General features: G+C 38.0%; 1 protein-coding gene across 1 annotated transcript; it reads right to left on the bottom strand.

The window, feature by feature from the left end:
* Positions 1 to 653: 653 nt before the first annotated feature.
* On the bottom strand, positions 654 to 118,352 carry CTDP1 (CTD phosphatase subunit 1). The gene is made up of 13 exons (XM_054814847.1): positions 117,830 to 118,352; positions 102,341 to 102,424; positions 99,116 to 99,209; positions 97,564 to 97,692; positions 96,192 to 96,342; positions 91,030 to 91,120; positions 89,749 to 89,915; positions 87,416 to 88,501; positions 76,777 to 76,918; positions 74,205 to 74,435; positions 67,539 to 67,704; positions 38,667 to 38,857; positions 654 to 1,677 (listed from the first exon to the last, which is right to left on the bottom strand). The coding sequence occupies exons 1-13, from the start codon at positions 118,162 to 118,164 to the stop codon at positions 1,536 to 1,538; spliced, it is 3,009 nt and encodes a 1,002-aa protein (XP_054670822.1). The 5' UTR covers positions 118,165 to 118,352; the 3' UTR covers positions 654 to 1,535.
* Positions 118,353 to 118,554: the final 202 nt, after the last annotated feature.

Here is a 118,554-nt window from a genome sequence, read left to right as displayed (position 1 = left end):
AGTTATGTGGTTACTGTGTAAATGTCTTGGAAGTTTAACATTTTCCCACAGAAAACACTATTTTTGTCTTGTCAATGCTGACCTTGCATTCTGAAGTGGAAAAGCAGTATTAATCTGAAAAGATTCTCCTATTTTCTCAGTCTTCCTTTTATTGCCATTATGAAGCTTTGAAAACTAGGCTGTTATTTGTAAACCAGCTGAGATTCTATTGAAATATTCTCTCTGCTTTACTGCTAAGTGGCAAAATTAAGTATTTCTGCACTAGAAAGTACTTCCTTTTAGCCATGACATCTGAATTAATGAGCCTTCTTTTGTGAACATGTTTTAAAAGGATCTGTCTCTCCAGTTGCTAACAAACCATGGTTGTAGCCTCAGAAATTCAGTACCAGAACAGTAACTCTTATGGTGTCTTCAGAGGCCAAAGAGACCTGAGAAAATGTCAGAATGTAAGAGTTCACATACCAAAGAAAAGGGAATCTTCTGAGCCAGTGTTTCTCTTCTCTGCCTCAGTTACCTGCCTGAATCTACAAATTTGCACTTGCTTTCAATGTTTTTCATTATTTTCATGCAGAGTAAAGGAAAGATAACACGGAAAGGTGCCTCGTATTTGATGGAAGCCAATGAACAGGAAAGGGAAACAAAGCATACAAAATGAATTTTTATTAAATGAAAGAAAATCTGTTTTTGTGGGTCAAATACGAAATAGAATATACAAAAACTTTACATCAGATCTCTTCTCAAAGAAATTAAATCCTATCTAGACTCGAAGTAGCACTCGTTCTTTCCAAGACAACACGAATGGGTGAATATGCTTCTTATGGCAGTACAGGATCACACAGTATGCTGTGCTAAATTTCTGGTTACAGAGAAGAAAAGTTAAAAATCTAAACAATGTCCCTAAAGAACCCAACTATTCCACAAAGTAACTTAAAAAGATGAGTTTTGATCATTATGTATTCTCTTAGAAACAAATGACAGGTGGGTCAAGTGCAGAGTTCACAAAGCTTGCATATCACATTCTCTGTTTCTATACAAATATAAACTGTTCTTTTTTATTTTAAAAATCCTTTTATATTTGATAGCATTTATTTGTGGAAAAGGATGACCAATTCATCAGGTTCCTGCTGTACTACTCAGACAATTCCATCTCCTTTATCTCCTCCTTTTTTTTGAGGACCTTTACCCATAAACCATAGACTGCAATAGTTTTAAAAAGTTGCTGTATGTTTAATCACAAATCTTTGTATCACTCTCCTGTATATGAAAGTTCTGCAGAGTTCCTAACATGTCTTTGGCATAGCACACCAAGTCCCATTTAATACTTTTTTTGTTTAAAAAAGTATATTTTCCTTTAGTAAAACACCTTAAAAACATCTATTTCCGATTTTGTAAAATAATGTGTCACCTCTTGTGTTGCTTTGCAAAATATACACACACATTTTGGAAAAACATTGAGTACTGACATAAGGGACTCATCTGAAGTCCGATCTGCTTATGAGAAGTAAAATATAATTACAAATTCCGTCTTCTGCATGTCACATGAAGTCGTTCAATTCAGCTTCAAGTGCTGCTGCCATTTCATCCGCTTCAGAACTGCTTCCTTCCTCATCTTCATTGCTGGATTCTTTACTGGATTCACTGGCAGCATCATCTTCATCCAGTTTGCGCTTGTGACCCCTGGAAGGGCAGACAGAGATAATGTCCATGAATTGAGGTATCTCATTGCTTATCAACACAGACCACTATTTTACAGGAGAAAAAATTGGGGCTAAAGGACTCAACTTTTATTCAGGTCTGGACAAAAAGTACAGCACTTGCTTTTAAATGAACAAACAGTAGTTAGTTGACACAATCGAATTTTTAATTGCTGTTATTTACTGTCAGCTGTAGGTACAAACAACAAAGTACTGTTAATTTCATTTCACCCATTCTTCTGAACAAGGAATGAAAACAAAGTATAAGACTGTTTGAAAATAACGAGTTGATTTATTTTCCTCTACATCCCCAAAAGAAGAAATCTATCATATGAACGTGAGATTACCAAAATGCATTGTATGCTGTTATATGATTTTGAAATAGTCAAGTTTCTGCTATTTTATAAAAATAAAACCTTAACTGATTAACCAAATCTCACTGCACCAGCCTCTACACTTTCATGCTTCCAAACATAGGGGTCTTGTTCTTCCCTTTTACGTCTCTTTGGATTAGTACTGCCAGGCTGAACAACACATTTCTTAGCATCTCTGGGGAGTTAACCAGTTTCAACAGGAAGCTGATGCACATCATACCCTGCTGAAAGAATCATGTTCCTGGTTGTGAAAGATCTCCAAGGAAAATCTAACGCTTCAACTGAGACACAGCCATAAGCAAAAGAATCTGGATTTGTGGAATCCTAAAATCTTTTCTCCTTGCCAAAAGGGAATTTTATATCAGACATGTACTTCTGAGACAAAAATAAAGTTGAGACTTCGCATTGCGTAGAATTCATAACGAGCTGTAGAAACACCTTCAAAATCCTTCCTTGATCATTTGATCAAATTTCAAGCAGAAAAACATATGTCCTTTACATTTCTAGGTGGGGTTTCATTAAGAAAAGAATGCATCCACTTGCAATCATGAAAAATTAATAAAATGGTCTTTTATGTTTTAGCAAAAAGCAGTAATTTAACAATGGCCCCTTCGGAGAGTATAGAGAAGTAGCACATAGCAAGACAGACCTCCAATAAATACTGACTTGAACTATGTATTTCCAAAAGAAATAAATGCAAAGATTAACAGTCAAACTTGGGAGCTTGTAAGCAACACTGAAATACAAAGCAGTTTTTATTTATACATACATTCTTCTCGCCATTTACCCCGAAACATTAATTATCAGGAGCCCAGCCTGCTTGATTTGTAGGCTGGTCGAGTGACAACTGACCTCCCCTTTCTCAGCTTCTCAGGGAGATGGACAAGATAGGCTCTGAAGTCAGGAGGGGAGTCCGAATCAAAATGGGAAGCGAGCAGTACCATCTTACCCTGTTTTTCCTCTCTGCTGCACCAGTGGGACCAAAAGATGCACTGCGGCTGCTTTGCTGAGCGCTTCCTCACAGGGATGCTAGGTGGGTTTCTCTGTGCAGTATAGGCTAGTAGGAGTAATACTCCAGGGAGGTAAGGCTGAAGCCCTGGGATTCAGTCTGGGGTCTAAATCCCTAACAAGGAAAAATGGGACGAGGTGGAAGCATTTCCTGAGTATTTTGCTATTGAAACTCAAATGTGGCCTGCTAAGGGAGTTAAAGGGCACGAAATGCAGCCAAATACATGATAAAAATCCATTTCTCAGGCATAACACTGGTTTCCACGCAGCCTGCGTTAGCGTGCAGTTTGGACAAGGAAGCACTCAGACTAAAAATGCCCAGTTGGAAGAAATCTTAGCACATTTCCATTAAAAGCTATACAAATGAATGGAGCTTGAGTTTCACTTGCTCACTTCATGATGATTTCAGCCTTCAGAGATACAGCACTACTTTAGGCATTAATGATCCTTAGCTAGATAAATGCTAATTGGGAATTAAAGAAAGCTGAAAGAGTCTTACTCAGCAAAATAAGAAAAAAGTTGTGCGTATTTAACAAGTAGTGGATAAGAAGTACACACGTAGCGCTAACCGAGAAATAAAGATTAATAAGGACATGGAGGGAATCTATAGCACAATGTTCACAGATGAAAACATTCGTATTCATCTGTTTGTAACACTGCATCTATGGAAACTGATGGCATGTACTAACTGAAAAAAATAAATTGAAAAATAATCAGTCCAACAGCTATATTTTACACATATGAAACACATACACACAGCCGCAGATGATGTATTAAAGAATGTGGCAGGACAAACAGGTTTTTAGAGCCAGCCCAGATACTGTGTGTTTGCTGGGACCTAAATCAACAGCAAAGATCCTATAGAAAAAAGGTCTATGAAGAAACAATATCTCACTGCCAGCTGATTATTTCTTAAAAGTGAGGAACAGTTCATTACTAAAAAATTGAGGCAATGACTAGAAAAATTACTAATTTATGCAACAAAGCCACCTTTTATTTAAATCTACTCCAGTTAGATTTCAGTGTGGACAATCACCAAAATACAGGGCTCTGAAATACTCAGTGTAACTAGTTAATTAAGGAATGGAGTTCCAGTCCACAAAAAGACTTCCCAGAAAACTTTAAGGGACAGTCCTGACATATTTTCATCCCTTGTTCAGTTGTATTAAACAGTACCTTTGGAAATGCAAAAGACTGAATGTGATCTATTTTGTCAGTTCTTGTTCTTTCAGCAAGGCCAGAATGACAGCTCTGTTCAATCTAGATATGAAAACTTCCTCACTCATAGGGAGAAAAAAAAACATCAAAAAGAAAAAAACCCCACAGCTAAATGTTAGTCCTCTGCCAGAAACAAAAAATCTCTCAAAAATGTGAGTATTGTTCTTATTAAGATATAAACACCTTTCACTATTTGTGTACTGTAAACTGCAGCTTTATAGCTATTCCAAAAACATTTAAATGAGTGTTATGAAACCAAATGCGAAATTAACTCTTGACAGAAGTATGGAAGAAGAACATCAGTAACTTAGTGCTGCATTTTTTAATTTGCAAATTCAGAAAAGAGAGATAACATCCCATTCATCATTTCTATCTTCAGAGAAAAGCAGTATATCCCCATGGCAGCACACGTATTAACATAAAAAACAATTTAAAATGTATATTTTCTCTATTATTTTATGCCCACTCCTTGTCATTTCCAGTTTCAGAGCCATAGTGCATAAGACTATGTGGAAAAGTTAAGCATGTACAGGGTTCCTTCTTAATATTTAGAGAAAATGGTTCAGCAGTATGTTGCAGGCTTCCATTAGCCTGATTTGCATTTTTAAAAGGAATTTTGCTTGACTGCTATTAAAACCCAAACATATGCATAATAACTGAATAGCTTTAACTTCATAAACGAACAATTAAACTTTCCAAAAGACTGAATGTAGAACTTCAATTATCTGACAAGTCTGTGAAAAAATTTGTACAATTCTTATTTCTTTTTGCCTTTGCATTAAATATTTTTCCTTTGCAATACCTAGTACTAGGAGGCCGACCAGTTCATGTGATGGAGAAATCTTTTTAAGAGAGAACTACATTTTTAAAAAACACATATTTAAATGAATTATCAAAATGTTTAAATAAACTACAACATTAAAATTAAAAAACCCACTTGTAAATACATGTATAAAAGTTATTTTTTAAGAAAATTTAATCTACAGATGCTAATGAGAAATATACTTAGTGGTATTCCAAATGCAGAGACAGGAAGAGAAGACATTACAAAGTTGCCATAGAGCACGGTGTATGCATGTGACAAATAGCACAGGAAAAATTACTGAAAATAAAAATTTATTCAGCTCTTGATCAGTTAAAATGATCACTAAAATACGATTGCAAAGTACAACTATAGGTCAAATGAAAACATCATTCTTTTAACTTGAAGTTAACTATATTTCAATGAAAGAGCCATAGGGAACAAAGCAGTGAAAAAAAGTCCAGTATTTGTTGCTTCTATTACCTTAAGGCCTTAATTTATAGTTAGCTGAAAATAATTAATGTTGGAAAAAACATTTTTTTTTCTATTAATTGAAAAGCAGATTGTATCTGGTCTGTTTTGCATCTCATGGCACTCTTTTAAGAAATACAGTGCTACATTAAAATAGAAACATCTAATAAGCAAAGGAACTCAAAGGGCAACATAACCCTTGTTTTAAACAAAGCAAACCTAAACCTTTTCCAAACCTTGTTTTGAACTTGCAAAAGAAAACTACAGCAAGTATTTAAATAAATGTTCACGTATACTTTCAACTCCAAATACCCACAATCCCCATCCCCACTCTGATAAGAAGTAAACTTCTAAATTATTGCAAATTGACCTAAAACTGGTACAGTAACAAAGTAGAGTCTGCAGACTAAGTGTGTTTACTCCTTTACAAGCAATCAGCTTATAGCATTGACATCATAAATCAGGACTTAAATTTGGTACTAAATACAGTCAAGTTACTCTCTAATGAGAACAGTCACATAGCAGCCGTAAGCAGTTTGGAAGACAATGGTTTGAAAAGGGCATTTTGAAACAGCTTGCTGCCTTCCAATAGCATAATTACAACCGTGCAAGACTACCTACACTGCCCCAGGCACACCTCTGAAATACAACGTGGAAGGTCTGTCCCAGTTTCCACACACACCTAGCCCACAGCTTTCTGTAAAATCCGTCCGTAATGGAGAGAAGGGCGATGCTGAGTTTGGCAACGCAACAGGAATCTGATTCCCTTCCATAGGAATTTGACTATGAGAAGAATTTATTTAGAGAAACTAATTGTGTGGCAATGTCCTTCAGTTATAATGAATTAGAGCTGGTAAACCAGGAAAACTGTTCTTTGACCAATTTTGAAGATGCCAGCCCAGTACTTGGCTAACAAGGTTACAGGGCATGAGATCTGAGAACACGCAGATTGAAAATCAATGTCACGGGCATTAATACCTTACATAGGACAGACAAGATGATTAAATTTTCAGGGAGATGTTCCAAGTTTTGCAGTTATATTTTCTTAACACGGGACGCATGGCAACATCTTTTATGTATGCTTGATACAATAGTGAGCAATTGTCCGCAGCAGGCCTGTAAAACTCAGGTGTCTGCCCTCTGGCCATTTGTCTCATACATCTGTGCAGGAACATTGAATTTTCTGTCCTGGTGCTCCTCTCTGGCCCTGGCGTAGCACGCTGCCAAGCACACAGCCTTAAGAGCAACGAACGGCACTAGCCCCATATTGGCAAGCTGGAGCGTGTGTTTTTACTTTACGCTCATGCTATGACAAACAGGACAATATTTAGTGTTCCAGAAACAAATGCCAGACACCTCACATATTTCCTCACGAACTCATCCAACGCTGTCTGTGAGATTACAGGATGATCCAGAAATCTAGTATGCAGAAAAATGCACAGAGAATGTTTATTGCACAGTCCTGGCCTGCAGAAAGAGATCCTGCAGTTGGATGAACAGCATGCTTTTTACGCTCCTCATGAAAACATCTTCACAGAAATCCACCAATTCCAGCTGACAGCTCCAAAATGTATTTTAACTAACACCACGATAAAGTGAGATCTAATTAATTTCTGTACAGCTTCAGTGCCTTTCTGCTTTCAAATGTAGCACACCCGCACACTATTCTAACGGTTAGAAACTGTTCTGGAAACTTTAAAAACTATTTTAACAACAGCTTTATAGGTCTCTGAAGTAAACACTCAATCTATATCTAAATAGAAATAAAGTTTTTAAAGTCAGGAAGTCATAGAAAATTTAAAATAAACTCAGAAATTACTAGAACGTATCAACAAGGATTATTTTGTAAATTTTGCTAAAATCATCCATTTGGCAAGCCTGTATTTTCCTGATATTTAGATCAATGGGAAAGTTTATTAACAAAAAAACCACCCCAACCCATGGAAAATGGTTATTTCTTAACAATTAAACACTTGCTTGGGATATTTTAAAAAAATGTAGCAATTAAGCTTTAAAATGAAAGACTGTGCACTGAACTAATTTTCTCTGCACTGAACTAATTAGATACAGATAATAATTAAATTGGATAATGTGAAACTGAAAAGTTGAATCTACAATTTTGGTTATATAATTAAATCACAGATAAGTAAACTATGCCTCTAAAATATTACTTGTTATTTTATTAACTTAAAGTTGTTTAAAAATAATCCATGTAGTTGTTATAAGAAGACATTTACAACACGCAACATTGACTATTTCTTCAAAAGGCACATGTGGCAGTGGCAGTTTTATATCACATAACAAATACTCTTGCCATTGATTTGGAGAAAACAACAGAAAATGAAATATCCTTTTCAATATGTGGAATGCCGGACTGTTACCTGACAGTTTCATAATGGAAAATGCACAGATGCACTCCAGCGTATCATCTCTTAATCCTATTGTAAACAAACAGAAACACGACAATCTATTCACCTTTCCTAAACAACCTCACTCCCTTTCTACACAACTGCATTTGAAAAACCTCCCAACAGGGGAACAAGCCAATATTCAGACAAAAAGTACATGGCCATCAACATATAAATATTTTTAAAGGTAAACCAGGCCTTTGTTGTTTGAATCAAGTTCTCTCTCCAGCTTCTTCTAGTTTACAAATATTACCCATTCTGACAACAAATGTCAGATGGTAGATTTATAGCTCTGTAGAGATTCTGGGAAGCTCTAGGAGGCTGTAATAGGAGATGCCAAGAATCAGCAGTGAGCAAAGGAAGCTTTAAGCCTTCCTTCACCAGTGCCTAATGAGTACAGTACAGCAACTCTACCTGGATTTGGTTTGAAAAAAGTCCTTTGCAGTGTCACTCAAATTAATTTCTGTTACAGGAAGCACTGCAGGAGATAGTGATGAAGAATAACATTCTCACTAAAGATCTAAGTATGAGCTATTGTTTTAAAAAATGGTAGCATGCAATAAAAAGATTAAGATGAAAAATGGGCAAAAAATGTGAGATGTATGGGCAATTTCGAAAATTCAAAACTGTATATCAAAATAAGGAGTTGGAAAAGAAACAGCATCTGATTTCTCTGAGAAAAGTCAAACTACCTTAATTTTTCTCACAGGAACATACTGTGTGTGTGGAGGTACCCCTGTGCCAGTATAGTAGAGTTCAACTACAGTTTAAAGACCCAGTGCTGCAAAGTAATGCTTGGAATTCACCTGCCCTGTCATCCTGGTTGGATTTGATGCCGTCACCCAAACACTGAGAACATTCTTCAAGATATATAAATGTGCATCTTAACAACTAACGATAAAATATAGCTCATAACACACTGACTATGCTAACCAAGGAAGCTAGAAGTAGGATTTGGTATTCTCTTATGTGGTGGCTTTTAAAATTAGATATTCACAGATTATCTTAATATGTATATGAATACATATGTTATGGTCTACACTGTTATATTGAAAGCTAAGATGATTTTGTCAAACCTTTTAACTCTTGATTTTTACTAATTCTTCTATTACTTTATCATTGTTTTCAATAAACTATTGAGATTAAATTGCAAACGGCTAAAACCAACTTCCTTCTAAGATGTTTGTTCACTGAATAATGGCTTTGCTCACAAGAATATTAACTAACAACGTCTCTGTTTCATCATAAAAGATCAAAAATAATACAAAACGTACCACTGACTCTGAACAGATACTGGTAACACTGGCATCTTCACTGGAACACAAAAAAAGACTTAACATTCCTTTAAAATGTTGCACTCCAAGGGGGCAAAATACACACACTCCTTCCATGCAAGTATATTCTTTCATGAAATGTACTTCTCACTCTGCCAAAAAAGGGAAGTCCTGCATCCTCCTCACATTCCCAGATGATTTAACTGGATAGTTCCTCAGTTTATTGGCTCTGCTGCCTGCCTAACAGTGTGGTAAGCCAGTAAAACCGTCTAGCATCGCAAGTTGTCCACTGTCTTTCTAGTTAGCTTTCCATGAGTATTACCTTATTGTGCAGGTGTTGGGGCATCAGAGCTGTTGTGAGGGCGCGGGTGACACTGTGGTACTGCTAAAAACATAGGAGTGAGGTCGCCCCGTCTGGCAATCAGCTGTGAGATTTGCTCCTCTGTATCATTCAACGTCATCCCAGAATATTATGTTCTTCTGCTACTTCTATTTCTTTATCAGAAAACTTCAGCACTCCCAATGGCAAGACATGCGATCTTGGCACTCCCCATCCCCCCACCTCCTCCTTCCCCAAATTCCCAGCCCTGCCAGCTTAGATTTTTCTTCATTTATTGGTAGAAACTTTATACAATAAATCTTTTTTCCATGCCATAAAACAGATTTGGGAAGACTTTGTTTTGGGGATACAACAGCAGTGAAATACAAGGCTACAAGGAACCTAGAAAATAATTTATCACCATAAAAAAGTTGTATTTTAAGCCAACATTTTGCTTCAGACATTCCAGTATGCTTCAAGATGTTTTAGAAAAGCCAGTAAATTACAAGATGAAATGACACCAAGGCAGGAAGTCACCTCTTGGTAGAAGAAATGTTGAACTTAAATTTGGTAGAAATTTGGACTAGAAATTGCTAGGTTTCCATGAGAAACAGAGGAAAGTGGTGTCAAGGCTTGATTTACAAATAAGAAAAAACTGAATTAAAGTTGTAAGAGTATCTGACAGAACTACATTACATCAGTTTTATAAGGTTTGCATAAATGATATATACATGGAATATGTTCAAAACAGAATGCTATCCATCTTTCTTTAACTGTGCAATACTAACAAGCTTCCTAAAAAGTGAGCCTACATTCATTACATTTGGATCTCCACAATACTGGGTCACTGAGCACCACAAATTCAATCTGGATCAAATTGGCAGATGCCAGCCTATCTGCCAAACCAAAGCACACCACAGAGAATTCACTGTACCTGTTGTTTTCACACTAGCTAAGATATGACAAACCACCCAGTGCAGCAGATCGCAGCTCTGCTGTCTAACAGTACTTGATCCCATCTACAGTCTGCTGTACATTTTTTTCTGTCAATATTTCTGGAACAAATTTGAACTAGCAAAGGCAGTTTATACTTGATCTGTACTTTCTGTTGTGTAGTTGCAAATTTTTTTGATGGTGCTGTCCAACACCACTGTATTATTCAGCTGCAGCCTTTCCTGTACCTCTAATGAAGAAGACATCTAAGGAGAAGATGCTTCATATCTATTATCAATCCAGAGTAGCAGGTTGCTACAGAGCAACCACATCTTACTGATGTGGTGGTACCAGCCATAGGCTCATATAAAGTACGATTATCAAGTTACCTGGATATATGGATGCACGCAAGAGGAACGTGTGAAAAGGTGCTTCTCTGGGCCCCAAATGACTACCATGAGTGTTGCGGTACTTCAAACATTTAACAAAAACTAAGACTGCAACAAGTTGTTCTCTTTCTGGTTGCTATCTGAGAATGAGACAGCCACACTGGTGCAGGGACAGGAGCAAGGTCTGACATGCCAGGCCTGACTGAAAGAAAGACCAGACACTTCCCTCTGTGTGACTTCGGAATCACTTTGCAGGTCCTCTCCAAACTGACTGAGCACACTCCACAGCTGAACTGTCTGGAGCAAGGACTCACTCAGATATACCCTGGCTCCTTTCTAGCGTGCACAGCCAGGTTACCCTCGTGGGGGCAGTGCCTGTGTGCAGCCGTGGCAGAGAGGAGAAGCCTGGAAACATACCAAGATCTTGCAGGCAGTTCTGGCCCCCCATCTCAGGTGCAGTTTGCCCACCCTTGTTAACACCCAGAACACTAAAAACCTTCTTGTCAGACTTTCAGGTATTACCATTCCAGACACAGTGGTCTGAAGTGAACAGCAACATTGGCTGAGAGACATGTCTTTTATATTTCTGTTGCTTGTGTCTGCAAGCTCTACAGGTCCTCTGCCTAGCAGGAATATATTTTGTATGAGCATTTAACATGATCTTGTTTGCCTGATAGGTTATTTCACTGTAACTGGCAAAACAAATACTGTCATGTATTCAGCTTAGTCTTCCAGTAAGCATTTCCTGGGATAGCTAAAGGCACACTCAAGCCACACTGGCAGTTTGAGAAACAGCAAAAGGAGATGTTCCCTTCAGCGAACAGGGGCCCCTTCTGCGCAGTGCGGTGCCAATATGCTTGAGCCACATGGCAAAGGACACTTCTGCTGCGACATCTACTGTGGGGTGGGGAATTAAAACATCCATATTCTGCTTTTCACATACTTGGCTGATAACAACACTCCACAATCAGCTTGATAAAACAGACTTCTGAAATAATTTCAAGTTTTCTACAATGTTTTTCCCAATGGAAGAACCTACCAGGAGTTCAAAAGATTAATAAGCTACTCACAAATGGGAAGATCTACCCATTATAAAACCTGTTTCACACACCCCCCTCGCATTAAGAAGCAGCACTGCTCCTCTCGTACCAACATTTTTAGCAATTGCTTCAAGCAGGCATTTTAATTGTTGATATACACTGCTGTTCAGCAGCCATTACAGACTTGCAGGGGTCAAGATTAATGCACATTAGTTATTATGTGAAATTTAAAGTACTTTTAGAATTCTTTAGGGAAACTAGAGGCTTGTAATATATCAGCTATTTTTCCTGATCGGAACAATGTTGCCTTACAGCATTCCTGCTAATGTCCTAGGTCTCAATAGTGGCACAGAATGAAGGATTAAAAACCTTCACTAACAGTTGTTAATGTACTTCTCAGTTTCCTTATTCTCAAGAGATATTTAGATATCCATACATCTTACTGAGGAAAAACCTAAATTGTTTAATAGCTTATAAATTGCACTGAAGCATTCAGCCTGACTAAAGGAAAAAATGCTGCCCTAATTACCCGAGGGCCAGCCCTAGGCTGTTCTTCAGTCTTCCTGCCAGCTTTCTCACTGATACATAAACTGAAGCAGTATGTTACTAGTTTTCCTCACCCTGAACTTCTGCTTTATGTCTTCTTTACCCCCTCCATTCCTTCAAACCCACAGATGCAAAACAACATTAGTATCTATGGCCTGCTGAAATGGGGTAGTGGTGGTGGTAATAACAAGTGCTTAAGTATTCACTCAGTGCTGGGGGAACTGCATCTCTAACGTGAGTGGGAGCAGGATACTAGTGCCTGCTATTGTTAATTACTCTGGTGGAGAAACAGAAATAACTCCAAAACAAACTGATGCTTTGAGTTTCTTACCTGAATTCAGATCCCATCAGAGGAAGGAACTGGCCCAGGTGTGTGACACAAGTGCTCCAAAGTCTCAGACAGAGTGAAATGTTTTTCCTACTCCTCCCCTTGTGAGTGAACACTAAGAGCTCAGGTTTTTCAAATGCACTCAAGTTTCTAGTTCTCCCAGCTCTCACTCGGGCAATTGCAGGAGTCAAGCTGGAGCTGCTGATTCTACAAGGTGGCAGAACAGGTATCAGACCCTTAAACAGATCAAGTCAAGAACTTCCAGCTTGTTTCTGATTATCCTAGTTTCTTGCAACCTTCATTTAAATTGTACTCTTGGCATTCTTTTGATCTAGGTAGTACCCAAATGAAATGTTTCATACAATAGCACCTCTCCCAGCTTGGGTACAGAGCCAACATCAGGTAACTGTCCTTTGTGCATTGTTCTGAAAAGTCTCCACTCCTATCTGTGAGATTGTTTTGAGCAGTTCCACAGCCACAATCTCAAGAGGTTGCCTTGACATTACCTATCAAGACCTCTCCCTATCTGGGAACTCCTCAGATGGGGTCAACAGTCAGCTCCCATTTCCCTGGGTTGGGGTTAGGCTGGGATCTTGTCAGCGCAGGCTCTCCTCCTCTTTCATGTCATGCATCTCCGCTGCAGGCTCCTAGGGCTTGCCCAGGACTCTTCTGACTCCCAGGTAGCTTATGCATACTCTTTCCTCCAACTCTGACCTCAGCAATGCTGATTTTACAGTTCACTTAATGGTGATATGCTACTTAAAGCAAACAAAGCACTCATTCATGATTCTGAGACAAACTCATCTTTACTGCAGAAGCACAAGAAAAACAGAGCTACATAAAAAGACAAACATGTTCACCTAAGTTCTTCCTCTCACTAGTCTAGATCACTCCTTAGGCTTAAGGTTGGGGTCCTCAAAGGGTGCCAGGATCCTCCCTGCTGCACATGGACTCTTCTCCAAACAGAACTGTTGTTTTCCAATGATTTGAACTTTCTTTTTCAGCTGGTCTCACAGTTAAACAAGAATCCTCTGTGAGAAAGCACAGCTCTCTTCTCTGTTCTTTCTCTGATTATGTGAATGCCTCAACACTTTTCGGCCCTCACTCTTTCTAAAATGATAGCAATAAATACTTGATTTCTATAGTCTGCTTCAACAAAATCCAGCTGTTGTAGACTGGTGCTTCTTGCAGATCTATTATAGAAAATTATTTTCCCTCAGGCTCTAGTCGCTCTGTTGTCCTGGGATGGAAGCTATTAGTTAATGGCGCTGCAGTGATAAAAGGCAATGACTGCAGAAAGACTTCTACTGCAAATACTTTGATGCATTAATGAGAAATCAATTCCATTACTTCACCCAGAAGTCTAAGTTATACATGGATTCACTAAATCATTACAGACGGTAAGAGTTAGAAAAGAGAAATGTAAGAATAACAGCAATTCCCATATGTACTTTAGCATTTATTAGCACATTTAAGGAGACAAGGAGAACAAGGTAAATATTCTTATGCCTGATGACCTGCATTACAGTTCCAAACTTTTGCTCCTGTATAAACTAGAAAAAAGTAGCATCTTAGATTCTCAGTTCATTTTGCAGATACCAGCACACTTCTTATGGAAAGTACAAGTAAAGCCTATTTAGTGTTAACGTAAATTGAGAAAATATATCTTTATTTTAACAGCACTTTCCTAATTCTAGTAACATACAGAGGTTTACTTGCCTGTCTATCCTTCCCCCGAAGTATTAGAACTGTTAGAACTTAAGCACCATGTAGACTTACAGTTAAGCCACGTAGCATTGAAGTAGGAAAACCCATTAAGAAAAAACAGTATTGACAACTTCATTTATTTTTAATGAATTCTCTATATACTAAGACACACTAGCTTTCAAATCTGTTACTGAAAACACTTAGTATAAGAGAAGTTTATGCTATTTTCCACTTTTCCCAAGACACTTCTTTTCTTGATCTCAATTGTGTAATCACTATGCCAATTAAAAGGTATAACCTCAATATCACTTGCAATTCAAATTATATTAACTGCAAACACAGACACGCCTGGACTGGATAATATTGTATTATTGCATCTAAGCAACTTTTAGGTATTTTCAAAGCAGACAGTAGAAGAAGCTGAAGGCAGATAGTCACTCTAGCCAGACTGTATTTCAAAGCATTTTCAAACTTCTCATCTGACGTGGTCTAACATAAACGCAGTTATTATAAACCACCACTTTGTGAGAAAAGGAGTCTTATGCAAGTTTACATGCCTTTTAGCAATTTGCAATGACTTGAATCTTCCATATTGTGGAGGGAAATGTGAAGATATCACAGAATCATATTAAAGTATCTCACACAAGTTCGAAGTACCACTGTTCAGCTATTTAGTGAACAATGAAAAAAAATATTTATAGAACTCTATCAACTTACATTATTCTTAATGTAAAATTTATTAGATTTAGGTGATAGTTAAAAATGGAGAATACCTCACTTATACCACCAAATGCTAAAAAAAGCAACATCACATTCGGGTCCTGCACTTTGGTCACAACAACCCCATGCAATGGTACAGGCTTGGAGAAGAGAGGCTGGAAAGCTGCCTGGTGGAAAAGTACCTGGGTGTGCTGGTTGACAACCGGCTGAACATGAGCCAGCAGTGTGCTCAGGTGGCCAAGGTGGCCAACAGCATCCTGGCTTGTACCAGGAATAGTGTGGCCAGCAGGAGTAGGGATGTGATTGTGCCCCTGTACTCAGCACTGGTGAGGCTCCACCTCAAATACTGTGTTTGGTTTTGGGCCCCTCAGTACAAGAAGGACATTGAGGTGCTGGAGCATGTCCAGAGAAGGCCAACAAAGCTGGTCAAAGGACTGGGGCACAAGTCTTATGAGAAAGGGCTGAGGGAACTGGGGTTGTTTAGTCTGGAGAAGAGGAGGCTGAGGGGAGAGCTTATCGCTCTCTACAACTGCCTCAAAGGAGGTTGTAGCCAGGTGGGCATTGGTCTCTTCTCCCAAGTAACTAGCAAAAGGACAAGAGGAAATGGTCTCAAGTTGCGTCAGGGGAGGTTTAGATTAGATATTAGGAAAAATTTCTTCACCGAAAGAGTGGTCAGGCATCGGAACAGGCTGCCCAGAGAGGTGGTACAGTCAACATCCCTGGAGGTATTCAAAAAACGGGTAGATGTGGCACTTCAGGACATGGTTCGGTAGACAGGGTGGTGTTGGGTTTACAGTTAGACTTGATCTTAGAGGTCTTTCCCAAACTTAAGGTTCTATGATACTATATCCATATAGAGATAGACTTTGGAAAAAATCTCTTAGAAAAAGGAAGGTTAAGAAAAGTCAGCTGCAGTTTATATTTGACAGGTTTGATTTGGGAAAAAAAAAATCATGTTTTGTGAATATGAATGTTACTGAGAAACAATTTATTCAAGTTGTTTAGGAACACTGGACAAGAAAAGTAGTTCAGATAATCTCTCCAGAAAGTACCATCCCAGTAGAAACCAGCAAAAACAGTCCCCTTGAACTTCAACTATGGCACCTGCCATGTAAGATTTATGAAAAAACCCCATGTATTAGTGATAATACTGAATTTTACAGGGACAAGATGACCATCACTGATCATACAACAATAGTCAGCAGCAAACTGGGATGCACTCTATTCTGCCGCTGCAGTTATGAGCAGGCCACAAGCAGCCCTCGGAGAGCAACCAAGCTACACCTTAAAGAGCTGCCTTGAGGTTAACCCAGGCCCTAGGGCTGTCCACAGTATAACGAAGCTAGTTGCTTTTCACGTTAAATCTGTGCCAAGGTTTGCTTGGTTGAGCCAAAGAACTTTTAGGTTGTACAGTTCGCTTTCTAAAAGCCTCTAGGAGGATGCGCATCTCCATTTTAGGAGAGGAGAAAAAAAGCTGCAACAGAAACGTAGCAGCTTGACACTTTCAGCAAACGTGCACAAGCTGCGCACTTGCTCCTTGTAGGAAACACAGAGAAATACAAGACCATTTCAGTCTCATGATCTAAATGTGAACCAGCATGTTGGGTAATTTTAGCTCTAGTTAATAGTACAAATGTATGAAAATTTACACTCTCACTGCTCTCTCCTGTGACTTTTTTTTTCTTATCCAGTTCATGATCTGAGGGTTTCCAAAATGCACATTTCTCTTTAATTAACAGATATTGTATTAGGCCTTTGTAATAACTCATCAGTTAGCAGCTCAAAGTATTTCAGAATCTATAAGCAGCAGCTATGAAGTGAACGATGTCCTTCTGTGATTTCTCCTGAAGCAGATGTTGCATCTATCGCTTGTGCTACATTTATCAATGACGTACACGTGCCTGGATTCTTAGAACAAGGATCTTCCTCTTCACCAGCTAAATAAGCATACCCGTGTTTCTCTATTGATTCATGCATCTCTGAACATACAACAAACCTAGTTAATCTGTTTTTTCTCAGTAATCTTTCAGTAATTTTGAGAGTTTTGATTTTGCTGTAAATTGGGATGGAACCAGGCTGAGTATCTCAACATCCCCCTGCACAGTGAAATCGCATTCTCCTTTCTTTGCACATTAGTAATTTCTACACAGGAGAACTATTTTACCAAGGGGAAAGAAAAAAAATCAGGATCTCTCTCTGACAAACAGAAAGAAGAAAAAAGAGACCTGTGGCTTTTCATGCAAGAATACAGCAAGAAAATATGTGTGTGTATATATATATATATATATATAAAAAGTAAAAATTGTTTTTCCATTTTGACATGAATTGTAAGCCCAGCACAATAACTGGAAAAATGGAATTTGAGAAAATTGTTTCATGTTTGAAAAGAATTTTCCATGTTTTTCTGATACGGAACTCCCATTCAAACACATCTTTGGTGAACTTGAAGTTTCAAAAACAAAAGTTTGAGGGCCAGGTGTCAAAGATCAGCTCTGGATTAATCTGTATTTCATACAACCACTTTCATTATGGAGCAGCAACTTATGCCAGAAGAACAGGAGGAAGATGTTACTTCCCTTAAATTTCTACCTACGACAACCCATTTGTCAGAATCCTCAGTCTCTTGCAAAGCTGACTTTGTTACTGCAAACTCTGGATGGCAAAAGCAGCTGCTTTTCATCTGTTCATCATACTAAAGTACCTTCAAAGCTAGGCTAGAACTTTAAATACTGCATGTTTTCCACACCTTTATTCTGGAATTACTATTATGCATGCTATGTAACAGCAAGGATAAAAAGTTGTTGTGGTTTTTTGGTTTTGGTTTTTTTTTTCCCAAACAAAAGGGCACTTGAGAAAAAAATTACTATGCCATTCTAAGGTTTGTATCACTTTCTGAAAACTAGTTTACTCTGTGCTTACATCCTTTCCATTGCAACATGGACAGTGACAAGTTAGAGGCTAGTCATGCACACATAATTTCCATTATTACTCCACTGGTACCGTACCTTCTGGGTAATAACAAATCCACACTTAAAGAGTTTCCTGCTTTCCATAGGATTAAGAGTGTGGTTTATATGAAAGAGAAAAGAAACATACAAATATGAGTAGCTTCTAGCTCTGCATGAGGTGTAGCTTTGCATCTGCAATGTTGTCTTCCTATTTTAATTTGAAAACATTGTATTTCTTTCTTGAAAAGTGGTTGAAAAACCTGAGATAGCTTAAAGGGAAAAAACTGAGCAGGAAGACCCTCCTCTAGACCAGGTTGCCCAAAGTCCCATCCAACTTGGCCTTAAACACAAGGGATGGGGCATCCACAACTTCTCTGGGCAACCTGTTCCACTGTCTCACCACCCTCACAGTAAAGAATTTCTTCCTAACATCTAATCTAAATCTACCCTCCATTAGTTTAAAGCCATTACCCCTTGTCCTATCACTTCATGCTCTTGTAGTCCCTCTCCAGCTTTCCTGTAGGCCCCCTTTAGGTACTGGCAGGCTGCTAAAAGGCTGCTTCCTTTCTGAAGCCTAAGGAAATATGGAAGATGACAGATGATATTGAAGGGAGAAAATAAGCAATCAGGAAGTCAGGGAGTATGAAAGCCTTAGCCAGCCCATGGGAATTAGTCATTCACATTTTTATTTTTAGAAAGATGCTATTGCATTTTCATCTAGAAGAGTGACTTCAGATAATAGGAAGTCTGATCAATTACAGGGCTTTAAAATACTACCAGCAGGACTAAGTGACAGATAATATCTAAGACAGGAATTACTGTACTTAAACTCTTAAGACATTAAGAATATGATTCAGAAACTACTCTTCCTCCAGCTTGGGAGCCACTGAAAGATATATCTCATAGAAAATGCAAGCATCCCATTATCCTTGAAAGGGTGCACCACAGCAGGAAGAAACTCCAGCGATGACTCTGCCGTGCAAGTAATGTGGTGCTTTACACTCAAAGTACATGATTTCGATTTACAAGAGCATATTTTCTTCTCTGCTGTCTTCAGGATTTCATTTTGCTGTGTTCTCTTCCCTCCACCCCCTCCAGAACTATACAGTTCCTCACATCAAGCTACCAACCCCGGCACTTCACATCTTTTCTATTAATTTCCCTAAAACTTGCACCTTCCTTTCTTCTCTAATTTAAATTCTCCCTTATCCTCACAAGAGAAACCTGCCTTTCTGCCAAGACATCCAGCCATGTAAAAATTGGAAAGTGATGAAATGGAGAAGGGATCCCAAGCTCAGAAAAACACGTTTATTTTTCAGTTGCTGGAAAGAAAAAGACATTCCTTGATAAGCAATACAGATGTCATAGGCATTACACCTTAATATTCACCTTATAAATTATACTTGTGCCCTCAGCTTCTGGAAATAAAGCATCAGCTTAAAGCTCTTATATCTTCCTTTATGAACAGTGAAGAAGGTTAAATCCATATGAGGAGCTGGAAGGAGAACTTAATGAACACAGGAGATGGGAAGGGTTTGAGGGGTTGTTTTTAGTATTAAAAATTTAGCAATGCTAAAACTGCAGAAGGTGACAGCAAATATCAAATTTTAATTGGTCGAGTGAAGGAAAACTTTCAAGGCTTGCAAGTTTGTGTCACTGTTGTCAACCTCTTTTGGAAGATGAGCTGTTCTGCTGAGGAGAACATGCCATTTCCCCTCCTTTCTTCCATACTTTGATGCAATATGTCAATAGCATCTAGAGAAAGCTATTTTTATTGGGAACAGCTTTTAATAACTGGGTGCTATTGATCAAACTTTTACAGAAAACTATACTTCCAAAGAATATATTTGACTGCAATGCTCCTTAGTTTTACAGCTGTACAAAACAGGGGCAGCCAGACTCCATGTGCTGAGGGTCACTTCCTTCCCTTTCCCTCCAGCAAGATATATAAAGATCAGCTCAGTACCACAGGATAAGCTGGGTTATCTTTGACAATAGAAAACTCAGGTAATACAAGTGTTACCAGGTGCAGTGGGAGCACAGTGCAAGAAACACCAAGCAAAATTTAGATCCACTGAGAGAAGCCAGGGCACTGCAAGATCCCAGATTTCTGTACTGCAACTCCAGAGAATGTTCTCGGGTGAGAGAACAGTGGAATAAAGGGAAAAAAAATTCCATACAAACCCTTCACAGAGAGAACACACTGGAAACATCCTCCTGGAAACATCTAACTTGTACTGCATGGAGCCACCTCAGTTCTGAGGGGCTATCCAAAAGTGGCTGCTATGCTGGAAGTTGTGCTGCTTGGAGGTGTTGGACACGAATTTGTACTGTACTAGCTCAGTTTCAGCATTTCAGTGTTGATGATTATGTATCTCTCAGTTATGTTGCTCAAACTATGTTGTTGTTCCCTACTCCATCATTGCACAGTATGACCCCAGTCTTCCTTCTAACGCCTACAACAGTACTGCACAGCACTGAACCCAAGCAACAGAGGAGCCAATGAGGAGAGGTGCTCTGCTGGATCTCATATTCACAGATGAGGAGAGGCTTGTTGAGGGTGTGAAGGTCAAAGGCAGCCTTGGCTGCAGTGACCATGAGACGCTGATATTGTCAAAGATGACAAGAAGGTCTTGTACCATTCAGCCTGCTGCTGAATGGGACGGGGGATCCAGTGATGACAGTCACGGAAAAGGCTGAAGTACTGAACGCCACCTTTGACTCAATCTTTCTTTACTAGCACAACTGGCCTTCAGAAATCCCAGGTCCCAGAGAGCATGGGGAAAGGCTAGAGCGAGGAGGATGTACCCTTGGTGGAAGAGGTTCAGGTCAGGGAACACTTAAGCAAACCAGACACACATACATCCATGGGCCCTGATGGGATGCACCCATGAGTGCCGAGGGAGCTGGCAGATGCCGCTGTGAGGCCACTCTCAATCTTTAAGCCATCATGGTGATTGAGAGATATGCCTGATGACTGGAAGAATTCAAATGTCACTCCTACCTTTAAAAAGGGCAGGAAGGAGAACCCAGGGAACTACAGGCCAGTCAGTCTCACATCAGTCCCTGGGAAGGTGATGGAGCCGCTAATCCTGGAAGCCACTTCCAGGCACATGAAGGACAAGGTGATCAGAAGTGGTGAGCATGGCTTTACCAAGGGGAAATTGTGCTTGACCAACCTGATAACCTTCTACAATGAAATTACTGGCTGGGTAGATGAGGGGAAAGCAGAGGATACTTCACTAAGGCCTTTTACACTGTCTTTCATAAGATCCTCATAGGGAAGCTGTTGAAGTATGGGCTGGATGAGCAGAGAGTGAGGTGGATTGAAAACTGGCTGAATGGCCAGGCCCCAAGGGTAGGGATCAGTGGTACAACATCTAGCTGGAGACCGGTAACTAGTGGTGTACCCCAGGATCCATAGTGGGTCCAGTCCCGCTTAACATCTTTGTTAGTGATCTGGATGATGGGACAGAATGTACCCTCAGCAAGGTTGCAGATGATACAAAACTGGAATGGCTGTGTGCTGCCATCCAGAGGGACCTCAACAGGCTGGAGAAAATGGACTGACAGGAACCTCATGAAGTTGAGCAAGGGGAAGTGCAAAGTCCTGCATCTGGGGAAGAATAACCCCATGACCTGTACAAGGTGGGTGCTGACCAACTAAAAAGTGGAGGGTTCCTGGTGGACATCAAGTTGAATCCCTGGTTCATGAACCAGCAATTTGCTCTTGTGACGAAGCAAGCTAGTGGCATCCTAGGCTGCTGTAGCAGTGTTACCAGCAGGTCAACTGAGAGAGGTGATCATTCCCCTCTACACTCAGCACCAGTAAGGCCACACCTGGAGCACTGTGTCTGGTTCTGGGCTCCCCAGTACGAGACACACATGGACATACTGGAGAGTGTCCAGTGAAGGGCCACAAAGATGATGAAGGGACTGGAGCATCTCTCCTATGAGGAAAGGCTGAGACAGCTGGAACTGTTTAGACTGGAGAAGGCCTGGGGCAGGGTGTGGATCTCATCAACACGTACAAATTCCTGAAGGGACAGTGTAAAGAAGATGGAGCCAGGCTCTTTTCCGTGGTGCCCAGTGACTGACCAAGAGGCAACAGGCACAAACTGAAACACAGGAGTTTCCCTCTGAACAGCAGGAAACACTTTCTCACTGTGATGGTGACTGAGTACTGGCACAGGTTACCCAGGCTTCATCCTTGGAGATACTAAAATACTTACACGTAATTATTTCATGCTTCTCAGTCATGAAACACCAGAAACTTTATGATCACATGAATGGCCTGATGCTGAACAAATGCTAGATTACACCTGCAGAGATATGAAATCATTCATCTCCCCTGTTATGGGAGATGTTCCCAGTGCCGAGCACCTTGGCACCCATCTGAGGGCCTGCAGACTGAGGAGACAGTATTCACCTCTGGTGCTCCCTTGCCTGTTCTCCCTGTCCTCCACCCAAACACATTCCAAATCTTTTTGAAAAAAACAGCAGCATGCTGATCCCGCCTCCACCATAACAGCACTAGAGCACAGAGATGGGCAGACAGCTAGATGACTTGCTATAATGATACCTACTTTTCCCATCATTTTCATCCTCAATTGCCTCAAATACCACTCAAAACCATTCATTACATACTTCCCAGATGTGGATGTGCCAGTCATAATCAATCATTGCATAGTGTCTAGTGTTTTACAGACTGATGCATCAGCTGTCAGAGGAAAAAAAAAGGACTACAGCTAAACAAACTCAGGCTATATATTATAAATACAATATACTAACAGATCTATCTTTACAAATCTACTGAAAATTTGAATCCCTTCTCCCCCAACAACTCACAATACCAGAAGACCATGGAAAAGACAGAAGACAGAAAGGCTTCCTGTGGCTGGAAACATTTCCAGTCTTATCTGTCCTCATTCTGAATTTGGGAGGGGGGTTCCTTGCAAAGTTCTGGAAAGGAGAAAGTTTTCTCAGAGGCTACTTAAGGTTTCTGGAACAAAATCCTACAGAATCCAAGGAGCTTGCTTTCCAAGTGAAACATTCCCTTTGTTCACCTGGACTTCTCTAGCAAATATCTAGTTTTGTTCCTACATTTTTGTATGTGGATAAAACACAATTTCAAACAAGAACACACAACACTATACCACTGAAAACACTGAGATTATGGTAATTCATGACTAAGACTCTACAGAGAACAAAGTGAATAAATGAATCAGTACATATCCAGCTTTCCGATTTTTTCAATGCAGCAGCAGCTCACATGTCTAGAACTGAAGATAGTACAAACTGCCTGTTAGGTTCTTCCCAGAGTTTATAAGAAAATGTGTTTGTACACATTACAGATAATTAAGCTTTGTCCAAAAGTAAACTTCAAAATAAAAGCATAGCTATAGAAGCATGCCATGTTATAGTAGTCTCTTCTCATCTCAAGACACAGCCCATCTGGTTTCTGATATAGAAAGTCTCTGGTAATAGGAAGAGTGCAAGACATTTATTTGAATAAATGAGCAAAGTACTGATTCTCAACTTCTTTGCCATCTCAGACTTAGGTCCAGTTTCATGCCTTACCCACATTCTAGGATCTTCTATGAGTTCAAAGTACAAAAGTCACTTATATGGCTACTTTTTGTGTCAGATATTCCTCCTCTTAAGTCATCTGCTTAGAAGCCCATCTTTGTACAGACAATGTAAATTTGATTTCTAGTTTCTGTTGGGGACATCAAAATTCTGGTGGGCTGCTTGCTTTCCTAGGTACCGTCCTAAACAGGAATTTAGTTTATGGAGAACTGACTTAATTATTGCAGCTTTTCACCTTTAAGTCTTCCTGCAGGCTGTAAATACAATTCATACACATAGCCAAGAGAAGACTTTCTAATATATATTATAATATTTTGGTGTAATTGGACAGTAGATTCTTACAGACAACATATTATAGGAGTAAAGCCAACTGTAAAATTGCAGAGAAAACTTCTCTGAAACAAAACAGAGGTGAACTGCAACCACTTCTGTCCCCAACTTACTGAATATTCAGATTCAATTTCTCAAGTATTTTTCTTAGTTTTCTTGACATCCACATGCACACTGTGTACCAACAAGACTAATCAGCAGCTGGAAACACAACTGTAATTTAATCTGCAACTTAACTGAAGTTGTAGTAGGTATATTTTTAGCTTGAAAATTTAGGCCATTAAATTCATTAAAGAGCTTGAAGATATGAATGTCTCATCTACTTAATTGAGTGCTTTTATAAAAAAAACTAAGCCATGCATTCATTTGGTTATATAGCTGATTTTGCCATTCATCAGTGCCACTCTTATAATTTAAGTAATTTACCACTCAAAATTTTAAAATAAAGCAGTGTACTGCAATGTCCCAAAATTTAAATAATCATGAAGAAATAATACAAAATTGTGAACACTGTCTAGATGTGAGAGACTATCAAAAGTGATAAAAAAGGAATCCAACCCTGAAAGCATGCAAAAGTTTAAACAGAGTAATATTCCAGATGACTTATTTTCTATTGCCCTGTTGACACTGTATGTACCGAGAAAATAAATTTGCCATTCATGCACGTGAGCCATACGGCTGATTAAAGAGAGTTTTACTTTGGACGAGCTCTAAGCTCATCCTGTGGACTGAAGGTGCATTAGTGGCTGGAGCACAGCAGGCAAGCTCTTGGCGTTAAACCCCAGCTTAGACTCACTTAAAGGAAAGGGTGAACTCTAAGACCCCTCTGGGAAGCACACCAAAGCATTGCTTCAAAGGCACACTCCGGACCTGGGCTAGAACACTAATGTGGACACAACCTCTAAGCACCAGAGCACACCCTCACTACCACCATTTGCTTCTCTGCCGAGAGCTGGGTACCTACCACCTACCACATACAGAGACTGCTGCTTCATTTCTCACAACTTTTCAAACATTTACTACCACGTGTGCTATAGTTTCTTCTCTGATTTATTTCTGAAGAAGTTTGAAAGAAATCATACATCCATTTATTTTATGCTTTTGCTACTTTTGTTTCCTGAACAGCTAGAGTAGTTCAAACTATGCTTTATGATTTACGAGGTTATAGACTTGCCCACATGAATTTTTTATGAGATCATAAAGCTTAATTCCTGTAAATTAGGAATAGAATAAAAAACTTCTTTAACACAGCAGCAGAAGAAAACTAAACACAAAAGCTAAAAGTGAAGGACACACAAACCAGCTCTGAAAGTTTAAGATATTAATAGATAACTTCTCTTTAAAAAACAAGCAAATTGGTATAGCTTGTATCTCAAAAATCCCACTGGGGTACAGTTTCCTCAATCAGATAGCATATAATAGCAAATGAAGAGGAAAAGTAGTTTTCATTAAGATGGTAATTTTGATGGTTTTTTACTTGTATTAGAGCACTCCATTCAGTCTTCCTAAAAAGGAACATTCAGTGCCAACCTCCTTTCTAACACTGCTATCCTCTTTTGTGGCACATCTCCCAGATAACCTTTGATTTGTGCAAATCAATTTTAGTTTTTCTTTCCTAGAAACATGATATTCCTTCAAAATCAATTTAGTCAGGCATGCTTGACTTTTATTTCATAGTATTAAAAAAAAAATAGCATATTGAAAATAGCACCACACATTGATGTTCCTTAGACCACATCTACCTATGAATAACTTTCAACATCTTTCCATTCACTTGTGGGTTTACAAGGGTGTAGAAACCCCACTCCCCTGCACCTTCACCTGCTACTGGAACACCAATGCCAGAAAACCCCAATAAACTAACACATACTCATTTTTCAACCCAACATTTCCATACGGCTTAAAGTTAGTCCCCCAGGCATAACATACCATAACTACACCTCATAGCCTTGGAGAAGGAGAAAAAAAACACAACCCAAACTTCTAGTTTTACAGGGCACTCATTATAGCCAATTGGAGACCTAATTTAATACTGAAAAAAACTTGAGAAAATAAATTTTTTGGCACAGAAAGACTACAGAGACCTTTCTGTTAGTAAAAACTTTCTAGGAAGATTATACAGAACAAAGCAGAGCAAATTGGGTATAATCCTTTCTCAGCAATGGACTTTTGAATCCTCTGTGAAAAGCAATCTATGACGCATTACAACTCCTCCTATGCATCCAATAAAAGACAAGTGAATAAATTAGCTAAAAGACTTAATTCAGACACAACAAACAAGTATTGTTGCTATTCTGCAAATACCATTATTTCAAATATTGTATATAAAAGAGATACATGATTCAATCTTACAATCAAAAAGATTTCTCTAAATCTTAAGAAAAGACAACTCAATCGGTAAAGTAGCTTTGAAACAGCATGTAGCATTAACACATTAAATCTTTAACAAAAAACCTATTTCAAACTAATTTCTCTATGCATCTATTTTGGCTAAATTCAGAAAACTTCTGAATTTCTCAGTGTATCTATTTTTCAAATAGAAAGAGCTGTAAAATCCTTCAATGTTTTCATGGAGGGGTGTGTATACATATTTAACTCCCTAAGTCACCTGAAATGCAGACCTAAAGAGAGAATCCCTCACTTTTTACCAAATCTGTGTGTTCCTTGTACTCCTTTAAAAGAAAGTGGTATTTCTGCCCAGATAAGAAAAAACCTCCAGAACAAAAGCAGACTTTAAACAGAAGTGAACAATACTCTAAAAATAGCCAAAGGCTGAATAGTGTCTGACAAAGTGGGAGTGATGGCACAGGGCTCTAAGGAGTTAGTGGGATCCTTCATACCATTAACCCTCTTCACTGAGCCCAACAAACCTTGTTGGAGAGCAAAAAATTAAGTTCCAGATTAACTCTGGTAGCTTTTTTAGAAGGTAGATGTCTTCCCAGTGGAAAAATGTTGGAATATTATGCTGAAAAAGAAAATCCACTTCTGCAGTCCCTCCCCGCAGGAAGCACTCCTTTCCCCTCGCTTGACTAGGTGACAATACTTCTCTTTGAACACAAGATAATTGTTAATTTTCTGATATGAGGAGATGCTGAGGAGCAGCAAGCAGTCAGTGTAGTAACTTGTTTTCCATGCCATGAGTAACAAACAAGCTTCACATTTCTTGGTTGCTGCAAATGTGAAAAGTAGTTTTGTTCTAACAAAGTGATCTCACATGGTGAGGGGAAAAAAAAGCCCCTCTGCCCTGCCCTTCCCTCTGAGAAACCACACAGACTGCCTATGACTGACCGCTCCCTCGGGGCAGAAGTCACACTGGATCTTCCATTTTGCTCTAATAATCAGAAGGAAAAAAGCAAGTAGTTTCTCTGATAAGACAGCTTAAAAACCTATATTCTGTAATAGCTTTAAATTAATTACAGAATAACTCAGCATTTTATGAGAAAAAAAGAATGATACTTAACCTCACTAATGAGGAGACAGAACTCCCCGTCCTTCTGGTCATGCTGTTACAGTACTTGCACCATCAGGCTCCAAGACTAGCAGTTACTTAAAACACAGATGACAACTAAAACCAAGGAAAACCTTTAAACAATATAAATACAGTGGAAATTCTTCCTGATTTGTTAAAAAGCCTACAGGTTTGCTTCTACAATGATTCAAGTCTACTGAGCAATATATGGCAAAATTTAAACATGAAATTCTTTCAGGCAGTTGTATAAGATAACTACGTTTCTCTGTTTTACACAGGTACAATGTAACCTTCCATATCATCGAAATGGAATTTTAGAGGTAATATTTTGGTGAAAATATGCATGCAAACTTACAGACTTATATGACATTCAAATAGTTATTTTCTCTATTGTAGAAGCCTTCAAACAGTCCTTCAGAAGAAAGACTGGCTTAGCAAACTGCAATGTTACTTACACTTGTAAATAAAGCAAAACCCGTTATATATATAATTTGTGAGGCCATAGCATAAGAATGATTTTCAGAAGTATGTTTACAGTCAAATGATATGATTGGCATCTTCAAAAAGAAAAAAAGTAATCTGATTTAAATATAGTAAGTGGGGTGATAAACAGAAGCATGCTGGCAAGTAGTTGCAATTTTAAGGGTAATGTTTCCCAGCTCTCTTGATTCCTCCTCCTGCATTTTTTAATTCTCCACTAGTAATTATAAGAATGCTTCCAATATGGTGTTATAACAGTTGAGTTTGTCAGTGACTTCTCCAGACATTTGCAATTACATTCTAATACTGTTGAACTTTTCTGCTTAAAAATCCACTTATTTTTCTTATTTTAGTTAAAGCTCCATAGATCAATGAGTAAAGACACACTTAGAATAACTCACCAGTATATACTGAAGCTTCATCATAAAGATTGCTATAGGGAAGGAACCACTTAAGAGCTTGGACAGTATTTCACTTCAATCAAATCTGCTTTTCATGACATAAAGCTACTCAAATGAAACAAACCATGGGCTATAACTACATTTTTCAAGTATAGCTATGCTTTGCACAGTTTGCTTTCAAAAACTAATTTTCATGCCATAAAAGAGAAACAAGAAGTATCAAAGGCTGAAATTTACCTTAGTAGGTGTGGACATTCAAAGTTGGTGAAATAAACTATCTCCCCAAACTATTTTTGTTGTTCTTTCTTTTGCTCCGGGGTTTTTTTTTTTTCTTTTTTAACTTTCTCCCCCCACATTAAATGTCTGGATCATTTTTACTTAATTTTTCCAAAAGCAACAAAATGTGAAGCACAGAGCAAGTCTGACAGCATTTTAGCTCTAGCAGTTTGTCTGGCAAAGTTACAAGCCAGTAAAATGGAGCGATATAAGAAGGAAGCGTCAGGCAACTGAATGCTACTGAACCCACCTGTTAAAATGTTTACCTGAAGACCATTTCTGCAAAGATAAATGCCTCCATCATAACAACGTATCACCTGCCAAAGTCTCCATTCTGCCCAGATTGATTTTTAGCCCTTTTAAGCTAATTAAGTCCAGAAGGAGTTTGAATATAACAGGCTCGTAGGCACTACAGCAGTGATTTTTAGTTGGTACAACAGCAAAAAGTTTGGGTTGGATAAGTATTTTAGATATTTGCCCCACATGAAAAAAGCCTTTACCAAGCTGCAGTTCAATAATTATGCAGTAACTCTTTCCCGCCTACCGTCCTCACACCACTAGAATACATTTTTACCAGACAACTGCATGGACATCAGCAGTTAGCTTTATATCATAAGTATTTCATTACAACCCTAAATACAGGTAATTAGGAATATTCTGAGAATATATTCTAACACATTAGTGAAACAGTGTGAATAAGTGGGGTGAAGATGGGGATACAGTATAGATACTTCAATATAAAGGTTTCTTTATGAGAAAATATATATAAATTCAAAAAATATTTCTGTGCCAAGAAAAAACCCATAGTATCAACAATCAAACACTCATCTCCTGTGTGTTTTTTAGTTTATTGTTTAATTTAAGGATCTATCAATACCTTCTGCTTTTTTTTTTGTTTTGTTTCCATTTATTCAACCCTCTGGAACCAGGATCTACAATTTTCTAGATCGCAAACAGTGAAAATGAGTTGTTGCTTCAACAAAGCACAGAGGGTAGAGCATTTGGGACTAGAAACATTAAAAAAAAAGGGAAAAAAAGAAAAATCACCTTCGGAGAAAACAAATTTATTTAATTAAAATGGCTTCAAAAAAGCTGTTATTGTCCCAGTATCAATTTTGTTGTGTAGAAATTTTGGATAACATGACAGCTTTCAAGTATGAACTTTCCTAAATGAAAACTTATCTTTAATGTTTACAGTGGACACTCATTCAATAATGATATTTAAGTACAGAAGCAAATTACGCAGAGCCCTCTTCCTTTTTAGAGTCTTCATCAAAATCACTTCCAAACAGAAGTGACATTAAAATTCTGCAGAACAGCCAGCTCATGTGAAAACAGCAAGATGTGCTGCCAACAGGAACGCTTGTCTTTAGAAGCTGATCCTGGATTTCAGTCTGGAGTGTTACACCATTGCTTCTGGAAAAAAAAATCTAACTGAAGCTGCAGTAATTTTTTAATTGCTTATGTGTACTACATACAGAGTCTGTTTACTTCCAAACCATTAGTAATGCAAGGGAATTCAATAATTTAAATGTATTCTTAGCTTGTTGTAACTACAAGAACTATCATTATATCAGGAAAAATTTGTACCACCAGGAAAGAACAACAAAAATTTCCACTTTGGAAGCTGAGATCAGTCAACACTTTTGGGGAAAAAGGAAGTTCGTGTATGTTTCCATTCTTAATGCCTCAAAATACACCCCCCTGAATTGCCACGTAAACCCTTCACAAAAAGTACTGTACAGACTTGAAACACGCTAGCTAGTTCAGGTCTTGTATTACCCTTATCAGTTAAGTTTTAAACCCAAGAAAAGAAGTACTTGCGGTAACCTTGCAAAATTTTTAATCTGAATTTTCTGTTATATAATACAAACATTAATCACATTCTCTTATTACCTGAAGCATGTTTTCTTCTCCTAGATATTGAATTTAAAATGTTGAATTAGACTGAATTTATAAGAAATTAGACTAATCACAGTATAATTACAGAGATAAATTTTGGCTGTCCTCTGTGAAACAAACTCAAACTTTTCCCAACATCTTGAAACTTCAGAAGTGTAACAGTCTATAAAATTGGAGCCATCACATCGTCTACGTTGAGCTTCCTTTGCTTGCTTCACCTTAAGAACAGGCATTTCCAGGGAAGTACTTTCAAGCTGACAAATGCCACCTATCACAGCAAATTCTTAAATCAAGTCAGCTTTTCCCACAACAGGGAGAGGAGGTGGTTGCCTGTCAAGGATCTTTAATTTTGTAGAGTTTAGGTCTGTTTTTTCCCCCTACTCAATGATTATTCATTGTCTTCAAAGTCTGAGTGGGTTTCCTCCTTTGGTGAGGAGACATACTGGATCTCACCAAAATGGAGTGAGACATTCATTAAAATGTAGTATTCAAGTAGGAAACCTACCTTTATTTACCAAACTACATTAAGGAACAATAATGAGCTGCCGCTCCTATCAAACATATTTCGTTTGATCGGGGATTTGTTATCTCATTGCCAATATCAATAAACGGGAAGTATTTGCTTTCTGAAGTTTTCCAGCAATCTTAATTCCATGCAGAGATCTTAAACCACCCAAACAAGCTGCAAGATTCAACCTAACTCACCAATGCTTAACTGAAATGCTGCTTCTGCAATACAGAGATAGACATAATAAGTTTTGAGCGAACACGGTCTTTAAGATGAGACGTTTTCCTCTGTAATCCCACAGCCATTGACATGGCAGGCTCACAGCCAAAATCCCAGTGCAGTTGTAGAAATGTGCTGATACTCCAGTGCGGGCCAATTCCAATAATTAACTCCAGTTCTTACGGACAGAGATCTGAATGGGAGACTTACAAAAGGACCTTAGTATTATGCATGGCTAAACTCTACTGCTCCAGAAACTTCAGTAGTTCAGAATAACCACACATCACAGACATTCAGATTAAACGTCTGAAGCAATTAGTTGGGAAAAGATATATCAATGAGAGCAAAATAAAGTTAAAATTTTTCTTCAGATAAACAAAATTTTCCAGTTACAATGGTAATTGTTTACTTTAGGATTTGTTTGCTCCAGAATTAAGCATAATGTTTTCTTGAATATCCAGCTCTTGACCACATACAGAAATATCGATCCCCATTTCATTTTGCAGTTAGCCATCACTGAGTGTCCCTTTAAATAAAAACTACTTCAAGAGAAAGGAGCTAATGTGTTCTGTCTAGGGTGACCTTACAGAGAGGCTCTTCACCAGACAGATGGGCTTGACAAGTGAGCGAGCTATGCTGATGCAGCAAGTGATCCAGGAGGCAGGAACTTTAAACCACCAATATTTCTAAATTTAGATCTTCAACTTTTCTATATTGTAAAGATCCAATCAACAGTATACTTACATCATTTAGAGAGGAATTCTGGAAGACTATACAGTGTAATAACACTAAGACTTTACTCATGAAACAATGCAATGAGTTGTTTGGATAAGAAAACTGAGGACCACCATTCTTTGGCAAAACGCTTGCATTGCTACAATTATTTTGTCAGCCATATTTGAGATGTGCTGTTGGCTATTAAGGTTGCTTGCAACAAGACTTTGACCATACCAGTTAGTTCCTTAATATGTTTTGAATAGTTTGTCATTGAAATTGCTTTTGGAAAAAAAAAAAAATCAGATGACTATGAATAACAAATGCAAGGCTGACAGCCTGGGAAGCATTGAGCTGTAAAAACTTAGGTCCCAAGATTGTCAAAGCCGACTGTCTCAAGACTGGGAACTGGAAGAAAGTTATGTTGACAGTGAATATACTGGTTCAGTTAGGATAAAAGGTGTCATCAACAAAATTTTACACAGAAGTTTGCAGCAGTATTTTCTGGCAGCAAGAAAGAAAGCAAAACTATAATTTCTGTCTTCTAGCAGAGTGACTATTGAAAGGAAGTGCTATTATATTTGAAAGAAAACACTTAAAAGGATCAAAATTATCACTGTTCTTTAAAAAAGTCTAGTAAACGGGTACAGAAAAGACAATTGAGGGATTTCTGAGATTCTGGGCTCAGTTCTCCTTGATGATGAACTAGCAAGCCCTTTCTATAGATAGCTGATGGTTTACCTTACATTGTGAATCACGTAACACAGCTGTACTTTAAACTAAACCACTATTCTCATTTGTTAAGACAACAAAGAATAGACAGATTGACAAAACCTGTTTTGGAAGAACACAAAGGACAGCTTTAATATGCAGACTCTTTCTGATCAGACAGCCAAAAACGAGTAAAAGAATTTGCTTTTGCTGAACCAGAGTTCAAAGATTTATTTTATGTGGAGTTTCAAAGACTGAAGACTGCCTGAAAGACTTCAGATCAACATCACTCTGTAGCAAAGTAACTTGAAATGCTTCTTTCTTGAATTTAGTATGAAATACTTATCAGAAACTCACAATATGAATGTACAAAAGCAGAAGGCACTTCAGATGTTTTGAAAATAAGCTGAAGTCCAAGCACAGAGTACCATTTAATATATTTTATAATTTATTCATTTGTTATTAAAATTATGATTTCTCCATCGAAAATATAATCTACTTGGGATTGATGCAGAAATTATCAATAAGAAATTCCGCTAAAGAAAACATTTCTCTGAGCTATACTTTTGTAAAGGAAGTTTAAATCTTGCAAGCAAAATTTTGTTGCTAATAGGTATCACTTCTAGTTATTAGATTTCTTCTCACTAGTTATTCAGAGGAGCTTCCAAAACACAAGTACTGAAATTTCCATTCCAAAGTAAAGAAATTCTCAGCAGAGCAACCATTAGCCCTTACATCAAATTTACACAAGCTGAAATTACCAAGCCTGAACTAAACACTGTAAAAGCACTGCCTTGACACTGTGAATTGAGAGCATTCATAAAGAAGGTTATTGAAAAAAACCAAAGTGCACCGGGAACCTGAACAAAACCTATGAAAAACAAATGAAAAGTCCATATAGGTCTTCAGTGACTAAATGATCAAACCTGTCTGATGTACATGAAGCCTAAATAAACTTAGCTGCTTAACTGTAGATACAGGTTAGTGTGGTTTATGAGCATACTTCAAATAACCACCATACATTTTAGCTGTAACCTTTCATGACTAAAATAATCCAAAGACTTCATTGCATCATTCCGTTTCATGTTTGCAACCTTCCTCCTTCATTCCCACTCACCCTCAGGGGAAGGTGTCTCCTGTTGGTGGTCAACCTGTGCAGAAACCAGAACAAAAAGCAACCAACCTCCCCACAGCAGAAAACTGCCCTTTACCAAACACGAAGCTGCAAAAGCCCATGGATGTGCTGTGAACTGTGCTTTGGCAGCAGAGGAATGCAAAACCAGCAAGCTGCCTCCAACCCCCTACGCTTCAGGGCGGCCTCACACACGAGACCCGGAAGCTTTCAGTAGTCCCAACACCCAAATATAGTCTTTCCCAGGAAGGAGCAGCTGCCGCTCCTTTATTTCTCCACAATTTCCCACAGTATAATAAAGCCCTTAAGCTTATTAGAAACCGGAGACCTCTGAGGAAGACTCTCCATGTCATAGTGACTATTAACAGCAAATAGAATACTGCTACAACAGTTCAGTTTCCTACTTAAAAGTTATTAAAAATATAACACATTGATTCTATGAAATCTAGTATTAGGCATAGGTAAATGAACTGCATTATTTTTTACTGCAGTGTCACTGCTGGGCTAATTTCCCATTGTTTAAAGTACTCTCTGCCTGGACAGTAATTCCTCAGGCACAAACGACACATGTAAAGAGGTACTGGATACCGGGGTGTTTGCAGCACGAGCTAACCTTCAGAAATATGAAGGTTCCCATCTTGTACACTCCCTTAAGAGTTAGAACCTGACTGCAAAGCCTACACTCAAACATATGAACACAGAAATGGAAGGGTTCATCTGGACTAACAGTTCAGCATCTCACATGAACATAAGTACTCAGAAACTAAATTAGTATTATCTGATTTTTTTTCCTGCTAACTCCCACTCACCACTAAACACTTTCAATATCTTAAGAGAAATTTTAGGTGTATTATAGAAGACTACATGCCACAGCTCTATACCATGCCACTGGAACACGGCAATAGAGATGGCACATCTCAAGTTCCTGTTTTGTTGCCCCAATTCCTTTAATGTTTCAATTTATTAAGTGAAGTGCACTCAATTTCCTAGCTTCAGTAATACAACTTAAGCATTTAATTAACTATTTTCAAAATCTGCTTTGCATCAGAAAATAGGCATGTCAACAAACACATAGCACACTTACACAGGGCTTCACATATCCGCTAGAAATTTCCAGGATCTACAAACTGAAAGAGGCTGAACTCCAACCTTTGACATATTGCTCAGCTAATTTTCTCAACAGCATTATCTGTTTCATGTGCCTGTCCATCCTTTTACCAAATATATTCTTTTGCGACTGCCACAGCCTTTCACCTTATTTTTCCTCTTCCTACAAAGACCAGTATTAAAGCATGCTAACATGGAAAACATTTGTTAAATACATATTATTATGGCAACTACTTCACAATATGCAATTTTAAGATGACATGGGGAAATACGAGAACTGCAAGTGCAGACAGGATAGTGAAATCAAAATGCACTTGAAAAATAAAGCAACTGTTCACTGACAACTTAAAGGTTGAAATATCTCAACTAATTACATACCTCTTGTTACTAGGTATATACTGCACTGTGGAAGCTAAACATTCCGTTTTCTCTTATAAACAAATTCTATTTGTACTAGTCTCAAAAGCTTTTCCATATTATGTACCATTAATTGCTACTAACATTTATTAAAAACCATCCGTGCACTTTCATGATTTATAACTCCTTATTCATAACTTACAGCAATAAATTTCATGTGTGACGTTTCAACTACGTTAAGTGGAATTTCAATCTAAGTAGAAAATTTTAGTAGAACTATGAGGGGGCTCAAGTCCAGCTCCTGCTGAAGTCAAGTTCCTCTTTGCTTGAACAAAAGCTGGATCAGAGCCCTAAACAACAATTGTTTTATTTTAAAAAATTAGATAAGCAGCATCTCAGAAAAATACTATCTACACAAAGACCAAGACTATTTAAGAATAAAAACTTGGTTTCCTCCTTTAGATTTTCTAAATAAAAGTAAGCTGCAAATGTATCTTATTATTATGTAGGTCATAATTACAAGAGGTTGATTAAATGTAAATACTATAAACAACTTTTTTTTTAATTTACTAATTTCTATTTCATCTTGTTACATGGTATGAAACACATTCATTGTTTGGTCTATGCAGTACCCTTTTAACATGACATTTGTGAGATAAAGGCAAACATTTCATTAAGTTGCATAGGAAGCTAGGGTTTTAAAACAACTCTAGGATATCAAATTGCAATCTAACTGCATGGTACCTACCTAAAGTCATAAAAGTAAATGGATGTAGGAAAGATGCTGCATTTCCCCTCCCCTAGTAGCTATCGGATTTCTCCAAGATTATTTTTTTTCTCCATCCGTGAGAATTTTAGAAGTGGCACCAATCAAAGAAGTGATCAGGGTATTCTGTAAATTTCAAGACTGAAGACTAACGTTCAAAAGAAGTGCTAGATTTCTATCCTGTAAGTGCTATGGTTCCAGTGTCAATAACTACTGGGAAGGTGTAACGAAGCAAGGGAGCATTGCTGATCAGAAACCTGTAGAGTCTCTGCAGGCCTCATCTCTGCTAGGAATGAGGTAAGCCAGAACAGGAGAGTACTGGATTGTATTTGGACTGCCTTTCTCCATCTTTTGTTTTCCAGGAACACTAATAACTGGCTATCAGGGTGATCATGAGTTACAAAATAATAATTTAAACAGCTGGTCCAGTATGGATTTACATAATGAATAGTTGGGACTGGCCTTTAGAATACAAAGCCTCTGTTTTCTTAACGTGGCAAGAGGTGACGGTGTTTGTGGTAACAAATAACTTGTAACTACAGGCTATATGACAGAGGAGAAATAATTGGAAGTTATTAAATACAATTTCAGCCTCATTATTAACTCCTCATTAACACACCAATTTTAAGAACAGAAACTTCAGATCTTGTTGGGAAGTATAGCACTTAGCTTTTAGAAATGTGGCCCCAAGAAACTGTAGCTAGTATTTGTGTTGGAGTGGACTAAGCTCCTAGACATTTAACGACTGTTCCTATACTACCCCTCTGGTAGGGCATCTCTTTAGCATATACAACACTGACTGACCACGAAAACACCAATTTAAAATGGAATTAGGATGATGGGCAGAGGCTCCTTTCTATCAAGCAGAATTTCCTGCCTAGCAGACACTGGGTCAGTATCTGAACCAGCACTTCGGGGTATGTTTTCCAGCACTCCATTCACGTTCAATCCTGGATACAATTTAACAAACTGACAGGAAAACTCTTAGGAGTAGAAAGGTCAAAAATAGAAAAGTTACTTAAGAAGCTGCTCAAAGACTTTATTCTAGCAACAACACTACTACCTCTACAGGGCTTTTGAGTGCAGAAGTACTGCCAAGCTTACTTACGAACTTTCCTATATAGAGCAAAAGTTAATTACAAATGTACTTGCTCTTTGTACACCATATATGGGGAACAGTATTCAGCAATAAACCTAAGCAATGTTCCTTAATACAATTCTTTTTGCCTTTTGTTTTTCAGAATTTGGTGCATTTTCTACACAACAAAACATGACAGTATTAGGATGAATTAACAGTGACATGCCACCACCATGTCTTGCTGCTTCCAATGGTATTCTAAAAATATGCATCACTGGCTTGCCTTTCTTCTTCCAACCTTCATTTAAGAGAGAATTTTCTTCTAGCTATTTGAGACAGATTAAACTCTTATGCCTTTCAGACTGACATTTTTCTGAAGATGCTCAATGATTAGAAATACCCGCAATAAACTAAAAGGTCTATGCAAGCTTCCCATGTAACTCTTTCTCCAATAAACCCCTGGCACACAGCAACCTTGATACCCCAATCAAAATCTCCTCATGAATATTTATATATCACATTCTGTGGTGGTTTTTGCAATTTCTTTCATACATTCTTTGTGCACTAGAACAAAGCTCACAAAAGTTAAAATAATGTAAATAAGTTGCTTAAGTCCTACTACTTGTATTATCCTCCATTAAGGAAAAACTATTAGAGCTTAAATTCTTATGACTGAGAACAGAGTCCTGTTATGAGAGCAGAAAGAAACTACAATGCACATCTGAATCATGTTTGCACTTTTAGCATTTTGTGGTACAGGATGATGATCCCAGCAATTCTAAATTAAAACTGCTATAATCTTCATCTTATATTGTTCTCTGTATATTGATAGGCTTAAAAACTATTAAGGAGCTTCAGATTTAGAACCATTACTTAAACATATTTAAAATAAGCACTTATTTTATCAAGTTCTACTTTACTAGCAAATTTGGTTGACAGTCATCATTCAACAGCCAATGCTGTCACACTAAAATAATTTTTGCAGAAGAGACTAGCAAGTTTAAATTTCTTTCTAAGCAGAAAACCATCTCAACAACCTCATTTTTATGAACGTCCCATATAAAAGTATCTCAAAAATTCATGATGAAAACCCCATAGTTTTCCAAGACCATGCTTTATTTTACTAAGAGTAACATTGCAGAGGACATTATCCTATACCTGACTCAGGCTCTTTAAAATAAGTGCAGTTCAGTGGTCTTCAGTTCTTTCAAAATGGGCAATATCCTGGTTCTCAACAGACATTTACTATGACTATTTCCTTAAATCAATCCCAAAACATTGTAAAGGTAAGCATGACAATTTCAGAGAATTACAGAAAAAAAAATTTACCTACAGAGGTTAACAATAACAACAACATAAAGATTGCATTGTCAAAAAAGCATGATGAATAGTGCACAATCACAATGAAACATCTTTAATGCTTTTTTTTACATCTGAACAACTCATACCTGGGTACACTGTCTGTTAAGCCTCTTTCACTTGACGATGATGATGACGACGATGATGATGATCCAGGTCTCTGATCCATTTTCATTCCTAGAGTCTCTGTTGCACTAGTCTGAGGTTTTTCACCTTCTTCTTCTGTTTTTTTTTTTTCACTATCACTTTCATCACTGCCTTCTCCTAGGATGTCATCCACCTGCCAAAGAGTGAAGAGTCAGTGTATCCTCTAACAGACTATTCTATATCAATCTTTCATAATTATTGGATTGCTTTTAAATACTCATTAAGAGTATACTTCAACTTTCCTTGACCTTCTCCTTGAAAATTCAAATTAAACCCAAGTGGTCTTCAACGCAGTTTCTATAACAGCTTAGCAACATTCTATTCAAATTAAATATACTTAGTCTATATTTAACTTAAGAGTATGCTAGTTTTGTCTGGGACAGTTAATTTTCTTCATAGTAGCTAGTATGGGGCTACGGTTTGGATTTGATCTGAAAACAGTGTTGGTAACACAGGGATGTTTTTGTTACTGCTGAGCAGTGCTTACACAGAGCCAAGGCCTTTGCTGCTTCTCACACCACCTCACCAGCGAGGAGGCTGGGGGTGCATAAGAAGTTGGGAAGGGACACAGCCGGGACAGCTGACCCCAAGTGACATTCCATACCATATGGCGTCACGCTCAGCATATAAGGAGCTGGAGGAAGAGGAAGGAAGGGGGTGGAGATGACACACGTTCAGAGCGATGGCGTTTGTCTTCTCAAGTCACTGTTATGAGTGATGAAGCCCTGCTTTCCTGGAGATGGCTGAACACCTGCCTGCCCATGGAAAGTGGTGAATGCTTTACTTACATGTGTGTCTTTTGCTTTCTCTGTTAAACTGTCTTTATCTCAGCTCATGAGTTTTCTCACTTTTACTCTTCCAATTCTCTCCTCCATCCTGCCACGGGGTAAGCGAGTAAGCAGCTGTGTAGCACTTAGGTGCTGGCTGGGGTTAAACCATGATAGATGGATATACATATACTCACATATGTGATATAGTCACATTTGAAGGTGTTTGCACTTTATTATAGCAACATGAACAGCTGTAAACAAGAATCTGTATTATGAAAAAAGTGCTGTCTTATGAAATTGAAGTGATAGGGGTTTTATACTTTTGTAACATATAACAAAATATACTTTATATGATACGTATTTTATACTATTATAACATATAGAATCACTTGGGCAAGGCATATTAAAATCTCTAGCTAATAAGTATTGTTATATTTACAGGTATTCCTTGACAGAAACATAACTTTAAAGAAGCATATTCCTAAATAATACAGTTTGAATGGAATGGAACATACAGAACCCCATTTTAACTAGATCATCTGCTTATGCTAATTAATAAAGGCAAATTTATCAAAACATTCACATATTTCATTAAATAATTGTTTGGCCTTTGCTTCTGAAAAGTTAGCATGGGATTTGATACTCCTCTAAGAACATGCTAATTTGCTCTGACAGGTCTGGAACTGCTGAAGCCATCATTAAAAGCAAATCATACTCATAAGCTACCCTACTGAGCTTCAAAAGGTTATATTCTCTTTGAGTCAGCATTCAACCTTCAGAAAGAGATGAAAGCAGAGGTGAAGATCTCTCAGTCTCTTTATTTTTGTGAATGGCAGAGGACATTGAAAGAAGCTATATGCAACTACTTCTCTACTGATATTTAAGAATTTTTCCTAAAAGCAGCTAATCTCAGTATAAGTTAAAATATGCTTCACAACTACTGTGTTACCACTAATGCCGCACCTGCTTTATCAAGAAGAAAATCTCTGTATATGAACATGAAGCAAAAGGTTTTACACTGCTTATCCACTGCTTTTACACTGATAATCCCAAAAGCTAGACAAAAGCTGTAAGAAAGTCACTTATATCTGGTCCTTCATAAATGCACCTCTAATTTCTTTGTTTACCTTGATATGCATGGAAGGAAAGTCAAAGCTGCCCTCTGTTTATCAGCCTAAATGCAAAAGGTCTACACCTTGTCAGTACTCTACTGGAAATATGATAGAGGTAAATGAAATACCTTTTTCAGAGAAGGGAAACTCAAGGCAGAGCTTGCAAGCAAGGAAGGAGAGGAAATAGAAAATACAGAAGTTTAGTAACAGTCAAAGACCTATTCCATTTCTTTTTCTGATGTCCTAACAGAGAAAGAAAAGGTGTATGACCCAAGATGATGAAGGTGCTCCACAGGGCACACAGGTGACTCATCACATTCCTGTTGATTTCAGAAAGGTGGAGTATGTGGCATTTGTCTTCAGTCCTCTGCTAAACAGATGGATTTGGGGGATTTGTTATATTTCTACAAGTCTCACTCAGCTATTCCTGTTTGAGGGCAACAGCAAATCATTTTTCTTCCTTATCTTGTGCCACTTTACACTTTATGAGATTTATGCAGTCTATATTGCTGCAAAAGGGAAATTATGTAGAAGGAATAACAATGATGAAAAAGGTAATAAGTAGTTCAAAACATGCAAAAATCATAATTTTTATGAGACTTGCCAGCGCAAGGGAAAGTAAGAACATTTTGTTACAAAGTATACTTGTGAAAAACAATTTCTATAAATATGTAATTGTTTCAGAGTTCTACAACTCAAGCTTTAAAACTAGATTCAAAAATCCAGGCTATACTATCCTTGGATGGAATGACTTCTATACAAAATGAGAAGTAACTTGCAAGCTTCTTAGATCTACAATTTAAGCTGTTTTTCCACTGGCCCTTGTCTTGGTACATTTTCACTACCTGAAACATTCCTGTCTAATGCCCAGCTGTTTCACTGTGAAAGCTGTAGAGAACTATAATAAAAAAAGGAACCACATACCAGCTTAGTGTATCTAAACACGGATGACAGTTTTAGATAGAATTACTGTAGAATTACTGTGTCAAATCAAATTACATTAGTCCAAAAAATGCTTTTCCTGTGACCAGAAGTTGTCATATGTGTGAAAAACGAGAATCATGGAATGCAATCCAGGGTCAGGGAGAACTGAAAATATGGCTAGAGACAAGGCAACAATGAACTTGGTAAAAGTGCGGAAAATACACAGGGTAGGGATTTTTTTGGTGTGTACAGAATGCACAGAAAATCTCAAGCGTTCAAGTATTAGAGTTTGGGATAGGATGGCAGGAACACCATGCCTCTTATCACTTTGTTAGAAGATACTCACTGTAGCCAACATGGCCAGCAATTGACAGTCAAATGGCAGCACAGATCTACCGCTCCAAGAACGCCTTTCCAGAAAGTTTTACATTTAAAATTACATTCCTTCATTCAAAAGCAATGCTTTTCTAGAAAGTTATATGATTAAAACTACGTTGTCACTACAAAATATGTTGAGGTTTTCAAAGGACAAAGTTAGGTTGATAGACATTCAGTGTTACAGATGTGTCTTCACTAAATGAACTTTTATAGTCTTAAAATCTACTTTGTGTGAACAGTTTTGACAGACTAGCAGTCTAGTTATTGCCATGTCTTTTTTCTTTCATTCCGCACAAAGATGACATTATTCTTTTGAAGGCTGGAATGCCATTTAATATCAGTATTACTAAGTTAGTTGTATGCATACATGCCCCATTTCTGTGGAAGGGCACTTAAAACGCACATATAAATCCTAGAAATATAGCAAATTTTGAAAACCATTGCATATCAAAACAATTAATGTGGGCTGGTCCTTACAAACCACTTTAACTGAAAAGGCTTCCAAAATATGAATTCCTGCCTAACTATTGACTAAATTGCAAATTGTGCTGAAAAGTAAAGAGATTACCATCTTCATCTTCCAGAGTTCTCAAAAGAAATGGAAAACAAACTATGTTTTCATTGAGGCAGTGAGATTTAAGCCCTTCACTTGAACAAATCAATGGGTAACCCCCCCATATTGATATTTAAGCAGCAACTATCTATCTAGACACATCACTAACTTTAAATAAATAAAGAATAAAGAACAGAGGAAACTTTCAATCTGGTTCAGATCAAGACAGATACTAATGTACCAACTACAACTTCTGCTTATAACATTAGATTTTATATGGTTAATACAAACAGAACACATAATTCAGAAGAAAGTTCCATCTAATACCAAATCTTACTGATAAGATACAGTGAGGGGATGTTATCTTACCAATAAGATACAGTGAGGGGATGTTTACTGCTTAAACACTACCATAGCAGCTATCTTTAAAATAGTTGGAGACACATAATGCAGCAAGAATGATTAACATTGAAAAAGAAAAATGACTCATCCCTTGAAGATAACAAATTGTTACATTTAGCAAGAGAATGAAAAGTCTGACAATTCTTTTAAATACTTGATTATAAAAGCCAGAAGTCCTCAGCTGACAAAGCTGTTTCATTTCTCATTTAGGAGAAATACACTCATGCAGACAAGATATAGAGACTAAAGAGCAATGAGATTTTCAGTCTCATATTCTCTGATTACGAGCTGTAAAGTACCTAAAGCTTAGTTAAAAAAGAAAGCTAAAACCTTCTGTAGTATTAACAAATCAGGTCAGCTGGAAAATGTTCTTACTCCAGAAGTTGAGTTTACACATTCAAAATGAATCAAGACTCTGAAAAAACACCAAAAAAGAAACTGTCATGAGCAACCTCAATTTGTTCGAAAGATAATTTACAGGAAATGTTTTGGGACACCATTATGGATATGACAGAGACCTATCATGTCGCTTTACATTTTTTGGAAGAAGCAATTACGTATGCAGTAATGTAAACTACGTACTAAAAAAAGGAGCTGTGAATAAAATTTAATTCTTGTTTTTAAACTAGCAAGTACTTAAAAATTCAAGTTTTAATAGAACTGAGAAACTACCTTAGACAGCAACAGGACAACACGTGAAACTACCTAAATTCTCTCTCCTAAAAGCTGTAGAATGCTCTGAATCAATACTTTACTGGACTTACAGAAAAATCTACAAAAAAGAGTAGGTTTGATGGACAGCTGTTCATTTTGTGCTCCAGTTTTATATACACACATTTCCTGCCCGCCCCCCCCCCCCGCTCCAGTCTTTCCCAAAAGAGTAGTTATACTTTTGCTCCAACTGATTGCGAACGTTAAGGGAAAAACAGAAAACCCCAAGTATTTACAAAGAGTTCTTCAGGTTTGTTTCTACTGCCACAAAAATGACTGTTCATTGTTAGTAACGGAAACAATTGAACTGGTACTGTAAGCACAGATAAAAGCCAACTGCATTTCAGCAGAAAGTCTGTGTCTCCTAAGCACGTATTTGAGATTGTGTTGAATACATTGCATCTTAGGAAGAACTTACAGATACTAATATAATCTGCCATCTGAACGTGCCAAAAGGTTTCAGTATGTACCTTATATTCCCTCCATGGCATATAAATTCATAAAAATAACTCTAAAATGAAAATAAGATGTCCAAGTACACCAGTAACTGCAGTTATCCCCATGTAAAACATGGCATTACCTCAACATAGTCTTTACAAAGACTTTACAAAAATGCTGCCATGATGCCTTCTTAGTAGTTATTAAACCTAAAAGCTAGCAGACCGCCAACTCTATCCAATTAGAGGGAAAATGATGCTCTGCAAACAAATACCAGAGTAAAAAAAAAGGCAAACAGCTGTTTCACGTGCCAATCCAAATTTCACTAGCTGTATCTGCACTCCATTTCATTAGTGTTCTTTCAATTAGCTGAATAAGTCTGACTCTCAGTGTTTCTGGTCAGGACCTACATCGTAAACATGATCAGTACCAATTCCTTTTAATACATATCTCAAACCATATGTGCAAGATTACCTGAAAAGTAATTGGCTGGTAGTCTTGAACTTTTTTGAATGTACTTAAATACATCGCTGACATCGTGAAATCCCATTCCTAAGAACCAGAACAGTTCAGTGTTTGGGGCTGGTTTTGCTTCACATTTTCTCTTTTTACCAAAACATATTTTGGGACTGACCTCCCACACATTTGCATGACTTATATATGAAGATTTATTATTTGTTATTAAAAAAGTAAAAAGCTAGTGTTTTCGTCTTACAGGTTACTTCTAAACTACAGGACAAACTGCTCAAGGCTGTAAATATACTGCACGTATTTTAAAAATTATGAAGTAAATGTGTATAAACAGGCAGAGAACATGAAAGTGTTTTTTAATTCTATCCTCAATTACGTCTAAAGTATCTTAAGCCACATCTGCATTAGAAAGCTGTCCCTGAAACACAGGCACCTTCCAAGCGCTGCTAACATCCTAATTGCTTTGCAGTGCATAAGCAATACTGCCAAAAGATGCTCTTCCATGTAATTCATTCTTTCTCCAGCAGAGCTGGTGGGCATGCTGTTTGTGGAATACGAAAAGTTTCCCTAGTGGACAGAGAGCTTGCTTTTATGAGCTCCCATAATTCTCCATTTGATCCAATGATCTTTACCCCCTGCCTTCACCTCCAACATTCCCTTCTGCTTTGTCCCAAACTACTGCTTTTTAGTAGATCAGCAGAGTTTTTACATATATTTTACATGAGGTATTAGAGGAATCAGCAGACTATTTCAGGAACGTTAACACAGCAGTAAAATGAGAAGCCAAACAAAGAGTAGATTGGAAAGTGACATTAAAAATTACAAATTAAAAAAGCACTTCTGAGCCTGTGACATTAACAATAAATGATGGTATTAGATGGCAAATCAAATCAGAGAGAGTGGTGGCTCCATCTTCCTGGAGTTGCACACTGAACTTTCTTAACCTTCCAGTACAGAGGTATGAAAACAAAACTGCCTTGTCAGTGGTAAAATAAATGGAAATAATATTGTAAAAAGTTTACTAACTCCACATTATTAAGTGGTTAGCAGGAATTAATACAGTACCAATAACTCTAAAGAAGGTGTAGTTATTTTCACATAGGCCAACTTACAAGAGTCCACCCAACAGCGCTCTACCACAGTGCTGCAGCCCTGGAAGATTTGATGCCAGCCAAAAGGTATACGCAATTTGGAAGCAATGCTTCTGAACACACAAAGCCACCATATGCTGTCCCACAGCAATATGGGTCACAGAGAATATTTCACTGGCAAAGTACCACAGTCTAAGTAGGTAAGAATGAGAACTCTCTTTAAAACAAGTTATGTTCTTCAAAAGGTTCAAGCAAGGCTGCCTAGTTGCTGACACTGACATGGCATACAACTGCCTGACGAATTATTATTATAGCACATTCACAAACACTTGTCCTCTCTTTCCTCAAGCTCCCCAAGTCATACACTAGGCATTTGGTAAAGCGAGGAAAGGTTTATCAAGAGCAGCAAAGGACAAATGAGATTTGTTCAACGGACTTGGAAAGTTTAACCCCTTGACACACACGAAAAAGCACTTTTGCAAAGAAGAGTGAGAGGCTGTGATGGGACTGATAAAGCACTTTCGTGAGCACAAGGCAGAAAGTCAAGTATGGGGTCATTGCACTTTTGCAGGCAGCCATCTAACTTCAAATCCTGCTTGGTTCTATGCTAAACAGCGTAATACAGATTTTACCCATATGTAAAACTTAAGCAAAATCAGGTGTTGGTTAAGCAACTTTAAGGTTTCTATGATGACTGCCTATTTGAATGTTGTCTTCTACCCAATACAGCATTAATCTAGTTTTTACATACACTTTAAAGGGCCACTGACTGTTACATTGTATCCTTGATAAAAGGGGCTGAGTTCAGCAATATAACTATAAAATCTTTTTAATTTCTAGTGAAGCCAAATAGCAAAAAAGCAGTATCAACACTGAAGTGTAAAGAAAACGTAGTTGTACTTAAGAGTTCCACTGAAATTCCAAAAGCAAACAAACCTTTTACAGGAAGAGAAAAAAATACTTGCAGTCAAGTGAATTTATCAAAACGATTAGAACCACTGTTATTCACACTGCGAAAAATTCAAAGTAGAATCTGTTTTTAATGGTTTAAAAATGGTTTTATGACAAACTTTCAGAACATCCAAATTGCTTCAAAATAAGGGAACTTACTTTTCTTCACAATTTTTTTCCTACTGTATTCAATTATTCTGGTTCTTTGTTCTTATATTCATAAACACACTCTTCTGTTTCTCTCTACCTTTCAGCAAAAAGGACACCCCCCAGCCACCCCCCCCCCAAAAAAAAGCAGTAGTTTCTTCATTAGCAATTAAGGAATCATTAAAACATTTAACTGTGTTTTTTTCATACAACACTATTAATGAAATAAAGACATTACTGGTTTGTTCCTCAGCAGCAGAAGTCCCAGAATAAGAAATCTTCATTCTCAAAAATTATTATTTAAAATATACTTTGCTTTTCTAAATATCTTATGGTCTATTTTTGAGTGGGAGGTGATTATTTTTTGCTCTGTGAAGGGGCATTATCCAAGGATAGCTTTTTTTTTGGTTTAGGCAGTGAAGAGATTTCTGTGTTATATTAGAAGTCAGGCCTTTGCAATGAGAGCAAAACCAAACCTGTAACGTGCTTCCTGGCTCTTGTGTCTTGGATTCTGCTCATCTACTCATCTATTGAATTGGGCATAGAAGTATTAGCAGCCTCTGGTAAAGACCTACCAGTTTTAGGATGAAAAGCCATTATGTGAGAAGAAAAAAAAAAAAGCGTTAACCCTTGGCTCTACACTGTGCACAGCTACTATGCTCAAACTTGAAACCCAGCAATTTAAAAATACCATCTAGAAGTTACTTCAGGAGCTCCTACTGGCAATCCCTGGAGGCTGCAGTGGGAGGCTGCTGGGGAGCAAACAGTGGCAACGGCAACCCCAGCAGTAGTTCACAACGCTGCTGCACAGCACTGGCTATAAAGCCTGCACACATTTTAATTGTGGCCCCGGGCAATATAGCATGCTCCTAAAAGGCAAATAGTGCAGGGAAGAAAACCAAACGAACCAAACAGGTCACCTGTATTAATTTGACCACTTAACTTTCACAAAGGCAAAGGTAAGCGAACTGTGACTACAACTGTACAATTCACTACATTTGGGTTTTACTACTGCAGTTAATACTTAGACTAGAAATTAAATAAAATGTCACTTGAAGATTACATACTGATATTGTTATTAAAATACAACACTCCTGTATCCTTGCTTATGATCGAGTGAGGCTGTTAATCCTTCAAAGAATGCCATTTAGAAGTTCTGAATATCTTTGAATTTCCCATCTGGAAAGCAATGCCTAGATTCGAATAGAAACTTCACAATCATTCTTGAGATCTTTAGGACAAATACTTGAAACTGCTAAAAGAAACACGAGGTCAAGTCTTTCCTTGGTAATTAGGGTGCCTCAAACACTGACTTAAGGATTCTAGGCCATCCCTCTAAACATTATTATCAGCATAATGAAAATTGCTTTCATCAATTAAATCAGTAACACTTCATGATGTTGGCAAGAGAAAAAAGCTCATTCCTAACTACCAATTTCCAAAATATAAAATAAACTTGCATGGACTAAAAGTTACTAATTGTAAAATTCACAATTTTTTTAATTCAAAGTCTCTAAAGAGAAAATATCTCAAGGGAGATAACACAATAACTCCTCCAAAGTCTGCCTGAGTCAGTGACATAGCTGCAGCCTGGAAGCTACAGCTCTATCCAATTAAAAAGTCATCCATACCTCTAATCTTCCTTTCCTTTATTCTGTTTTCAAAAGAAATCCTCTGCCAAAATTCTGTTAAATAGTAATAGGCCTACAGATCTGTAAAAAAAATAATTGTATTTTTTTTAAATGGTGAAATCTGAGAATATAATCAAGATTACGACAATACCTATGGCCAGAATATAGCTGTTTACCTATCCAGCAGGACAGACTTGATGAGAATCACTGAAAAAACAAGAACAGCATTTCAAGTCTGCCTTGACTGTGCATTAGCTTATGATTGGGAGAGAGAGGAAGGATAGCCTGAGCCTACCAGAGGCCCTTCGTTGCTTTGGTTGCTGCATTTCTAAAGCAGTGATCCCCTAACAGAAATAAGAGCTCCCTGGCTGCTAAATGCAATGATTCTTCAATTTAGACTGCTGAAAATATCCATGCCAAAATTCCAGAAAAGGCTCCAACAACATGAGTTAAAGACCAGTGAGTAAGAGGAGGATCTACAGCTACCCTTCAAAGAAAGAATGTGTTTTTAATCTGTTACTGACCATTACTTACAAAAAGTTCTGGCTTTAGGTAAGACAAAAAGCCAGTAGTAGGAAAAGGTCTGTACTGAGGTTCTTTGCAGCGAAGCAATCCTCTGCTCACACCAGGGGAACGCTGCCGCCTCCTCCTCCTTCACTTAAGTAATGTTGTCCTGCTCTGCTACACTGTATAGCTTAGTTTTGCAATACCATTTTCATGATTTGCCTAGTATTACTTTAGCCAGTCATTAACAGCTAAAGAGCGTTAAACAAATGCAGATGTGTTAAGATAGAGTCAAGTAAGACCCTTTCCTTCCTGCCAAGCTTAGCTGGGTGATCACAGGACACACGCTGGGAGCCATCAGTTGAAACCTCACTGATGATTACTTTGATTGCTCTGCAGCACTTGCATAGCTCAGCTGCAAGACCTTAAATAGAACAAAACCACCATTTGGGGCCTGGAGTTCTGCACTTCTTGGTACCTCTTCCCAATGCTTCTGAGTCCATTATTAAAGTTGGCTGAAATGAGCTAAAAATATGAATTTCTTCTAACTTCCATAGCTATAAGCAGCCATGGGCTGCAGCATGAGGCCATTTCTTACTGGACAGAAAAGAATCCATTTAGTTTGACATCAGTAATTTTTTTTCCAAATATGGTAGCTAATCTAATAATTTTTAGCTTATCTTTGATTTTTTTTTTTACTCTCTGTATATGAAAACTTTTTGATTTTTTTTTTGTCTCAATGAATTGAATAACTTATGTACATTCTTCTTATCATCTGAAAGTTTAGGAACAGTTACCTGAGAAGCAAGCCATTACCACTCATGTCTTCAAAAAAGCTAGCAAGTTTTTTTAACATGCTTTAAGAGGTGATATTATGACATAATTTCCTAAGACACAAAGTCTGTATTAAGAAGTTTGGGCTTAATTTAAGTCACTTTGAAACAAAATATTTTCTTCTACAAAGATGTCACTGGAAGGATAAACTGTCCGAAATAGGTTAAGTTGTCCCCCAGTACATGAAATTTAAAGGAGAACGTGTGATATAACTCAGTCCCATTTCTTCCAAGTAACCTCAGAAGAACTTGCCTTTCACATTCTATCTATTTTCTTTCTTTGGCATTAGAACATTTTTTCCTTTCAAATTTCTGACTTGATTTTTAAAGTCACATAATGCATTTATGCATGTGCTTCAACACCTTTTTGTCTCAAGCACTTCAAATGCAGATTTTACTGTTCTCTATCACAATTACCACCGGCTCATCTGAGCAGGTGGTGAATCAGTAAAATCAGAAATGTAACAAAACCTAGTCTTGTTCATCATTTTTAAAAAAAAAAGTATTTTTTCTCTGTTTAAATCTCCATACATTGAAAACTGTCTTTGTACTATCCTGTTTAATGAAGGCATGTTTCAGGTTAAAATATCAAGTCTGGCAGTGCTATTATATCTACTTTGACAGATTAGAAAAAAATTGCTGTAAACAGTTTAAGGAATATTACCAAACCTTAAAAAAAAGCTTTTATGAGATTTATTTAACATATAATTCATTTAGAGATTGATTTTCATGACTTGGATCACTAAATTTAAATTAAAAATGTGTTCTGCTGAAACAGCTGGTGAAACCAAAGCTGGTCGGAAAAAAGGCTATACATTTATATACTCAGTCACGAACTGCATATTCTTCTGTATTGGTTTCCCTACTAAAATCATACACTTTTGACTAGTAAACATGCTCAATACTTGCAAGCTTGAAGGAAACTGAAACCATTTGAGTGTTCAGCATTTCCATTAAGGAGACTATTAATATTGCTTTTTCTATTTTACCTACCCCACCTGTTTCAAAGAAACACCTTATGGGACATCTGAAAGTTTGTTAGTCTGTAAATACTTAGAATCACAGAATAATTTACAAGGGATCTCTGAAGGTCACTGGTCCCGCTCCCTGCTTGTAGCCGGTCCAGTTGTATCAGGTTACTTAGGGCTTTGTCCAGGGAGTTTTGACAGAGACCCACGATCACTCTGGGAAATCTGTTCCAAAGTTCGATCACCCTCCAGATGAAAAGATTTTTCCTTCTATACAAAGTAACCCATGTTGCAATTTGTGCCTGTTCCCTCCTGTCCCTTCAGTCGCTGCGCACCTTTGGGAAGGGTCTGCATTGGTCTTCTCTAAACTTACGCAGTTGTTGGCAGCTACTGAACTCTCATCACCATCATTAAATGAGTTGCCATGTGTTTGTAATGTATATCTTTTAACGAACAGCACTACTTTGGATCTTGGGGGGCTCTAAGCAGGAGTTTAATACTGCAGAGCTTCTTCTATTAGGACAATCAACCATTAAACTTAAAAACCATTCATTTCTGATCTCTGAAGAGCTAATACTTTAATGACAACTGAAAAAAATATCAAGACTATGAATTTAAAAAAGATTTAGAGGAGAGTAGCATGCTGGAGTTTGGCTTTATTTTCACAAATTCAAAACTTCTAATTTGCTTTTACTGAGCACCAGAATAAGAACATTGAAATTACAGGACAAAAACTGAGCATCAAAAGGGAAGAGGAATTTAGACTTATCGAAAATTTTTTTTCCTCCCCTGCATAACACTACCAAGCATCACACAGAAACATAAGTGAGTACACCGTCAACAAATAGGTGGTAGGTTTAAATTTAAATACAGGGCTTCCTTGTCTAGCAAGATGAGCAGCAGCAAGAAGGAAGGAGGACTGCTACTTTCAGCATCCTGCTGCTAGATTGGACTACATGTAACAAAACTATCTCAAAGCTAGATAAACAACATCTCAGGGATAGTAACAGCTTAATTACCTTTGACTACCTTTTTAAGCTGGTTTATTGCTTAGCTACACCAGTTCCCCGGCCCACTTCATTTTATGTCTACACAAACGTGACCAGCAGGTCGAGAGAGGTGATCCTGCCCCTCTACTCTGCTCTTGTGAGACCCCACCTGGAGTACTGTGTCCAGCTCTGGGGGCCCCAGTACAGGAGAGACATGGAGCTGTTGGAGCGAGTCCAAAGGAGGGCCATGAAGCTGATGGGAGGGATGGAGCACCTCTCCTATGAGGACAGGCTGAGAGAGTTGGGGTTGTTCAACCTGGAGAAAAGAAGGCTCCGGGGAGATCTAATTGTGGCTTTCCAGTACCTGAAGGGGGCCTACAGGAAAGATGGTGAGGGACTGTTTATCAGGGAGTGTAGTGACAGGACAAGGGGTAATGGGTTTAAGCTGAAGGAGGGTCGATTTAGATTAGATGTTAGAAAGAAATTCTTTCCTGTTAGAGTGGTGAGGCACTGGAACAGGTTGCCCAGAGAGGTTGTGGAGGCCCCCTCCCTGGAAGTGTTCAAGGCCAGGTTGGATGGGGCTTTGGGCAACGTGGTCTAGTGGAGGGTGTCCCTGTCCACAGCAGGGGGGGTCGGAACTAGATGATCTTTGAGGTCCCTTCCAACCCAAACCATTCTATGATTCTATGAAACACCCATGCCATATCAGTACTGACAGCAGGAACACTGACACTGGGAATAGACTTTGGATAAGCATCTCTAATGGGTAGCCACAACCTAAATGGTGGAAGTCTGCAATGGGAAGTAGACCCATGACTTGGAAAAGTTATGTTAAAAAGTATAGTTATATGGTCTTTCATGGCCAATATAGAATTTCAGAAGCTGATAAACTGAACCATCTGCTACTATTACAGCTACTATCAGTGTATTATCTTATGGATAGTAAAATTTGTGTCACTGAGCAATCTTTCAAGTTTTTCCATACCTGCAAATCTTAAAAAACAAACCCCAAAAGCCTGCAACGGAACAGAAATGCAAGCTGCATGCTCAAGTTTCAGTGCTACACTTTACTAAGCATCCTGATTTCACCTTAGGCAAACCTTCAACTTAAAGGAAGGAGGTAGTGAGTGAATCCACAGATAATCATCTGTTGTACTCAAATTCTGTAACACTCTTTTTGTAGACATAAGCACTAAATATTCAGAGACTGGAAAACCTAGAAAGTCTGTTGATGCTATACAAATAGAATACATACATAACTCATAGAGCAAAGGAAAAAGAGCGAAGAGAAAATTCTCATACAAATAGACCTTCAATGATCTTTAATCAATAGAAATTAACTTTCAGATATGCAAAATGAACAAAGGCTAACATCAATGTACTCTTTTCCTAGCCAACAAAAAGGCCTCGTAAACACTAGAAGTATCCATATCTGTTAAACAAAAAAAGGTAACACAGGTGGACACTTCAAGGATTTCAGCTTGCTGCAAACATGTATCAATGTAGCTCCCACCTTGTAAACCTTTATAGCAATACATTAAAAAGTCATAATGGTTTATGGTGGTACTGCTCACCTTTGTTTTAAAACAGGACAGCATAATGATACTTTTTGTTCTCAAAGCCATCCTTTCTCCTTTAAAGGAAGTATATTTTGCTGATATACAGCAAGAAGCAGCTTTGTTTTACAATTTTGCAAGTTTGTCCTAAGAACTGTCAGTCTATTAACTGAGGCACAGCTTTGCCAGAAGTCATAACTTTCTTCTTATTCCTAGATATTTAACAAGAGACATGCACAAACAGCCTAGTAATCAAGATTTTTTTTAGTAACATAAATTAATTTTCTAATGAAAGAATGCTTGCAAAAGGTGTTTATAAGTTAGAAATCTTATTAAAAGTGACACGTGGCAATTTGAGAGGACACAGTGCCTAGGCTCTGAGTGAGCTTTCCTGACACATTTCACTGCCAAAAGGAGTCATCTGTAGCAAGATGCTAACGAAGTACTGAGGGCAGCATGGTATCAGTATGTTAGTATCAAGGGACTGTACAATTTCTGAGCTTCTAATCTGGTTTTATATTATTTATGTTATAAAAATAGAATAGAAATTTAGGTACAAATCACTTGGCATAAAAAAAATAGTTTACTTGCATTGCTTCCAGTCAATCCCTCAGAGCAAGTTTTCTTTGGACATAAGCTTCATTTTACAACAACTTTTTGATTATCAAAATATATTCAAGTGCCCTCTCAACAGCATCTGCTCTCATAAAATGCCACTTAAAAACACAAAACAAAAATGAAGAACTCCATAGACGCTGAACACGTCTATTACAGTGTTTACCTTCATGAGCATTTTGTAGAGGATACCATATCAATTGCCCAAACCTAACAAGCAATGGATTCCTAGATAACAAAGACTAGGATGAAATGTAATCAGCTGCTAAAACTCACTCCCACTGTGGCTCAGCTGATATCATGTTTTTGACACACAGAGGCAGCTTTGAACAGGTTTGGGCAGGTTTCCTCCATCAATCCAGCTTGTTGTCTGTCCAACTGGTTTTAAAAAGAGAATGGGACAGTTCTCTATTTTATCTAGCAACATCTGCTGAACTGGTGGAAGAGGTTTAAAATAATACTTCTCCGTCCACCCCCCCCCCCCTAAAAAGTTGTACAGTTTTTTGCAGCCTGCACTTCTAAACAGAAAATCTCAGCTTTTCTGAAAAAAAGTACCAGGATCTTATCTACACAGTCTCTTTGAAGTCATTCCCAAAGGCATTAGTTAATGCTGTAGCCAACCTGCAAGTACACAGCACATGATCCTTGAAAACTTCTGAGAACCATTTAGGGCTTACCCAATTTGGTTTTTCCATTAAAATAAGAAATCCAGGAGTGGAAGGGAGTTTGATTTAAACTAATTTCCAATCACTTCAATCTGATTTACAGATTATTTAGATTACATTTAAGGCTCTAATGTCCTTCAGCTGAGAGACAAACACCAAACTTCTAAAACACTGCAACCAAAAATGCAGTCTGTTACTGAACAGTGTCATGATCAGAAAACATTGTCTGTGTAGAATAACAGTCACAACTATGGACTTTACTCCAATAGATATGAGAACCCAAATGATCCTCACCCTGAAAAGAAGATATATACAAGCATAAACAGTTTCAGTTTGTGGTGGGTTGACCCTGGCTGGAGGCCAGGTGCCCACCAGAGCCGCTCTCTCACTCCGCTCATTCACTAGACAGGGGAGAAAAAAGGTATAATGAAAAGCTTATGGGTCAAGATAAGGACAGGGAGAAATCACTCACCAATTATCGTCACAGGCTGAACTTGAGAGAGGAAATTCATCTAATTTATTACTAAGCAAAACAGAGTAGAGGAATGAGAAATAAAATCAAATCTTCAAACACCTCCCCCCACCCCTCCCATCTTCCCAGGCTCAACTTCACTCCCAGCTTCAACCTCTGCCCCCCTCAGCGGCACAGGGGGACAGGGAATGGGGGTTACGGTCAGTTCATCACATGTTGTTTCTGCTGCTTCTTCATCCTCAGGGGGAGGACTCCTCTCATCGTTCCCCTGCTCCAGCATGGAGTCCCTCTCACGGGAGACAGTCCTTCACGAACTTCTCCAACGTGGTCTCTTCCACGGGGTGCAGACCTTCAGGAGCAAACTGCTCCAGCGTGGGGTCCCCCACGGGGTCACAAGTCCTGCCAGCAAACCTGCCCTGGCATGGGCTCCTCTCTCCACAGGTCCACCGGTCCTGCCAGGAACTTGGTCCAGCGTGGGCTTCCCATGGGCCACAGCCTCCTTCAGGTGCCTCCACCTGCTCTGGGTGTGGAGTCCTGCACAGGCTGCAGGTGGAATCTCTGCACCCCCTCATCCTTCCTCCATGGGCTGCAGGGGGACAGCCTGCTTCAACATGGTCTTCACCACAGGCTGCAGGGGGATCTCTGCTCCGGCGCCTGGAGCACCTCCTCCCCCTCCATCTGCACTGACCTTGGTGTCTGCAGAGTTTCTTACATCTTCTCACTCCTCTCTCCGGCTGCAAAAGCTCTCTCTAACTGTTTTTTTCCCTTCTTAAATATATTATCACAGAGGCGCTGATTGGCTTGGCCTTGGCCAGCGGCGGGCCCATCTTGGAGCCGGCTGGCATTGGCTCTATCAGACACAGGGGGAGCTTCTAGCAGCTTCTCACAGAAGCCACCCCTGTAGCCCCCCCACTACCAAAACCTTGCCACGCAAACCCAACACACAGGTATACACAATATGCAGACAAACCCCATATTTTTTTGCATCTCAAGTGTTTCAAAGCTTTCTCACAATGAATCCTTGTTACTAGATGTTTTAACAACTCTGTTAGCACAGTGCTAGGTCCTACCATTCCAAGGTTAACTGAAAGCATATCTTTCACTTACAGAAACTGAATAAATATTCATTGTTACATACATATTTCAGAGAAAAATAAGGGGTTTTCCATTTCAAAGGTTGAACTCCTGAACTTCTTGTTCAGCATCATATAAAGCTGTACAGAAGTCAGAGTCTACTAAGTGAAACTGAAAATAATAAGGTGAGAACAAAAGACAGGCAAAAATCTGCCTTTTTTTTACCTGGACAAAACCTGCACTGGTGGATATCATAGCTGCAAAGGAACTTAAACTACTGCTGTGTAGAGCAACTGGGACACAGTAGGGCTTACTAGCTCAAAACCACTGCTATATAAACACAGATATGCTGTGTTCAGTGTAGATTTATTCACACATACTATGAACAAACTAGTAAATCCACCCTGATCCAAGCTAGCTATAGAGAGAGACAGCTTGGATCTGGCACAACTTACTAATTTTAACGAAAATTTAGCATTAGCATTGCCAGACGTCAGCTGGCTTCATGGAGCATTGTTTGGTTGTCGATAAACTTCCCTCTTCAGCAAGCCTGATTAGCTTGGTCTCATTATCACAAAAGCCAGGAGACATTTATCAATGTGCTCAAGCTAACAAAACCATCTCAAATAATGAGCATTGGGGAAAACTATTTCTGAATTGGCTTTATTAGAAACTTAAAGACAACAGTGAAGACAGGTCAGTTTTGAAATGGTTTCTGCTGAATGGGACTACAAACAGACTGTACAATCAAACATGCAGCTTTTAAGTGAAATAGTGAAGAAATATGAGCACTCTGTATGTACAAGTGTCCTGCATAGCTAGCCCACTCAGTAGCCAGAATTAGGCAAGGAATAAGTTAAGCAAAAAAAAAAAAAAACCCAAACAAACAAACAAAACCAATCCAAAATACAGTGAAAGATAAGCCCAGCAGCTCAAGAGTGGTCAGTTTCTACTACAAGCTCAATATTAAGGTAGTGAATACTATGCAGGTTCTGATATGATCTCTGTGTCATGATATGCCAGCTATATCCAGTCCTCAATACCTCTGTGATGAAGCAAGTTTGATGTTGGAGCACTAAAATATCTGAGAGAGGCAGCTGTCTGTGCTCATCCCAGAGAAAGCGGTATCATGATATTTGCTATGAGGAGCGAAAGGGAATATTGTCTACAGCTGACTATGACCCCTCGCAAAGAGAAAATGCAAGCTCATATATAAAACTCATAAAAATATAGAATAACAAAGACATTCGCTCAAAACCTAAAATTAATACCACTACAGTAGACATGAAAAAGTTATGGCCATTCAGGTAATTATTCATTTTGTGACTGCATTGCAGCAGGGCATTTTTTACATCAGTAGGGGGCTCTAGTTCTGCAGTTTTCCACATTGCCTGTTAAAGCTGTACATGGAATGGAAATATTCTTGGTGATGCTGACACAGGAGCTAAAACACTTGCAGCTGCAGGACTATCACACAGAGGCAGAGCTGAGTGGTTATATTCGGTGCTCTATGAAGCTGGTGTCTGACAAGAATGAAGACTACCAAAGCAAAGATATTTTATCTCGAATATTTCTTAGAAGTCAGCAATTGCAATTATGCATAATTTCAATTTAAAAATGTCACCTTATGATAACTGTTCAAGAACAGCTGATTAAAGGGCAATGGTACAAACTGTCAAAATGCAGCATTTATAAATAACCTGGCTTTTATGTCACCAAAATGGACTTGCACTTTTTTAACCCCAGAAATCTAAACACAAATTAAACCTGTAAATAATTATAGCAGACAAGCATTATGCAAGTGTCTGTAAAGATTCTCTGTAGCACTTAACATATATTATGCTATATTGCATAGCCATATCTATTGTTACATTGAAATACAAGTACCAGGGCATCTTGATGAAACAAATAAAGTTATGAAGAAACAGTTCAGACTTAGACCAGAACTTGAGCAGACACTTTTAAATATCACTCACAGAGAATAACAGCTCAAATTTAAATGGAAAAACATGTTAGACTTGTGATGAGGCTCAATCAGGTCCTATATGCAGCTGCTCAGAATTATGTTAGGGATCAGCTTGCAAATTGTTTAACATGGCTCAGACAACTCATTCTTCACTGTGGCCAATTAGTGTTGACAGCCTAGCTGCATCTGATTTAGAATATGGAGGTAGACACATATGTTAAAATGAGGTTATTGAACTCTATTTAAAGAAGTTTTGCACCTTTTCCAGAGAGCAAGCAAACAGTTGAAAGGCTCACAGCTTCTCTTTACTCAGGCCCAGCAGATAAGACTGCAGATACATAATGTACTATCAGCGTTGGCAGAAAAAACAAACAGAATGTATGGAAAAGCCTTCTTCCCTATAGAATAGCCAGCCTTCACTTTTTAACATCTTGTACATACAGTCTAGAGGTGGAAGCTTCATAAATCTATTTTCCATTTCATATGGAGTAACATTAGAATAATGCATTTGCTGTATAGCCAGGCATATTTTAAAAGCCAAAGAAGTTGTTCATATCTGCAGAAACAAACACACAGACCTTAGATTTAATCTTATTTGCATAATAATTTTTACTCTGTGCTTAGCAGAATGATAGTAACATGTAAGAAGAAGCTACTTTTCTCAATAAATTATGAGAAAAATCCTCTAAAAACCCCAAGATTACTTACAACAAAACATTTTTGAAAACACCTTTGGAAGAATGGCAGAGGATCTGAATCAACTGTTGATTGCATCAGAAAGGTATGAAGAATATGTGAGATGGCAGAAGCATCTTTGTTGACAAGTAAATGAAATCAATCTTTGACTGTCAATAGAATAAAGAGGGAAATCCAGGCAAATTTCAGCAGTCAATCTTATTACTATTATCAGGTCCTTCAAAAAGAGGTCAGCTCTGAAGTAAGTAGGACTGCTTCTTTAGTTTATGTCCATTTGGTGCAATACATTAATAATATCTATTGTAGCACAAACAATTGTACTTATCTTGTGATTAAACTACCCATTAAAATGTCTGGGTATAAGAAAAGTGAATTAGTCTCAATCACACATTTTCTTTTATTTTCTTCTAACAATAGCCTGATCACCCAAGAATTTAACTGATCATGTTCATTTTGCACAAGTTACTATACAATAATATCACCTTTTAATTAACAATTCATTGTGAGTGCCATCAAACTAAACCTTACATATATAGGTAGTTTCCATTTTTATCTATGAAATGCAGATATTTATAGTGTGCCATCTGAATGCCAAAAGGTTCCAATATGTTTCCCATATTCCCTCATTGCATATAAATTCATAAAAATAACTCTAAAATGAAAATAAGATGTCCAAGTATACCAGAAACCGTGTTTAAATCATGTTTTCTAAGCAATCTGCGTAGAAAAACAGAAGCCATCCAAAATTGATTGCCTACTTCAGATAAAAATCCTTCTCCTATTTTGGTAATCAGTTGTCTCCTTGTAAAATGTGATATTACATTAAATCCCCCCCCCTACAAACACCTAAAAAAGCTGGTAGGGCAAGCTTGGACCAAGATGCCCTCTTAATAAATAAAAACTAGCAGATAACCAGGTCTATGAAATTAGTGCATAAACTAATGTTCTGCAGACTAAAAAAGGGAAAATGTTTCACATGTTGATAATGCATTCCAACTTCACTAGCCTTATCTACGCTGCATTTCTTTTAGTGTTCTTTCAATTAGCTGAATACCAGAGTGTCAATGTTTCTGGTCAGGATGATTTACCTATAACTTAAACATGACCAAGACCAATTTATTTTTTTTAAAATATGTTTCTCTCTTCTGTAATTAAAAACAAATAGAAATGCATTGCTACTTTTTAGAATTGTTTCCATTTTTCAGTTGGAAATGATTTCTTCAAAGCAAAACAAAGAAAAGCAGAAACAAAGGATTGATATCCAGCTTCCTTTGTCTTTCCTCTCTCCATCTCACTAAACTGATCTCTTAATTCTACACTGCTGATTCTCATTGCCAAACTATTAAAAATAGCACTGGAGAACTTTACTCATTTTTCTCTACTAATCAGATGAGATATAGGTGAAGTAATTGCTTTAACATTACAATATTTTAATGTTCAATTACTTCTGTGTTATTTAACAACATTAGAGACAGATGAATGTCAAAATCAAAGAGGGGAAAGCAGTAAAAATACTTTCCTTGTTTTACAACAACTTTAGGCTACGTTCATTACAAAAAGTAACATTTCTTGGTGCCTCGGCCAGCCACCACACCACAGCAAGTGCTCCATGAAGATAAGCCAGCACCCTGATTCCCAGCACCACAGCCTCACTGTTTCTCTCAGGAAAACTAATCTCAGAGTGAAAGCACATGGCACGTTTAGTCTTGCTGGGTTAAGCCATTTGGAAATAAGCACACCACACTGAAAACAAATGGCTGACGGGGTTGGATAATTGGAGTTTCTCCAGCTTCCAGACTATCCACTCTTCTGTGCGGGAGAAGCCAGCCAGAGCGCAGGGCCGGAGGGACATGGGAGCCAGCATGCGAAGGAAGGTGACGGGGGCTGTAGGTGAGGAAACAGCAACGCAAAGCACTGAGGCCCACAGCAGACCTTGGCTACCCAGTGTGAGCGTCCTCAGGTCTGCTTATGCCACAAGATGTTCTGGTAAATTATTTTCGTACAGGCTCTTACTGTCTCGTAAGTTTTTGATGAAGAGTAGCGCATTTGCCTTTGATACCTCTCCATATGTATACTTTCACCAACAGTTACCTCAAAAAAGTTTTTTAAAAGTTCAGTTTGAGTGGAAGCGGTCTAATAACTGTAAAGCAGACCTCATAACTTCCAAGGACTGAGGTGCCTGGATAAGAGTCACTGACAACAGCAAATGTACACACAGGCTCATTCTTTTCATTTCAAAAAAGGCTACAATTTATACGAATAGAGTGCTAACTAAATTTAGCATCTGTACAATTTATGATATGCAACATGTTAAGGTGCCACACAAGAAATTTTGTATGAGAAATGTAGTTGCGGAAATTCAAAGAACTCTTAATGTGCAATGCAGCATCCAAGCGAGCCCCAGGCAGCTATTATTTTGTACTAGAGACCACATCCTCCACGTTAAATTAGTATTTTTAAACTAACCAAGAGCCTAACCGCTTACTGAGATAATAGCTTTCTGTAAACTGAAGGAGAAAAACACTGCCTCTTAACTCACTGCATGGTATGGCTGCTAACTTAAAATACAAAACAGAAATTAAGGGATAAATCTGCTTAGATGAAAGCAAAATGCAGAGTGACAAAACAGCATTATGTAAAAGCAGAATGTTGTAATTTCAGTCTTTATATGGCACATAAATTCCAACTTGGTTAGAAAGACAAGAATGTGCAGAATATGTACCCAATCAATGGAACCATTTTGATGCAAAAAGTAGTTCATGATGCAATTTCCACTCAAGAAAAATCTGTATACTTATATGCACAAAACATACCTTTGCAATGTGGTCACTTTGCAGCTGTTAAGTACATATCCAGCCGGATGGTAGGAATTGTTGTAGATCCACTAACTGAAGTGAGAGATGGGAAAGCTGGAGGTCTGACTGGTATCAGATTTACTCCCTCTCTTTCCCTTTCCCAAGTCCCAAACTAAGAGGAATTTAAACCAGAAAAATATTTACCCTAGATGGCAGAGGTGATGATGCTTGACAAGATACAGATACTGCTCTCAAACACCCTGACTAAAACACAGTAATAAACACAAAAGCATAAGGATCATACGACTAGTAGACTACATGTTCACAGCTGTTCCAGGACATTAGTAATCTCAGGCCATTTTGGATGAGAAGGTACCGCAAAACACAATTAGAAGTTTTTCTGCCTTACTGAACTTACTGGAATCTTGCTGCCTTACTGGAAGTTCCTTTTTGAACTTCCCCTCAGTGAAGCTGGTACTGGGTATCTGCCTAAGACTGGTCCTGCCAGTGTTGACAGTGACAGATATAAGTACCTATGGCTGTCTGTCTTCTACTGTTACTTCCAGTCTACCATGGATGTGGCAGCAGCCTGTATATAAGCAAGACAGAACAGGATCTTGAGCTCAGCACAGGCTCATAATTCACAGGAAAGGAGAAGAAAAGGGAAAAAAAAGACAAGAGGATCATTTATTTTTCCTTTGTCACTGGCATTTTATAAGGTAGCATCCTGGAATCTTTCTATGTGTTTCTACAATTTACACGGACTGGTGAATTAGAAAGCACCTGAAAAATAAAATAAACGAGCCGTACTGCAGCCACAGCTCTTAAAGAAAGAGACAAGAGAATAATTTGTAGGCAAAAGGAAGAGAGGAATGAGAAGTCTTGCCCTTGCTTGCTTATCTCATGGACAAGTGATGTACATACACAAGAATACCAACCTAATTATGAAAGGGATGCTGATTACGAAAGGTAAAAATCTTAAAGATTATATAAAGCTGGTTCAATTAAACATTTTAAAAAGAAGTTAGCACAATGCACGAGGCTAAAAATCACCTTTTGGATCTCCATGAAGAAAGAATAAATTTTACAGAAAATAAAAGTCAAGGTCCATCATGAAGAAATTAGTATATAAAAACAAACACAGCTTATTTATAGCACATAGGACACGACAGTGTTAAGATTAGATCAACTTGAGTAGGTAACTGTACATGATACTAGCCCAGTTGCATAAGGTTCTCTCCAAGTATCATTTAGGAATACAAATTCAGAAGAAAACCATCCTTTATAAAAAGAAATTAAAAATAGCTTAATGAAATAAAACCAATTTCTAAATCAGCAAGACTAACAGAATTTATTAAATAGTGATAACAGGTCATTTTTGCTGGCCTTCTTTAAATATATAAGTAATTGTATCTGTGCAGAAAGGAATTGCTACACTAGGTCACAGGAGTGGGTCTCAATGAATTCTGAAGGAATATCCTCATAAGATGATCCATGAGTGAACTCTGGGAAGCAGAACTGCATGTCACCCTGTACTGAGATAATCAATTATGAATGGACAGACACGTGTATATCTTCACACAATTTGTATGCCATTACCTTCTTTTGCGCAACTTGCTTTAGCTAATGAATCTTATTTCTGGAAACAAATAGAGTAATTTTAAGCCTGGATTCCACTTTCTGTTTTTTGTCAGTAAACTACAGCAGATCTGCACAACATTGTAGTGACTGGTAGGTCAGCAGCTTCCATCTGGCCCAGGGGAAGGACAATGACTCCGTACAGTCACACCAAAAGCACACAATGAACGGTCCTGGTCCTGTACTTCTGTGGGAAGCAGGTGGGAAAGTGGATCCCTGCTGTAACGGGGGACAGGAAAAGCTGCACACCACCCAGCAGACAGCCCACTTCATTCTCCCTACAGAACAGCCTTCTGCAACAGTTACTTTCCAACACAGCCAATGACAGGAAAAATAGACACCTTCCCTCTAAGTGAGATTATTGGTTTTGAGAAAACAAAAGTGATCCTGGAACAGGTATTACGGGCAAGAGATATTTCTAGTTAGTTATTATTGACTGCATTTCATTGTTTGGAAACCTCCTTTTTAAAAATGGTTTTCAATCCTTGCCCTTTGGTTAAACCATCAACATACCATGAAGATTACAGCACCCTTGATACTATCTGATATAAGCAGCATTTTTATGGAGCAATCTTTCACAGGTTATATATATCAAATACATAGTTATTTAGAAATAAAAATTTACCCAGACCTTGAAAATTACTATAAGCAAGCTAATTTAACTGGCAGCATTTAATTCTGCTTCCCTTTACCATTCCATAGCAGAGAAACAGCAGCAACCAGTCGCAAAGCATCTGTGTCTGGCTAGCACAGAAAAGGAAGGGGGAGAATATTCTCTCAACTGTGAAGCAGTAGCATTAGCAGGCTGTATATTTCCCAAGTAGAGATCCATTCCTCATGCACTTACTCTGATTTGGCAATTGCCCTTTCAATGGCAATCCTATTACATTGAATACTCTTGTTCTTGCATTTTCCAGTCCCTTGTGTTAGAGGGAAAAGCAGCTACCTTTGGATCTGGTCTCCCAGATCTTTGCCACTGAAAAAGATACAAAAGGCTAAGTGACTTTAAACTGCAATGTAATAGCTGGGATGCTGTTCATTTCCTTTGACTTATTGGTATCCATAGCACAACTACAACTAAAATAATAAGAGAAGATAAAAATCCATTTAAGATCAAATTTTAGTAGAGATGCCTATCCATGGCAGTTCTTCCTCATGGAATATTGGAAGAGATACTGCTTTTTTACTAGGAAAAGCGACAAACAGATGTTTAAATAGGTTCAAGACTGAAAGGGATTTAATTTGGGAATCATAATTAAATTCTCTTTATTGGTTTCCATCTTGATTCTTTTAACAAAACTCTCCCATGTATAAACTACACACAAATTCTGTATTGCTTGAGGCTGTGTGACCTTTTCAGACATTTTTACAAAGAAAAGGCAAGATTTCCTTTCAACGTTAAGCACAAAGGAGTTATTTATTGCTCATTATGTCCACGGAAACAGTATATATAAACACTTGCATTTCCTATTACATTTCATTGGAAAAAAAATCCCAGTGCCTGAAGCTAAAAGGCTCCTTTTGATCTAGTAAAAATCCTTATCTGAATTTGCCAGGGAATTCAGCAGAAATATGGAGGATGCAGTTTTAAAGCTAGAGGGCTGCAGTTCTGCCTTCAGTGCTCATTCCCAGCTCTTCCCACCTTCTGCCTGTTCCTGGCACTAGCGCTCACGCAGTGGCAATTGTGAGTTATTTCAGGAAGCCAGTAATGATGAAGATCAACCTGGTACGTGATCTTTCTGACCAAACCAGCTCCCTGAACTGGTTTGCCCTATGGTCCCATGATTATCAACAGTGGCTCAGGGGCAGGAACACAGCAGTTGAGACTTGGGTTGGCTTACACTGCAGCAAAGTCACACTGTCACTTGCTTTCACTCTTCTTAGACCACATACTCCAAATCCCAGCTTGTAGCTGTGGAGCAAGACACCACCATTGTGACTGAAATAAACTCCATTGCTCCACCAAGCTAGTCTGCAATCAGCTGTAGATCTTGTGGCTGGCATAGCCAGCAGAACAGATACAAATGAAGCAAAAGCATTTTTGTGGCAGAAAGCAGAAATTTCACATCTCTTAGTGACATAACTGCAGAAAGGTTCTTGGCCTTTAACATGTTTTGATAAAGAATGAGATGCGGACAGCACCTTTCTGTGGAAGTTAAACTAGTCATAGCATCACCAGGGTGAACTGAGCGCTAACCTGCAATGCTTATCAAGCTTATTTTCACTTTATTTAATAATGTGCCTGACAGCAGAATCTCCTGTGTACGCTCCACTACACTTTTATATTTTATGGACTGCGTTACAACGCGTCCTCCCTCTGCTTCATAAGTGTATTCCCACAGAAACCTATAAAATCATGTTATATTACTTACATTTCTTGTACATGAATACATTATCTTTACCAAGGTGATGCTCGTAGTCCCAAGGCTAGTCCACAAAGGTTAGTCTCTACAGTCATCTCCCAGGAGATGATGACCTGCTGGCACTACCATGTCCAGTTCAACCTCCCCAGCACTATGTCCTCTGTGCCCCCTTCTCCATGTCAGTGCTAATGTTTGATCCTCGATCTAACCATGTCAGGGAGCTAAAATACCAGAAACTCCCACTCCCCTTCCCCAACAAACAAATCCAAAACATGTCCCCCCACAAAAAACAAGTGAAGAATTTCTACTGGTTCAGCTGCCCAAGGGTCAGAGAAATGTGAATTTTATAAATACAGGAGTGGGAACAGAGACTGGTGGAAGGGAAACCTTTTGGCAGCAACTATAACCTCAAATCATACTCCAGGAACCAAAGCTAAGTCAACTATGGAAAACAATCCATTGGAATTTGGGCTTCATTTGCACTGAAGTTCATGTAGTCTAGTTTCCCAACATAATACACAGTAAGTAAAAGCATAATTTAAAAACAGATCATCACAATTTAAGAAGTTTATATTTGTAGGATAGGTGGAAAAAATTTGATTTCTTTAGTCTAACTGTAGCAGCATAGAGAGCAATCAATCACAAAACAGTGCCAGAAGATTCAAATTTTTAACAAGGTCCCTAAACAGTATCTTTAAAAACAGAACAATAAATACTTTATGCAGTAATCCTGGAAAACACACACACTTTCTTTTGGCTCAGTGCACACATTGCAACAGCAATTCATTAATGTTTTCCAAAAGCCATGCCATTAGAAAAATGTTAAAAAAAAAACCAATGCATAATAACAATTTAAGTACCACTGACAACACAGAAGGAAGAGACAGATGGATTCAGGGACTGGCATCATGACAAGAAGAAATACTAATTTTTGTGAAAGTCTGAGATCAAATAGGCAAAACACTTTGGAACAAAATGCAAAAGAAATCAAAAGTCAACAACTCCAAGAGTTACTGGGTAAAGTTAAAAGCTTGCACTCATCTGAAATTCACAGTAGATCATCACAGTGGTTCAAAGTTATTGGACCTTCCCCTAGAATACCAGCTCAAAGTTCCTCAAGAATCTCTCTAGCAACAGCCAATCTCAAAATTATGCTCTGCCGTATACATAAACTCTTTCTTTCCTTGGTGAAATATGCAGTTTTCTTCTCACACTTTTTTATATTTTCTGAAGATAACTCATGAGACCTGTTATGGCTAGAACTTTGTAATCAACTTACTGCCAGAAGCTGGCAAGTTATACACTCCTGTCCCCACGCCAGTGAATGATCTAAGCTCAAAGATGAATTCAAGCTCCAGGGTCACTAGGTTTTATAGTAAAGTCACACACAGCGTAACGAATTCATGAAAACATGGTATGCAATAGCATTTCCTCTATCATTTAATATTATGTAAGATGGGGGCTCATTTGAAAGAAGCACACACAAGGATAAGTGAAAAATAAACAGCTGCTAGAGGTTCACAGCGAATTTCAAATAACGTGTTTTTGTATGAAAAAAGTACAGTTCACTCTAACAGAAAGCTCCCTTCACCTACAGAACCATGATAGCTATGATTTAACAGCACTGCAATTCATGTCTATGGATAATGAGGACCCATGCTGCTCTTTGGCACTCTGATCTTCTCTACAGCCTGTGCCATGCTCAGCCCTCTCTTCTCCCATCTCACCACTCATTTTGTCCGGATTATTTGAAGATTAACCTTTTTTTATTTTTAAAGTAAAAGTGACACTTAGCAAAGCTAAACACACAGCAAATGTGCTAATATGTTTCATGTGACAAAGCTATACTTAAATGAAGTTCTGCTTTAAAGGCCTACTTGCACACAAGAGTACTCCCATTCCTTAATTCAATTCTGCTTTGCAGAACATAACTGCATTTTAGACTGAATCATAGTTCTTAGTCCACTGTGGCTTTTACTTCAAGTTACTGCAGTCGCATGCAAGGTCAGTTCACATACTTGCATAATTTAACAGAAGTTAAACTGTTACGCATAATGAACAATCATTACGTTAGAAACCTGTCAGAATTAGTTAAGCTCACCTCTTTATCCATACTCTCTAAATCCTCTTTACATAGAGTGTACAGGGGCATTGTCTCAGACATACTTGGCTGGCGTTTCCGCTTCGATGGACCAGGCTGCTCTTCATTTTCACTGGCTGGTAGGTCGTCGTCTTCAAACATCTGCTGCTGATGTGGTTGAACAACTCTGAAAAATTTCAGGGGTCCCACATAAGAAAGATTTATTTGATTTACAGCTTGTCTAGAAATAAAACCCTACAAACAATTTATGACTGCTGAGTAGCTATGACTTTGCTTAATAGGGTTCTGTGTTCATCAACAGAAGAAAGATCAAGTCTGAAAATAAAAGCAATCATGGGGAGTCTGATGGCTTATGTTCTTATTCTACCTTTGACAAGATACTCTCCTGCCTTCCCACTGTTCTTGTAAAGTAACCATAAAATCTTTCTTGAAGCCAAGAGTTTCAGTAGCTGCAGATGCATTGCCCTTAAAATATTTCACAGTTTGTGCTCAAGTGGAGTTTGTCCATCACTTGGCACATTTATCATTCAGGACAATTCTCACATTCTAATATATTTTTCCTGATCTACATTATGCTTGTATTCTTGAGTCTCAAAATATACCTTTCTATTTCTCAACCTTACAGACAAGAGGTTTGCAAGTAGAAAGCTCATTGCTGCAGCCTCAATCTTCAGACGTTTCCCAGATGCTAAGCCTGGCTGAGCTGCAAAACAGACCGTATTTCTTTCTGGCTAACGAATTTAAATATGGTAGCATTTTCTCTTAGTTTGTATTTTATTACCTCATTAGTTACTGTATTTAACTGGAACACACAGATACAAAAAGGAATGTCAAAATGTTCATAAAAATGGATAAAATAATCCTAACTTCACAGGAATTACTTTATAATAGTAATAAAAAGATAAAGTACATCTAGAACAACAGCAGGAGACTTCTACTTTTCCAGGGTAACTTTTTTTCTGTGACTATTACTTAACTATTAAAGACTTGGAGAAGCTAAAACTGCTACACAATACAGTTTAACTATGAGCACTGGGCTGTCACAGTAACCTCCTGGAACACATTACAGCAGCTCAGCACCAACCAGAATCCTATTTAAAGATCTTGGGTCATAAAGCTCATGGATAACAAGTTATTTATTTTAGCCACAAGACTGCGGGGATGTGTGGGGAATTATTACCACAAGCACGTATAAAAAGTGACTGTATTTGAAATCACAAGCTGTTTCAAGTTGTAACTACCAGGTGAGACACGATCAAGCTGTTTCTAAGGGTGGTGGCAATTAAGAAAGGGTACAACGTGGTCTCTGCTGACAAGAGTTTCAGCGCAGGATGGCTGCTTCTCATCAAGCCTGAATTTTCAAGAAACAGCTTTTAGATCAGCAGCCTCACCCAAAAAATCCATTATTAAATTATATAAATCCAGTCACAAGTAAGGTTCTACAAAATCATTTCTCTTTCCATGAACTTAAGAGCTGCTTAAGAAGGCCATCTAAATATCCAGATTTTTTCCTATACCAGTACTTCAATCCCAGAATGTATGAAATCTGAAAGCCACACAAAGCTGTCAATTGAGCTCATTTTGAGGCCTCATATTTCCTAAATACACATCTCCCTCCTCTCAGATCCCATGGATAGGTGTAGGAGATGTGAACTTATTTTTTGAATTGGGGTGGTTGGGGAAGAGAGCCAAGCGATTGCTGTGCAACCCAGAGCTGTGCTATCTGCTGCAGAAGACTCCATGAGCTCAGCACTACTCAGCGATGCAGGAGAAATGTTCCCCTTTGCACTGTGTCATTTCTGTACACTGGAATTTCCTATGAAGCCAAAATGACAATTTAGATGTTGTGGAAATGAACCAACCAAACTGTTTTTAAGCTGTGACAAAAATCTCTAACAGAACAGTTTTTGGTGTCCCCCCCCCCCAAGTGTTTTCTATTTTACAAGATCATACAGTTTTCTTTTGCTATTAAACTCTCTCAGACAGTAATTTTCATATGTAAAAGAAGAGAAAGAAGAGAAAAATACAGCATTCCACTATATTTTCCAAAAGGATCTTTTAAAATATGATTTCCATGCCTTTTTAATAGGTACCCTAGCCAAGAGAAAGGTGGTGATGCTGTTATAGTCTTAGTAAAACAGAGAATGACAAAGCCAAAGGTATAAACATCTTACATAACTGCATTAAAAACACTACACGCTTGACCATGCCAAGAATTATACCTCAGTTATATGTAGCAGGCAGCTGAGCAGATTTTCTTAGACTAGAAATAGATCTAGTATATTTTTTAAGAACATATTATCATACCAATGACAGTGAGAACTCCTTTTTCAGTTTCTGTATCATTGCATTCTTACTTATATTTTTTATATGAACACTTTAGAGAACATCACACTCACCCCAATGGGTGGCAAAGGCAGGAATTATTTTGCATCACTATTAAATAAAAACTGTATTGACAGTTTAATTCTGAAGATACTGCATCCAAGACTAGGCATAGCTATGAACTTCTTATTTCTGCATATTAATGCTTTGGAGTAATTACAAGTCTCAGGTTAGTCTTGCAAGTCTCCACCATAGTTAAAAAAATAAAATACCCCCTCCTCAAGAATGACATGTTAGATCATCCTTGATCACATTATTATACACAAATATTAACTGTAAAATAACTGTTTTAATGGCTTTTAAAGGCTTTTGTCAGATTTTTTCCCCCAATATTTTCCAACTGCTACTAGATAAGAAACACTGGGACTTCTCAAAGCATTCCAAAAAGCAATATAAACCAAAGACTTCTTTAAGGTTTGTAAGAAACATTTTTATTTTATCAAAGACATTTTTCAGGCTTTACATTTTCAGCTGCTGTTACGTTGGTTAAAATTTAATGACATACAAATGCAGGAATTTCCACTTATTTCTAATCAGATGAGATTCATGAGTACTTTCTAAAAAATAACACCATATTCAACCCTGCACAGGTTGGTTGGCACTTGCCAGTCTCACACGCACAAGGACATGTACGTGGGCTAGAACTCACTGCATGCAGGGTGGGTTCAACATTTGTTGAAGTAACAAGCATCTTAACACTTTCATTGATACAGCATCAGGGCAAAGGCTAAAATAGCACTATTATCAATAGAATTTAAATATTTTTAACATTTTCATGATGATTTCAATTTAGTACTTCGTATTTTTGCTGTCGCAACAAGACTGATAACATTAGATAGGAAAAATTCTAACAATGAGCATATACATTAACACACAAAAATTTTAAGTGAAATTAATTTATAGGAATCTTAAAGAATTGCTTCAGCCACCAACATCTGCTTGACACACCTTTTCAAACCAAGTATTTGGTATATCTTAGCATTATTTAAAACCAGAGTGCCATTTTTAACTTCTCGCATGTAAATTATATCTATATTTCAAGCCTTGCTTCATCTGTTAGTGTATTATTACCGTTCACTAGAATTTAACTTGTAATATTATTTTTTCTTTATTCTAGACCAAAATGCCATTAGCATTAGTTTTTTTTTTTTTTTGGACAACACTGCATTACACATCTCATGATCTGTTACAACTTTAGCATTTACTGTAATGTTTGTAGAATACTGTTTCCGTATGAAAATGCAAATTGTTGAGATACATACAGAGTGTCAAAGCTCTGACACACAGGTTATTTTTAAACAGGAATCATTCCTGTTCTCAGACAGAGAAGAGCTCCTGCCAGCTGCCAGCAGCCACTGAGCAGCACTGCAGTCCCTTCTCTTCCCTTCTAGTACAGCCGCAAACTTTGCCACTCTTCTGCTCAGGCTGCAATCGCCATGACGGAAGGCAGGCGTTCAAGTTTCACAGAGCCAAGCACAATGGTAGAATCTATGCCTCTCACACAAAACACTGACCAAACTAACTGAACCATCTCTAATTCACTGGTGACAATTTCACTGCAAAATGCAGGCAGATATTTAAACTAAACATTTTATATTACATTTCAAGTTGAATCCCAGAAAGAAACTAAAAATGTTCAACCCAAAATAAAAAAAGTGAGAACTGAAGCGGTTCTTATGAAATGTTACTCAGATAACTGGAAGCCTTGTTCAGTATGCAGCCTTGCAAGAGGTTATCTTTAAGGTCTATTCTTAGAATAGTGAGAGACCAAGTACCATTGCTATGCGACACACTGCTACCATCTCCCCAAGGGCTTCCTCTCCCAGCAGTACAGTTTTGTTGCCCACTGTCTGAAATTCAGAATCAGATGAAGTTTTTAGAAACTATTAAGGAAGATTATTGGAGGCTTTGACTATATTCATCCACAACAGGAGCAGCTGTGAGTGTTAACAGCTTTAATTCTGCTTAAATTCAATGGCTTAGTCACAAATGCTCTCACCTTTCTGTAGGAGGTGAACATACAAGCACAAAGTCTGTCAGGACACAACATACACTGCCCTCTACCAAGAAATTGCTGCACTAAGGTAATTATCTCTAAAGTCAAATACCACATCAATTTTTAAATTGGATGTGAAGGTCTTTTTTAAAATGCTATCATTGATGTATGCATTAAGACAAAGCAAGGTGATGATACAGTACTTCTACCTCAGCTCTTGCTCACTCCAAACAAAGCAAAGGTGTTTCTATTCAGCTTTTTGTTACTTCTTTACAGCCTTCGTGCTCTGCCTGCACTGTACTTCCTAGCCATTAAAAGTACTTAATGCAGTGATCAAATACTGCTTTGCTTTCCTCCTGATTTTACCAAGACACTCCTCACCACCTTAACTGAAGATAGAGGAACTGCTCTGAGGAATACAGACATGCCCCAATTAAGAGATCAGTGTTTACAGGTCACTAATTTTACCACTAGAACCAAATCAACAGGAAACGATGATGAAAATACTATTTCACAGCATATATCTTATGCTAATCTCTTTTCTTACAGCTGCTTAGTTATGGGGTGAAGTTGCATCACTAAGTAATTGGATTCACTTTTCTAGATTAAAGCATCTCAACCCTGAGCACTGATAGTCAAAAAAATGCTTAAGTGAAATAAAACAAGGAAGTACAATCTTGCTCCACCCCCAAAAGCTGTCTAGGTCTCTGAGAAACTCAACTAAGATGACAGCTGAAGTATATTTCTCTCCTTTTCTGTAAGATGTTCAAGTGAAGAAGCACCTCTACATTAAAGAAAAGTAGGCTTAGGTGTGGACATAACTCTACCTTAGGTTGTTGACAAAGGTAGAACAAATATCAAAACCTACTCTTTTTAAAGCACTGAATGATGCATTAATATCAACATAAACCATCACATTGGAGCATCTTAGAAATGTCATGACAATTACATACATGTACAACCCTCCCAGCTCTATTTCTAGACAAATTTCTTTCCACTATACCTTACAAACAAAACAAAAAGCTTTTCAGCTCTTCTCTGGATACATGTTGTGTTCTGATTATTTAAAGTTTGTCCTGTTCATTTAACATGTCATAGTAAAGCAAAATACAGGCTTTGAAAGACACAGTTAAAAAGGAACTGAAAACAAGATGTATTCACAAACAAGAGAGACTCAAAAAATCTGTGTTGACAGAAACAAGGAAGCTGAAATAAGAAAAAGCTTATAAAAAGATGACAACTGACAAAAACCATAGGTTAAAATAATTTAGGAACAGGAAGATAGAGTGGAAACATAACAAGCTACACTAATACACAAAACCTTTACAAGTGATATGCTGCAAAAGTGGTAGGGGAGGGAGAAGAAAGGCAGAAAACTGTGCATTTGTAATTGTGCTTTGTATTTTTGTAGTTGCTTGGAAAAGTGAATTGCTTTGCAACAACTGCTATACTCTGTACACATTGTACAAAGGAATTTTGATCACATTTTACAAAGAGAAAAGCTTCGCCTTCAACTGGATACTTCTTTACCACTGGGGTCAACAAGCCTTGCTAAATTTGTTAGCATTCCGGAAAGTTAGATCTTTTACACAGGTACTTAGGGATGAATTTTAGATATTTTATGCATCTTGAGATAAGTGTCATCTTTGAAGCTTAACCAAATCCACAAATTTTGACAAAGTCTAGATGCTAGCCTTTGTACTTCAAAAAGCAGGCCGCCTCCTTTTCCTGCTACTTTAGTGTCTTGATTTAGTGACCTAAGGATTATTAGCTATGCTCAGTCATATGGCCTTATTTAAAAATACTTAGTTAGCTACACTCTTCTTCCACCACTTCTGATATTCCTCAAAACAAAACACAAAGCTGATGTCCCATCTGAAGGAATCAGGTGAAGAGGAAAATTTTATAAACAAAAGCCAAATGCTATTAGATGTATTTTATATACAGAAAACCAATCCAGTGTTCTAAGACTCATTAAAAAAACATTAGACTGCCTTGCTTCAGAGTTATTCTAACAGCCTTTAGAGTACATAAACTACATGCTGCATTTATTTGTTTTGAGGTTTTTAGTTGCACTTAGGTGAGGCACAAAAAGCATCTGGAATTCTAGCATCCTGATTTCACTTCAGCTGATTATGCATTTTCACACATTTCCTTGGCTTTTTAGAAAGCAAAGTAACTAAAGCAAAGATGACAATTTGATCAAATGCAAAGATAACAATAGTTAAATTTACTACAGCATCTGAAAATATAGTTGAAGTCACTCTTAGCTATGCTTTAGGTACCTGAAGGATGAGTGTTCACCGTGGACTGGTAAGGTGATGGGAGGAGCTGGAGACTGGATGTACATTGACTGGCCAGAGGTCTGAGCACCTTTCCTGATTAGCTTTCCGGTATTAGGATCATAAAGTCGAACTTCAGGACCAGGTTGAGACTTTGGATGGATGGGTGTTGGGTGAAACAGAGCTGTCTGAAATGTGCTGTGTGTATCAGGAAATGTGGCAGGGCTGTTCTCTCTGTTGGATGAAGTTGACAAAAAATTGCTTTAGAAATTTAAATGAGCTATTTAACTAGAATGTAAAAAAACAAGCATTCATTTTTTCTAAAAGAGAAAGAGGGGGAAAAGAATGGTTTGGAAGATTTATGAAGAAATACTTCTTCCCCCCCTGCCCCCATTAAAGTCTCACTGAATTTAAAACAGAAAAATGCAAAGATACAGATAATGTCATATTTACATTATTAAAAATTATTAAATGTGCCTTAAAAGTGTCTTAACATATAAAGTTACTGAAATCACTTCCAGGTAGTAACAACAGCACAACTAGAGTAGCATGATAACCTGTATTATACAACAAAGAGAAAAGCATGCCATTGTATCAGATCTTAGTATTTGCTCTCCAACTTGGCTCTGAGATAAAATAAACACAGTATTAATTTGCAAGTCATACAAACTCATTTGTTAAAATACTAAGCTGCCTATGATCACGCAGCTGCATTTTAAAACATAATTTTAGAAGTGTCAGCAGAAACATCCAGAGATCACTCTGCAGGAATCACCATTACGGCATACTATCCAATTATGATGCAGTGCCACAAAAAAGGAAGCAAATTGAGTCCTTAAAAAAAAAAATCAAATAAACCAGCATGTTATGCACCATGAAACCAATGCTATAGAAAAAACAATTAAACTATAACAAATATTAGAAGTGCCACAAAAGTGGAGTTTTTACCATATGCTTTCATGGGCGTTTCTGAAGTAGCCTTGTAGCATCAATACTTCAGGTCAACCAATTCCAAGTTTACTTACTCTTTTTTGCTATAATTCAGCTCATTTTATATGCAAATATTTTCTCAGAGTTCATCCCTGACCCTACTTCATAAGTGCGTTGGACCAGTAATCGCTATTTGAAGTGGCTTCATTAAGGAGAAAATCTTTTCCAAAGAAGATGTACATGTTGGGTTAATAAAGTAAAAGCATTTGCATTGACAGATGTCTTACTGACTGAAATTGGGGGAGGGTGGGGGGGAAGTATGAAGTTAAGGTATATTGTATTTGAAACACAGAAGTAGGAAAAATTATCATTGTGTTTCAATAAAATGGAAGAGTGAATTAAGACACGTAGAAAGACCAATATTCATCTAGACATCAAAAAATGATGCTTACAAGTCACTGTCCAGATTTCTACTGAGAACTTGGCAGTGTCAGGCCTCTGTGACAAGTTAAACATCCCATACAAGCATTCCAAAGTTTGATTAAAAAAATAAATCTAATAGCTAGCACATTTGAAAAATAAAGTATTCTAGTCAAGCCATAAGTAGGCCACATGTCCTTCCTAAGTTTTAGACATCCTGGGTCTCTATGTAGTCTCCCAGCCTCATTTCCAGATGTTATACTTTCGGTGTCTTCAGAACATTTGACGACTTTACACACATATGTTCTGCCCTCAAAGGGCTAGCATCTTCTAAGCAAAAAGCAAATCTCTAGTTTACACAATCACATCACTATCAGTTTAATACAGAAAACCCAATATGCTATGCCCCTTCCTCTCTAAACAGAGGGGAAGGTCCTCCATTAGGCTTGCAAGATGCTATTAATGTGAGTTTATCTAAACAGATAACAAGTTGTGAAGCAGAAGCTGGCTTGTTACGAGTTATTTTAGCCATGGCACTTTCCTAAAGGGGACTGTTTTTAATAGCCCTCTGACTTCCTCTGTGTTAATAGACTTTTTGGCTGTCCCTTCTATCTGCTGTCCTAGTGCACCGATTATATTTAACCCTTTCTCCTTCAACACTTTTTCTTATAATGCCCAAACCTCCTGTTCTCTCACTACCTTTCTTCCAGCTTTTGCTTCTACTTTCATGCCTTCCAACCCCCCTCTTAGATTTTTCTGCTGTATTTTTCTGTTTGTCTCTTCCTCCTCACTACCAAGTCTCAGAAAAAAATACCATACTTTATCAACTTTTCATATTGTGGGAGTGTGTACATTTTTTAATTCATTTGGCAGCACGAATGATCCTGTGCCTTGGTGGCATTCCCTGTGTTAGTTTGTGGATGAACTGACAGGGTCACCTGCTCCAGCTGAAGATGGCTAACAATAACAATTGTTAAAGAAACTACTGGTACCCCAGGTTTCTCTTGATTCTGCTACCTGCTGAACTGCCTCCTGATCCCTTAACAGTCTTCACTTTATGCAGTGCAGAAATGGCCAAAAATGGAGGGTTCCTTCATAAAATCTATAAGCATTGCACATTATTCTGAATTTGTCAGAAACTGATTTTATAGCTGCATTAACAAGTTAGTGTAATTGTATGAATAACCTATTTTCATGACCCCTACTCCCCCAAGTTCCCACTTACCTGTGTGTTTTGACGTAGTCATCCTTCAAGGGAAAGAGCTGTTCTTCAACCTTGTCCCAGCGCTCAAGGCAGCTCCACAGCCAATCGGGGTTTACAACGTGGAGGTCCTTGCAGTCCTGAGCCTGCCGTACTTTTTCTGTGCCTGTTACGAAGTCAAACGTAATGTTACAGTGTTCCCAGAAACACAGAGGATAGTTTTAAGCACACACTGGTTTAAGAACATTTTGTGATCAATCTTACAGAAAAAACAAACACCTCTCCCCAGTCCAACAAAACAGTCACAACTGATAAAAGTGAGACCTCTAAGATGCAATAACCTTGGTCTCAAGCTGGATGAAAGTATTTGTAACTTCCCGAAGCACTGGCACCGTGGAAGTAGTCCACTAAAATTAATCCATACGGAAACCCTCTACATCTCCACGTTAACTAAACAAACAATACAAATGCACTTTTGTATTTCTTCTCCTTCATTTCTATTTGTCAGTCTAAGCAGCAGTGACTCTTAAATGCCGTAAAGCCTAACACTAACTTACCATACTAACTTTCTTATGCACAGTCCCCTGTACACAGGGTATGTATGCCCCCTTTTAACAGTCAGCCACCCACTCAACCTCCATTTGCCAGAAGCAGGGGCAAAGCAGACAAATGGATTATTTTGTGCCAAAGGGGAACAACAAATGTGAAGTGTGGCAGGCCTGCACACATGAAACCATCAATAATGCAGCATGCAGATAACAGGTGATCTCAAATTCCACCTTCTGGAGAAGCCAAAACTAGAGAGAAACTCAGTAAAGTTGCTATAAATCTTTGTCAAGAAGCATCAAAACCAGTAAGCAAAAAGAAGCTAGTAAAATAAAGGTTGAAATTAACCTTGAAGTAGTCTGTTCCTAGAAACAGCTGATTGTCCTAATGTTTCAAGAATGTATTTCTTCTGTTTGATTGGAAAAAATAATTTTACCAATCGTGGTACTTGTTTCAGCATTTATCAAAGAGGTCTATGGAGGGACTAAACACTTGGATACAACACAAAATTGTATAATCTGCCAATAAATCATTAAATATATATGCAAAAGAGAAACCCCCCAAGGATTCTGACCTGATATAACTGTGCTTGACACTTAAGCATGGTATTTTTACACTGAACAAATACCGGTGTAGCTGGGATGTAACAAAGGAACTCTCATCAATCTGACAGTGTCTCATACTGGAAAGCCATCACTCTCTTGTTATATCCCTATAATTTATAGCATTTCATCTTATTTAGACATTATTTAAAATGCTTATCAAACCCAATCAGTTGTCCATATTCTGTCTTGGTGCAAAGACATTTAAATACACTTAACATTGCACTACATTTTTTTGTTTAGAAATGTGAAATAAAAGGAGACCATCAAGAAATAAAGGCAGGAGTCCAAAGGCCCTGGGGTTTCTTCCTGCAGATGCTTATATAAAAATACAACATTCCAGTCTAGTTAACTTTATTAACAAAAAAAAATTCCAAGTTTTTCATTTTTAAAAAGTTTATTTAAAGTTAGAATTTATGAGCCCTTGTCTATTTACACACATGTGCCTTCAGGAATGAAGCCTCCAGAAAAAAAAAAAAAAAATAATCACATTTCAGAACAACTCTGACAAGAATGCAAGAACAGTAAATTAATTTGATGATTTCAACATAGTTCCCTGGAGTTTTATCTGCACAATTGTCATTTAACAACATGACTTTACTTATTTCAATTAAGATGAAAGCCTTGAAGTACCCATACTTCTCCACATCATTTGAAGATGAGAGGCAACAGTTAATAGCAAATACCTAAAGGCCTGCGTACAACCTGAACTAGAATCTACTGAGGCAGACAGATCAACTGAAATGCACTTGAGGATTGACCTAACTATTTAGCCAGTTCACTTTCTAGGCTTCTGTAAACTTGAAAGACTAAATAAACAGAAAGGGCAGATGATTGTCCTTTCAGCACTTTGGTAAAGCATCCATTTCCTTACTTTTCTTCCCCCAAACCCAACAGAATACAGGAGTAGGGCTACCTTTTCCTCTCTCTTTACATAGAAATATGGTTTTTTCTTGGATTTAGATTAAGAAAAAAAATGTCCTGTGCACAAATAGATTTCTTCTATTTTCAGCAGCAAATGCAAGCAATTCTACAGTTCAGGATTTAAGAGCTGTAGTGTAAATGTAAAACTTCTCCACACTAGTATCTTTGCAATAAATCAGCATTAATTAAGAATCCAAGACAAACACAAACACAAAAATGAGTATTTAAAGATAAAGCCCTTTCCCAAACACAAATTATTTAGAAATGCCGTATTTTAAATTTTGCCATGCAATAAAAACCACTGTCCAACAAAGACTCAATGAAAACAATTTTAGAACCAACCCAGTACACCCCTTTGCTGTTCAAGAGGTTTTAACTGGCTAAAAAGCAAAACTCTTTAAGGGAGGTCAGTGCACTCAGATCATTCAGGTAAGATCATTTCATATGAGCAATCTGTTTTCCAATTCATCATAAGTTACAAAAGTAATCAGCAACCCAGAGCACCTTCATGCAACAGTTGCTGGAAATGAGCCAGCATTTTACAGTGCCAGAGGGAGCTTCCACAGGAGTTTTTATTGTTATTTATATAACCTCAGGTAGGAATAGTAGAAATACCTGCAGTTAGAAACAGGTAAGTATAAAGCTGTATTTAATTTATACACTGGGTATGTTTCAGAGGAAAGAAAGCAGAGGTTCTGAGGGAAGAACTGGGGGAAAAACGATTAAAAAAAAGTGAAAGACTTGGCAAATGCTTTCTTTTGAGAATAAAGGAGAAAATCAATGACAACATAATAAGAACAAAGGAGTGTCACGTTAAAGGGTAAAGAAATTTAGCAGGAAATAAACCCCCTTGCGTTCCAGCTTGTCCTCACATACCAGAGGGGCTGGGGGCAGCAGGGCTTAGATTCTGAGTGATACTCAATTCGGCACTCTAAGTCTGGTCATGTTCAATATATTGAACTATCACGATTACAGATGCATTAATAGTGCAAGGCACCTTCAGTCTAGTCACGTTCAATAGACTAGCATGGCCATACTTAAGGAGTTTGGTTGCGTCCAATGAGAACTCTCACGGCTAGATTATTCAATGGTACAGTTTATTGAAGCAAAAGAAGTACAGGTTCTTTTGGATTGCTGGTGATAAATACACTGTCTGCAAAGCACATGCAAGTACCAAGAATATGAATAATACAGTCAACTGCAAATACATTAAATTATGAAACAACTCTATAGAGATTTTCTAAGTTTCCCAGGGAAGCACTCGGTATAGCTGAGTGTTCAAATCCCACCCAATAGGTGTCCCTAGGGGGAGGAAAAGAGAGGTTCAGCCTGTCAACTGATCCCAGAAGTCAGCGATGTCCTCCTGACTTGTCTGCAATGGTATCTTCCTTAGCATCCCTCTCTCAAGCCATTTTTATACTATTTTCTTACTTTCAGGTGGAGCTTGAGTGACTCTAGTCATACATACCTTTGTTATGATTGGTGTAAAACCTTCTCACTTTGCTTTTAAAGTTATAGACTTAGAGAAATTCAGAGTGCATGTTCAGTGAGGGGTGGTCACACCTTGGAGGCAGGTAGCCTTTGGGATGGAGGTGTATTTTAGTATTATAATGAGATTATAATGAGCAAGGTTCAACCAAAGGACATGATTTCGACAGAAAATGGAATACTGCTGCCCCAGGGTAACAACTATGCAGTTTATCAGTTCCACAGTACCATCAAGCTCCCATCCCTGCAGTGTTATCATAGAGCTTGGCCGTGGTGTCTCCACTCCACTCCACCCCACCCCCTGTAGATGTTGGCAAGCACCAGGTGTGCTGACTCTGAGAAAAACAGAGTCAGCACACCTGGTGCTTGCCAACATCTAAGGTTGCAGGTCATGTTGCTTATGGAACAGATTCTTTGCATATTCAGCCTTGAAGTCAATACTGCTTTAGTCTCAATAAGCCACCTCCAGTAAGTACTTCACAAGGGGTAAGACAACAGCTGTTATAAAGAGGATGCTGAAATCAGGTTCATAAACATAGGAGTTTCAGGGGAAAAAAGCAACAAGAACGAGAAGTCCAGTGGAAGTTTAGATATTTGTGCCTGGTACTAGATACTGAATCTAGTATCAGACATGACTAGCAATACTCTCTTGCACGTAACAACTCTGGAGCTGACTGAATACAACACACAATAGCATGTAATTTCACTAGTAAGCATACAGAACAGTTCAGAGTTGATGGTGCTACTGGATAGACAGACTGTGCTTATAAAACCCTGAAGAAAAGCTTATCTGATAGTACATGTATGTAGTACATCTATTCACCCAACTAAAGATATTGCTGCTCCTTTTGGACTTCGTCAGGGGAAACCTGAACAAAACCATAAAACTGCACCTTCATCTCATGTTAAATCTGTGAAGTTATGCGAGATGATGGCTTCCTCCAACTCTGTATTGATGATTTGTCAGGTGCTTCATCTTGCTGCCTGTTCCACACACATACACATTCTGCATTCATGCATATCTGATCATTTCATACCAGATGTACCGGATGTGACAACCCAAGTAAATTCTTCTTCCAGTCAACAGGATTACAACGGAAGCCTTAAACATGAAAGCCAAAATAGCACTATTTTGTGTGAAACTGTTATGGTTCTGAAATAACAGCTCTGAAAGGTACATGCCATTAACATAAAATTAAAGTTGATGACATGAAGACCAGTGTGTAACCACACCCAAAGCCTCACCTTCCTCACCTCTGCAAGACCAAGTTTTTCTGCTTCCTCATTTCTAAAGCACAGCTGCCTACTGCACACACCAGCATATTGAAAATCACATGAGGTAATACAACAGTGTAATCTTGGGCGCTGCCTTGTATTTCTAGCTGACATCTTCACAAATCAAGATTTCACATGTATGATATTCTTAGAGCAAGATGTGGTGGAACGCCAGATTTAACTGGGTAGGAGAAATAGTACTACAATACTTAATGTCCTTGCCTTCTCCTCTCCCTTTCCCCAGTGTAACTTCCCTTTTTGGAAGTATGCTTATTAAGAAGAAACAGCAGAAAGGATTTTAATCTATCCAAGTATTTCTGATGCAGTTAGGAACATCTGAATCATCCAGCTAGGCTAAAAAAAAAAAAAAATCACTTAGAGGAAAAAATTGTTTTTCTGGACTACTTCTTTCTCCCCATTATTCTCCTCTAAACACCTTTCCCTACTTGAAATTCTAGTCTAAAATTGTTCCAAAAAGTTAAAAAGGCACACAAGCCTTTCACATGAAACAGCTAGGGTTCAAGTTCATCACATCTACCCTCTGATGGATACAGCCTGAAGTACATAATATTGGGAAAAGGTTATTTTCAAATCTGGGGAAGGGATTCATCAATTCTACTTGTGAACTTGCAAACAAAGGTTGAAAATAAAAAAAGCCTCCTCTATTAGTAATGAATTGTCAAGATTAAAAGTCACTAAAAATCAATAATGCAACAGTAAATGTCTGCAGCTGTTCTCCAGGTCATGCAGTTTCATTACACCAGTTTATTTTGTGTTATTCAAACTATGAAGCACACTAGGCATTTAAGAAACATAGATAAATGAGACCAAAGCTGTATGTTTATGAAAACTAAGTAGTAGTGTTATACTGCCTACTTGGCTACATTCACATTATCAAGTAGAGCAGCCCAACAGGGAGGTCTGCAGGGCAAAAGGATGCTGGAGGAACAACACCCACCCCATGTGCATTTCAGGGCATTTTGCTTTGGCTTAGCTCTGCCCAGTCCTGTGGACCAAAAGCCCGTGAGCGCTCAGCTGACCGTGCCCTCAATCTCACCTATGAGGAACCCAGCGTGCGGGCTTGAGGCTGTGCCAGGATGAACTGAAGCACACGATGAGAAGTGACCACCACAGCAACTCTCAAAACACTCTCCTGATTCCAGCACACCAAAGTCAACATATCCTTACGGCAGTTTGCAACCAGGTTGCCAGACATTGCTTAGAAAAATCTGATTGCTAGGAATTTATTTCTCTTCACATCATTTTTATATATAAATCTTGATTTATGATGAAATCTTGAAGCTCTTCAAGAACATCATCAACCTAAGACAAGTCACATAGACCTCAGTGGTTTGTCCTACAAGAATTAAATTATCACGAAATGGTGATAGATGTGCTGTTCAGAAGCTACACCTAGAGTTCAGCTTTAACACTTGCACTGTGCTTTGCCAGCAAAAGCAACAGGCTTACCTGGTCAGTGCCTGAGTTTAGAGCAGTGCTTAAAGGGATTTTTTTTTTTTTTTTTTAAAAAAAACCATTGTCTTTGAAAATATTCTTCAGAAAAAAGAATCTGTGGACACATCATAACTATGTCTGGCGAAGACCTCACATCAAGTCATACGACAGGCTAACAAGACTGTATCAGCTGGCAGATAGGAGTAAGCATTTTTTAAGTAGGTAGATGAGGATGAATAAAAGGAGCCATAGTACAATTGGTATTTTAAACAACCTGATATGTAATGATATTAAGCAAAACTTGACATAGGCTAAGTCACCAAAGGTAAAGAAGTTATTCCCATACAGCTTTCAAAGTACAAGAAAAGACACAAAATTAAATATATTTTGAGAAAGAAATGAAAATTTCAGGGCCAAAACTGACATATTTCTGCTCCTACCCTACTAGAATAATCTTTAAGTGACCCGAACAGCTTTATCTGCTCCACTAGAAAAAACTCAATACAAAAATCAACTACAGTATCTTTTATTTGTTCAGGAAGGAACATAACAAGGTTTATGAAATAGTGTGGTAACTGCTCAGCCAAGTGTGTACACAGCTATAAACAACTCATCATCCAGTGCAGTTTACTGTTGCTTAAAGCAAAGAGCAGATGTTTCAAAAACTGAAGTAAGATTTATACAGCCCATAGGTAAGTGGAAAAGACTACAGGGTAGCATTTTCTCAGTCACTCAGATTTATGAAAGCCGATTAGATGATACAAAGATCCTTGTGTTTTACAGTAATTCAGGTAAATAGTACTTTCCTCCCTATATAATGAAAAAAAGAAATCCTTTTCCCCCAAGAACAAGGATTTATTTATTTTCCAAATTCAGAGTATCTGTGTCTGCAGAGAAACAAGCCACCTATCTGCAGAGAAAGAAACAAGTATATACAAAGAATAAAAAAATGTAAATTATTTACTGCAATAGGCTGGCAAGAATGCTGTAAATACAGTCTAAAATGGTATTCACTAACTGTTGATTCCACACACCAAGTTATGATGTGGTCACTTTGCAGCGGGAAAACCTATACCTCCAAGACCTAGGAGGTACTCTATTTCACATTGATTTCTTCCCTTTTTACTTCCTCTGACAAATTATTCCTCTGTCTTCAAAATTCAAAAGCAAACAGTATTTACCCCACTGCTGTTACATATTAAGTATATGCCATTTACTATAGCTCAACTAATGCAAAGTAAACATACACATTAACTTGCTTGTCTGAGTCTTAAGTCTGCCATCGTTAGGGGGGATCATCCAGAAATACTGAACGGACATGAACATTTTAAATTCATCTTTTCACAACCACATAAAAAAAAAGAGGGGAAAAAAAAACACAACAACATTGTCTGGTCATTGACTTCTGAATAAAATTCAAGAAGGGACATGCTTTCGTTTCCCCCATCACCAGCAATTAGACATCAAGAGATGCAATATTTCTATGGCTTACCAGCCATAATAGAGACCTGTAGAATTTGCTTTCTAATCACACAAGAATCAGTATGACAATCACGTTGACAGCTGAATTATCATGAATCCAGCTGTGACACAACACAGTTCATATCCTTAAAATCTCTGCTTAAACTTCAGAATTTCCATCAAGAAATCAGGGTGATGCAACATAACTACTACCATCTAATCAGAGATGAGAAAATAGGGTCTTCAGTCAAAAACCCAAAAACCCATCACAAAACCAAAACCACAAGCAATCCATGAGAATCTTAAAAAAAGAGGTTATTGGAGAATACACTTTTTTCCCCACTCTAAATCCCCTTATTTCACTGCCATTGTTATGGAAATAATTACTAAGTGATGATGAAAGATGACAACAGCCTTGCTCATTAGGCAGAAAAGACTGCCAAGTTATCTCTTTTAGAATTAGTTCATGCAATTCTTTTCTTACTAAAAGCAGGGGTCAGCTACTACAGACTATCAACAAAGGTTTTTCACCCCAGCAATTCAGGAATAGTGTTGTTCTTGTGATTTCTTGTTTTAAAATATATTCAAATATCGTCTGCTAATTAAGTACCATGGGCAAGACCAACATTACGTGATGATTGTGAAGGAGAGTCAAGGTCTTGACAAGAAGTCTGAAAAATATGAACCACCCTGAAATATAATTATTTTTCAAGAGAGTACCAAAAATTAATTTTAAATGTGTTAATAATGTCAATTCATACACTGTAAAAGCACATTAATATAATCAAAACCTAAAGTTAAAATAGTTTTCTGTATTAAGATCTACGTTAGTGGATAATTCACTAAGAGTGTGCAGGTAGGGAATAATTTGCTTATAAAAGTAGAACACAAAGATGTATATATTTATCTATATAAACATACAAACCCTCTCAAACTGTACATTCCAAAAACAAGCAAAAAAGCCTCAACTGCTTCTCATTATCATATGGTGTGTACCTTAACATAATATTGTTTAACATCTTTTCCTCTAGAGAAATGCATATGTTTGGGGTGGGGTCTCATTTACACTTATCCTATCGATTTTACCACATCACATGATAGTTGCATCCAATCTACAACTACATTCAGAAGCCATCTAGTGCAAGTTAGACAAAGCAACTTTGAAATGAAGCATTTTAAGATTTGGAATTGGAAAAACATGAAAGTTATACTGACAGCTATTATGTCTCCAATGAAGTATGACAATCTCATGTAATTCTTTGCTGATAAGAGTATTGCTTATTCCTGCAGTTTTAAAAGAGCTGTTCGGCAACTGCAGTAAAACTATGGAGTCCCAAACTGATGCATCCACCAATTTTAACACTTCCCATTCACTAGTTTGACTATCACACCTTCACAAATCAGGATTCCAGCTAATCTCAACGAAACTAATTCCAGCCTCTTCTAGTTTTTTGGGGGGTTGTTTTTGCTACTTACATATCTACATCAGGACAATCAATACAAATTTTCACTGGTACAGTTTTTATTCTGATGCTACTTGACTAGGTCAATTCTGAAGCCCCTTCTTGCTACAGTTGGCCTTACCAACTTTTTAATAAAAGCTACCTGTGCTTTTTGTCACTAGAACCATACATTGAAGTAACTAGAAAGTGAGGTAAACTTACACTAGCCTAGCAAATATACAACCTTCTTGTTAGGCTAATATATTTAAAAGTAGCTGATTAGTCTATCACAATATACTGATAAATTAGCTGATTTTAAATCATATATTTTATAATACTATTCATATTTAGAGGGTTGAAAATTAAGGAACTGCAACATTCTCACACTGGAAGTTTTTTTTAATCACTGCCTCCTCAACAGGAAGAAATGATTCCTGGTCAGTAGTATAAGAAGTCTCTTGTTCCATTTCTGAAGTCACACACGCTTTGAGAAAAGTATGCACATCTATATTACAGCCAGTGAAGATACACTCCATTATGTTATAATACAAGCTGATGAAATGAAGATGCTTCTAATGTACTGAAAATTTGCATGAACAGCAGTCAAGAAAAAAAATAATCCAATAGGCAGCAGCTGTGTATTTCTGTGCTTATGATGTCTAAAGATGTCCTAAAACTACCTAGAAGTTTTAAATTATCAAAACACGCAGTTTTACTTTTGGATTTTGCAGCTTTGATTATCAGATATTTAGATTCCATGCAACTTCAAAAGGCCAACAATAAGGGAACCAAGGGTCAGGGTACACACAAAAAATTTGTACTAAAAGGTGGCCTGTTTGCTCCTCTATGGCAGCTACCCAATGATACATTCCTATCCATTATAGCTATGTAAAAACAGGTGGCTTTTTGAAATACATATAAAAAGTTGGGCTAAGCTCTCTTACCTCTCCCTTGACAAACATATATAGGCTATGCACAGAGTAGTGACAGGGTATCATCAGATTCTGGTCTCCTAAGATAATTTGTTTGAATTCCATACAAAGTGAAACTGAACCATGAGAAGTAAAATCTCAGAAATTGAAAAAGAAAGTATTGTTATAATCTTGTAGCAAGAGCACTATAAACTTTTCTCTTCCACAAATTTTAAAGTTTCTATTCAACATCTTTAATAATCAAAGACTCAGTGTCACCAACTCTTAACCAAGAAGTGAGGCATGACACATTACATCAGAGGTTACTTAGCGGGTCCTCCTTTTAACAATTAAAAGCCACACTTGATCAAAAAGCAGAAAACACACCCCTTGAAAAAAGGCTTCTAAATTGTTTCAGGAAGACTCTTCCCTTTAATTTCAATTCTAATCACAGCTACATTAAAGTCTGTATGTTACAGAAAAGTCAGCTCAAGGCATGAATGAACAAACTACAACAGGAAAAAAAAGCTGATTGAAAACTCAAGTCTCATTTGCCTACCTGTCCTTGCTGCAATGAGATGCGTTGCTTTGTCAGGATCATCAGCACTCAGTACTAGATTCTTCACAATTTTAGCTCCAAGTGCTGTGGCATGATAGTGTTCCCGTGTTTTCTCAATGGGGAAGTTTGTTGGGTAGAGTCCGCTAAATATTATGGTAACATCTGCCAACACTTTACTTTTCAGTTCTGGTACTATTTTTCTGATGTCTGGAATTTCCTCAATCTCTTTTTTCAGGTATTTATCATACTTTGTGTAATAATCAGTGTGAACCCGCACAAGAATCTCTTCGAGGTATATCAAATGGTCATCATCATCTGTATCATCCTCCTCCTCTTCTTCCTCCATACTCTGGTCTAAGGACTCACCCATTGTAATTCCAGACTGTTCACTGTTCTGAGACTCTGTTTCAGCTTCTTTCTTGTCTGCACACCCATTTCCCAAATCACAAAGGCTTTCCTGTTCACTTTCTTCCTGTGCTTCAAGATCAGTTTTGTCATGAATATTTTCACTAGGTAGAGACTGCGTGTCCCCAGAATGGTTTACCAGACCATCCTTTTTCTCACTCACATCAGTGCAACTCCCTTTCTCCAAGCTTTCATCTTGCAGAGGTTGTTTGGATTTCTTCCAGCTTCTTTTTTCTTCGTTCTCACTATCTGATAGAGAAGTGGATGACTTTCTGGTATCCAATCCACCATCACTTTCACTGTCACTAGACAGTTCAAAGTCTAAGTCATTTGTTGCCTTATCTTGAGTTTGCTGCTTCTCTACCACTGTTCTATCGACTTGTTCTGAAAAAATCTGGGATTCTTTTGTATTTGTCAAATCATTAGTGACCTCACTGTCCATTTTGTGATCAGGGCTATCATTTAAGGAGTCCTGGGCATTAACTTTATTGCAAGAGTTCATGTCCCAGTCAGATGTTCCACTGCCTACAGAAGTACTTCCATTTGCAGTGCAAGTGTCCTTTGTAGCTTTCTTGAGACCATTGCTTTGTTCTTCTACACATGTAACGTTCTTTATTTCTTCAGCATCTTTTGCTGACGTCACTGCCGAATCCAGTGCCTCTGGTTTTGTAGAGTGGTTTACTAAGACACAGGAAAGAAAGAAATAAAACATATACATATTTTCTCAGGGTTTGTTTTTTTTTTTAAAGCTTAATCAAAATTTAATTTTCTTTTTCCTTAAACACAGTTTACATATGCAGTTAGACTTCACCATGTTTAGAAGCGACAACTAGGCTTTTCAAAGTTGTTAGGATACTTTAGGTATCAATGACTACTAGAAAGAATTGGCCAGCCTAACAAACTTTACTTTTGTAAAGAAGCTGTGTAAGGAGCTTTTTTAACACTTAAAGAAACTGTAAAGAAACTGTAGGCAACCAGAAATTTGTATGCAGATGTTCATCAGGAACACTGGATGAAGTCACCCTACTTTGCCTCTCTTGTGTGCATGTCCCTGCCCTGCAAATAACAATACCAGTCAAGCATAAAGGTCTGCGTCATAGTGGCCTGATTCAGTTTGAGTATATTATTATTGTTTCCGTATTGGCCATGTCTAGTTCAACAAGGGAAAAAGAATGGTGTCACATATATTAAATTAAAAAAATCCCTTGGCTGAACTGGAACAAACCTGCAATTCTTTCTTAGCCATTGTCTTTCAAATACATTCTGCCCCCAAATTAATATTAACATTGTGATGCATACCTTCTAAATCCACTATTTGTATTACATTGCTGAGTGTGCTGAACATAAGATTCTCGTGTCAAATGCCAGAATGCCACATTCAGTAGACACTAAAAATCCCACGCTGATTTTATTAGCATGATTTAGGCAGGGAGGTAAGCAGAGATCAAAATGTTCATTTTCAGCAGTATGTTGAGACCAGAGTTTATTAACTATTTTTCCAAAGTGGAGCATGGAAGGGGACCAAAAAGGAGAAAGAAGAGAAAGTTGGTTCCCTAACCACCTACAGAAAAGAAAAACTGCCTTGTTTTATGTGGAGGGGGAGAAGAGAGAAAACTGACCTCCTCTACATGTTCTTGAACAATTTGGTGGATTGCCACATCAGTTCTCCAGCCATAACAGCCGAAATGCTATTACCGGTACTCTACTCTGGCTGTGGTCACCCATCAAAAGGAAAGCTATCAACAAGAACAGTCCAGTTTTACTAAGCTACCTGCATGTGTGCTGCTGGAGCACTCTCAAGTACAATAGCCTAGGATTGCTCATCTGAGTGCAACAGCAATACTAGTAAGACCACCACAATGACTTACATCAAATCACATTTGAAAAGTGGAAGAGTTGTAAAAATGGTTTATAAACTATATAATTACCTTTCTTCTTCATTTGAATTTCTCTTGATCCAGGGGGTGCATTAATATCTCCTATCCCCTGAAAGTATACGTATTTCTTCACAGTTATCAAATTGGGTGCAAACTTCCAAACATCCTCTCTGTCATCAATGATGCAGACCATGGAATCACCACATGGGAAGAGATCTCTAAGAGACAAAACAGTTGATACAATGAATCCAGCTTTAGAAATTAATACTATCAAAGTAGTTTCTGTGGATGTTCTGGTTTATTATGAGCATGTCTGCAGGACATGCTTATATATGAACTTACAAAAAAATCAGCAATATTAAAATTACAGAATTCAAAATACAATATTCAAAATAAAGGAAAGAGTGCGCAAAAAAGAGCGTGCAAAAGAGAGAGCTATTTTTAAATCTCTACCCCAAAGACTAGAAGCAGGAACCAATGAGCCTTTGCAAGGATGAAACATTACAACATTTTCGTCTAGTTTCCTCAGTTTATGTCAAGGAACAGTCCAAAGCCAACTATCACGTGGACAATACACTTTCTATATATAACTAGGAAAAAGACACAAGTACAGTGTTTAAAAGAGTAGACTCATTCAATCCAAGGCAAAGGAAGCAAAAAGTACTAATACTTATATTATTTAGGAGAAGGAGAAACAGTAATTAAGATATATACATGCATATAAAAGAGAGTAAGAGAAGGAAAAAAGCTTCTTATTTGTTACGGTCAGATGGGGAAGGGGCAATCATTTTTAATCTAGCTTTATGAAATACTAAAAATATCTGTCTGTTACAAAAAATCTTGGCCTCATACTCTGAAGAAGACTGGAATATGAATTCAAGTCTCTAGGTGACCTAATTTCAAGAAACACTGCAGAGCAGAAGCTGGTAGATGTATAGCACATTTGAAAGCCAGAATACTAGTTACTCAAATATGAATTCCCCTCAAACTGAGAATTTTGGTTTAATTTAAAAAACTACAACATACAAATCATTATTCAAGATCACAAGCCATAAAGTGGAAATATGGTTAGGTTATTAGAAGAATAAAAAGTGTAAGTGAAAACATGATGCCATTGCTTCACCTTCTTACTGTTCTAGTACCAAAGAACATACTAAGTAGATGAAATGCTGTGATGCCTAGCATCTCAGCTTTACTGATGCAGTGTTGATACTTAGGAAGTAGATAAGGAAGGACTATAAACACGTTAAGTACAAAGTAATTTTTGTTATAGTCAGCATATTCTGTATTTTTTGGTCCTTTTTGTTTAACACATAAGACCTATATACATACCTAAGATTCCCGGTTTTAGAAAATGGATCGATACATTCATCCCTTGACAATATCCGATGGGAAAAAAGCTTCTTTTCAGGATCCAAAAATCCTTTTGAAAGAAGAAATTAAAAAAGTTAATGTTCAAGATGTTTGTTCCTTGTTTATGTTCTACGTAATTAAGCTATCTGTGCAACAGCAGTTTAACTAACAGACAATTTTAACGTAAGAGAGATTATATGGGGGAAAGGGTAAGCACAGTGGATCACGTATTTGTAAATAATGCAGTGGGATTAATTTTAAAAATCCCATTTCATTTTCTCTCAACATAGCAACAAAATTTAAATTAAAGTAACTATATTTGTGATAGCCAAATGAATTAGGCTGAAACAGATACAGCAGGCGATAGATAACACATGATTTTTGCAACTTACATTTATCTCTCTACAGGTGGTTCTTTAAAGCTAAATGCTCTCCTTAGCTCATTATGCCTAGGGACTGCAGAGAAGTCTCACAAGAGTCCGCAATGTGCTGCAATACTTAAGCACAATGGGCGAGTTAAGGGACAACTTCAGCCGGAGCTCTTGCATTTGTAGGTTTTAAGTTGTATCTCTAACAAATACTTTAATACATTTACATATAATGAATATATCCTGGGATTCCTAGAAATATGTAGGCCCAGTTGCAGTAACTTTTCTGACTGCACTCTTAAAAAAAACCAAAACACAACAAAAAACCCAAACAACCAAAACAGTTGAAGCTGTGCTAGCTGATCTTAAAGCAAGATAAAATGCCATTATTTAAGAAAATAGCAACTTGGATGTATAAACACACATGCACATGCTTCTGAACCTAGGCTCCAATAATGAAATTCATCTTCATGAACAGATCACAGCCACATAATAGCTCAGAAAGAAACTGGCATTTTACATGCTAATCCGAATTTTTCATTTTACTGAATTTGTGTTGAAGTTAGCATCAACTTCTCATTATTCTTATGAATAATACAAGGCAGTCAATACTTAATTGGGAACAATCTTTTAAAGTTTTACTTTATTTTAAATGGTGGCCATCTTATAGCCAGAACCAGGGTTCAAATTGACTACAGACTCTAAGGACCAACTTTAATTTTCTTTCAAGGAGCTTTGAGATTTGCACAGAATACATGTTCAACTCCTTTTAGAAGCCCAGATCCCAGCAGTGAGTTAAGTTGGGTCTTCAAAAACAAAGGGTATAAATAAAAAAAAAATAATCAGTCATCACTTCTGAAAAGTTGATCCTGTGTGTATTCAATATTAATGTGTAATTGGAATAACTTAAAACCCATAAAAGCAAGAAAATTCCGAGTTAAGGACAGAGGTTCAACCTTAACTCACCCGACTATGCTTAAGAATTGCTGCAAACTCGTAGAATCATCCCCTGTAGTGAGACCCTTGCAGTACCTAGGCATAATGAATTGAGAGAATTAGCTACAAAGATTTATTGCCATACACACAGATATTTTGACAAACTACGTAAGCTGTCATACAAGTTGCTGTTCTCCCCAACCAAATTCTCTTCTACTAATTATCTCTATACACAGACACTCTCTACACTAAATTGGACAGGAGAGCACTGACTAAAGGGCAAAACCACAATGAGGCATTCAGTTGCAGTGTTGCCTACCTAAAACTGTAAGAAAAGAGAAGTTGAACTAAGAAAACCCAAACACAGAGACCCTGGCTGCCAGCAGTTAAAGATGAGGTAGCGTTCTGGAGCTTTTCGTTAATGCATTGGTAAAGACTTATTAATTTTAATACTTTTTCCCCCTTGATAATTCACTAAAAATACACTGAGGATACAGTTCACCAGAGATGCACTTGGAAAGATAGAGGCCCATCTTAAGAGAGTTGGGTCTTTCAAAGCTAATCTACTGGAATAGTAATATGGAAAACGGCACTGGTCTTTCAAAGAAGTTCTTTACATGTCTTAAACTGTTTGATTTTCCTTGGATGCTTAGCCAATTGAATCAATATAACAGACATAATCCTGATGTTTTCACATTTCAGGGAAATGGCAGACAACATTTCATTTGTCATATATCACTTGTTTTCTTAATAATACGTTAATATTGTTTTAAAACCCAATATAGCCTTTTCAAAGATTTACACTAACCTATCTGGCAATTCAGCTCCATGCAAGAGCAAACAAGACGCCTAGTGGCTAGGTCACATACTGTTAGTTAAAATTTTTAATTGATTTATGATTGCAAATAGAACATAAATCTGAAGAAATAAAAACTTTACATTAAAAATAAGTAAATGCAGATATGTTCTGCAAGATAAAACTAAGTAAAGGCTAAGATTTAACTTCTTTATTAAAAAAATAAAATCATTATTATACTGCTTTCAGTAACAAAGAGAACTGGGAAACTCTCATTATGAAAAACTCTCCCACCTTCAAAATAAAAATCTTTTCACAACCTACGTAATGAAAGATTTAAAATTTTATGCTGGTACACTGTTGGGATATTAACCTTTAATAATGAAGCTGCAGGTTTCAAATGGATGATACCTTCCAAAGTATTGGTAGCTTTTTCTTTAAGACAAGTCAGTACAGACTACCAAAAAACCACCTGTTTAGATGATGTCACTCTTCTGTGAGGGCATTTTGTTGCAAGTTTCTATGACTTTGGAGTGATGAAAAGGTCTATGTATAAACTCATCAAGTATACAGAAACAGTGAAAGTGTTCCTGAGATGTACTCTTAATTTTGTTTCATTTATTTATTTATTCCTATGCATTTTCTGCCAACATATCCTGAAAATATAATGTAATATACTTGCTAAAACAAACCATACATATGAATGCCCTCAACTTAGTCCTACTTTCTAAATTCCACTATAAATCTTAATAGTGATTTCACATTGCATTATCGTTGCCTAGTGGCCTCTGAACTCAAAATTCACAGTGGCATTATCTTTTACAACCAGCATTTAAGTTGACTTCAGTATTAAATACACTGAATTTCTCTTATGCAGAGTAGGAGAAAATAAGTAACAACTGGTCAAAAGAATTATGTAGAAAAAATTACCATAGAAAGCTCTAGATTGTAAAATCCAAAACTCATCTTCATAAATGTACTACAAGGTACCACTTTGTAAATGTGTCAAACTAAGAAAGGGTTAAATGACTTCAGCAGACATAAATGGTGTTTACAAATATCAACTAATCCCACTTAACAGCTGATAGGAGTCAGTGGGGATGAGAGAAAAAGGACTGACAAGATGTCATCTGTTTTCAAAATCAGGAAAAAGCCTTCCAGGACATGGAAGGAGTAGCTCAGAGTTCAGATTTCACGAAGAAATATAGGATGTATATGGAGAACCTAAGAAAACAACCTTTTTCTTATGAAAAAGATTCCCAGCATTTTATTATAAGTCCTTCCTTGTCCTGGGGATAACGGTAAAATATCAAACTGACAGCTCTCTGTGAGAAATCATTTAACCAATACTGCCATCAAGTGTTCTCCATATGTATTAGCTATATATTTCTCTGTTACTGCATCTTGGCTACACAGGTGAGTATGTGGACCAAAGGCTATTTCAACTGTTTCTCCATACCAACGTATTTCAGCTGAAACTATCATCATCACTGTACAAGTAATCCACTTGTAGTTTGAATGCTTTTGATGAGATTAGACGGCTTCAGGCAAAAATCCAGAAGTTTGGGGATGTTAGGAAGCAGCAATGAGCAATTTGCTCATTTGGTGGCTATTTCTTCTGTGGAACAGATGGAGCAGCTCGACTATGATGCCCACAAAAAGGCTTGTTACTTTATAAGTAGCAGCCTCTGCCAGCATGGGGACTGCAGGGTAATCCAAATTTTATCTCAGAGATAAAACGAGCAAACACAGGACCAACTCACACATTAAGAGAAAAATCAATCATTGGGGAAGCACTTACACATCATGAGTTAACTACCTCTGCAACTCAATCTTCTCCCTGGCTCTGAAGCATATTTGCTATAAATCTTCTGACCTTATCTGGTATACATCTTCTGACCTTAGCCTACATGCATCCAAGGCACATAGATCCAAAGTGAGGAAGATTGCCCATCCACTTTCTTACCACCAGATATTTAGACCTAGTGTGTAAGAAAACCATTCCCCTTTTGCTACCCAAGAAATAACCACATTTTAAGGACAGCAGGGTACAAAAGTGTTAATGCATTAGCAGTACAAAATGTATAACCCAACCACAAGACTGACAAAATATGACAAAAAAAGCAGATGTGAAAGACAAAAAAGCTAGGAGACATGGAACAGCAGCAAGGACAGTTTGACATGTAGAGTCATAATCTAAAACACTTATGTTGTCTTAGTCCAACAGACTAAATAAAGAAAAGTCTGAGGTGAAAGTGCTATTCTGTCAAAGACGACTCAAGATGGGATGAGAACAAATTTTACAGTTTAAAGACATGGTCACACTCCTAACCTGAATTTGACTCATACGCTTGCATAACAGGGTACATTTCTTTTATGCTTGTTAGAAAAAGGAAGACATTTCAGCCAGTGACACACACCATAGACTACTATTGCTATAATTTAAATGCAAGTTTTCAGTTACTAGGAGAAAATATTTCTAAGTTCTTGAGAAGAATATGTGAAAATACTGCTAGATCTGTGCTCTTCCTTAAATAAGTGCATGCCAGCTCCAGGACACAAACAGAACTGCTGTAAATTGATTTAGAGCAGCCAAACTTCCTTTGGTGAAAGGAAACAGCAGGGGACGTCTCCACAAGAGAAGATAATTTCATGTTGTTGATTTTTATGGAACTGTTGCTTTAGATTTCTAAGACAAGCGACGCTGCAGATCACTTTTAGATCCCACCAGCATAATTTCTTACTTAATTCAACAGGAAGGCACTAGTTGTCATGCTACAAGCTGATTCTCTGACCATCAGAGAAGCAAAAAAGCACGTCTGATGGCGAAAAAAAAGGATTACTTCTAGAATTGCAGGTCATACAGGCCATACAGGCACTGCCTTGTAAACAAGCCAAGAATTCTGCTTACAGGACTATTTAGGAAGTGTTTTTGCACAAAACCAAGAACAAATACTTGAAAACAACCACAGAAAGAAAACTAGTTATGTGAGTATGAAGGCTGATTAGGTAAATATTGTTAAATGTAACATTCTACTCACCTGCAATTGTATGTGCATACAGTCTGCTGCCAAAAGTAAAAACATGTAATTCATACAGCTTGGCAATTTTTTCCAGGAATTCCTTACAGTGAGGACGCAAACGAGTATGCAACATAGGCTCACCTCGACCTAACTGGAAATGAAATATTCCCTAGAAGAAAAAGCATGTTTCATATTATCAAAATACCAAACAAAAGTGTCAGCATTCCAGAAGTGCCCTCTTCCATCACTTCCGCTATTTTTATTTGGTCTGACTAGGCCAAAGCAAGTTTCAGTCACAAAGATTATGTGGATGAATAAAATACAAAGCACATTTTTGCTCTGTGCCAGGCAGTCCAACACTAAGTTTTTCAAATGCAGGAAGCCATGCTGTTGAAAAGTTTACGATCAAAGTAACTTTCATTCAAATCTTTACTTACGGCTTGGATGAAAAAATACTATGCCTATGGAAATATACCGTCAGATAGCAAACCAGGAAGGAAGTTTACAGATAAAGATCCCAGTTAAAAAACCTCAAAATCTTTTAAAAAATGTTTTTCTTCAAACCATGCATGTATACAGATGAAGACATAGCCTTTCAAATACACAAGGTTTTTTAATCTTTAAGTCAAATATTCACTGTTCCGTTTCCTCCCAATTACAAAGTACATTTACAGCTTGTTTTTTGCTAACAGGTGTGAACACATGCTGAACCTACTGGACATAAGAGAATGGCAAGAGGAAAGAAAGAAGAACTAAGCAACCACAGTTTCCATGACACTGCCATTTGAATTTGCATCCTCCTGTACAAGACACTGTAGATACATGCTTCTTGTTTTAAAGTTTTCAAATTGGAGATACTGCAAGCCAATAGTCCCTATCAGTTCAATGACAAGTGTTTCATGAAGAAATTAAACAGCAATACCCAAACACCTACCAAAAAACAAAACTGAAGAAAAAAAAAAAATCACTAGACACATTCATGAAATGACAGACTTGGAACAGTAATTCACTATATCTACCTCCGAGGGTAGGGAGGGAGGTAGATATATAGATATCTACCTTGGAGGGAAAAAAGTCTCATTACTGAATACTCAGCTTGTGAATTGTAGAGGAAGGAAAACAGAGATTAAAAATAGCTACCTGAAACTTCTTGCTTAAAGTGACTGGAATGGAAAAGTGCAGGAAAGCATAAATGGAAGAAATAAAACTGTCAATTTAAATGTAGAGAAAAAAAAAGAATATATTTTAGAAGACTTGTTTCTCATTTTCTGTTATTCTTCAACTACAATTTTACCTAATCACCAAATGTTTTCTTAAAGAACTATCACTTAAATTTTTTAGAAATATTCTTGTTGTTACATTGGCTTGAAAGTTAACACCAAATACTTACCTTATTAGACATTTGTTGGCAGTGCTGTTCTGTAGTATGGATCAGTGTCTGGTCCAAATCTACCATAAGCACCAGTTTTCGATTTCGATGTAGTCGCTGTTGATCTTCTCTTCCTAGTTGCTCAGCTTGCTGTAACAAAATACTCACAACTAAACTTATTTCTTCTAAGTTAGGTTTATTGCCTTTTGTATATTGTAAAGTTGAGAAAAAGTTCTGCTACAAACCAACTGCATAAGAAATGATGCTTCAATATAACTGTAGTGATGGCAGCTTTGTCAGCAATTTTTCTACAGAAAAAAAAATGTTCCCAAAGTCTACTCTCATATCTTTGTGACACTAGCAACTCTTAAAATTGATAAACTCAACACAACTTCCAAATTTAATAAATAAGTAACCACTGAATTAATTTAAGGCCAAGAGTCTTGAGAGGAAATAGCAATAGCTTTAGGGTACGCAAAGGACAAGTTCATCAGTAGGTGTGAAAACTTTGGCTGCTATGCTCAGCAATTTTGTAGCTATTAGGTACAATACAGCTGATAGCCCGAGTATAAAACTGAAGCTGCTAATGACAGAAGTTACAATAACTGTCAACCTGAGCTTAAGGAATATGCGCCTTCAACATGAATAGTTAGATTATGTAGTTCTATGTGAGCACTGATATCAATGACCTTATACTCCTGTAAATCTGAGTTGAAGTTTACTCCTCATATGCATATTTACAAACTTCCAGAGTACCACATTAAGCTCTGTGTTCACTTTAACCACTTCTGATAGCAAGCTGCTGTGTGACCAACCAGACAGCTAAACTTTAAAGCAAAGTTAAGGGGAGCATGATGAAGCAGGAATCAAATGCAAATTGCACTTCGAAACACTCTTCTACAATGAGATGATGAGGACACTTCTAGCCACTTATTACTGACATTCTTTGAAGAGTTAAAAAGAAAAAAAGGAAGCAACAACATAAAGAAAGAAAAGAACAAGTTGGTAAGGAAGATAAATAGAATGTTTATCTTCAAAATAAACATGCTTTTTCCTCTAAAGAAACTGAGGATGAACAAGCATATTCCATTCAGCTGAGTTATCAAAATATTTGAAAAATAATGAAATAATTCTAACATACAGGTAAGTTGCAAACAAACTAGCTTTACTAGTGGGACCAATTTCAAAGTGAAGGGTGAAGCTATGTTTCAAAGATGTTGCAAACTTTGAACACATTTCAGCTAGTGGAAACTGAACTTTCCACAAACTGCTTATTCTTAGAGACAAAAACCATTAGAGGAGTAAGGTTTCAGGCTGCTGCCACAGAAGTGCCATCTTTTCACTGCACAGCCCAAAAAAACCCAACACATTATAAAACCTGATGACGATCAACCTGCACTAGGGTAAATACAAAACCCCAGGCTACTGATGTTTAACACCAAATTCCTCTTCAAAGGGAAGCCAAATTTTCTGTATGAAGTGTATACAACATTGAAGAAACTCCTATAATTACGCTTCTCAACTGTGGAGCTGCAGTGAAAGGTATGAATAAAGCAAGCATGATGGCACTTACCTCAGAGCTAACTTTCAGTTCTGGGACACTGTGAACCATAGACACAGTTGCTGTGGATAATGGCACATTCTGTTTTCCATTCTTGCTTCGTATCCTAATCACACAGGGAAAAAGAAGCATCAAAAGAGACAGTAATAGTTTAGTGAAAAGTTGAACACACTAAGATCTGTAGTATCAAACTAGTCATCACCAAAAAAATATTATTAAGAAGAGCTACTTTGACTAATATACTCTTTCAAGTTCTTGTTAATGCAAGTTACTGAACAAAATAGAGATCAATGCAGCTCACCATAAAAACCTTGCAAAAAGCCACTATAATTACTTATGTTTCCATATAATTATTTAATGAAAAATGACACTAAGATGAGACAGACATCTATGTATTGATTGGCATTAGAAAACACTTATAAAGTATAGCTACCAAACCATTCAAATTTAATTTTTCTTTTTTTTTTTGCAATCACTCAGCATGCAATGATCTACTCTTCTCAAAGCCAAACTATGAAATAAATTTAAGCAATTTAAGCAGAAGATAGGCAAAATTACTCTCTATGCATAGCAGACTGACTTACACGTGACTGCTGCTTCAAGAAAAGTATCCAAAAAAATCCCCATACATGCTTTTCCCTTCAGTACAAACAGAGTGAGGTACTACTTGTGTGTGCCTATATGTATTTTATTTATATGTATGTTATACACACATACAGTCTCACTCATACATATCCATATGATATATAGATACATGTATATACAGGAATATTAATATATACAGAAAACATATCATCCTCCTATATATATATATATTTGAGAGTGTGTGTACACACGAGTATGAAATTCCTTGAAAACTGACCAAGTAACCCCACACAGCGTCAGTATCGCTAGCTTCCAGCTTACACAGATCAATTTGTTGGGAACTCTGATTTCTAATTTTAAAGATATTATGTATGGTTCACCAACATCAAAAATACTACTATTCAAATTTTGTCCTATGTGACACATGAACATCTTTTAATTCTGCCAAGTACCTGTCCTACCAAGGACAAAATTTGATATTGGATCTACAGCCAGAGTTAAACTTCACCCACTTTTCACTTCATGACAAGCAAGCTCCCGAGGAGAAAAAAAAAGTTCCTGAGCTGTGTTGAGGCAGATGCAATCACAGACAGAAATGCTTTTACTGTACCTCAGTGTTTGGAAACACTGATACCCAGAAAGGAAAGACAGATATTTCATTTGGTCCAAAGTTTGCACATTTTAGCATCTTACATCCTTTGCTTCAGAGTTCAGAACGCCTCTTTTGTATAACATTGAATGGTATTTTAAATAACCCTTTAAAAAAGCTGAACTGGTTTAATATCATTTGTTAAATGAGCATAAGAATTATGTAACAGAAAGGATGCATCGCTGCCTAACACCCAACAAGGGGGCAGTGAACTGGCTGAACTCATTTTTTTTCTTCAAGCAAGAAAAGCATTGACGCTTTTGAATTGCCTTCTGATGTAGGCTCAGCAGACCTAACTTTATTCCAGATGTATAAGCCATTTTGTACAAAACGAAGACATTATCTGAAGTAGAGGATTATTAATTGAGAAAACTGAATACATTACATTTATCTAGATTTTTAATGAAATAGCAGCAGTATAACAATATTTAGATGTGACTGTATTCAAACCTCAAGTCAAGTATTCATTCAGGGCAGGCGAAGACATATTCACTATTAGCCTGACTTCTTGTTAGGTTTGTTGTTTTGCCAAATAATGCTTGTTTACAGAATGTCAACAGTCAACTTTTAATGAAAAGTTATATCCAACCATTGACTAGGCTACACATTGCATAACTTTTTCAATATTCAGTCCATTTGTGCGAGCTTATGGGATAACGCTCACAAACTAATTCTTAATAATGAGTATGAATTAAAATTAAACCAAAATATTTCCTTCCAAATGAAATGATCATGCAACATTCATTTCTAAAATCCAGGCTAGTATACAGTCCATTTTAGAAAACAGCTGTTGAATTAGTAATTTGATATGCATAAGAAACATTCTCTTTACCAACTGTATTAGCAATGAGACAGAGCAAGAGAAATACAGTAATATTTTGAATTTGCTTTCTTTTTGGCCTAAGGCTTAAATTCCTTTAGTTCCATGGCAGAATATCTCACCAAAAAATTGAAAACAGTTCTGAAGCCTTAAATTGAAAGCACTGGATACAAGCTAGCTCCCATTCAGCACAGTACAAATGAAGCAAGGTCACATAATGAGACTGATACTACCTCACGGCTATTTACACCTGCACAGATAAAACTCATACAGATTTATTAAGTCACTGTTGACACACCTTACAACTCTCAACCTCAGTTGTGAGTACATAAAAAGCAAAGTAGGATAAACTGTGATGAGAATTTATGTCTGTATGCACACCCTTTACATTTTCTACTTAAGGTAGTAAGTTACCCTATATTTATCTCCACAGAAAGAGAGCGTGCACAGTTATTAAGCCATAAATTTGTAATGTGAACTGTAACTCAAGTATCCACATAGCATCTTGTTCACCCATATTCCTAGCTATGAAACCCTGTAATGGCTAAAAGGAAATATAGTTCTAAACAATGTATCTGTGCTTACAGTGAAGTACAAGGAGAAAAAGGGCACATATTTGAAAATTTCAGGGTGATAAAACAAGTACCTTGTGTAAATAGAAAAAGTAAATTAGGACACTTTGCAACAGTGGTACAGATCTTGCCTATTTCCTCTTCATGTGTTGGTTTTATCCACAAGGAACACTGATTCCTGATTACAAGCAGCAATTTTTCAGTAGAGAAATATACTTTATTAAATGATTGCACTATTAATAATGTGATCAACAATTAATATGTTCAGACCACTCAAAATTACGTAACAATTTCATGAGCCAATCTCAATAGATATATTTTTTTAAAAAGCAAATGTGAAAGAGTGCTTTATGCTGAAATCTAGCTTTTAGAGTAAACTCCCTCTCACCTTTCCTTATAGGAGCCCTCTGCGCAGACCTACTTATGTTAGGCAGAATGAATACCATTCTCCCTCCTACTGGTATCTATAACTTCATAGTTAAACTTACAGGTATAATTGACAACTACCAAGACTCAGAACAGTGAGTTGAAGTAGTAAATGAGAGAAGGAAGAGCTTAGATCCCTAATCACAAGCAAGGAGACGTTGGAAAAAGGAGCTGAGAATACTTACTGAGTTAAGTCCTGGCCACATTCTGCACACAAGCCTTTCATAACAACAGGATGGCTGCATCCTTCCAGTCTCACCAAGACACCCCTGAAAAAGATGTAGTCATTCCATTTATTGCAGGTTGATTTCAGACACTTCGATTAATGACTGCAGATTGAAAGAGTTCAAAGAATAATTTCTGGTTATGATTTGAGCACCAGCCCCCTACGATACATGCTTTTGCCCCAACATGGGAAAACAGACATTAAGTATTCAAATTATTCAATTTCACACCTTAAGAAGCCACCAAAACATATATTGTCAGTTTCTAACCTTAGTTTAGCAAGAAGTTCAGTGTATTAATAAAACAAGCATTGCTTGTCCAGAAACAGCTTACATTCAATTAGATACAACTCCCCATTAATATGCTACTGAGCTACACAATAATGGAAATCAAATATGGAAACTTTAGAATCATAGAATCATTTTGGTTGGAAAAGACCTTTAAGATGATCACATCCAACCAATAACCTAACACTGCCAACTCCATCACTAAACCATGTCCTCAAGTGCCACATCTACACCTTTTTTAAATACCTCCAGGGATGGTGACTCAACCACTTCCCTGGGCAGCCTGTTCCAGTGCTCAACAATCTTTTCAGTGAAGAAATTTTTCCTAATACACAATCTAAACCTCCTCTGGTGCAACATGAGGCCATTTCCTCTCATCCTATCACTTGTTACTTGGGAAAAGAGACCAATACCCACCTGGCTACAACCAGGTGGTAGTTGTAGAGAGTGATAAGGTCTCCCCTCAGCCTCCTCTTCTCCAGGCTAAACAACCCCAGTTCCCTCAGCTGCTCTTCATAAGATTTGTGCTCTAGACCCTTCACCAGCTTCGTTGCCTTTCTTTGGACACACTTCAGCACCTCAGTGTCTTTTTTTTGTACTGAGGGGCCCAAAACTGAACACAGTACTTGAGGTGCAGCCTCACCAGTGCCAAGTACAAGGGGATGATTTCTATACTGATTTCATCTTAGTTTACTATTTTCTTGTGTCATGGCAGAAACATATATTGCTTCAGTTTTCTCACAAAAATGTTTTCATTTTTGATCCTTAAGCCTTGGATTGCCACATTTTAAAATAAAGACATGCAAAAGGATATTTTATTCTTTCTTCCAAACAATGACTAAAACAAACCAGAAATTAGAGCTTGAAATGCAGAGAAGGGTGACATTTAGTATTCCAAGCTGCTTAGAAGACACAAAGTCTGATTTTCAGTTGAATGATCAAAGTGAAATACTCCTTTGTTCAAATTCAGTTCTCAAAATTCAGAGTCTTGAAAATATTGTAATTTATTTTGTCTCAATTACTTGAACAGTCATTACAAGTGACTTCTCCCATTTTTTTCAATACTGTTGAAGGAGGTGATATTTCAGACTAAGCTTTTTTTTTTAAACTCTAGTAAGTAGATATATTTCAGCTACTACAAAATTTCCCCAACTCTGTGACCATGAGCTGCAGTATCTCCCTAACATTTTAGAAAAATAAAAAAAGTCAAGCAGCCAAAAACCCCCAAATCCAAGCTCTTTCATAAGCTAGTTGTAGTGCTTTCTCTTTGGCTTCAAATCTGCATTGCAATAAACAGACAGCACCAGGAGGAAATCTGTTTTGTATGCTCAAATCTCTCATTCATATATTTGACTATTAAACATTTGGGAATTCCAAAAGGAAATCCACTCTCCAAATGATGGCTGCAACTGTTTACTTCTAGTGTATCACTCATTTCTCAATGACCAGAAGACTGATGACTCTAATAAGAAAACTGTTGTTGATGCCCATGCTGAGAATTTTTTCCTCTTTGAGAGTAAAAACTTGATTCAGCTCAGGTTTATTTAAAGAAAAGTCTTCACAAGCCATCGTACTACCAGTATTCCCATTTACAAAAGTGTCAATCTATTCCCTTCTCACTGGCAGTCATCATCTGTTTGGAAATTACACTTCCTCTTCCTGTGTAAGCATTTTAGATCTTTTCTAAACATGTTATGTATTTCACAGAAAACAAAAAATAAGTAGTCTGTCTCAGTTTTGTACAAGAACTGCACAAGAGAAACTATTTTTTGTGGCCCTTCACTATTGCCAATTCATTGTTTGATTGTTTAGTTCTCCTCTCATCCCCTTATGTTTGCATTACTTCATTTGACGACTCTTCTCCCCTCTCCCTTTCACAATTTGTCTATCTTGCTGCCTTTTACCTTGATTCATTGCTAAGTTCCTTCTTTTTAGGCCACCAACTCAGAACTGTGTCAGAATTGCTTATCTTCAACCTGTGTTCAGTGTATGAACCTGAAATTATACAGACACCTAAAGGCCCCAAAAATCCCCATGACACGAGCTACAAAAATGTGCTTAAGTTTACAATGACTGAGTTTTTACCCCAATTGAACTGGTTTTCAATAGTTCAGGAAAAAAGTCTTTTGATGCCAGCTTAGAATCCAAAATATCTTCAGGCATTCTCTACTTTGCATCTGAGGTAATGTCACGCTCCAGGAATGCAACAGGAGGAGCTGCAATGCTCCTGGGCTGACGTATGATTCAAATTAGGACATGTAAGAGTTTCCCTTCATGTACAGATACACATCATCTCATCCTTTTGATTTTAACTGAGTAGAGATTCTTACAAGAAAATTAGAGTTCTAAATTATTCATCAATATTGTTCCTAAACAGCACCTCTGTACTTTATCACATACCAAACAGCACTACTAAATATGAGTTCTGCCCTGCACATTTAAATATGACCAGAACATCTAATTTTATGATGCTTGCTGGAGATAAAAAGTACATGACACCAAGCCCTCTGTCATACCACCAATGATGTTTAACCCAAAGGAGAGAGGAAGAAGTCTAGAGCATCAGCGAAATTCTGAGCACCGTACAACCAAGCTGGTCAAGTTTCAAGTATAGCTGTCAGGATCTTAAGCAAACTTCTCCCAGGAAAAACCCCAAACAACCCACATACCACTTAATACTGCAGAAAGAAGGCCTAAACTCTAGCAAGGCTTACGCATCCTTAAGTGTATTACTCAAATTTTAGCACACATGCTTTTTAGTAATTAAAGAAATATACTGTGGAAGAACAAGCATGGAACTCAAGTAAAATGACTTTTGTGAATTTCAGAACTGGAAACACTCCTTTTTTCTGTTGAAGTGAGGGATTTTCAAAATATAATGGCCAAGATCCAAGATAATTATCAGACAAGAGCTAGCTGAATCAAAACGTGCACGTCTATTTTTAAATGGCTGCATATACCAAATAGGGGTTCAGGTTTCTGCTTGTTCTCTTCTCTGGATCATGAGTGAAACCCTCTTAAAGAACACAGCCACTCCCTACTCCATTTCTGGAGAGAAGAAACAGATTCTCCCCCCTCCCCCCCAAAAAAAAAATCTGAAGAATTACAATACATTCTACTGCTGGCAGCATTAACACCATCTTCCTCTTTCTCCCCAAACTTCTCCAGGACCCACTTGGTAAGTTGCAGAGCAGAGCTCCTCAGCTACTTCAACAATAGCGTTGCAAGGAAAACTGTCACAAAAGATGCAAAATCTTTTTCAAGTTTTACAAACTGTCATAACCATGCAAGTCAGCCAGGCACTGGGGAAGAGCTGTTGGGCTGTGAAAGGCACAAATTTTTTTGGGGGTGGCTGGGGAGGGGATAGATCATTCCAATACCCACCCTGATAGCCAAAGGACTGCAACAGGACAAACTGTCCACATGGTTTCTTTTAAGGAACAAAGTATAATGGGATTTAATTGAAACTTGAACAAGTAAACAAGGAAACCCACTCTAGGATCTTATTCACATTCTTTCCAGATGTGCTTGTAAATAAGAAACAGAGACACTAGGTGTGCCATTATAGCAAAATTTTATTTTTGTTGCAACCATAATGGATAGGGACATACATTTTCTAAAATCCTGAGGAGGCAGATGACCATAAGCCTATCACTGTTCTCCCAGCACTTCCACATTTTGGCTGTTTCTAAAACAAGTCTTTTAACAATATCTGGTTTCAATCAGCAGCATGGGGGGAAAAAAAAAAAAAGGAAAGCTCTCATGAAATCAAATATGAGCATTTTGCATTTATTAACAGAAGTCAATGCCTTTGCTAATTCTAAGCCATGGTCATTAGTGCTCACTCCAAATGTAAGAACTCTGTATCAAGCACAACCACGGCTGTGGCTCCCGGTAGGTTAATTACAGTGGGAAAGCCAGCACATAAACTTCTCATATCTATGCTACAATTTGCTGCTACTCAGTTGTAGCAACCAGCTAGCTGGACCACTGAAGTGAATCTACTACAAACCAAAAGCAATCCTCTAAAGGTTTTACTATTTTTTAAATGTTTTTTCAGCATGATCTAACACTTCCAGCAGCAAAGAATGGTGGCAGTAAGTGCAGGAGTTACAGGAGGACAGTAGCAAGAACTTCTTGAGCTAGCTTATCATGGAGGAGAAAACCTACCTGCAGCAGGGGGGTTTGGCCAGCTGCAGCAAACGAGTACAATGGCCACGAGACAGCTTTACTGAAGAAAACTACAGAGAGCTGCACCTTAAGGGTAGCCACCATAACATGGTAACAGATGGTTATCGCAGTTATTCAGAACTAGTTTAACTGGAGTGTACATTACCCACGGCCTTCTATTACAGCTTGGTCCCACTTCCAGAGGCAACTGCTCCAATGGCTTCCTGCCGAAAGACAATGGCTTACTTTCTTTTTTTTCCCCCCATCCTCATGTTTCCCCTAAAAGCCCACTCCCTCCTTTGGCACTTCCAGAAAGGACTATTTCAGTACTTTGGGAAGTAGAAGAACTGACCAGACCTATCCAGGTTTGCTGCTCCATGTTTGGATTTAGAGAGTCAAAGCAGCTGACGGAGGAGTCTATCAAGGGTGACTGCTGGGAAAAGATCAATGGTGCAAATGTTTGTAAAAACAGGGCCAAGGCTGGGGGAGGACAGAGGCAGTTTCAACAACTCACATTTTTTCCCCCACAGTAACCAGGCCACTTTGTTAGCATTTATCTTACCTATCTGTTCAAAACTAGCTTGAACATCTCCATACTATGGAGACATGCTTTATTTATTAACTTAAAGTCTGTTTCAAGGAACCATGCGCTGGCATAGAAAATATAGTGCAATTTTCCAACTGTGCGAATGGGAAAATTGACAAAAGTTACAAGACAAAGCTAATGGCCTGCACTCACTTCTGTCTCACTAGTATCTGTCAAAAGCCAGGTTTCCTCAGATCAGTTTGGGATAAAGACATCAAATACCACTTAAAGCCACTGTCCTCAATCTGATGCCATGTGCCCTTGCACTTAACATTAGATGATGTAAAGCCATACTAATACAGCAAAATGAGATTCTGGTGTACCATGTGAACAAAAGCCCCCCCCCCCCCCAGGTTCTGCAACATGCTCAAGGGGGTGTTACTGGTAAATTGCCAAGGGGTAAAAATACCAAATGAGCACATCTCAGGTCAATGTTTATTAATACCAGCTATTATTGAATCAGCCAATCGATCTACAACAAATATGAGTACATAATATTCTAGCTGTCATAAGACTAGAATGGCAGACAGACAAAGTCTGATTCAACCTAAAGCCTGCTTCTACAGTTTAATTTACTAAAATTTGTGAAACACTGACATTGTTAGCTTATACCAGAACAAGATTTTGTGGTATGTAGCTGCAGCATTTAGAACCACTAAAAAGAACCCTCAAGCCCAATTTACATCAAATCACAGCCTTTGTTACATAGGACTCCAGTTTCATAGCAAGGATTATTCAAAGCCTTAATCACCTTGAAATCACCACATAAGAGTAAGTAAATCCTTAGATATTTACCAATGCATTTATTTATTTAACCCTCATCAATATCGGTGAAGAAACAGAGTCCTTGAATAATTGATTAATAATACCAAGACTGACAAATACACATAGCCCTTGTTGCTACGGGCAACCTATGGCCTACAGCTTCTTCCAGATGTTACACGAAACTTGTCTTATCAGTTCTCTACAGAAGCCACTTGACTTACACTCAGGCTGTATTTCAAACATGTGTGAGCCCCAAAGGCCTCACCCAACCAAGTCAGCCATTTGGATAAAACCCAAAAACCCAAACAAAAAAAACCCCCAAACTACACCCTATCCTAGTATGATGCAGACATCAGGGTAAAGACACATTTGTACTTGCAACAACTATATAATAACTACTGCGAGCAGCTCAAAGAAAGCATAGTTTACACTTCAAGGCATCATCTCAACTCTAAAGCTAATGGGGAAATCATGGGCCCCGAGATTTTTCCCTCCCATTAAGCACAAACTATTCACAATTATGAATTAAAATGTGTGTGAGCTTCAACACATTTTAGAACAGAAAAGCTGAAGTCATTTTTCTTCTACTTTTCAGGCAAGATATCTGTTCAGGTTTAGACATAGGTCATGAATGCCAAGAAAAACTTAGGCCCAGAGTTTCTAGATTTTATTTATAATCCAAAAGACATCTTTCTACATCAAGTAAGCCTATTTCCATGATTTGCAAGCCTGTAAGAAATATTTCTGTTTATTGCTGGAGAAGAGTTTGGCATTACAAGGAGGGAGGTAATCCTCGCTCACCTTCCATGCACACATCTACCGGCAGCTTCTTAACATATTTCAAAAAACCATTGTTAAAAATAAACAATGTACAATAAAAAGGTACAAAAAGAAAAACAAAACAGTTTGCAGTGCCCTTGACTTAAAATCTAGTAAATCTTTCAAAGATGATTTACAATTTTTTATTTATTTCATTTAGAACATTTATAACTAAAATCTTACTATTTGGGAGAATTCAAAACTACTTTTTTTTTTAAAAAAAAAAAGGTAAGCATATAGCTCTCCATACTTTTATGTAAAACCCCCTCAAAACAATGAGGTTCTTACAGAATGAATTCAAAAGTACAGAATTAAGAGCTCACCTCTTTCTAACTTGTTTCTGTAGTATTAAGTGGTACTTCTAACAATAACACAAGAAAACAGGCTGTCACGTCCCAGTAATTCACTGAAGCAGCAAACTGCAGTCCATCTCTGTCCCCATCCCCCCCATCATTACTGTCAAATAGGGACAGTACTGTTTTATGCATTTGCGTTTCTACTGCCACCTTTCTGCAACTGCAGCGTTAGCAGTCATACAGCACTTCCCAAATGCTTGCAGCACAACTCTGGTTGAGAGTTGAGGAACTGCATCTAATGGTGCAGGGCCAGAAAGACTGGAAAATTACTTTTGTGTTCACACACAGGTTACATTTTCTTCACTGAAGAAATGACCATCACTTGAAGCAGTAACAGTAAAAATCAAAGTGAACGCATGTCCTTTGACTCCTTCGTTGACTACCACTGGACATGAGAACTTCACGCCAACTATAGAAACATTATTGGAAAAGCCCCATGGGACTTCAAACTGCTGATAACATCTCTAAGAGGTATTTGCAAATTCTACACACAAACATCATGGCAATAGTCTAATTAATGCCAGTTACAGCTGGAAACATAACGCATATCATAGCCAGCTTCCTTCTACCACATAACACATCTTAGAAATGTAAGAAGTAAGCAGGTTATAAAAGATGTTCTGAAATAGGTAAAACATAGTAGCTTTAAGAACATATCCAAATCTGAAATCAGTGAACCACACCAGTTGTTTTAATATGAATACCCAGGATTTTCATTGTTACACTAAAGAAGGTGTTTCATTTCTTACGATTTCCCTTCTCTTAGCATTTCATGAATCCACTGCCATCAGCACCTGCTTCTATAAGAATCACAGGGCAAAAGCAATGAGTGGAAAAAAAAAAAAGAAAACTACTTCACTGACAAAAAGAGCTGGCAATGGAAGAATGAGGCATGGTACAGCTCCTAAGAAAATCTACTTGCAGCTTTTGAAGGAAACTTTTACAAAGCTTACATTATCCCAGGATCCATTTTCTAAATCACTAAGTGTAGCTTTTTAGCACACACACTTCAAGACAAGTTCATTGGTTCAGTAACATCCTTCTGACAGCAGGATTAAAAATCTAAGTCATCCAAATCTATGCATGGCATATCTATACATATATATATGATAAACACTGCCAACCTAATTGGCATTTATCCAAAAAGTTGAAGTGGCAGAGCAGCAATGGTACATCCTTCTAATTGACAGAATAGTAATTAACCTAAAACTACAGTTTTCTCAAATCACACTTCAACTTTTACATCAACTACTAGAGAACGGTAGTCACAGCTGAACTGCTGCAAAGCCAGGTGACAACAGTCTTGGACTAATCCCACCTCTGACTCCTTTTTGTTCTTTTCAGGTGTATATCTTCTCAAATCCCCCACCTCTTCTTCAGGTAAAGGCACATAATTTCCTCTTATCTCAGACCAACTTACCACTGCATTCCTTCTACCCAGCCAAGATCACCTGTGATTACCTGAACACATTTGGTTTGACTTCTGTACCTGCAGGCCCACATCTAGAGAAACAGCTACACATGAACACCAAGATGGCCTGGACACCAAATCAGAGAAAGATGACTGAGAAAGAGACAGTTTGACCCCCACACAGGAAATCTTGGAGGATCCCGTGATCTCTCCCCCTCTGCCTTAGAAAGCTGCATCTGTTAACCGAGAACATTACACCTCCTCCAACCATTTCATCACTTTCTCCATTAGTACAAGACACTTAAGCAATCACAGTCCCTTTGTCTGTTACTTCCAAAAAATGAATAAAAGGGGAAGAGGCTTAACCATAGGATGCAGAATCCTCAGGTCTAACAGCCTCCTCCCCTTTTTGGATACTATGGCAAACTTTTATTTTGACACTGCCTTCTGCATACATTTTCCTTTGGGACTTGCTGTTAAGCCAAATGCACACACTTATATAGGAAAATTTAATAACTCTTAACACCTTTAAAAGCAATTATGAACAAGACCATCATAAGTTACACAGTAGCGTTCAAACCAAGGGGCTGCAGCTCCACATTTGGCAACAGCCACATGACATTGCATGCTGTCGGGACAACCAACAGCATCACATGAGCCCAGAATCCCAACACATAATCCAAAAGCAGAGCACAACAATTTAGAAGACTGCTCAGCATATAAAGGGAAAGTATTAGAAATAGCTGTAAAGTTAATTGGAAAAATTAATTAAGGTCTCTTCTTGTCTAGCAATGCCTTCCTTGGCTAGAACTGCTCACCCACTCTCTCCTGTGAATGGGGATTCACAAAAATAACCCCACTGAGCTTGGACTGAGATCTTTTGCCTTACACACCAGCCAAATGATGTAAAGTATTAGATGTAATTTTTAAACTAGGAAGCACTACAATGCAAACAAATGAGCATTATTCAGTTCTTCTCTAAATGTCTAAATTACTGCCTTACTCTACAGTTTTTCTCAAAAACATCTGTAGAAAGGCAATTTTTTTATTTTTTAAGAGATTATCAGTGAAATAGTGGCCTGGCAATATCTAATCCTTTCCTTAAAAAAAGGACAGACTATAAAAAAAAATTTATGTGTTTGCAAGAAGTAATCTGTATGGTACAATAACACACAAAGTTAAAAAGTCCTTCTGGATCTAGGTAGTTCTGATGATTTATACAAGATATCATTCATCAGCATCAGCCCAATTACCCTAAATCTAAATAATTTCAGTCCCATCAGATGACTCAAGAAAAATTCCCTTCCTATTACACTGGAAAGACCACAAAACCTTTGCTCTTTGTTTCAAAAACAGTTTTTTGTATTGGCTTTTTTCCTTTCATTTTTCCAAAAGGACCAGTCTTTCAGAAAACAGCAGAAAAGATACAGCATGCTCTCGCAAATGGCATATGTATTTCACTCCAGCTAATTACTTTTAATCAACAGGCTAGTCTGATGCCAACAGAAGTAGTTTCTATTGACTGGAAACAATGGTTCATCCTTTTGGACAAGTAGCACTTCTTCATTAGAAGTAGTAATATAGATTCTGAAGGAAAATACACAGTTGTTGAGCACTGTTGCAAGACCCTATAAAATACGGTGAGAAATTCTCATCCAAGTTTCCCAGTACACATTACATATGGCAGCACCTTCTTGTCCACACCAAAAGAGGGGGAAACCTTCCACCTTCTAAAGTCTTTTGAAGACCGCTAAGTCTCTACTGTTATTGACAGTATCGATCCCTCTACTACAGTCCAAGGGTGAGATTTCCAATTCCATAGGTCTAGGTTCAGCAAAACAAAACCTAGACAAAAATATATAATCAAGACCCTTGAAATGTAACCTGTCATGCAATACTACCTGCCTTCCAGGATGTATTTTATGCACCTACATACTTTAAAAGGCAACTGCTGCAAATTCAACTATCCACATGTGCTAGAAGACCTTAGATTAACCTTTAATTAACATTTTTAACTACACAAACCAGATATTTATAAGCATATTTTATAAGTGACAACTTGCAATGAATTGTCTATTATCATTCTCACAAAGAGATCCCAAAATGAAAGACTGGCAGCTCTTTACTGAGCCTTCAGACTAGAAAGTCCCACCTGGAAAATATTTTTATATACTTCTGCTAATGTTTAAGAATTTGCAATACCATCACCCCATTTTCATTTAGTGAGTTCAAATGTTGGGTAATTAAATTACTTAAGGGGAGTCTTCCACAATGGGATGTATAAAATAGTCCCATGAGCTATCTCACTCTGTCTGCTGGCCCATGGGATTCTGCAGACGCTCCCCTACAGTGGCAAAGTCCTTGAGCTCAACTAAGACAAGCAATTTCCAGCAAGAATCCCGAGAGCAGAAAATCCCCTGGTTTGGGAGAAACCTTGTAAGGATAAAAGTAATGTGTTAAAGACTATCATACCAAATGCCACATGGAACATATACAACCTCAATAATGTTATTTCCTGGGGTCAACATGTCATTTATCCCCCTAACAACTCTACTGGCATTTATGCAACTGCTTTGATCTGACCTAAATACAGGCTACTACTGAAAGGATAAATCACTCTCCCTTTCCCTACACTCCTGGTGCAGCAATTGAGCAAAATGAGGGAATTGATCAATGTGGACCATTTCACAAGAGGTTGGGTGGGAAGTATGGAGGCGGGGGGGGGGGGGAGGAGACCAAGCCATCTAAAAGATGGCTACACGATTTCCAACACTCAACTCAATGCAAGTTGGAGGCACATGGAAGTGTGAGCATCCCTTCCAGCCAACTCTTGTATTAGCCTGAAGCAATCATGAAACCATGGCTTAAGGAAGCTGCACTGAGAATAACTGCAGACACAAGGGTGCTACAACCACACCACTGGTAACTTCTGAGCCTGATGCCTGTTTCCAACCAAGCCTGACTGAGCAGTTTGATTCTTTTAGATAAGGAAGTTCCTACAAGTTTTTTAAAAACATGGTCACGTAAAGAAAAGAGACTTTGTACTCTACTGTTTAGTACTATTAGCTATAGAGTGAGCTCCCAACTTGTTAGGTGCCAGAGAACTAAGAAGAGAGGAAAAAGAAAGCAACGGAAGATGGAAACCCCTCATTTAGAACTTGGATCTTTTTCAATATCAAACTCAACCAGCACAAGTCAGAGGTATTAATAAGCAGGCTTCCTTAGTATCACAGTATACAATGGTAAGGGCAGGGGGGGAGATACACAGGAAACAGGTCAGAAAGAGGCATACCAAAACTTACTATTAAAAAAAAAGAATGGAATGAATCCAAGGATAAAAAGGAATTAGGTGAGAGATGTAGTAAGCTGGTATTGTTAATTGTTATTCAGCAATTATCAGTGTTTGGCAATGAGATTTTTTGTAGACTCTAAAAGCTCATTAAATATTTGACAGGATATTATGAAAATGTTTGTGTCTAACTGAAACAGCAAGTTGTTTTTCCTGTAGTTTATTATAGTGTCATCACTTCAAAATAAACTGTAATTCATCGACATTTTATTCCCCTTGAAGACTGTAAGATGAAAAGTGTTGGGGTTCAGGGTTAAGTGTCCTCCTCCTGGGTGGTAAACTAGGCCCTGATGCTCTGTGACTTTAGATAAACAAAAGAATACATATATTATTTAAATACATAATCAAGTTTTTGATTAAAAAAACTGCCAAGTAACAACACACAAAGATCTACAATTTCAGAGAACAAATTCCCACCTCTTTCCTGCTATCTCCTCCAAAAAGAGAAAACACAAGTTTTGCTTCACTAGAATCCAGATAGGTTTAAACAAGTGTTTTATTACAACACTCATATACTTTATGTTCTGTAAAGGAATGCAAGTTTTAGCTATTAACACTATGTAGTAAGACACAAAGATACCCAGTTTAAATGTACAGGTAATAAATATTTTGGAAGACTCTACTAATGTGAGCCAAAAGACTTTCAGTAGTCTATCCCATCAGTTCGGCCTGAAAGGTGACAATAGTTTCATACTAGAAAGTCTTTCCCGACATACCTGTAGCAGCTTCAGAATCATTAACCTTGATGGGTAACCGGCATTAATAACACATGAAGCAGTACAGCAGTTTTTGACATTTTATTTGTTGCTCCTGCACCCACTGAAATTATGCTTCATTAACATCAAAGAGCTTTCATTAACTGCTTATTGTCATCCCTGTTATTTACAGTCCTATAGGTCAAACACCTTCCTCTCCAGAGTCCTAGTTTGACATCTGATGTGAGTCTACCTCTGCTAGTATAAGCAAAAGCCACCTCCTGCCTGCCTCGGGCTGTCACCCCCACCCCATACCATCCTCTCCCCCATGGACAGTTTATACCCCTGTCAATGCCAAAAAGGGGGTAATCAAACTACAAGAAAATTAAATGCTATATATGTGGAAAATTACTTTCATATATGGAAAGATTACATCCCATGCCTAATATAAAAGAAAAATAACCAGAAGTTACAAAATGTATCTTCTTAAAAGGGAGAGACTTGTGCTTAAAAGAGGTCATTATTTTCAGAAATAAGGATGACCAAATTGACATAGACAAAACTTAACCAGTCACGTTATTTAGCCTCAAATAAAAAGGTTTAATCAACTTATGTTCTTATGATCTAATGCAAAGGAGAAATATTTGGAATAGAAACAGTATTTCTACACTGTTTAAGTACCTGACAAATACTTGCACATATCTTTGATTTAGAGATAATTCAGGGCTAAACTGACCAAACCCACTTGTTTGAAGGCAGCAAATGGCACCTACCACCCTGGATAGTTTGGATTGAAAAAACAAGTTTATCTTCTGGAGATGCTGAATAAATTTCAGCTATGTTACCTACCTTAATCACACATGTATTTTAATACTGCTTAAACCTTAACATTGCTGATCAGTAGTGAAATGTTATTATTTCTGTTCCACAAAATGGGAAGCCATAGGCAAGTGATTAAATGCTCACAAAAAAAAAAAAAAAAAAGAATTAAGTGACCAAAGAAATGCAGTTATGTCTCCAACTGCTGACCAGCTCTACTACCCTTAGGTCACGCTTCTTCTACCTCTTTACTCGAACTTTTCTTTTACATTCACCCAGGAAACAGCATTAAAGCATGCAACACAGAATGCACGCTGAAAAGTCAGGATTCCATCTAAAGTGGCCAATATTAAGAATTAACTTTCAGTGGTATAAGATACAAATGTTTTAGAAGCCAAGAACAACAGCAATAAAGAACACTGTTTTCTAATTGTCTCAAAGCAAGGATTTGCTAATTATAATCAAGTGAATCAAGACTAGACAAATCCAATAAAAGCATTGTATAAAAATTGGTGCATTCAAGTCCTAAAGTTTACACTGAAAAAAGCTAAATCTAAAAAGCCGCTACACCAGACCCAGTATATTTTAAATTGTTTACATTTACCATTTAAAATCTTTTTTGATCTCCTCTCAAGTGCTTAGCTAACATAATGAAAAGCCAACAAGATAAAGTTATTTCCACTTCCACTCAGCACTATCGAGATGAATTTCATCACGCATATTGTGTTTTAAAATTTCAGTCTGTATTTTTAGTATGTTTTTAGTCTAACCTAGCATTTATGGTACCTTTGTTCTAAATCAGATATTAAAAGATTGTCCAAATTGCACCAGATGCAATAGCAGAACACTGATGTGGCACGAAAGGAAAGCCACAGTCTTGGAAAGAATAATACCCTCTATAGCAAGGAAAATAGAGCTTATGTCTCCTCTGTAGCACCTTATATTACTGACTTGTAAAAAAAAAAAAAAAAAAGGTTTTTTTTCCTGAACCATTGAAAGCACCCCCATATACAGATGTTTTGCATATACTGGTGATTTTCAATCAAGAAAGTTTAGGCCTGGCTGCACCCACCAAAAAATCAAGAGAACTGCAATGAAATAAAAAAACTTCCTCATAAAACAAAGGAAGTGGAGTGTTTCAATGGTTTCCTGTTGAGAAAAAAATCTGCTCGAAGTACAGGGTAGTAGCAAGCTATTAGCCCAATTTAACCTAGAAATCTGAGAGGCCCTATCTATTAGCCACTTAAGAATCTACCTGGACTAACATCCAGTCTTATCAAGACAAAGCCATTGTTAAACTATGGAAAATCTCTCTCATTTAATCCCTTGCTCTTCTGAAAGTTCAAATTACATCATCTCGTTTATATTTGCAAAGTCTTATACATTAAAACATCTACAGTATTAACAGCATTGAGGCTGCAAATATCATATATATGGTATGTAGTAATTTAAAAATGTCATGCCTCAGCACTGATTCCCATTAAAATTCCTCCTGCCAAGCAGGAAACGATCCCATTGCTACTTTAGTTTTGCACCAGCCTAACAGTAAACTGCCTAACTAAATAACAATTTAAAAAGAAGTATTTCCAAGTAGTTTTGCCAGTAAGATCCCAAAACACGTGAGGGGGATGCTCAGCTCTCTGAGGCAGAGGGAAGGACTCAGCTCTGAAACGAGGGATCAGAGCGTGATCTCTTGCACCTCCCGAGCCGCCTCCTCCTCCTCGCACGGCTGCTTCCCGCACGTTACCCCGCGCAGAACTTCGGAGGAAGGGCAGCTACACGGCTGGGAGACGCCGGCCAGGGTAAGGCACGGCTTTACGATTCGCACTAACTGCCGTGAAGAGGAAGCGAAGCTTAAGGACGGGACAAGGCTTCTGCTACACACCGCCTCGCTAGCGCCTGCGATCCCCGGGAGCTGAGGGAAAAGCAGTGCAGCCTTCCCACCACTCCGCGCCGGCAGGGAGGGGATGGCAGCGCCAGTCGCGCAGGCAGCACGGTCCCAGCGGTACTCGCTCCCCGCGGCGCCCTGGGACCGGGCCTGGCACAGGTCGCCGTCCTTCCGGACGCCCCGCAGGGCCGGCAGGGGAACAGGGCCCGGCCCCCCACAGAAGAAGCGCGAAACCCGCATCCCGGGACAGGCTCCCCGGGCTGCTCACTGCCACCGGGGCCAACCGCCCCCTCGCCGCACTCACCCCGGCGCGATGACCTGTCCGGGCCGCGCACACAGCTCCCGCACCACGCCGGGCCGCTCCGCTTTTAGCTTGCGTTCGGGGCCGGCCCGCTGCGGCCGGGTGCTGGCGCCGCTGGCGGCGAGCGGCGGGGCGGCGGGGCCGGCGGCGGGGCGCGGGGCGGGCGGCAGGGGGGCGCACAGCGCCAGCACCGACCCGATCTGCACCGCCGCCCCCACCGACACCTTCCACTCCAGCAGCCGCAGCGGTCGTGGGCCCGGCGCCCGGATCTCCGTGATCACCCCTGCCAACCCCTCCGCACCGGGGCCGCCACCGCCCCTCTCCGCCGGCCCCTCCATCGTCCCGGCCGGGGCTGGGGAGGGGGTGTCTCTATGGCAACGCCCTTAGCCGCCGCTGACCCGACAGTAAGCCCAGAGCCTGGCGCTGCCGCCGGGGGGGAGGTGGGGGGGTGTCGAGGGCGCCCCAATAGTCACCGGCGGCGCCGACAGGCAGCGAGGTCACGGCCTCTCTGCGCAAGCGCCGGACGCCGAACGTCCGGCCGCACTTAAAGGCACAGGCGCACCCAGCTCGTACTGGGGCGGGGGCGGGGCTGAGGCGAAGGCGGTGAGGGGGGAAGAGAGGAGGCGGAGGAGGCGGCGGCGGCGGCACGCGCCGTCCCGCTCTGGCGGAGGGACAACGCCGCGCACCTCCCCCACTCCAAACACGCTTCCGGATCCGCGCGCGCCTTC

This window comes from Grus americana, chromosome 2 (assembly GCF_028858705.1).
Source record: "Grus americana isolate bGruAme1 chromosome 2, bGruAme1.mat, whole genome shotgun sequence".
Lineage (NCBI taxonomy): Eukaryota > Metazoa > Chordata > Aves > Gruiformes > Gruidae > Grus > Grus americana.
The sequence above is the reverse complement of the archived record's forward strand: the minus strand, read 5'-3'. Positions and strand labels throughout refer to the sequence as shown.

Coding starts and splice junctions, on each gene's coding strand:
- CTDP1 (XM_054814847.1), bottom strand. CDS start 118,164: ATGGAGGGGCCGGCGGAGAGGGGCGGTGGCGGCCCCGGTGCGGAGGGG. Junction 76,919..87,415: donor TCTCATTGCAGCAAGGACAG/GTAGGCAAATGA, acceptor ACTTCGTAACAG/GCACAGAAAAAGTACGGCAG. Junction 38,858..67,538: donor TAGAGAGTATGGATAAAGAG/GTGAGCTTAACT, acceptor ACTCTTTGGCAG/GTGGATGACATCCTAGGAGA.